General features: G+C 36.8%; 3 protein-coding genes across 3 annotated transcripts; all 3 read left to right on the top strand.

Annotated features, from left to right (window-relative positions):
* The first annotated feature begins 15,508 nt into the window (after window positions 1-15,508).
* LOC131920745 (oligoribonuclease, mitochondrial-like) lies at window positions 15,509-16,107 on the top strand. Its single transcript, XM_059275189.1, has one exon. It carries the CDS (start codon window positions 15,529-15,531, stop codon window positions 15,847-15,849), a length of 321 nt encoding a protein of 106 aa, XP_059131172.1. The 5' UTR covers window positions 15,509-15,528; the 3' UTR covers window positions 15,850-16,107.
* A 38,902-nt stretch (window positions 16,108-55,009) lies between these two features.
* Sult1e1 (sulfotransferase family 1E member 1) lies at window positions 55,010-111,219 on the top strand. Its single transcript, XM_059274619.1, has 10 exons — window positions 55,010-55,108; window positions 56,610-56,793; window positions 85,508-85,581; window positions 87,974-88,134; window positions 98,668-98,793; window positions 99,327-99,424; window positions 103,664-103,790; window positions 105,680-105,774; window positions 106,888-107,068; window positions 108,075-111,219. Exons 4-10 carry the CDS (start codon window positions 87,987-87,989, stop codon window positions 108,185-108,187), a joined length of 888 nt encoding a protein of 295 aa, XP_059130602.1. The 5' UTR covers window positions 55,010-55,108; window positions 56,610-56,793; window positions 85,508-85,581; window positions 87,974-87,986; the 3' UTR covers window positions 108,188-111,219.
* A 19,090-nt stretch (window positions 111,220-130,309) lies between these two features.
* On the top strand, window positions 130,310-143,323 carry LOC131920738 (sulfotransferase 1 family member D1). Its single transcript, XM_059275182.1, has 7 exons — window positions 130,310-130,472; window positions 132,036-132,161; window positions 132,987-133,084; window positions 139,078-139,204; window positions 140,419-140,513; window positions 140,928-141,108; window positions 143,190-143,323. Exons 1-7 carry the CDS (start codon window positions 130,325-130,327, stop codon window positions 143,300-143,302), a joined length of 888 nt encoding a protein of 295 aa, XP_059131165.1. The 5' UTR covers window positions 130,310-130,324; the 3' UTR covers window positions 143,303-143,323.
* Window positions 143,324-144,179: the final 856 nt, after the last annotated feature.

The following is a 144,179-nucleotide window of genomic DNA, read 5'->3' as shown; positions in this document are numbered from 1 at the left end:
CAAAAGTCAAAGTCCGTTCTTTTTTTTCTACCATGTGGAACCCGGGGATGGAACACAAATGCCTGGCCCTGTGGCAAATGCCTAAACATGTCGAGCCATCTTTCCTGCCTTTTCTTAGTTCTTATATCATACCAATTTCCCATCGTTTTTATTTATTGTCTAAAAATGATTTGACAATGAATATGATATCCTTTGTAAGAGGGAAAGACCATCAGTCTTCAAAAAATCGTTACAAAGAACAATTCTCCGTGAACGGCCACATTTGCAAATTGGGCAAATAAAGAACTAAAACCCAATGGAAATTTTCATGTCTTTTTTTTTTCATATAAAATTCCTTGAAAAAGTAGCTTTCATGTAAATTAATTTGAAAAAAAATTCTATCTTTAATTCTTTGTGAAGGTTCTCCTGGTTAATATTTCTAACTAAACTCTAGCAATTAATTTTAAAAGTATTGGTTCTCACATCATGACTTTCTTTATCAAGCTATCCCATCACTGCATGACAATGACTCAATTAGATGCATATAAGTTTCCTATGTCTTTATATGGTTCATTTCTAGAGTTCCAGGAGATTGCACTAAATTAGAGATAGTGGCATTTACTTAAATTGAGAAAATCAATTAAAACAAAACAAAACAACCTTAGGGTGAAAAATAATAGCCAGGCAGTGCTGGTGCATGCCTTTAATTCCAGCACGTGGAAGGCAGAGGCAAGTGGATCTCTGAGTTTGAGGCCAGCCTGGTCTACAGAAAGAATTTCAGGACAGCCAGGGCTGCCTAGAAAAACCCTGTTTTGCAAAAAGCAACACAAAATAAAACAAAATCACATTGTACATGTAATTCTTTTACATCTTAGTCAACAAACTAACACTGATATATCAAGAATCTAAAAATGCTCTAGGAAAAAAGACACCACCTTTATATGTTATCTATTTTAGTAAGAATCTATTTATGATTTTCCAAGGTTCTAAGTTTAAAAATATGCACAAAATAAGTTGCTTATAAATCCATATCATTAGTATATCCATAAGTTTATTAACCAAATGGCACAAATAAAAGATGATACTGAGAGATCCTGTTAAATAGTTCTTTGCTATCATACTTATAGATATCAGAAAATACTTTGCATGACAACTTTCACAGAATTGGACAAAAAAAATTGAATTTTCTTTCCAAAGAGAATATTAAAATTATGTATCATATTTAATATGCAATATTTTAGTTACAAAAATTATCAAAGATAAATTGGTTTATACAAAACTATAGTAATCTCTCTCTCCTTAATTTCTGAGAAGATATCAAAATTTGCAAATGCGGTTTTAAGTACTTGGCATACTGTAACAAAGTATCAATGTTTCATAAAGATATAGAAAATGTTGTAAATACATTTTAATTGATTAAAAGAGGTTAGCTTTATGGAATCATAGCAGCTTTTTTGGTATTAAACACAATACCTTGAACCCAAGAGTGGGAAGAAGCAAGCTGGGTGATGATCAAGACGATGGCTGATGACTTTGCTTCACAGCTATTTAAACTCTGTGATAAGTGAAATGCTAATTTGCGGTTTTGCTTCAGACAAAGGATTTATATAAATTCTGAGAATTTTTTCAAAGAGGAAATCCATTTCTGCCAAAATTCTTTTCTGGGAAATTCTGAGGCAAGTCTCCCACAAAGGACTGATTCATGTGGTGATGGCAAATTATACAGGAAATCAGATGTTATTATTCAACATTAAAACACAGTTTGTGAAGATTCACAGTTATTGCTGGAACATGGCTTTATGTTGATTGTACAGTTGAGAAGACTTGTCTATCTACAGAACTTTATTAAAGCTTTAGAAAAATCCATTCTCAATGAAATAATTGTCCATGAAAAAAATCCATGTCTCAATGAAACATCCTCAAAATGTTTTAAACTTTAGAATGCATTCTACCTTTTAAAATGTCATTTGTCCTCAGTTCTTTTTTGGGTAAATTAATTTGTGGCATATTTTATATTGTATGTGCTAGATGTATTTTTTTTTTTAGGATGAAACAACTGTCCTATAAATTTTGGTGATTGTTGAGCTTATTAGTTTTTTCTGTGCTTCCTTTTTAGCCATTTAGACAATTGTCATTTCTTTTTAAACTAAGATTAGACATAAGAATTATCATTTAATTGTGTTTAAGTAAAAATAAATATAAGAAGAGGAAAAATAAAATCCTCTTTCTCCAATCTCCAATTCTGTGTCTAAAGTTAACTTTAAGCATTAAGCAATTTTTAAATTTTTTATATCCTGAAGAAAATATTATCACATAGAGACTATTTAAAATAATTATTGTGATGGTTCCTTTTTATTTTATCTTATTTTATTTTGTTGTTTTACACAGAGTCATGGTACATGTTTTAAGTAAGTTTAAAACTAAGACAATAGTCACAGTTTATTTGTAGATACATGACGGGGGCATTATTCCTGAGTTAAAAGACATTCGAGGGCCTCCACACTTAAGAACCAGCGGAGATTGTGGATTTGCATATTAAAGCTGTGTGATTAAGATGGCATCTTCCTCTGTCTTCCTGTGAGACTGCTCCACATCTATTTGAACAAATCACTAATGTCTCCTCTTCATTTTGATTTTTTCAGGGCTGCCGCCACCTGCTCTTCTTTACCGTCTTCCCTTTCCTCTCCCAGATGTGTACCTGGGGTGGTCGATTTATTTTATTCCTAACTTAGAATCTCACTATATGAAATCCTTCTGAGTTCTCATTTGTTTCATTATTATATTTTATTCATGGATTTATTCATAGAAGTGAAAAAGAAGTGGACAAGTTACAACTGTGAATAAAATTTGTAGCAGGTGGGGAAGGTACAAGCAATCTTTATAGATCATAAGTAGTCCAGAAGTAGGACGTAGCCCAGGTTTTCTGAGTTCCATCGGCACCTGAGAATTGGTGAGGCTTCTAGAGAAGAGTCTTCAAATGAATTCAATCGTAATGGGTCATCAAAGGCTTTTAAGTTAGTTGCCCTCCCTGTTAAGGCAGTGAATCTAACTGCTTTGGTAAACCTCTAGCTCCCAAAGTATTTACATTACAATTCATAATAGTAGCAAAATTACAGTTATGAAGTAGCAAGGAAAATAATTTTATGATTTGGGGTCACCACAACATGAGGAACTGTATTAAAGAATCACGACATTAAGAAAGTTGAGAACTACTGAATTAAGGCTATCCACTGCTTAGCAAATTTCTTTATCTTCTCTTATGAGGGTTCATGAACTCCAATTCCATTTTTTTTCTATTTATAACTCCCAGAGACAAGAGTTAATTCTACTTTATGTTTGGTATTGCAGAAGTTTAATTAGAGTTACCTTTTAATATAAAGCCACTGTTCGCGATAATATGCCAACATTGTTTGGTTGTTCCTTGTTAAATTTGTGTAAGTTTGCAAGATTTTGACTGAAATTTGTCTTGATTGTTTTCTGTTTTCTTTTTATTAATTAAATTGTTCAGATCTATCCATCAACAAAGTTTAAATTTGAAGCACACATTTAAGCCATTTGTGATCTGATTCACTATTTTATTTTTTTTCAGAATTTAGTTATTGCATACAATGTATTTAATCAAGTCCACCCTGATAGTTTTTCCCCTCCAACTCCTCCCTCATCCCCTCCAACTACTATTCTTGCTCAATTACAAGTATCCTAAAACAAAACAAAACAAAATAACAACAAAAAACAACAGTGAGTCAACACAAGTAGGTGCTGTCTATGTGTGCATGTACTATTCAGAAGAATCACACTTTTGAGTGTGATTCAGAGAAAATGCATGCTGGTTAGTGGAAAACATCCAAAAATGTAAAATGAACTTATATTAGCAATAAAAAAGGAGAAAAACCAAAAAAATAAAATTATTACTGTATTGCTAAATACAAATGTTTGAATCCTTTTGCAGAGTCCATAGACTTTTATATATGCAATGACCTAAGCCCTATATTATATGGCCATGATCTTCACTCTATTTTCCTTTCAATTACCATAACATTATCAACAACTAAAATGTTCTTTTGATTAACTAAGCTTGATTAGTTTCTGATATGAAAGTACTAAAGATTCTAAAAATAAATATTTGAGCAGAGAAGGAGTTGTAGAAAAAATCAGTAAGACAGAGAAGGGTGCTAAGTAGCAGAAGACATAACTTTTAAGGCTTCTGTCACTTTCAGTAAGATTGATAAAGTATGTAGTCAGCTGGTGCAGCAGAGCAGAAGGATAATTACTTCCCACAGTGGAAGTGACAGTGGAAACAGGTCACTTGCCTCCATATGAGTGGGGTTATAATGTGGAAAGAACTTAATCGGAAGAGACTAGTACAATAGTGTTTAAATGTCAATCTTTCTTAGACATAAAAGTGATGAATGAAAGTTCTCAGAATTCTCAAAAATTCTTATGAGTACAGTAAAGGGAGCTTCAAGCAGACTGTGGAAGTGGAATGTTCAGACAGGAAAAACACCCCAGTAGTAAAACAGGGAAGAAAACAGCAGGGCAGGGTATTTTTAACATCAGTTATGATTAAAAGTTACAGAATGGAAGATCTAGTATAGTCAAAAGATTTTACAGAGTCATATGCAAAGTCAAAGAAAAGATAATAAGTAGAAGTCACTTCAGCATTTAATCTCCTAGTAGATATGAACAGCATACGATGGAATGAGAAGGCCTGGGATTTGAAATGACCTCTCTTTTAGAAAAGCACAGAAGCACTGAATATATGATAGAGGCTTAGAAGTGAAGGACACACTGCAGATAAGTCTGGGGGGGGCACAAAGACAAAGCTCCAAAAATATTTAGATTAATGAAATAAGCCCACAGATTGATAAATATATAATATTGTAAAAAGCAGAACAATTGTTGCAGAATGTGAGAATTTACAGGGGAGCAGAAAAGGAAGAGCCACTTCTCAATATGAAAAGATTGTGAAAGATGTCATAAAAAATGAGTAGAAGGATGTGAGCTAAGAAAAGAGAGAAAAGGGGCAGTTTTGCCATGAAGTCGGGAAGTTGGGTTCATAGCAAAGGTTCGAAACAACTGTTCCATGGTGCCAAAAAAGAGAACAATGAGTTGTGAAGTTGGAAAGGAAGGCAGAAGAATAGAACAGGGAAGAAGGTGGGGTGTGTGGAAATTCTCCTTCTTTAGGAGGAAGCCTGAAAGGTTTGCACTCTTCTGTGGGCCTCCCGATGGGCTTTACCTTTCGTGACCTCAGACCTCAGCTCCTGTTTGAAACCTTTATGATCACTTTTTTTTTCTGCCTAAGTACCCTGGGGGCCTTTCTCTTCCTGTGCCTAGATCTCTAAGAAGGATACTGACAGAGGACCTTTCCTTGTTTCACGGATTCGCTTGTCATGATTTTGGCCTCATTTTGCCCGTTTCCAAGCATTCGGCAGAGCAGACAAAGGGAACTGGTGGCAAGGTCCCATCTACTGCTTTCTCCATGTCTAATGCATCTCGTCAGGAGTTTTAACCACTGACGTTTAGTGAGTTTATCTAACAAGTAAGTCAAGCACTGAGGCATGATGCTATCACATTAAGGCTTTTTATCATAACAACACAACACAAAGAACGAAATATTATATATATTTTCAGAAATAAAAGTAATAAAATTTATAGTAGTTGTGGGACCAAGCTCCTTTATTGGAGCACTTCTCTTAAGTACTGTGAGTTATTTTCTAATTATATCCCCAAGTCTTTCTGTGCCCTTAGACAAAGATTTGTACTAGAAGAGTTTGCTTCATAATATTTTTGTGTGTTGTATTTTAATGTTTAATAATCAAAAAGATAAAATGCTCATAAGTTTTGGAAATCTCTGTCATTTAAAATATAAATTGAGGTATACGGTTTGTGTTACATGCTTTTACTTATTGTGGAACAATTATAAACTTGAGGTTAGTTATTAATTAAATATATAAAATGTTTTAGAATACATGAGTAAAAATAAAAACAGACATTACCATCTATAGACAAATAATCATTGATAAATTATGTAGTATATTTTTTAGTTTTAAGGCTTATACATGAGTTTGTATAGTGTATATAACATGATTCAGAAAACCATTTATTTATACTTACTTTGCTTTCTTACTTTTTCAGTTTTTAATATATTGTTTTATGATTGTAAATTAATTATTTTTCAACAAATAATTTGCAATGAATCTTGTTCTTCTAAGCTCAAAAGAGAATGACAAATGTAGACATTTGGAGTGAGCTGTAGCAGGGACCACAGTCATATGTTCCTCCTTAGTGATTCTCAGTGCTTCCTCTCACCACTACTTGAGTATTGGCCAACATTCAAAGAGTGCTTATATGATTTTCAGAATTGTTTGAGGGCTTATTTTCTACTGTTACACATGCTACAGTGTCATGTATACATACATACAGCTTTACTGTATACTCTTTGTATATGCTTCAGGAAGAAGAATTGTGAAGTGTTCCATTAGAGAATGCAAACACTTGACATTTGACTAGCATGTTCAAACACCCTTCAGCAATGGATTTTTTATTTTCAACTTACAAAAAAAATTAACAGTTAAAAGTACGTGCTTGGTTAATAGTTTTATATTCTTTATCTTGTCTGATTTATATTTTGTTCATTTTTTGCTTCATATTTCATAATTTGATAGAAAATTAATTTTTTTAGTAGTAGTAGAGTAAATTAGTCTATTGGTATATCATATTTCCAACATGTTAAAATTTCATAAATCTTCCCAAATGTTTGTTTCTGCTGTTCTTTAGAGACATATAAGGCAAATAGTCTTTTTGTAGTTCCAATTCAATTACAAATTAAATCTGTCTTTGGAGTTGGATTGTGGCTCTCTCTTTCTCTAAACCAAAACATGCTTGTTAAAGAAAAATCTAAGATCGCTGTCTCATGGCAGAAGAGCCACCTGATATGGGACAGAAAAAGACCAAAATTTAGGGATTATTCTATTGTCTCTAATCTCTATTCTTTGGTTTTATTTTGATTCTTTAAAACTTTTCTTAAGATATAAATATTATCTCAAAATCTGTTATATATATATATTTATATTTATTTAAACTTTCTGTCATATATTAGTGGTCATATAGAGTACTAACTATGGTTGAGCCTTACTTACTGCTCCAGCCAGGACCCAGATTAGTCTTGCACTTTCCCATCTCACAGACTGGACAACAGCTAGCTCTACCAGGACTTGATCATTATCTCAGTTTTCTCAGGGTCTCCTAAAGATGCTGCCACTCCCAGACAGTAGGAAGTAATTTTAAGAACATGTTGTCCACATTCTCAAGAAGTTGAGTGGGTTATTTCTGGTTCTTTGGTGGATGTTTGTCATTGGTTAGGGGGGTTAGTCGCAAGTTGTTACTGTTCATAGTCAGGGAGGAAACTAAGAAAAGGATATTAGATTCAAGAATCTCATTCTAAAAAGAAAAAGGAAGAATATAGAAATGATAGGATAAAAGAGTAGACTATTAAATATACCTTAAAGTAAAAAAAGCAACTACTAGCCTTAAATGTTTTACATTCTTATGGATTTTTGTATATTCACACAGATTTAAGGTTATTTTGTTATACGGTATATGTTTCTATTCTTGTTTAAGGTATTGTACCTATACAGCTCATTTAACAATGTTGTACAAATTTCTAGTCCTTGAAATTTATTATTACAAACTATTTAGAATAATTAATAAATACGGGTTAGTACTTAGTCATCTAACAATCAAATTGTGGCAATGTTAGCTTTGTTATCAAGTCAGACAAATATGTTTTAGATGGACAATGATCTTCAAACACTTCAGAGACCTACAGAATATGGCATTTAAGATGCTCTGATAATGGAAGGCTTCACCTAGCAGTGAGACTCATCTGCTCCTGGCAGCACCAATTTACTTCAAAAGGGGCTAGTAGGAATTGAAGAACTTCCATATGGAGTTTGCTTTTATTGTAGCAAAAGTTAACCACTGGGCAAGAAACTGCCCTGGCCTTGACTTCTGACTGTATGTTGTCCAAACTGGACAAACAGGACATAAAAGAAGGTGACTGAAGAACTTTGCCAAGACAAGCTAGGGCAGTCCTCAAAAATTCCTGCTTCACAAAAAAAGTCTGTCAAATATGTTAGGCCTATAGGCCAAAGATAGATGCCCCAACATTGCAGAGGAACCTTAGGTGACTGTCCAGGCAGCCAGATGTCTCTGTCATTTCTTAGTTTTAGAAGTTGTTTGGTCTGTACTTTCTGTTTCCTTGGATAATATTATATCCTTCTCAGGTCTCTGATATGGTTGAAGACTAGATAGTTACAGTTACAGCTTTCCTTGTTACCAAATTCAGAAAAGCTCACAAAAGAGGTGTAAATTATACAAGGTTGAGAGACATAAAAGCTTAAATGGTTTATCTAAGAAAATATTTTGAGGTCTAAAAAGATAGTTTTGGGTTGGTAATACAAGTTAGGCTAGAAAGTGAATTCAGTACAAAACTTTGGACTCACCAAGATAGGATAGACAATAGAGTATTTTCTCTCAATTTGTCAAATGAAAATGGACTGGGCAGTGTGAATATAATTCTTGCTTGATAACTGTTCTTATTGTACATTGTTTTACTTTCTTAAGTTTCAAACCTTCCCTTTTTATTTAGATAAGACCTGATAATTGTCCTTATTGTATAATAGCTTTACTACATTAGCATTAAAACCTTTCCCTTTTATTTACACAAAAAGGGGGAAATGTTGGGGGATATTTGTTCACACTGACACTCCCGAACTTCCAATAAATATAAACCTTGATTCAGAGGGCACAGTCAGTCATTGGCTCACCAGAATTAGCCATAGATAAGTTGGAATACTGAGAAAGTTGGATAGAGAGAGGCAGGAAGAGATAAAGAGGGGCTTGAAGAGGTTTCTTGGGCTTTTTGACCTGGAAATGTGCAAAGTCGGGTCATCTGATTGTTCCTCCACTGTTCTTTGGATTTGTCAGGTTTTTAATCTCAATTTATGCCTCCCAAGTTTTTATTAATACTAGAACAATTAAAGTAAATTCACTAGATTCCAGAAAGTTTTCACTGCACTGGGTTTTCACATCACCCCCTAATGCTCCCCAATTCCAGCTGTCTCTCCTTGAACTTTCTCACTATACTCTCCCCTCCCAGCCTGAATGCCCACCCTTGCTCCCAGCTCCACCTTCCCCGAGTCTGCCCATAATATCTATTCTATTTCCTCCTCCAATAGAGATCCCTGCATGCCCCCTGAACCTCTCCTCTTTACCTAACCTCTCTGGATCTATAGGTTGTAGCTTATCATTTGCTTGCTGGCTAATATCCACTTATAAGTAAATCTATGCCATAGTTATCTTTCTGGGTCTAGGTTACCTCACTCAGGATGATTTTTTTTCTATTCCATCCATTTGCCTGCAATTTTAATGATGTAATTTTTAATAGCTGAGTAATATTCCATTGTGTAAATATATCATCACATTTTCTTTATTCATTCTTCTGTTAAGGGCATCTAGGTTGTTTCTACTTTCTGACTATAATGAATAAAGCCACAATAAACATGTTTGGCCAAGTGTCCTGGTGGTAAGATGGAGTGTTCTTTGGGCATATACCCAAGAGAGGTATAGCTGAGTCTTGAGGTAGATCAGTTCCAAATTTTCTGAGTAATGAGGTAGATCATTTTCCAATTTTCTGAGTAATGAGGTAGATCAGTTCCTAGTTTTCTGAGTAACCACCGCTCTGATTTCCGTAATGGTCATACAAGTTTGCACTCCAACCAACAATGGTGGAATGGTTTCCTTGTTCCACATCTTGACAAGGATGAGCTGTCACTTGTGTTTCTGATCTTAGCAATTCTGACAGGAGTAAGATGTACTCTCAAAATAGTTTTGATATACATTTCCCTGATGGCTAAGGATGCTGAATGTTTCTTTAAGTTTATCTCAATCATTGAGATTCCCCTATTGAGAATTCTCTGTTTAGATCTGTTCCCCATTTTTTAAATTTGATTATTGGGGTTTTTGATATCTAGTTTCTTGTGTTCTTTATGTATTTTTTATATTGGTCCTCCAATCAGAAGTAGAGTTGGTAAAAATCTTTTCCTATTTTATAGGCTTGTGCTTTGTCCGAAGGTGTCCTTTGCCTTACAGAAGCTTTTCAGTTTCGTGAGTTCTCATTTATTAATTGTAAGTCTTAATGCCTACACTGGCAGTGTTCTGTTCAGGAAACCATCTCCAGAATCAAAGTTATCAAGACTATTTTCTGCTTTCTTTTCTATCAGGGTTAGTGTGTCCGGTTTTATGTTGAGGTCTTTGACCCTCTGGAACTTGAGCTTTGTGCAGGTTGATAGACGTGGATCTATTTGTATTTTTTCTACATGCAGACATCAGTTTGACCAGCACCATATATTGAAAATGCTTTCTTTTTTCTAGTGTGTATTTCTGGCTTCTTTATCAAAAATCAAGTGTTGATTTATGTCTACCTTCAATTCAATTTCATTAATCAACATATTTGTTTTTATGCTATGCAGCTTTTTGTTTTGTTTTGTTTTTGTTTTTTGGAGACAGGGTTTCTCTATGTAGCTTTGGAGCCTACTGGAACTCGCTCTGTAGACCAGCTGGCCTCGAACTCAGAGATCTACTTGCCTCTGCCTCCTGAGTAAGGGATTAATGGTGTGCACCACTACTACCCAGCCCATGGGACTTTTTTTTTATAGTACAACTTGAAATCAGGAACGGTGCAACATCCAGCAGTTCTTTTACTGCTCAGGATTGCTTTAGCTATCCTGGGTTTTTTGTTTGTTTGTTTGTTTGTTTTTCCATATGAAGTTGAGAATTGTCCTTTCGAGGTTTGTAAAGAATTGTGTTGGAATTTTGATGGGGATTGCATTGAATCTATACATTGCTTTTGGTAAAATGGCCAGTAATACTATATTAATCCTACCAACCTATGAGCATGAGAGATCTTTCCATCTTCTGATATCTTTTTCAATTTCTTTCTTCAAAGGCTTGAAGTTTTTAATTATGCAAGTCTTTCACTTGCTTGGTTATACTCACCCCAAGATATTCGATATTATTTGGGGCTATTGTGAAAATTGTTATTTCTTTGATTTCTTTCTCAGTCCATTTCTCATTTGTACATAGAAAGGCTACTAATTTTTTTTTTTAGTTAATCCTAAATTTTGCTACATTGCTGAAAGTGATTATCAGCTGTAGCAGTTCCCTAGTGGAATGTTTAGGGTCACTTATGTATACTACCATATCATCTGCAAATGATGATACTTTGACTTCTTGCTTTGCAATCTATATCCCCTTGATCTTCTTCTCTTGTCATATTGCTCTAGTGAAGACTTCATGTACTATATTGAATAGGTATAAAGAGAGTGAACAAGTTTGTGTTGTTCCTGATTTTAGTGGAATTGCTTTGAGTTTTTCTCCATTCAATTTGATGTGAGCTGTAGGCTTGATGCAAATTGCCTTTATCATGTCTAAGTATGTCCTTTGTATCCATTATCTCTCTAGGACTTTTATCATGAATGGGTGTTGGGTTTTTTTCAAAGGCCTTATCTGCATCAAATGTGATGATCATGTGGTTTTTATCTTTTAGTTTGTTTATATGGTACATCACATTTACTGATTTTCATATATTGAACTATCATTGCATCTCTGTGATAAAGCCTATTTAATCATGGTGGATGATTTTTTTGATGTGTTCTTGGATTCAGTATGCAAGTATTTTATTGAGTGTTTTTGCATCTGTGTTCAAAGGTGATACTGGCCTGTAATTCGCTTTCTTTGTTGAGTTTTTGTGTTGTTTGTGTATCAGGATAACTGTGGCCCCATAAAATGAACTGGACAATAGTCCTTCTGTTCTCTTTTGTGGAATAATTTAAGGATTATTGGCATTAACTCTTCTTTAAAAGTCTGGTAAAACTCTGTGCTAAAACCATGGGTCTCTTGCCTTTTTTGTTTGGGAGACTTTTAATGACTATTTCTATTTCATTAGGGGTTATAGGTTTATTTACATTGTTCATTTGCTCTTGATTTAACTTGAGTAAGTAGTAGATATGGAGAAAATTATACATTTCTTTTAGATTTTTCTAATTTGGTGGAGTACAGATTTTTAAAGACTGTCCTATGATTCCATGAATTTTCTTAGGGTCTGTTGTTCTGTCCTCTTTTTCACTTATGGCTTTGCTAATTTGAGTATTCTTTCTCTGCATTTTACTTAGTTTAAATAAGGATTTGTCTATCCTATTGATTTCTCAAAGAACCAATTCTTTGTTTCATTGACTCTTTGTATTTTATTGATTTCCACCCTTAGTTTGATTATTTCTTGTGGTCTGCTTCTCTTGGATGTGATTATTCTTTTTGTTCTAGAATAGTCAGGTGCGGTGTTAATTGCTAGTATGAGAGCTCTCCAATTTTTTTATGCAGGCACTTAGGGCTGTGAACTTTCCTCTTAGCACCACTTTCATTGTATCCCATAAGTTTGGGCATGCTGTGTATTCATTTTCATTGAATCATAGAATGTCTTTATTTCTGTCTTGGCCTATTTCTTATTCAGTAGATAGTGGCTCAATTTCCATGAGTTTGTATGCTTTCTGTTGTTTATGTTGTTGGTGATATCCAGCTTTAATCTATGGTGGTCTGACAGGATGCAGGGAGTTATTTCAATTTTCTTGTATCTGTAAATATCTGCTATGTCCATTTGGTATAACATCTGTTAGCGCCAGTATTTTTCTGTTTAGTTTTTGTCTAGATGACCTGTCTGTTGGTAAAAATCAGGTACTAAAATTCTCCACTATCATTGTGAGGGTCAATATGTGATTTAGGTTGTAGTGTTTCTTTTACAAAGTTGGGCACCCTTGTGTTTGGAGCATATATCTTAAGAATTGAAACATGATCTTGGCGGATTATTCCTTTGATGAGTGTGTAGTGTCCTTCCCCATCTCTTTTGATAAGTTTTGGTTTGAAGTCTATTTTGTTAGATATTAAAATGGATACACCAGCATACTTCTAGGTCCATTTGCTTTGAACATCTTTTTGCAGTCTTTTGATTGTAATGTCTATCCTTCATGTTGAGTTGTGTTTCTTGGATGTAGCAGAAGGATGGATACTGTTTTTATAACCATTCTTTCAGTTTGTTTCTTTTTATTGGGGAATTGAGTCCACTGATATTGATTACCAATTACTGTTAATTCCTGTCATTTTGTTGGTGGTAGTGGTAGTGGTGTGTGTATGTGAGTGTCTGTGTGTGTGTGTGTGTGTGTGTGTGTGTGTGTGTGTGTGTGCTTCCCTTCTTTTGATTTTGCTGGTATGAGATTATTTATTTCCTGTGTTTTAATGGGTATAATTAACCTTGTTAGGTTGGAGTTTTCCCTCTAGCACCATCTGTAGGGCTGGATTTGTGGATGGATATTCTTTAAATTAGACTTTATTATAGATTATCCCATTTTCTCCATCTATAGTGATTGAAAACTTTGCTGGCATAGTGGTCTGGGCTGGCATCTATGGTCTCTTTGAATCTGCAGCCCATCTGTCCAGGTCTTTCTTGCTCTTGGAGTCTCCATTGAGAAGTCAGGTGTAATTTTAACAGGTCTGTCTTTATCTATTAACTTTGTCTTTTCCCTTGCAGCTTTTAATATTCTTTCTTTGTTTTGTGTATTTAGTGTTTTGATTATTATGTGCCAAGCGTCTTTATTTCTGCTCCAAACTGTTTGGTTTTCTGTATGCTTCTTCTACCTGTATAGGCATCTCCTTCCTTAGATTAGGAAATTTTTCTTCCATGATTTTGTTGAAAATATATTCTAGGCTCTTGAGCTGGGATTCTTCTCCTTCTTCTATTCCTATCATTCTTTGGTTGTTTTTTTTTTTTTTCAAAGTTTTCTAGATTTCCTGGAAGTTTGCATCAAGAGTTCTTTTAGATTTAACATTTTCTTTGGCAGATGTATCCATTTCTTCTATTGTATCTTCAATGCCCAAGATTCTCTCTTATATTCTGTTGGTGAAGCTTGCCTCTGTAGATACTGATTGAACTCCTAAATTTTTCATTTTCAGATGTCTCTCAGTTTGTGTTTTCTTTGTTGCTTCTATTTCTGTTTTTAGGTCTTGAATGGTTTGTTTCCTTCAACTTTTTGTTTGTATTATCTTGGCTTTCTCTATGTGATTTATTAATTTCCTCCAATTGTTTTTGTTTTCCTGAATTTCTTTAAGGTATTTATTCATTTCCTCTTTAAGGACCTCATTCATCTTCACATAATTGATTTTAGGGTCTTTTCTTGTCCTTCAACTATGTTAGAATATCAGGGTCTGCTGTAGTAGAATAGCTAGGCTTTGGTGAAGACATATTACACTGGCTGTTATTAAATGTGTTCTTAAGATGACTTCTTAGTATCTGGGTTTGGGATGATTAAAGGTTTAGGTGCTGATTTCTGGATCTTTCTTTGTTGGGTGCATGTTTTGTTCCTTGGTTTCTGTTTCTACTCTGAATTTTTGGTGAATACTATGGCTGTGTGTTTTCTGTTTTTCTGGCAAATTCAGCTGGTATATTCACAGAGAATGTCTCCTGGTGTTGGGGGCTGAGTAACTGGGATGAGTTGGGGGAAGGAAAGCTGGAGAAAGTCTTTGTGATTAGGGGTTGGATAAGAGAGGAAAGGAAGTCCACAGAGGGTCCTGCCGCAGAGTTTGGGCTAAGACTAGGGGGAACAATAGGAGAGGTGTGGGTCTGGCTTCAGCTTACTTGTTGCCCTTGGAAGAGCTTCCCTTGAGTTAGCAGGGGATGCCTGCTGGAGCTGAGGGTCTAGCAACAAGTAGAGGGAGGAAGGTTATGAAAGGATGGTTTGTGGTACCCACAAAGGATGTGGGTGGGGGTAAGGGAAGGCTGAAGCTACTGTTCTGTTGCAACTTTAAGAATGAGACTGGGGGGTTGAGTCTCAGGAACAAAGAGAGAAGAGAAGGTCTGTGGGCAGCCCACCTGGTATTCAGGCAGGTATGGCCTGTGGTTTAGTGGGGGATGCCTGCTAGAGTTGGGGGCTGTGATACAGTGATGGGTTCAGGGAGAAAGATTAGGAGGAGATAATCTGTGTGATCCACAGAAGATGTGGAGAGGGGTGAGGGAAGGCTGCAGTTGGTATTCTGTTGCAGCTACAGGTACAAGACTTAGGAATTGTGCCTTGGGGACCAGAGCTTTTTATCATATTATACAGCTACACTGCTCACTGTGATTTATTTAGGAACTTACAACTTTAATTACACAGGGTAACATGTGTTGCTCTGCCTTATTGGCTTTGGGACTCTGAAGAAACGTAGCTCTGGAAGAATTCTGCTTTATAATTTCATAGGAGCCGGGCGGTGGTGGCGCACACCTTTAATCCCAGTACTCGGGAGGCAGAGCCAGGCGGGTCTCTGTGAGTTCGCGGCCAGCCTGGGCTACCAAGTGAGTTCCAGGAAAGGCGCAAAGCTACACAGAGAAACCCTGTCTCGAAAAACCAAAAAAAAAAAAAAAAAAAAAAAAAAATAGGGGGCCGTGGCGGCTCGTGCCGGGTGATGCTAGGCGTATCCCTGGGCTCCAGGCTGTTGCGGGGCGTAGGTGGCAGGCACGGGCAGTTCGGGGCGCGAGGTGTTAGCGAAGGTGGCGCAGCCATGGCGGCAGGGGAGAGCATGGCTCAGCGGATGGTCTGGGTGGACCTGGAGATGACAGGATTGGATATTGAGAAGGATCAGATTATTGAGATGGCCTGTCTGATAACTGACTCTGATCTTAACATTTTGGCCGAAGGTCCCAACCTGATTATCAAACAGCCGGATGAGTTGCTGGACAGCATGTCAGATTGGTGCAAGGAGCATCATGGGAAGGGCACTCGATGACATTAGCGAAAGCATCAAAGAGCTTCAGTTTTACCGAAATAACATCTTCAAGAAAAAGACAGACGAAAAGAAGAGGAAAATTATAGAAAATGGGGAAAATGAGAAGACTATGAGTTGATGCCAGTTCTCAAGCTGCACAGCCCACCTAGTTCGTCAGAAGCCACTTTAGTGTCTCCCTCCCGCTGGTGACTCGGCAGAACACCTTTTCTAAAGAAAAAAAAAAAATTCCACTTACCTTTGCATCTCCAGACTCCTTAAGCAGACAAGACCTCACTATTTCTTCTAACCTGCTGTTTCCAGTAGGACACAGCAACAACTCTGTAAGCTTCAGGCCACGCCCACCCCCTCAGTCCATATCCGCATTTGCTTATAGGCCATTCTTTTTGTTTGAAAAATAAATAATAAATAAAGCTAGTTCTATTGAAATGCAAAATAATAATAATAATAATAATAATAATAATAATAATAATTATAATTTCATAGGAATGCTGTGGATCTTCACATGTGTAACATCTGTTATAAACTATAGATTTTAATATCTCATACTTGAAAGAATTCATAATTCCATATGTAATAAAGATAAATTAGTATTTGCTATATAGATGTGATTTACTAGGCACATATTCAGCTAAGGAATCAGTAAATTACTAAACACACAATGCTCATCAGAGCAGATCTCACTTAAGCATCTCACCACAGCAACCATACTTAGTTTCTCTTTCTTTATTTTTTTCAGTATTTTTTTCCTCTTCTTTTTTCTTTTGTCTTCTCCCTTATTCTTTAATGAATCTCCTTTTCCTTCCCTCTGATCCTATGAGTATAAAGAGTTCACTGAAATGAAGAGGTTCTATATATACCAAGAATAACACCAACTAAATATATACTAAGTGCTTGAATATTAAAATGTTAAACTGCTTGCCTTTTGCTGACACATAATAGATATCTGTAAGGTTCAAACAAACCATTATTTACCTAAAAATATTGGGATATGGTAGTTACTACAAATGTAGGACTACCTTATAATTCACAACTTGGTGGATGTTTCACTGTAAAATTACATGGGTTTTCATAAGGTTGAGATTAAGCATAGGTAAGAAGATGATGGCTAATTTATATTTTGGGCATATTATTACCCATGATTTTAAGACAATAAAGTATTAAATGGCACTCTAGGAAATTAAGATATTACAGATAAAGCATTCAAAATAAACACAGTGTACTTCCTGGAAATGTTCTGAATCAATTGCAATTATTTTCAAGTGTACCTATACTAAGAACTTCTTTACAAGGTGCATTTCCATGATACAAGGTGTCCAGTGCTAGTATCTTATTTCAGCTGAGAGTAACTAAGCAAATGTGAAAAGATAAACTGCTCTACAGCTCATAGACTAACTCTAATTTAATCTGTAAATAGACTGCAATTACTTTACATGTGCTGTTTGAAATGAAGATTGCAAATTTTGGAAAGTAAAGGACTAGAATATTATCCAATAAAATCATACACTATACTATATTGTAATCTGCACCATTGATGGACCAGAGTCTCATAGATAAATCACAACATCATGATCCAGCATACCATGTCAAAATAGTGACTTTGCTCTGTTCATATTCTCTTTTTTTTCTGTGATTTCAACCTTCCTGCCTCTTATGGACCCATTCAACAATTCTTTGAAATGTCTCCATATGGAAACAAAATAACAAAGTCATCTATAAACCTGCTTTCTAGTACTATAGCTAGTAGTTTATCTTCCTTAATGGTTTCTGTCTTGAACTAGTACCCAACACTGGTTCTCTCTACATTCTTATCTCTTACAATCTGACTAATATATAACTTGCTTTATACCTTCATATCCCCTAGAATTTACCTCTGCTGGGGCCACTAATATCCTCCTGGCTGAACTCAATGTATCACCCCCAATCTGTACTTATGTACTACGTATGTTGTATTTCAATTAACAATGTTGTTATTTTTCAAGGAACACTCTCTTCTTACTCCAACCTGAATAGATACACTTTCCTATGTTTCCTCTTGTGTCTTTGACATCACTACATAGTTTTCTAATCATTCCTTACATGTTGAATTTTCAAGGATTAGTTTGAACTATTTTAGAAAATGTTCACCTTCTGTGTCATACAACAAATTAAAACAGTATGCTAGTGTTCTGGCTATGTGTCAAAATGTAATTCTTCATCTTTTCAAAGAGGAAACCTAAAAATTTGACCCACCAAGCCTCCTTTGCTGTTATAGCAAGGTAGGCACCTGGACTCTAGCAATCAGATCCATTCTCCGGTATTCTAATTCAAACTGAGCATGCAAGAAGAGGCCGGACTGCCGGGAACTAGCTTCTTTGTGATCTGGACAACTGAGAACTCCAGTTCTGCTGTTTCAAGTGGCAGAGTTTTGCTGTCTATTCTGCAGGGTCAACAGTGTGAATTCCAAGTACTGAGAGGGCCGGCAGAACCTTACGTGAGCTTTAGCATTTCACTATACATATTCTGTTGTAAGCTTAGTTTACCTTCTTCTGCTTCCAGATCTTGATAGCCCAACCCAATTCTCAAAAATTAAAATGTCCCTCCCACAACTTCTTAGATTCAGTTGAGCATCAAATGCATCTTATGACAATAGTTAAGCAACTGAAAACAATCGCAGTCTCATCCTTCTTCCCTGTCTTCCTCGACACTCTCCCATCTTCCTTTCTGCCTTCTTTCTTCTGATTAAGTGATTATTTCTTTTGTATTGCCCAAGTAATCTGGTTCGTAGTCATCACTGTAAATATTTCCTTTAAAAAGCAACTGAGTCTTATCTGTATTTAGTGTGCATTGCACCTCTACCCCTACAATTATTCACCCAACAAGCATGACACGTGTTCACAACACAGCAACATTTGAAGTGTTAGAAACCCACTCAATCAAGTCCAACCACATCTTTAGAAAATTTGACGCTTAGCAGATCATAAGAACTCTCTCGAGAAGATTCCTCTTCCAGTGGATGGGAATTGACACAGAGACCCACCCTGGACAATGTGCAGAAAGTGAGAGAGAGCCTTTAGAACACTCAGTCCTAAAAGGGATGTTTTCATCAAAGACCATCAGGCATCAAGGAGCCATAACAAAAGAGGAAGCCAGAAGATTTTAAGGGCCAGAGAGGATAGATGACACCAACAATGTCTCCCATCCACAACAGGACTGATGCTCAAATGAGCTCACAGAGACTGCGGAAGCATACACACAACCTCCAGTTTCGAGCTAGATAGGGTCTCAGTGCTGAGACAGGGGAATGGATGTGAGTTCCCACCGCCAATCAAGAGGTCATTTCCAATTGACAACTGCTCACAAAAGAATTAGGATTCCACAATGCAGTCTCACTGGGTATGTTTACCACACTTAAGTGAGTCCCCATGCCCAGCAGTAGATGGCCAATGCAAAACAAACTCAGTGGTATTTTTGTAAGTTTTTTTTTCCATATTTCTTTGTTTGGGCATTTTTTTTGTCTTATTGATCTTTTGCTTGCATATTATGATTTTAAATTTTGTGTTTTTAGGGGTTTGTGTGTGTTAGTATGTGTGTATATGTTTTCTATGTTTTGTCTTTTTCTTTCTCCCTTTTTCTTTTGTTTTTAAATTCTCATTTATTTGGGATTTTGTTTTCCTGTTTACTTCCTAAATAGAGAGAGAAAGAGCATTGAGTTGGGTGAGTGGACAGGTGGGGAGGGCTTGGGGGGACTTGGGAGAGGAGAAATATATAGATATTTTTAAAAGAGCCTCTCAAAACCAAATCAACACACAAACCTGCACCTTAAGTAAATGCAGGAAGGTAGAGGCACATGTTGCTATGTACCTGTGAAGGAGCTGCCTGACCTATCCCAGACAGTAAAGGCCTCTTCCATAGGTAATTGACACTTCAATTGAGGATTTCAGCAGGAAAATTATCTGAACCTTGTGGGACATAGAATAAGCGCACTCTATTCAGTCTTATTGGAGGAAGGTCAAGGTGCAGTGAAGAAACAGAACTCAGCTATGTGACAGTAGAAGAGAATGGGGAACAGGACATTAGACCACTAAGTGCAAAGACTACAGATGATTTGGGGATTTGGCCTTGGTGGCAAGATGGGGACAGCAGTTGAAAGTGTCTGGAATATGGTGGAAGGTCATTAGATTTATGCAGTGAAGAGAGCGCATTGGCTTCTGTGCAAACAGTTCGCAGTCAGGGAAATGTGAGGGAGGCAGACCAATTGCTCTTTTAAGTTAGCCAACTACGTAGTCAGTTTTAAGTCTACCTAGAAATGCCTCCTTCCCATTTAAATTGCCCCATCTACTGTAACCTTCCAGTTCCTTCAAGGCTTCATTGCTTTTGATATGGTTCTAAACATGTGACCCATACACTCCAAGCCAATTTCCCAGACCTATGGAACTGACTGTTGCCTGTTGTTTTATATTTTTCCCACTCATGCCTTATTGCTTATAGGGTAATTAGCATCTAGCTTAACCTTTACCCTGTGTGAAACAGGCTATGTGCGCTATTTAAGCCTCACTTTGTTCTTCCGTGTGCGTTCATCATGTTTTAGTTTCAAGAATGCAGGAAGTTTCTTCAGCTTTATGTCCATGTTTCCTCCTCCTAGAGATCCCTATTTTCCTTTCCTCTGCTCCAACTTCTCTCCTGCCTGACACTTTCCTTCTCTCTCTCCACTTCCCCAGCAGTGTCTGTAAAGCAGCGCTTTTCTGAGGAGACCTGTTAGGAAGTGCTTGGTTTTTGTGTGACTCGGGATCAGACCTTTTCTCTCTATTCCGTCTTATTTTGCTTTTCACTGTAATGATTCTGGAGGGCAAGGAGACATATCAGTGTATTTGTATCTTCCACAGCTTGGAGCATTTGAAATGTGTCTGCCAACACAGGGGATAGCTTTTAATTTAGTTGAAACTAAATTTGACACTAACTCCTTAGGCTAGGCGATCACTCCATGGCCTTGACATAAATTCAAAGGACAAAGGACAAGGATGTCACTAGCAGGTTTTGTTTTATTTTGTTGTTCATTTTACTGACTAACCCCTGAGGAATTTAAATGTCAGTGTTGTGGCACATTCCTCATAAAATAATCTCAATAATGAAATTAGTAGTTTTTATTTTCACAAGGTGATATAATCAACATTTAAAAGTCATTATTTAATTATATATTTTAAATGAAATAGCTGTTAAACTTTCTAATACTTGATAGATTATCTACTGGAAAATTTGTGGAAAATGTTTAATGTTATTTCTATCCAGATAACTAGAGTCTCTGCTATTTGTAACTTTTGTATTCATAATTTAATAAGACGATTTTTTAAAGACTGAGTTTTGGGTTTTTTTTAGATTGATAACAACAATTTTATTCATTTCAAAAATGAAAATCATATAGTCACCAAAAAGGTCAAAAAAAAAAAAAAAACTAGGGATCTTTACCACATGACAAACCACCATAGCACATACAGTTTTAAAACAACCTTACAATTTTAAGAAACTAGGTAACTTATTTTGGATCCCAAGGAAAATTCAAATTCAAATTCAAATTCTGTTACTGTAATCCAGAGTAGAAATGTTTCTGATATCACGTCCAGGTATCTTCGGGGGAATACATTTTCAAGATGCTTGTTTCGTTGTCGTTAGTGACCGTAAATGCTGGATGTTGGTTCTAAGTTGTATCAACCAGTCTTATGGAACTTCAGTTACAGGTCCTCCCCTGAGCAGAGGGCATCATCCCCTGTGTCACGGAGAAGTGTTCTGTCAATCAATCAAATATAGAAGCAAACAAGAAAGTGTTTTTATTCTAAAAGAAATTTCATTGAGACCTAAGATCCTAAAAAATTATACCGTACAGCCTTTGGCATATAGCCAATATGTTTCCGCCTTTGGCAGGTGTCCAATATGTTTCCATTCTGTGTATAACTCCAGTGGCTCTAACCCTTGTCAAGGACAATGTCACTTGTGCATTCTGAGTTGTGTAATTGTTTTTATTTACTTATTTTTTTTTAAAAAAAATTCTTTCCTTTTACATACCAACCCCTGTCCCCTCTCCCTCCCCTTCTCCTGTTCCCCCCACCTCTCCCCATCCCCTCTTCATAGAGGGTAAGGCCTCCCTTGGATAGTCAACAGGCTGGCATACCAAGTTGGGCCATACCTAGCCCCTCCCCCCTGCATCAAGGCTGAGTAAGACATCTCACCATAGAGAATGGGCTCTAAAAAATCGCACCACAGGGAATGGGCTCTAAAAACCCAGTTCGTGTACCCGGCATGAGTCCTGGTCCGATTGCCAGGGGACCCACAAACACATCAAGCCAAGCAACTTTCACCCACATTCAGAGCGCCTAGTTCAGTCCCATGCAGGCTCCCCAGCTGGCAGTCCAGAGTCCATGAGCTCCCATTAGCTTGGGTCAGCTATCTCTGTGGTTTTTCCCATCATGATTCTGACCTCTCTTGCTCTTATAACCCTTCTTCCCTCTCCTCAAGTAACTCCAGGAGCTTGGCCAAGTGCTCGGCTGTGGGTAAAGAACGAGTTGTTGCTTTGCATTTAGTCACCTGAGCACATACTGTTGCTGTTTGGCGCCACCTAGTGGTCAAAGCTTATACAACTGTCAACTAAGAATCTCCTGCCTATGTAGAGTGCGGTTTACACTGGGCTCCCAGGCACGGCCCCAGGCCAATCTGACTTAGGCAAATCTTCAGTTGAGGTTCCTTCTTCTCAGATGATTCTGAGGTTGTGACAAACTGACAATTAAAACTAACCAGGGCATAATATATCACACACAAAAAAAATATTAAACAGCTCCATTGCCAGCAAACCCCACTAGCATCTGCAGAATGTAGACAGGATGACGTCTTCCAAGAGTTCTCAGGACCCATGTGCTTGTGGATATACATGAGGGGGAGGGAGGTATGAGGGCAGTGAAGAAAAGGCAGCCTACACTTGGCTTCCCTCAACTCTTTCAGTGTCATTTACCTTCAATTCCTCCTCAAGTGCAGAACACAAGCATTTCCGTTTGGAATGATCAGAAAACACCTGCTCTTCAAACCTACATGCTGCATTTTTCATATAAAGATTTGCAGTATGCTCCTCAAATAAAATTTGGATGTAAAATATTATCGGCCATTAATTGCCGGGGTGGGGGGGGCTGCTTATGAGATGTCTTCTACCCACGGTGGACTGTCAATGGTGTTCTCACTGTGTAGCTCTTGTTTAGGCACTCACAAGACTGGCCTGGGGCACGGGTTGTTTGATCAGGGATATGTCTGGACATTGGGAGACATACCGCCTAGATAGGATTGGGTACTCACCAGACTAGGCTAGTGCATAGGATGTGTGCTCAGGATTGGGTCTGGGCGGCTTTGGAGAGGGTGCCAGCTAGACAGGGTTCAGGGTACTCACCAGGTAGGTGTGAAACCTGGAGTTTGGATGTCTAATAGTTTTATCAACACTCAATAGATAGTTCCTTTACAAACCTGATATGATGTTATTTTGTGAGTAAATTGTTCATAACATTTCTTTCCAGGCCACAGTACTGCTACTTAATTTGATAACAACTGTAATAATAGTATTCAATGATTAATAAAGAAATGTAAGAAGAAAAAAAAAAACAGGACTTTTCAGCCCGGCGGTGGTGGCACACACCTTTAATCCCAGCACTCGGAAGGCAGAACTAGGAGGATCTCTGTGAGTTCGAGGCCAGCCTGGGCTACAGAGCGAGATCCAGCACAGACACCAAAACTACACAGAGAAACCCTCTCTTGAAGAAAAAAACAAACAAACAAAAAACCAGGACTTTTCTTGTTCTAGTTTTATTTATTGTTACACTTATATTTTATCTCCATTCTATTCATTTAATCTATTTTAATTAATTGACAAATATTGTTAGTAGTTATACCATTCTTTCCAGTATATATACATACATATGTATGTATACATATATATATATATATATATATATATATATCATTTATTGTCATTTATTTTTAAAGTTTTATTTTTTATTTTATTTAGTGAGCATGTGTTTGAGTGCAGACACACACATGCCTACTTGTGTGGACATCAGAGACTAACTTCGGTGTCCATTCTCTCCTGCTACCATGTGGTGTCCATGGTCCATCCCAGCGCACCTGGCTCATGCACACTTTCTCAACCTACTGAGCCACCTTGCTAGTAGGGCTGGTTTTCTTTATTTTGTGTAACTTATATCTGATCTATCTCTCCTTTTAACCTATTTTAGTTGAATTTATTTTAATTTTTACCTAAGATGTATACTTTTCTACTCTAAGAATCATTTAAATTGTTATATTCTCCTTTTCCTAATATTTAGCTCTATGCACTTTAGTTTATCCTGAAATGTCATTTTTAAATGCATTAAATGTATTTTAAAACAATTCAACAATGCACAGTAGGCGCTCTCACCTCCCATCACCCTACTGTCCCTGTCTGTGCCCTTCTCCACGTGTCTCTGTCTCTTGTCCATGCTTATCCTTTTGGTTTTGTGACCTACTGAGATTAACCAGGGTCATCTGTGTGATCCTGGATTTGGAGCCTTCTGTTGGGCTCATCAGTGGATTAAAAAACTAAAGGCAGTGACTTGTTCATTTCCAGAGTCTGTGGATAGCCTGAAGGGCCCTAGCAGGTCTGAGCATGACAAACACAGGCTCCAGCATGGCAAACATTGTTTTGCCTTTTCCCCTTCCCTCTCCCTTGCTAAACCATTAGATTGTATTCCTAAAGCTAGCTGCCAAAGTCTTCTCCCTTATTTGGCATACTTCTTTATGCCTGACTAAAACTCCAAGGTCCAACTATCAAATCACCAAAATCCAGCAATCAAAATTCTTTATTTGGCTACACTGGCTAACCTGTCCAATCAGGACTTACCAACTCACCTAGCACAGACTTGGCTTTTCTCCTTAAAAACCTCTCCTGTAGAAACACATGTTCTGTCTTTGTCTGATCCAAAGGCAATGCGCCCCCGCCCACCCTTTCCCTTTTGTGTCCTTCCAAGGTAATAAATTTCCTTTGTGCTGAGAATTTGGTGTCTGGGTGTTTTCTGTACCAACTCAGAAGCCCTTTATATATCAAGTAGGTCCAGAGATAAGGGTGGAGGCCTCCTCCTCCTCCTCCACCTCTGACTCCTGCCTTCCTTGACTTACTGTCCATAGGACTAGCCCTGTGTGGTTCAGTGTAGGTAACTGCAGTTGCAATGAGATGATGACTTTTGCAATGGTTATTCCTTCACCCTATCTTCTGGATCTTCATACTCCCATTCCCTCTTCTGTGATGTTCTTTGAGGCTTAGAGAGGGTGGTATAAATGTCTTGTTTAGGACTGGGCTGGCAACCAGTGGCTACTCTCGCCATCTTGGACAGCAATGAGTCCTTGCATTTATTCCTGTTCCTTGTGTCCAAAAGCTTCTCTGATTAAGGCCAGGAGAAACTTTGACTACGTAGATAAGCATAGCTATTTAGAAGGCAGTTTGCAACTGTGTCAATTGAGTTAAACAGCAGCAATAATTTCACTTCTCTATTATCCTTTAAAAAATTCTGTGTATCGGGTGTGGTAACACATGTCCTTAATCTCAGCATCCAGGAGACAAGGACAGGTGTATCTCTGTGAGTTCAAGAGGAGCCTGGTCTACATCGCCAGTTAGTAAGACCCTGTTTCAAAGACACAACAGCAGCACAATCTTTTTATTAGTACATGATAGCTTTGATGGTCAGCCTCAGGAGGAGCAAATGGCCAAGGAGCAAATGGGGGCTCACTTTAGGAATGCAATCTAATGGTTCTTAGCAAGACAGATGGAAGGGAAGAGAACAGGAAGGGCTGCTGGAACGTATCTGTCTTGCTGGGCTGGCTAGAGTCCCTTCAGTTTCCCTGTCAGCCTTTGCCTAGAGGAAAAGTCTGCACTTTTAGAGTCTTTTAAAGTTTGGACAGCCTCCTGGATCTGTCTTCTACTGCCGCAGGGCATCACTGTACCCACAGGCATATGGTTCTGCCAACTTCTGCTTTGTGTAAGATGGAGCTTCTTCTGGATTTCTGCTGTGATCACTCATCATATGTGAAGATAGACTCAGGTCTGAGTGTGAAATCCACTGGTAATCTAGCAGCATCTGTTCTGTGTATTTGTCATCGTCTAGATTTTGGTAATTTTGTGGCTTTCAGATGGGCAGAAAGGGAATGAGTGAAAATGCAAAGCATTTTTCTGAATTTCACTATTAACAGAGATGCCAGAATAAGTAAAGATATGTCCTTAGTCAGCCTTCTTCTTCTTTTTTTTCTTCAAGACAGGGTTTCTCTGTGTAGCTTTTGAGCCTGTCCTGGAATTCAGTCTGTAGCCCAGGCTGGCCTCGAACTCACAGAGATTCGCCTGACTCTGCCTCCCGAGTGCTGGGATTAAAGGCGTGTGCCACCACCACCCAGTCCTTAGTCATCCTTCTTAAACCAACATTTTTCTAAGATATTTAACATTTATAACTCTGGGTTTTTTTTTTTTTTTTTTTTGGTTTTTCGAGACAGGGTTTTTCTGTGTAGCTTTGCGCCTTTCCTGGAACTCACTTGGTAGCCCAGGTTGGCCTCGAACTCACAGAGATCCGCCTGGCTCTGCCTCCCGAGTGCTAGGATTAAAGGCGTGCGCAACCACCGCCCAGCAACTCTGGGTATTATATGTATAAAGTTGAAAGAATTATTTTTTCCTTTCGCATAAATTTATAGCTAAATATTATGTACCTTTACACATATCACTTGCAAACAGGAGCTAAGTAGAAGCAGAGCACAGTGATAATCACACAGTGTTATTAAAGGTGTTTCCTTTTAGATAATCTAGGGTGATACATAATTATGAATATACCTCTTACATTATTGTACAAACATTTCTTACATTCAAAGAGACTGGAATTTCTGCTGGACTTTACAGCAGAGTTATTAATAAATACATCTTAAGGTTACTCAAGTCTGACATTCTACTGGATACTTAGCCTGTTTGTTTAACTTGCCTTTAAGAGAGCAAAGTAGCAACCAACCTTACTTGCCTTGGACTTTCCATGTTATCAACATCAACTTTTAATATATATGCTATAACAGAGCCTTAATCTTAAGATAGATACTCTTCCATGCCCCCATTGTAGAAAGCAATGCATGTGTGTACATATGCATGATATTCTAACCATGTGTTGAAAAATCAAAAACAAGTAAAACAAATATCCACTGTAAGTGTTGAAATCTCTCTATATCTATCTATCTATCTATCTATCTATCTATCTATCTATCTATCTATCTATCTATATCTATATATCCATTGGTATGGATTTTGGTATATTGATACATATTTAAGGTTATTTTTGTTATACTGTATATATGTTTCTACTCTTATTTAAGGTATTTTTGAATATTGATACATGTTTAAGGTTATTTTTGTTAGAACATACTATACACATGTTTCTACTCTTGTTTAAAATATTGTATCTATGCAGTTCATTTAACAATATAATGTAAATTTCTAGGCCTTTAAAGTTAGTACAAATTATTTAAGAAAATAAAGAAATGCAGTTTAGTAGTTAATCACCTATAATATTCAAACTTATAGTCGTGCCATGTTTTCAAGTCCAAACAGAGATATACTTTAGATAAACAGGTGGTCTTCAAACACTTCAGGGATCGACAGAATATAGCATTTAAGATGTTTTAATAACATAAGCCTTTTCATGATGAGACATGTCTGCTCCTGGTAGCACCAATCTACGTCAAAGAAGATGATGAGCACTGAAGAACCTCCATATGGAGTTTGTTTTCTTTGTGGCAAGTTAGCCACTGAGTAAGAGACTCCTATGGCTTCAACAACTGACAGTATGCTGTCCAAACTAGACAAGTTGGACACAAAAGAAAATGACTGCTGAACTTTGCCAAGGTAGGGTAGGATAGTCTTTCAAAATTCCTGCTTCACAGAAAAATTTGTCAGATATTCTAGGCCTGTAGGCTGAAGACAGATGCCCTAATGTTACAGAGGAAACATGAGTGATGTCCAGGCAGCCAGCCATTTCTGTTATTTCTTATAGTTTTGAAAGTTGATTTTTTGCACTTCTTTACTCAAGTAATATTTCATCCTTCTAGGGTCTCTGGCTGGGATTGAAGACTAGGTAGGTACAGTTTTACACTTTTCCTTGTTACCAAATTCAGAAAAGAAACTTACATAATAGATGGTTAAGTTTATATCTGAGAAACATAAAAGCTTAATTTGTTTATCTAAAAAGATGTTTCAAAATCTAAAAAGATACATTTAGAATGGTAATACAAATAATGACAAAAACATTTTTGGTGTAAGACTTTGGACTAACATAGAATAGATAATGCAGTATTTTCTTTAATTTGCCAAATACAAATGGAGTGAACATTATTTATGTACTTCTTACCTGAAAATTGTGCTTATTGTATATAGTTTTGATGTGTTAGAGTTAAAACCTTTCTTTTCATAATTAGGAAAAAAAAGGGGGAGAAATGTTGGAATATATCCCTTTACACTGTGTGAGATGTGCCACTATGATGGGGTTAATAAAGAGTTGAATGGCAGTAGCTAGACAGGAAGAGTTTAGGAGGGACTTCCGAAAATAAAGAACTCTGGGAAGAAGAAAAGAAGGTGTTGCCAGCCAGATGCAGAATAATCAGGATGGGCATAATGGAGATAACAAGCATGTGGAAGAAAGTAGATTAAAAAATAAGGGTTAATTTTAAAAAGTATGGGTTAATTTAAGTTATAAGAGCTAGTTAAAAACAAGCCTAAGCTAAGGCTGAGCTTTCATAATTAATAATACATCTTCGTGTCATTTTTTGTGAGCTGGCACCCCCAAAACAAAAGTTCATCTACACACACACACACACACACACACACACACACACACACACACACACACAGACAGAGACCGAGACAGAGAGACACAGAGACAGAGAGAGACAAAGAGAGAGAGAGGGGTAGAAAAGACAAGACTACGTTCTGGTATGAACAGATTCAGATTCATACAACAGACAGGTAGGAGCTAACAGAACATACGTGGGGAGATAGAGAATTCAAATCTATCTTTGTTCTTGGCTGTTCCAAAGAGAAGTATTTCTATTGCTTTTCTGAAAGTGACACATATCTTTTGCAACTCTGAGTTATTACTAATGCATTAAAATGGATGTAATAATCCTTACCATACTTAATTGAAAACTGAGTTATTATTTGGTTTAATGTATGTACATTAAGGGAGTTATGCTTTGTGAATAGGTTGCCAGTAGTTTTCAAGATAATTTCACATATAATCATAAGTAAATGCATTTACTCTTTTCTCCCTTAATAGTATGACATGTTTACTTTTTCTTTATATTAAGTTTTGATATATAAGATTTTCCAATTTAAACATGACTCAAACGTTGTCCATCCTCTTGTTTCATATCATCTGGTCTAAGCAATTTTCTAAAGGCAGTCTATGTAGATGAGGGTAGAGGACATAGGTGAGGCAACTGGTCTACCTGGGCAGTTCACCACTTTGAAGCAATGTTTGTGAATCAAAGTACACTGTGGCATGGGATGTGAAAATGTTACTCTGAACACAGCTAATATTTAAATACATGGGAGATAAAGGTTTGAGTGGGGAATCCCCGAACTGTTGTTCCTGTAGACCATTGAACAACAGGTGGGCATGAGGGCAGAGTGTTCTGTATTGATGTCCTTCACCTTCCTTTCTCTGGAACATCCAGGTAAGCACCTGATCCCAACGGATACAGAATTTGGGCACATATCAGCATCCATTCTAGTTTGTCCAAAGCTCGTCTCAGAACTCCAGTACAGAATAGGAACCAGGACAGAAGGGCATTAGGAGTACAGAAGTTGTTTGTAGTGATTTGTACTCATGTACTTGATAGTGTGGATCAGCACAACACACAAAGCCAAGGAACAATCTCAAAATGAGAAAGATAATATAGAACTCTCTTCCCTTTCACCCAGATTTACCAAGTTTCAGTTAAGCACTGGGGTGATGACATGGAGGATGAGACTTTTCTATCTGACAGGAGGGAGACAGTTGTTCATCCTCTCTGTGTCTAGTTTGTCACTTGCCCTGTGTTTCATGTGACACTTTGTGGTCCTGTTATTGCAGTCAGTTCCTAAGTAGTAAATCCTTTTACTGAACTATGTGTGTTCAATGACATGGAAAATGTTTGGAGGTTTTTGTTAAGCAAATATTCCTGAGCTGACTTTGTGATGGTCATATATCATTGGATTTAGACAATTATTTGAATTGAATAAAAACTAAATGGAACAATTCACTTTTATTAACTATAAAATGTGCAACTAATAAAATGGACTCTCATGAAACCGTAAGATTATTTCTGATTTCTATTGTGTTTCAGTCTCGATGCAGAAAAATAAAATGACTGCCCGAATAATTGAGCTGTGAACACTAATCTTGACCACTAGAGAGCAGCCACATCCTGTATGGCCAGCCCAGGGGTTTATCATGTGCATACTCCTCAACAGTTAGTTATTTTACTTCTATCTTTGTATAGAAATGTGAAATACAATACAAATAATTTATGTAACTCATAGTTATAATTTATATCCTCAATAAGCTGATATTTAATTAGTATGCTACTTTAAAAAGTGACATAATTAACATTTTTCAAACTCTACTTGGAAACTTAAAGACGCCTCTAATTCCAAGTTTGAAAGCATTTTCATCTATTTCTTGTATGTTTTCTTTTTTCTATACTTGAAATTATCCTTTGAAGATACATGGATGATGAAAGAGAGATAAATGAGTGTTTCTACAAGTGGCATGGATACTTGCTTCTATTTTATGTATTAACACCAAATGGGACTTTGAACATAATTACATACATATCTTATAATTAGTGGATAAATATGGGGAAAATATTTAAGAAGTTTGTGATCACTGTTCCAGCATCAGCTGAAAAATGAAGAAGGTGGTAAGACAGAACTGGCTATGGAATACTAGCTGTCTAGAGCTCCTGGTGGGACACAATCTCTGTGGAATGCTACTCACAGTGCAGTGGCATCTAGACAGACATCTGACTAAATCAGACAGTGAAGCAAACATGCCTACAGAAAAGCATCACTAGTCAAGTGATAATGACAGGAGCAGAGGTCAAACACAATTCCTTACTCTGCTGGAATAATGCTAAGTCCTAGGAAGTCATGAAACTCACAGCTGGTGAAATTATGATGTGAGCGACTGAAGAGTTCTGACAGTTCACGAGAAGACACACACTGAGAGAGTTTAGCAGGTCATTCTAAGACAAGGTCGATGATAGCATAAGGATTTATTTCATAAGTTAATGAGAGATCCTGGTTCTAAAGCCCGGAAGAGAAGCCATCTAAGAATAGGCTTGACTAAGAATAAGAATGACAGAACACTGCCTGCAACTAGGGGTAGGTATAGCTTTCAAGGGCTCACCCCAACAACACACTTTCTAGCCCCTGCCCCCTGTGGGCTGCTCAATTTAAAAAGTACTACCACAAGTTAAGAAAAAATTTTCTAAACTATAAGAAACATTCAGATTAATTCCAACAGGATATACATATATATTAAATAAATATATATTAAAATAAATATGTGACAGAATATAAAACAGTAATAGTAGTGATTATACTGTGGGATGGTCCTTCCATACGCTGTGAATATGTATTACTCTCATTGATTGATAATAAAGCTGTTTTGGCCTATAGCAAGGCAAGATAATTAAGAAGAAGAATCAAACTAAAATCTCAGAGGAAGAGGGGTGGAATTATGGGAGACACTGCGAGCTGCCCAAGAAGCAGGATGTTAGAGGACCAGTAAGCCACAGACCACGTGTCTATAAATAGATCGATAGGAACGTGTTAATTTAAATGTAAGAGCTAGTTAATAATAAGCCTGGGCCATCGGTCAAGCAATTATAATTAATATAAGCCTCTATGACGTAATTTGGGAAGCAGCTGTCAGGTATTTGAGAACAGGTAGGTGGGAGAGGACCCTGCATTTACATGATTATCTAACAACAATAATGTCTGATTGTACTATGTGCTCAGTACATTTTAGCCAGGATCATTGCTATTAATGTATGTATCTGACTATAAAAACTAGATTACCTAGTAAGGCTGAAAATAAGGAAGCTCATCAAGTATGGTCAAGGATGGTAGAGATATATTTCAAATAACTTTATAGAGAACAATACTGCCCAATGTGAAGACTGAAATATTCACTGTATCACTTTGTCTTTCAGTGATAAAATAACTGAGATGACCAGTTTGTAAGGGTGAAATTTCTATCCGGGGTCAGATTTGGAAGTTTCAGTCTGTGATTGTTTCCTCTTGCATCACGGCAGAAACACATGGATGGTGGAAGATGCTCCTTACCTCAAGGTGACTTCAAATGGCAGGAAAGGGGGAGGAAATGGGTGTGGTTAATTTCCCTTCAAGGGCATGATCAGAGCTGCTTTTCTTCCTCTAAATAGGGTCTACTTTCTAAATCTTCACCAAAGGCTGTGCTCTTCCACACATGGGTCTGCAGATAACATCCCAGATCCAAAAAATAATACAAATACAAAATTGGTAAGATGAGCCCAAATATGTGTATAAAACAGTAATTGATATACAATAAGTAGATTGGCATGTACTGGAGCAAGGATAAAATTACATGTGGATCATTTTGATACCCAAATAATGATTTTATATGCTGTTGGAGATACACACAAATGACCTAAACTCTTTCAAAGAGTATGTAGTATATAGTATATAGTATGTAGTTATATATATATATATATATATGGTTCATTGGTGCACATAAATATTAACATTATTTTTATTCATAGATATGGATGGTATGACATTAGCATAGAGACTCAGGGAAATTAGCCTCCATATATATATACATATATATATATATATATATATGTATATATATATGCTTACCCTATTTATATTCCATGTATCAATTAGGAGTGTATTTTACTGATGAAACAAGCATAAATAACAACTTTTATACTTTAATGGTTACATTAGATCAAAGTCAAGGCAAGCCAAATCATCACTAAATTAAAAATTCAGTCATTCATTTTGTTTGCATCATAAATCCATCACTACAACTTTAATTCTATTGAAAAATCCCTAATTATAACAAAGTATAACATTCTATCAATGTCAGATAGTACACTGTGATACAGTTTTCAGTTTCCTACATTAAAACAATAGGAAAATAAAAAGAATTTATGTTGGTGCCATAGAAATAGGTAACTTTTGAACTAAGTATCCATTTGTCACATGACAGAACTCTTGCATCTGATGGTGCAGCCTCTGGAAGGAGCTGGAAGGTCAGGAAGGAGCTGGAAGCACTGGGAGCACATTTTTACATCAGTGCCTTTCCTCTTTTCTGGCTCTGTCTTCTCGTTGGTTCAGTGAAAGCAGAATTTGTCTATTGTGCTGCTGGGTTCTCTTGCACGTTCAAGAAACAAATCTAAATGATCTGTAAACACTCTGCAGATTTCCCAGTTGTGGCTGACTAGGCCTCATTGAAGGAATGTCAGTTTTCTCCTGTTCATGTACAAACCACTGGGAATGACTTTATAAGTCTATTTGGATCCTAATGCTGGAGAGCTCAAAACAATTTTATCTAAGAATTCCTAAAGAGGTCTATTCCTTGGAAAGTTGTGGTTACCATTTCTGAATACACAATTTCATTCAATCTTCCAGAAATATTGAGAAGAAATTTTACTGTAAAACCTATTTGCAGTTCAAAATGTTAAATAAATTGTTCTAGGTCACAGTGTTTAAATAACAGACCCACAACTCAAATGCAAGTCTGCTTGATATTTAGAGTAGAGAGTTCCAGCCAGTCGACCATGATCTTGGGAGAAGGTTCTACAGAAGCTGCTCGACTAAAGGTAAAATAGTTTAACCTAAGTCATCAGATCTCACCAAGTAGCTTACTATAGCCTCATCACCTTAAAGCTTTAAAATTAAAATACACGCAGGTTGAATTCACTTTCTTCAAGAGAACTTCTCCAAATATTGCTTATTATGATGAGATTTTAAAAAAAAAATGGATTGACAGAGGAGAGGTAAAACTTATGGACTCTGGCAAGCTCAAACTTCTTGTCTGAGAACTTGCTGAAGTTCTGCCCTACTTGAGCCAGATTTGAGGATAAACTCTGGGCAGGGGAAGCAGGGAGCGTTCTTCCCAGGGAGCAGCTCAGGAACACTGAGCACATCCTGTCTTCTCAGATTTCAAGACTCCGTTGTTCAGCCAATGCTCCTCTTTCACATACTGAACTATCATGTACGCGTTTTCTCCGTTCACAATCAAACTTAAAAACATTTTAACATTTGAACCATTTGTTTAATTAGATGAAGTAATAGCTATTGTTTTTTGTATTAAGACAAATACTAGCTAAAATAGTTACAGTTTATCACTCAGATCAGAATAAGCAGACCACCAAGGCTATCAGTTCAACAATTACTCATGGTCCTGTGTTGTGTAGTACTCTCTGTAGGCCACTGAAAGTTCAGGAGCAACAGAAAATGCACAAGTTATTCCTGTGTCACAATACATTTCCAACACAACATTTTTGACATTTACGGGTAAGTTTGAATGGTGTCTAATCCTCGGACTTCTGAAAAAACAAATAGAGAAGAAATCTCTTAACGCCTGTATGTTCTAAAACATGGCTTAGAATGGGAAGAACACACCCTTCTCTGTATGAGTTAACCAAAATTTTCAGAGGGCTTCTATCTACCTGTGAAATAAACTATGAGGGATCAATCAAAATAAAATGTCTACTAATTTTTTTTTTCAGATTCTGTCCTAGCAGAGGTTTGTGAGGTTTGGCCCAGAATCAACTTTAATTACCAAACACATTATCTCAAGAAGTGTGTCCTGAGAGTAACAAGCCTTATTGTGAAGCTTCTCTCAGCTCTCCTAGCCTATTGGCCACCATGCCTTCTATTTCTTCATGAGCACTTCCTTTGTGCCTTGTTAATCTTTTAAACAGGGAGAGGGAAAGGCCATAGAATAGCTTTCTACTGAATACTTACCATGCTTGTTCAACTTTTGGTTAAAGTGTTCTTTCCATTGAAATGTCGTCTCCCAACTTCCAGTCTATGCTGGTTGAAATGAAACATTCAAATAAATTCCTTAAGTCTATATTTTCTTCAGGTCGGCATTCTGATGTTACAATTTAGAAATCTCATTCTATATATCTCTTCCAGAGACATTCTTCTTATCTTTAAAATATAATCTCCCCTTATTATTGTGTTTAAAACTCTGGATAAGCATTTCACAGATATTATTGATAAAACTAACCCTAAACTTTTGCACATGTATTCCATTATTACCGAGATAAAATAAACTTTTGCTGTCCATGGAATCTCTCTTATTGATAAATATGTCACAGGCACTTGGGTTGTTTGAGACTCTTTCAAAGCCAGTTTCCTTCACTTACACTAATCCAAAGTATGAGATCTCTTCAACAGTGGGATCTTCCTACGTGGTTTTTGTAGGTAAACAAGAACAATGGAAATAGCCTATTCTCTCTTAAAGACCTCTGTGGCCTTCTTGACCAATGACTCATACGGAAGGATCCTAAACCTGACCCTGTGATTTTATGTAATAACCCATGTTTCCGGGGAGTATCCTTTAGGGTCTGCCAGTGGCCAGGTCAGAGAAGCAGCATATGGCAATTGATTTCTGGGGATGGGCCCAGCAGGAGACAAAACTCTGATGGGTGAATCTCAGCAAGGTCGGCCCCAGAATGTCTCTTGCTACTGCTGTGTCTTTGCATGCTTGCCGCTGCCTTTTTTTCTGGTATCGGCACGGTGTGAATGGCATGGTGAGATCCCCACTGCCGTATGCCAGTATGATCGTCTCTTGGAAAGATCCCGTTCTACTGGGCATTTTTACCTGTGGATTTTTATGAAGATGATTTCTTCCTAAGCTGTACTGTGATAATAATAATGTTAGTTTAAATAGAGTTTTGATGATTGAAAATAAATAAAAGGAAATGTCACACAGCTAGGGCCTATGAATTCCACTTAAGGAGCTGCACAGATCGCAGTTCAGGTTAATTATTAAGGAAAACTGAGTCCCAGGAGCCAGGGTGGCTTGATTTTTTTTTAAATTTTGATGTTGAAAGATACATTCACAGGTTTAAGCTGAAACAAAGCCTAAAAAACTTCTGGTTAGATTGAGGTGTTTTAATAATAGTTACGAGGTTGAAAAACCTAGAAAACAATTTAAAGTTCACAAGGACACATAGCTGAGGGATAGACTCATCAGGTTAGGGATCAAAAAAACAAAGCAGCTCAATTATTATTAGCTGATATACTTTCAAGGAAAGGTTGATGATCAAAGATGATGATTAATTCCTTGTACTCATTTCTGCCCTCAATCTCCTGACATAAAAAACAAAAACAAAAACAAAAACTATTGATGAGTGGGCATGTACCCTAAATATTTAAAGTAGAGCTGACTGATTGATTTTCATGTATAAAAGTTTAGGTTTGTGATTCCTTTAAGATTCCCTGTGCAATTACCTTTCAAGGTAAGTAATAAAGTGATTGACTCTTTCTTTGTAACCACAAAAGGCAGCATGCCAACAAAAGAACTGGGTGAGAAAAATGCCCTGCTTGCTTACATCCTGTTAATCTATAGCAAGTTACTTAGATGTAAATGTTATGTGGGTTGGAGGGATAACTTTGTTTTAATCATGTAAGAGAGATGAAAAACATATTTTCACCTGTGTTCATTATAATCATTGACTTGAAAAATAGAATGTAATCACATTGTAACTTTTATATTGCCTGAAAGATTTTTGTTGGGATATATAGGCTGTAGAGGAAAGAGAGTAGAAAGGAGAACCCAGAAAGAGAATGAAGAAAAAAATCTGAAGGAAGCCATCAAAAGAGTATGTGCGTGTCTTTTCCCTTACCCCCTCAGATAAAAATGCCATCTCCCTGGATCCCCTTTGAGCCCTGCACTGCTGGAGGCTGGTCCTCATGGCAGTGGTAAGGGTCCTTCTTTCTGAACTCCTTAAAAATACAAAGACAAAAACAAAAAGTGTAGTGGGCTTTCATAATGCTTTCTCATATCTCCTTAGTTTTGGTTAACTTACCCCCTACCTCCCCAACTCCTATATCCATCCCCACTTAAACTTTTCACCCCACTTTTCTCTCCTTTCTTTCATATCATCTGTATTTTACTATCTCCTCTATTAAAGGGGCTTTGGCAGAACGGGTTACTTCAGCCCTTATATTTCTGTTTGCTGATATTATTTCCAAAAAATGGTGTTTACCATTTCTATAAAAGACACATTATTTTCTTGAGTTGGAATTTTCTGATTTAGAAAAGCAAAACACATAGCTCCCAGTTAAACTTGAATATCATGTATGTAGAAAGTAAATATATACATGAGTATATCCATCTTTGCTGGCTAGTTTTGTCAACTTGAAACAAACAGGACTAATTGGAGTGGAGCGAGTCCCAACTGGAAAAATTTCTTCATTAGATCAGGCTGTAGGCAAGCAAATAGGGCATTTTCTTAATTAATGATGGATATAGCAAGGTCCAGTCCATTGTGAGTGGTCCTATCTCTGGGCTGGTGGTCCTGGGTTCTATAAGAAAGTGGGCTGAGCAAACTATGTGGAGTAAGCTAGTAAGTAGCACTTCTCCATGACTTCTATAACAGCTCCTGCCTCCAGGTTCCTGCCCTGTTTGAGTTCTTCTCCTGACTTACTTCAGTGATGGTCTATGATGTAGAAGCTTAAGCCAAATAAACTATTTCTTCCTCATCTTGCTTTGGTCATGGTGTTTCATTACAGCATTTGAAGCTCCAACTAAGATACAATTCTTTAACTTAGACTACCTTCTGTTAAAAACTAATAATTTTCGCCAGGCGGTGGTGGCACATGCCTTTAATCCTAGCACTCAGGAGGCAGAGGCAGTTGGATCTCTGTGAGTTCGAGGCCAGCCTGGTCTACAAAGCTGAGTTCCAGGAAAGGTGCAAAGCTACACAGAGAAACCCTGTCTCAAAAAACCAAAAAAAAAAATTAATAATTTTCATGAAATATAAATGTAATTTAGTATCTCATCTTATAGTCAACTTAGTCTCATATAATCCATTTTCCTGCATTTCCTTTTTTGTTGCCAAAAATGGATCAATTTATTACTGTACAACAAGGAGAAATATTTACTCAATGTGTGTAAGTTTTTTCATTAGTTAAGAGCTGTTTGCACCAGAAAGCAAACTGTAAGCCAGAATAGTGTTGGCACATATGATACCTTCTTGTAAAATTTAAAAAAAAAAATGTGCCACAGACCCAAGAAAATTTACTCTGGCACTTGAAAAATAATGTAACCATTGTCAAATTTGAATGTAAAAATTTGGCTAACTAAGCTTTTCTGACTCTTGAGAAAACTCAAGAGCATAACATAAAGAAGCTTCATGGGAAGAGCCCTTACCTGTTCAATCTTCTGAAAGCAGGAGGCCAAACAAGGAGGAAAGAGGATCTGGTTTTGCCAGACTCCAGTCAACACAAGAACTCAAGTCTTACATATGTAGCCTCTGTTGAATTCTGTTCTAGTCATCTTTAATAATTTGATCTTCCCCAGCAATGTCCTCAGATTTTGTGAAGTAAAGATAACTTTTGTCAACTTGATATCAATAACTTCTCTTTAAACTATATTTAAGTCCCAAATAAGTAAAATAACAAAGTTGTAAATCTGTTGAGTACATCAATCTTACCCACAAACAAAAATGTCAATGAATCCTTTTCACAAGTGGAAACAAAATCCTTGAGTTATGTTTACTTTTTTATGATCTATCATGTCATCTAGCAATATAAAAGAAATATTGATTACATGGTCTTAAAACATCAATCCATCCTATGTAACATATTTAGGAAGTAAGAAAATAATCCAAGATGTCTGATATATATATATATATATATATATATATATATATATATATATATATATATACCTTGTTCATGAAAAATACTTATGAACATTTTAGTCCTTGCGTCTGTAATGTGTTCATTTTTGTTACTTTTGACTGTCTTTTTTTCCATCTGCTTTGTCTTCTCATTCTTCAGTCAGCAGTTTAGCTGGTTCTGGTTCTTTACTGGCAAGATACTTTAAACCTTCGTTGCTGAATTATTTAGACCTTTGGAAGTCATGCCGGCATTGGGTTATTAGAGTTTTTTGTTCATTTAATCATAGTGAGTAGTAAAACTGAGAGCTTCTCATGGATCACTTATATCTAACATATATTCTGTCTAGCCCCATTGTGAGTTCATAATCCAATTTACTCTTGATAGTCTACAGTGATGTCTACCTGCTGGGAGCCATCCCCGGGGGTGGATGGGTCCTGCAGAGGGTATAAAGAGTTGGCTGGGGAAAGAAGTGAGCCAGGCCATGGTGGTTGGGAGAATCTTGCAGCCTGACTGGCTAGGAGCCAGAGTGTTTCTTTATTTATACAGAATTTAGTAAGCAGGGGTACATTCATGATGTTCCAAAACATAGATCATATCATTTTTGGTTTTGGAAATGTGTTTCACTTCCTTTTGCTCATCTTTTAGTCATCATTAATAAACTATGACAGAACAGAATTATCATTTCCAATCATTTTCCCTCAAGTTTTGACATCATTAATAAACAGTTATCATTCTTACTCATTAACCCCATAACCCAATTTTTGAGAATCTAGAGGCATATGACAGCCTATTCTCAGGCTGATAGCCTTGGTTACTTCAAGGACACTAGACCAAAACAAAATCTTCAACAACTCTGGGCATTTTGCCATGTTCCAAGCAGTGTATTATTAATTCTTAGTGGTCAGAGTGTGTGGGAGCCCGTTCTCGGGTTCCTTGTGGCTTTACCCAGCAGGTCCGCATAGAGGATGATTAGGACCACAGGTCTGAGTGCAGGTGTCTGAGATGGTCTGCACTTGGCTGTGCTGGGGGAGGAGGTCTTTTGCTCCACCCCTTGGCATCTCTATAAAAACCCTGGGGCAGAGACAGTCGGGGCCCGTTGGAGTAGGTTCCAGGCCCTCTCGAGGCTATCCTTCATTTTCTATCTGTTTATCTCTGCAAGATTCTCTGCAATAAATCCTTCTATCTAATATTTCCTGCTGGTCACACTCAAGAAAACTCTGGGGAACTGTGGGGGTGGTTGGGTAAACGCCCCACAAGAGTGCCCAGGAAAAATCCTCAGGCCAAAGCTGCTGCAGTTATTATTCAAATTCTGACATAATACAATCAATGTTCACATTTATATCTTTATAGAATTTGTCTATATGTCTAATCCTGACATTCTGTTGTTCCTTGGTCATATGACATTGTAGTGGCTCTGCATGAGCTAACTTTTCTAAGAGAGGGAGGTCCTGACACCTCATACTTTCATCATCTTTCCACTCCATACTTTGCTCATCAGTATGTCTCTGCGTAGGGCAGAGTTGTATGCCAAATATTTGTCTGAGTGTACAGTGGGAAGAGGCTTGTAATCTGAACTGTGGACATTTCCTCTAGCCAACCAAATCTTGTGGACCTTTTTAAATTTACTTTGTTTTGAATATCTTGTTCCTGTGTAAGTACAGGGACAGATGTTTCAAAATGTCTCATAGTCTCATGAAAAGACTTCTGGCTTCTTTATGTGTCACAACCTCCAAGGCATAAGGAAGATAAGGATATCTCCCTCAAAGTTGGAGGGAATAGTATGTTCAGGACTTTCCTGGATAAGCTTACAAGCAGCATTCCTGGGAAAAGGCATAAATGATTCATAAGAAATTTTCCATCAATCCAATATCTTCAAATTATGCAATTATTAAAAGTGCCCCAAGTATGTAACAGGCGGAGATGAAAACCAAAGGTGGCATGGGAGCTATCATGTGGCTCAGCTTTGCTGGATCTTTGTCAAGCAGCTGTGTTGGCATTATGACTTCTGCTATTCCCAACAGGCATGGCTGTGCCGTCTACCATCAACACCATACTAGTCTTCTTGGCCTATTCACTTAGAATCAAAGGTGTATGGGGTAAGTCTCTAGGTCAATGGAATAATTGATATGACTTCCAGTGGGATTGTTATTATTTTTGGAAGCATAATTTCTAAGCCAACAGATCATGAAGTTCTAGCAAAAGGAAGCAAAAATTTTACTAATAGGTCATTAAGCACAAAGGTTATGAGACCTCCTCCATTTTCACATTTATGAATTCGGTACTCTGAATATTTACATTAGAAAAACAGTAGCATGTCTTAAGCACTCTTTCAGAGTGTTAACAGTTTTCTGAAGCATCTTGCTGTAACCCTTCAAGCTATTGACACTAGCAAAGTTACTGAATCTTTAAATAGCCATTTCTCAGTAATATGAAGTCAGCTGCTTAAGGATAGTGGGCAATATAGTATTAACATGAGCACAGGCACAATTATGCTTTGTGGCATAAGTTCCTCGAATATAAGAAATGGTAATGAAATGACATAGTTACCCATTTTTAGGTGGTGCCTGTATATAGTGTAGAATTGTTGGTAACCATATTTAAGTCTCTTTCTCTCATCAAATAGTAAAGAACCCATCATGAAGACACAGGTGTAGGCTGGGTAGGTGGGAAAAACCTATGTAGCAAGACTGAAGATCATGGAAATTTGAGTCACTGCTTCACAGAGCTTAAATGAAGAGCCAATTTATGCTTAATGACATATCTTCCATATCTATTTGAAGATACAATACTGTTTTTGTGTGCCTGTCTTTGAACTTGATTATTATGATTATTGTGATTATTATTTTTTAGAATACATTTACCACACAAGTTAGTTTCATTCTGCTAATAATAACATTCTGTCATTTATAAAATCATCTTTAGCAAAACAGTTGGCACATACTTGATAAAAAAGAAAAGGCTTAGTAACAAATAAGGAGTGATTGGGGACATTTCTTTTCCAATCAAACATCCAGCATCACAATAAGTTTAAATGCTTGAGGTTCAAAAGAAGTAAGACAGCCACATTCTGAAGATTAAAATATTTTTGTCCCTACTGCTGGCTGGCCAGGACACAGGAAAACCTCCAGCTACATTTTGGCGTACCAACTTGGGGGCTCTTGAATTTCCATAAGGCCTAAAGGAGTTTAAAACAGGCTTTTAAACACACAATAACGAAGCCAAAAACAGCTTCCTTCTTCATACCTAAAGCGAGCTGAGATATAGAGATGCCAAGGTTCAGAGAAGCTGTGAGGTGCAGACTTGAGCTACAGTATGGCAGGTTCATGGCATGCAGGCTGAACACAGCATGGCAGATTCCCACCATGGTACATAGAGGCATCTCCAAGCTGCACAGTATGCTAGATGGTAGATTTAGCTTTTGTTAGTTAGAAGAAGAAGAAGAAGAAGAAGAAGAAGAAGAAGAAGAAGAAGAAGAAGAAGAAGAAGAAGAAGAATTCTGGGCAACACACTGCTTTTTAGAGATATAGACATATTGATTCCTGGAGTTGGCAGTAGGCATACTTCCGCCTTGTTGGGAAGCTCAGGTGAGAGGAGTCAGCAGCCAAGGCTGTTGTGTTGGTCCTAGTCAAGCAGTTCAGCAGTTTAAAATCTCTCCTGGTCAGAAAAGGATTATAGATTCACAATAAAACAAATTCAGATGAAATAAAACCATAAACAGTTTATAATGTGTATAAAAATGTACATAGGCTTACAAGAAAGAGGAAAAGAAGGATAGACAGTTATATAAAGAAATATATAGTTTTAAAAATTAAAGTCTTTAAAGAGACAATAAAAGTAATATAAAAAATAAGCCACGTAAAGATGGATATTACACATAGAATTTGGATTATGCTGTCTTTGGGATTTTTAACTGCAGAAAGATATTTGATTGTAAAAGCTGTTGAGTTAAGCCAATATATATATTTTAAAGGTGTCTGGACTTCAAAGTTTATGTCTAAGCATATGTTACTTTGGAAAAGAGGTTCTGCTTTTGTTTCCATAGAAGATGAGAACCTGTGGATTGCTTCCAGGTTTGATCAAGGAAGACCCCCTGAGAGGTCTCCAGATGATCCAACATCCAGAACAGCTTCAAGGCAACTGGCTCAGAGAATACAATGTCACAGACTATTCCAGTCAGTACTTGACTATAATTCTTAAATTTCTCAGGATCCCCATAAGAATACAGTGTCCTTTATCAGCAGGAAGTAGCCTAGAAAACTATGCCCATATTCCTAGAAAAATGGATTATGGATGTTTGTCTTTGTTTAGGTTGTTGGTTACAAATTGTCATTGGTCATAGTCAATAACTTTCTAAAAGAAGAAAGGGGGATATGATATAAAAATGTGGGATATAGATATGATAGGATAAAAGGGTAGATTATTGAATCTACTTTTAAAGAGTATCAACTTGTTTGAAATGTTTTACATTGCTATGGATTTTAGTTTATTGATAAAAATTTAAAGTTAATTGTGTTATATTGTATGTATATTTCTATTCTTGTTTAAAGTATTTTATTTGTGCAATTCATTTGAAATTGTAAGGTATAATTAAGAAATATGGATTAATAGTTAATCATGTATGATAATCAAACTTGTAGTCATGTTAAGTTTTCTAGGTATACATAGATATATTTCAGTTAGGTGGGTAATCTTCAAACACTTCAAAGACCTACAGAATATGGCATTTAAAATGTTTTAAAAACTTAGACTTTCTGGACAGTGAGACACATCTGCTCCTGGCAGCAATGATTTACTTTAGAGAGAAAGATAGGCATCAAAGTTACTCTATATGAAGTTTATCTTCTTTTTGGCAAAAATAGCCATTTGGGCAAGAAATTGTTTTTGCCTGGACTGCTTGACAAAATGTTCTATAAACTGGACATGCAGAACCCATAGGAAGATGACCACTGAACTTTGTAAGGCAAATGGTCCTTCAGGTTCCTGCTTCACAGAAGAAACTGCCAGACATTCTACAGGACACAGAGAAATGTGACTGAGAGACTCTAGGCCTGTGGGCTGAAGACGGATGCCCCAACATTGCAGAGGAACTTTGGATGACTGTCCAAGCAGACAGCTGTCACTGTCATTCTAGATTTTTGGAAGTTGCTTACAATGAACTTCCTGTTTACTTAGGTAATATTATATCCTCCTGGGGTCTTTGATGTAGTTGAAGACTAGATAGTTATAATTATGGTTTTCCTTAGTTATGATAAGAGAAAAGGTAGATATAAAACTTTAGATTCACAAATACAGGATAGATGATAAAATATTTTCTTTAATTTTGCCAAATACAAATAGACTAGATATTATAACTGTAATTCTTGCTTGGTAACTGTTTTGTTATATGTAATTTTACTATGGTGAAGTTAAAACCTTCATTTTAAACAGAAAGAAAAGGGGAAATGATAGGTAATGTTGCTCTGTAGCTGTGAATGTGCTGCTCTGATTGGTTGATAAATAAAATGCTGATTGGCCAGTAGCCAGGCAGGAAGTATAGGTGTGAAAAGCAGACAAGGAGAATTCTGGGAAGAGGAAGACTGAGTCAGGAGTCACCAGCCAAACACAGAAGAAGCAAGATGCGAAGGCAGAACTGAGAAAAGGTAGCTAAGCATAAATAAGAATTATGGGTTAATTTAGATGTAAGAGCTAGTCAGTAACAAGCCTGAGCTAATGGCCAAGCATTTATAAATAATATAAGCCTCTGTATGTTTACTTGAGGGACATAAGTGGGAGAGATTTGTCCCTACTGCCAGTTGCCCAGGACACAGGAAAACCTCCAGCTACAGTCTTCTGACCCATGGTCCAACTAACACACCTCTAGATTTTTCCCTGTCCATTTTTCTCTCATTCAATTCTTGAGGACCAGGAACTAGAAGCTTTTAAGCAGTTCAACTGAGACCCTCTGGGGTCAGGACTCAGAGACTTTCAGTCTGAGGATTCATGGAAACAGGATCAGCTGAGGAGTTGGTGAAGTGAGATTGGCTGTGGCTTGTTCTGTGACTCTGATCTTTCAGTTTTCACCCCCAATATCTGGCTCCACATTTTTTTTTATTAATAAGACCATTTAGCAATTTGTGTTACAAGAGGGGGTGGATGACGTCAAGAAAACATTTTTCCAGAAGCAACAGGGAAAATACATATATGGACTTACAAAGACTATGACAGGCATACATAAGATATACACTAGCCCAAGCTAGATAAAATTCCCGAATGGAAGACATTAAATGGGCATGAAGTCACTTCCCTGCCTGAGCATATATTGACATTTGATTGCTGCTGGGAGAGTGAAAGTCAGTTTCCTGCAATGATGTGACACCTGGTATACAGACCACACCCTAGAGTAAGCCCCATACTATTGGTGAAATTATTAAGGCCACTCCACATAGTTAAAAGGGAGGTTTATTTAGTGGTATAACTTACAAATGAAGGGATAGCTAGGTTGCAGGGTCTGGGAAAGGCATGGAGCAGTCCAGCAGTGTTCTCTGGAGAACTCTGCTCAGTCTACCTCCAGCGTCCAGGGTTCAGGAACCAAGAGAGCCAGTGCATCCAGATCTCGGGTCTTCAGGGTCCTCTCTTGGCCCTGCCTTGTAGGTGTGACAGTTACCGAAGCCTCAATGGGGGTTGGAACTTCCAGATCAAGGTTGGAATGGCTACCCACTACATCATACAAAGGAGTAATCAGCCAATACAAACTAGACAATAGTTTTTACTGGTTTTTGTTTGTTTCTTTTTTTTAGATAGAATATGAAGTTGATGGGTAGGGATGTAGGAGAGAATACGAGATGAGTTATAAGAGGGTAATAAATATTATTAAAATATATGGTATGAAATTCTCAAAGATTAAGACATTATTCTATGATTGCTTATTAGTTTTTTATTGATAAATTGTTTGAATTTTTTTTCAAGTTACAAAGTAGTGGCATACCATCTTCTCATTTGTTTCTTCTAAGTTCAGTTCCCTATGGTTCCTGGTATGATCATGTAAAATATTGGTGAGAAAAAAGTTAAGAATCCACATTTGGTATTTATTTTATATAAAGATATGATAGAAGGGAGAAACAGGAGACACACAAACCATCTGGTAATTTATAAGATGCTCTTAGCATCTGACAGCACTCTGAATATGATACAATCACTTGAAATATGTGATGGTAACCACTTGCAATAAATTTAAGAGGGAAAGAAGAGAATGTTCTCCACATATTGGCACAAACTTTAGTCTAATAAATACAAATGTTTCATGAACAAATACAATTCAAATCCAAGTGTTGATAATTTTCTAGAGATGAAGTTTGAAAGAAAATACAATATCATACACACAGCAACATCATAAATACAATACTAATAAAGAAAATTTGAAAATGATTTCTAAATCTATAAATCTTAGAACTTACACATACACACAAAAAAACCCCTGTGCATTATAGGTTAAAAAATAAAAGATGAAATTCAAAATGTGCTATCCACTGTAGTAGGAAGAGGTTCATGAACCTCTTCCCTAGTAGGTATGGACAATTGATAACGTCTAGGGGAAGGAGACTTATTTTTCTTGAAGGGTGTGGCTCCTAGTATGTCTGCCCTCTCTAATGGATTTCCCAAATCCAAGAGCCTTCTCTAATGGATGTCCCAAATCCAAAAGTATATGGGCAACACAAATTGGAGTCTATGGCTTATTAAAACAAACAAAAAAGTCTATGGTTTAGAAGGGTGGGTCTGGGAGGAGTTAGGAGAGAAGTGGGGTTGAATATGGTCAAAATACATATATGAAATTCTCAAAAGATTAAGAAACAAAACAAACAACAAAAATTATCATTCAGATTGCCGTCTGCCATTTAATTCTTATTATGAGCAGTAATGACATGTTTTAGTCTCCTGTATCTGAATTAATGAGCTTAAGAATGAAGACATTATTTTTCTTATTTCTATAATACTTTAAGTAGAAAGACATATTAGCATTCTATATACATTCATAATCATTTGAATAATATAAAGTTAATACAAAACGACAAATTCATGTGAGGCAGTAGATTTACTTGATAATTTAGAATAACAAAATTGAGCATCTGGCTTAAAATAGATAGTTAAATACATCATAGAAAACAAAAATTTAAAAGTGTGAGTGAATTATGAGGCCAAGGATTTCAAATCAGCAATTTCGTAGACAAACTACACAGTAGGGTTACTGTGGTTTTGAAACTATCACAATGGTTTTGAAAACTATTTCATGGAGAGAGTTGAATTAAAAACAGTGGCACAGTGGAAATGTGGCATAGACTGTGATGGTCTTAGTCAGGGTTTCTATTGCTGTGAAGAGACACCATGACCACCGCAACTCTTATAAAGAAAAACATTTAATTGGGGTGGCTCACTTACAGTTCAGAGGTTCAGTCCATTATCATCATGGTGGAACATGGTGGCATGCAGGCAGACATGGTGCTGGAGAAGTAGCTCACAGTCCTACATCTTGCGGGCAACGGGAAGTGGTCTCAGTGTAACCTCAAAGTCCATGCCCACAGAGACACACTTCCTCCAACTAGGCCACACCTACTTTAACAAGGCCACACCTCCTAATAGTGCCACTTCCTTTGGGATTATGGAGTCCAGTTACATTCAAACTATCACAATAATGCTTGTAGCTCTGTTGCATATACAACTGATGTTCAACCTTGAAGATAGGGACGGTGATAGTAGTAGTTTTAGTAGTGTCATAGTAGTAGTAGTAGTAGTAGGTGTGTGTGTGTGTGTGTGTGTGTGTGTGTGTGTGTGTGATATTGTGTATGAGGGTGTTCTGCACGCAGGTGTATGTGGGTATGGAGATTGGGTGGTTGTGGATACTGGGAGGGCAGTCAATGTTGCTTATCTTTCCTAGGTCCTTGTGTTTATTTTTTGATAGCATCTCTCCCTGAACCTGAAGCTCATAAAACTAATTAGGCTGTCTGGCCAATGAGCTTTGGGTATCTGCCTGTCTTATTGTCTCTGAGGCTGGGGTTGTAGGCACAGGAGACTATACCTGGCTTTTTACACAGAGCTACAAAAGCTGTGTTCTGGAGACCCATGATAATATTCTTGTGTTTGTCTGGCAGGCGCTTTGCAGACAGTCATCTCTCCAGTCTCTAATTTGAGAACATTCTAGAAAAACAAGTATTATTATTTTGTAATCTCCTTAGGTCAGAGATTTGGAATGCCTACGTGGAGTTTAGAATTGTCTTATTATGATTCATTAAGTTTCAGCAGAGATGTTTACCAGGGCTATATTCAACTGAAAGCTTCACGAAGCATCACAATATCTACTTCCAAATTGATCACTCACCTGACTACTGGCATGAGCCTTCCATTGGTGCCTTGTTGCTTGTCTTTCTGTCAAGAGCTGCTTGAATATCTTCATCATGTGGCTACTGGTTCCTCCTGGGGAAGAAACAGCACTGGCAACAACAAGCTGCATAGAATCTGAGGAATGATATCTTTGGTTGATTTCTGACTTTTGTGTATATACACCACACACACACCCAACCAAAAAGGGGTGGGCTCATCCTTGGAAGAGGCTCATACTCCTTTCCTCATCAGTCGATACTGTCTTATAGTTCTTTATCTAGGTGTGGGACTCCATGAAAATTTCTCCCTTCTATGTGGATATGTCCATTGATATCGCCATTGTTCCAAACATGTTTATGTCCCCATTTCTAGGAGAGTTTGTTTCACAGCAGACTTCTTGGCAACTGAGAGGTCATTATTAATTTCTGGCTTGTTAGCCGGGCGGTGGTGGCGCACGCCTTTAATCCCAGCACTCGGGAGGCAGAGCCAGGCGGATCTCTGTGAGTTCGAGGCTAGCCTGGGCTACCAAGTGAGTTCCAGGAAAGGCGCAAAGCTACACAGAGAAACCCTGTCTCGAAAAACAAAAAAAACAAACAAACAAACAAAAAAAAATTTCTGGCTTGTTTATGAATATGGATGACTTTTATGAGATGAATGTTGAGTGTGTGGTGGGCAATCAAAAGAATACTCTGATATATTATTGAACTATCCATATTGGGATAGCAGGTCCTCACTGGCAGCAGAAGATGGAAAGAGCCAATGGATATAAAGAAAGCCTGAGTCTAAAGAGTAAGTAGAATTTTGTGGCAAAGAAAATAATGTTCAAGTTAGTGTTTTGAATACTTATTGCTGTTATTAGTTATATTACAAAAAAAACTGCATGGAGAAAACACAATTAGACCAAAAATGAATCTCTTTTAACTAAATGAATTTAGGAGTCTTATGTATCATGCAGATAACAATTTCATCTAAGCTGCTGGGTATGAAAAGATAAAACTGCATTTGAGATTCCATCAGGAGAAGAATGATATTTATTTACTTGGAGTAGATACACCGTGTTTCTTATCATGGTAACACCAATAAATGAAGAAGAAAATTTATTTGAAATTGCTGTGGGATGGTCTGTATGTCAAGTGTGTTGCTGATTGGTCAATAAATAAATCACTGATTGGCCAGTGGCCAGGCAGGAAGTATAGGCGGGACAAGGAGGAGAATAAAGCTGGGAAGTGGAAGGCTGAGTCAGAGAGACACTGCCAGCCTCCATGATGAGAAACAGCATGTGAAGATGCCGGTAAGCCACGAGCCACGTGGCAAGGTATAGATTTATAGAAATGGATTAATTTAAGCTATAAGAACAGTTAGCAAGAAGCCTGCCATGGCCATACAGTTTGTAACCAATATAAGTCTCTGGGTTTACTTGGTTGGGTCTGAGCGGCTGTGGAACTGGCAGGTGAGAGAGATTTGTCCTGACTGTGGCCCAGGCAGGAAAACTCTAGCTACATGAAATAGCACAGCAAAGAAAGGAAACTCAAATGGAAAATTTTATTTGTAAGCATCAAATATGTATATCATGTAAATACGATATTATCCACATATACATATATAACTAGTAAAATTGAAGGCTACAAGATAATTTTACCACTCATTAACGAAAATGGTGCATGTTGGAAGATTTAATGATTATGGCTTGAAGAATTATCACTTAACACTTTTAATCTCCTTTATTACAGGGAAGTATGGAAGACTGGAGAAGCCATTCAAGGTAGTGCTGAGTGAGAGATTTGGTGAGCAGAACTGCACCCTGAAATTTAGAATGGAGATTTGAGACATTTCATCTTCTATCTGAAGTTAAAGCCTTCTTCAACTCATCCTTTTCAGTCTGCAACATCATCTTGTGAAGAACTGTCATTCAATTTCTAATACTTGTCAAGTGTTCACATTAAGAGAAATTGGTGCTTTTGTTCCAACTTCATTTTAATTTTGTAGTTTCTTCTTTCCTACTCTTTCTCATCTCCTTTTACTTCTTCTCTTCATAGTCGTCTTAAATCTTCATTGTTTTAGAATTAATCTTAAAAAAAAGCTCCAATACTATGGAGTTAAATGGTAATCTGCAAATAATTTAACTTGTTATAGTTTCCTGAAATTTAAATCAATATTTCATGCTCAAATTACTCCAGATCTGGCCAGTGAATCTTTTTCATATTCCCATCATTCTGGAGATCTTGTTTTGCAGTTCTGACTTGTTATAGTTTTCTTGCCCAAATTCTGGAATTTGTTATATTTTCAAAGAACTAGAGTGACTTTCAAGGGAACACTACATTTGGAAATCACGGACTTCAATACTTTGCATTTTCACTGTTACCAAGCTGTCACTGTCTTAGACCATCATATTAGTCATCTATTTGTCTTTCTCTGTCTCAAGTTATGGTTACTATTGTGTGTTTGAACCAAGGTACAAAATGTACTGGAGTTTGAGAACAGGACAGTGAGCATGGACAGTACTTAAATCTAAGTGAAGACAAGGTCTTAGGTGGGAATCTCAACTATGGCAATATCACAAAACAATGGAAAGAAGGGGGAAAGCTCTGTGTCAGAGCTCTGGAGTTCCTTTTTGAAACAATGAGGGAAACACATGATCCTGAAGGTCACAGAAGTGAGTTATATATTGGGATTTCACCCGGTTACTCCAAAACTCAACACAGAACTCCAGTTCAGAGTAGGACGTGTAGAAGTGCATAAAAAGTACATACATCACTCACAGTGAGTCAGTCAGCTAGCTCATTGTGTACAAGCCCTTTGAAGCAAGGCTGACAAACTAGATAGCCTCTCCAGGCCCTTAGGGTGGAAGGAGGGTATCACCTGCACGATTACACACAGACACACATTGTTAAGCGTGGTGAATTTTAAAAATAAATTATTTGTGACTTTTCCCCATAAATATGGTACATCTTTCTCTTGTTTTGTAAGTTCACTGAGTCCAATTTGTATTACTAAAACACATTTAGGTGTGTACCAACCCCGGGACTATGATTGATCTACTCAGGGTAATAACCTTAACACTGGTTCTCCTTTTCCTCAGAGTTATCAATTGCCAGTAGGTCCTTAGCTAGGAATGGGGACTTTATGCCCACTTCCACCTATATCCTTGCATGGCTTGAACTTGCAAAAATTTTGTGCATGCTGTCACAGCTGCTGCAAGTTCATATGTGTGATTGCCCTGTTTTGTCAGGAAAACATCATTTTCTTGTAGTCCTCTACAGTTTCTGGCTCTTTTAATCTTCCTGAGTCCATTTCTACAATAAATCTAGAGCTTTGAGGGCAGAGGTATGATCTAAGTGTCCAGTCTGTACCCAAACACTCTCTAGTCTCTTGTTCTCTGCAGACTGAGCAGCTGTGGGTCCCTGGAATTATCATCATCTACTGCAAAGGAAGCTTCTCTGATGAGGGATGAGAGATGCACTACTCTAAGTGTATAGCATTAACTCATTAGGAATCTAGTTGCTACTATGTCTATTTAATAAAATATTAGTAGTAGGTTCTCTTGTAGGGTTTATGACCTATGTAGTCTCAGGTTCTTGGCCCCAGTAATAGAGGCATGATACCCCCATTATAGTGTTACTGCATTTAAGTTTTTGTTTATATACTAACTTATGAAGCTTGTACTGGAATAGGTTTTCAAAAAGCCTTTAGATTTAGTTATCCATCATCCAGCTCACTTAACCATTCCTGTTCCATTACACTCCTTTACTTTTATATTCCATTGAATTCTACATCCCCTTTCTTTAATTCCCTCACCAACAAGGGCCTTTATTGGTTTTTGACCTCTATAGGTTTTCCAAATGAAAAACAAATATCTCTATATATGTCCCAAAGCTACCATCCACATATGAGAGAAAAATTATGACTTCTTTTTCTGGGCTGGTATACCTCATCTGTTATACCAGCTGGCTGTTTCCAGATCCAGCCATTTACCTGTTGTTTTCATAATTGCACATATAATCACATTTTTCTTAACAGTTGAATAACATTCTACTGCAAAAATGTACCATATTTACATTGCCCATTTCTCAGTGGGTGGACATCTGGGCTATTTCCATTTCCTGGCTTTTGTGAATAGAACAGTAAATTAATATTGCCAAGGAGTATCTCTGTAGCAAGATATAAAGTCCACTGAGTAAATGTTCCTGAGTTGTACAGCCAGACTAAGTGGTAGGTATATATTTTTAGCTCTTTGAGGAATCCTTATACTGATTTCAGTAGTGGTGAGTATGTTGGTTGTTTTGCCCTCCCACTAACCCTGAATAAGCATTCCTCTTTCCCCAGTTATAAAACAGCATTTGTCCCTCTCTCTCAGCCATTCTGGTTGAAGATTAAATTTCAGAGTTTTGATTTGTATTCCCCTGATTGATGAGTCTGTTGAAAAAGTTTTAAACATTCTAGGCAATTTTTACTAAATCTCTTGAGAACTCTCTGCTTAGTTCTTGGCCACAATTTTTAAAGCAATAACTTTATTAATTATCTGATAATTTCATACAATATATTTTGATCAACTTGAAATTTTTCTCATTTTTTTGAGATTGTGATATATTCATATCATTTCCTCTTCCCTTTCCTCCCTTTGGGCCCACCCATATAATCTTTCTTCCTCTTTTACATCTTTTGCATTGTGGGTATCCCTGGACTTCATAAATTTTAGGTGGACCCACCGCCACTCAGTTCTACTTTTAGTATTAAAGAAATAATATAGACACTATACAACATACCTCAAAAGTATGGGTTAGAAAAGGCAAACAACTGAATAACGAACTTATCAATGGCTATGAAAATGATGTAGAGAAGGAGAACTAGAGATAATTTGAACTATTCTGGTACTATTTTCTAACAAACATTTAAAAATTATAGTGTTTCTATGGGAATGTTAACATTTTATTATACTATCTATAGCAATTGATTGATATCTATCAAAATTAGTATCAGCTGAACTAGACATTATAGTCTTGAGAAATTATCTGACAGATGTACTTACAACATGTAGAATAATTTATTTGTGTGATTGCTTATAAGCTCAAATTGTATTACCAAAAAACCTAAATGTATTGTCCTATATACTTTAATAATGAGAAAATTTTATGTATAGTATTATGTAACATTAAAAGAGCAATGTATACAACGCAGGCATCAGGTGCTCACATGCCCTTTTCGGTGACCACAGTGCCTAACAGGAACAACTTAGAAGGAGGAAAAAGTATTTATTTTATAAGGTTCAGCACCTCCTAGTAGAGAAGGCATGGCAGAAAGCTGTGGGGAAAAAAGTATGTGAAATGTATATGTTTGTTCATAAGGATAGACCATAGGAAAGGGAGACAAGATGGGGCTAGGGACAGGAATAGCCTCAAAGGCACACCCCTTCACCACCTATAGGCTGCCCAGTTTTCAAATTACTGCTGCAAACTTCGATGAAAGTGCTCAACGCATAAGCCTGTGGGAGACATTTCAGGTTTAAAGTACACAGGCATAGGCGTGTGAAAACATCCGTCATTATTTATAAGAACAACAGTAGTGTTTATTTAGTGGAGCTGAGAAAAAGAGAAGGCGGCAGATAGTGGCCAAAGGCAGTAGAGGTATTTTTCATTATATCAATTTATAATTGTTTTTAAAAATAATCTTACTATCTAGCATAAAAAAATAGTCTATGAACTTATTAGTCAGCATCCTTTGCCACAACATAATAACTGAGATAGCCAACTGGAAAAGACGAGTGTTTTATTTGGGGGCATGGTTAGATGTTTCAGTCTCTGGTTGTTCACATTTTTGTCTATGGCATCCAGACAAGAAGAGAGGGTAGAAGATGAAGTGAACCGCACAGTGCTGCAAAGTGAGAGAGGAAAAACGGATACAGATGAAGTCAATCACCTCTTCTCGGGTATGATTACAGTCACAAATCTTCCTCCACATAAGCTTGTCTACCAAACCTGGGCCCTTTAATCCCTTTAAACCCTTTAAAAAATGGGTTTTTGAAGAACTTTTCTGATCCATAATACAATACATATAAAATGTGTATGAAAATGGAAGGAATAAAATAATTAGACTCTCTATATAAAATAATGACTGACCTATAAGTCCATGGCAATTCTGATAGGAGATTTAGATTTTGTACAGATGACTTTACCATCAACACGATGGTTACCTCTGCTGTTGAAACTTTAAAACAAAAGTCCATCCAGGCGTTGGTGGCTCATGCCTCTAATCTCACCAATCGGGGGCAAAGGCAGTCAGATCTCTGTGAGTTAGAGCTAGTCTGGTCTACAAAGCTAGTTCCAGGACAGCCAGGACTGTTACATAGAGAAACTCCATCTTAAGAAACCGAAAACCAAAAACAACCACCACCGCCAACAACAAAAGTCCTCGTGGTATATACATTTTTATGCAAATGGATATGTCTTATTTTATTCACAAATGTGAATGGTATACTTCAGTCTTCATAGAAACTCGGAGAAAAACCATTTGAGGCACACACACACACACACACACACACACACACGCGCACACACCCTGTGTTATCCATTATTTTATTTTATTAAGAAAACCAGGATAACAGGAGATTTTTTTTTACATTAACAATTAAATGTGAAATTAAAGGCAAGGTAAATCCAATCATTACTAACTTAAATGTCTCCAAACATTGTTTTATTTGTAATCATCATACAATAATCAGCACAAGGTTAACTCTACTGAAAATTCTCTAAATGCTTCAGTTAATACTTAACATTACCTTTTCATTGAATCTTACTGTGACATAGCTTTGCATTTTTAATATAAAATAATGAACATGTAACTGAAATTTATATTGTAGAAATATGCAGATTTTGAAACTGAGCAAATAATTGTGCCATGAGAATACTCTGAAATCCAGTGGTGAAACATCTGTATATTCAAATGAAGCACCACGAGGTACATGTCTTCCTTACATCTGTGCCTTCTCTATGTCTGTGCCAGAGACTGTCTTCCTTTCTGTTCAATTAAAGAGAAATTTGGCTACTGTGAGCCTGACTTACTTTGAATGCTCAAGAAACTAAACTAAAACAATCTATAGGGGCTGCACACAGATTCCTAACTCCAACTGGTTAAACCTGCTTGAGAGAATGCCTATTTCCTCAGTCATGTGTTAAATGGAAATTAGTCACATTTATGAAATGTTCCTAAGGCTAGAAGTCAACACCAGCAGTTTTAGATAAAAAAAGATGATGAAATTTCTAAAAGATGTTTATTCCTTGAACATGTGTGATAGCCTCTGTCAACATGAAATGTTGTAAGAGTTACTCTATAAACTCAGTAAACACCCTGAGAAGTTGAAAGAGATCACTCCAAGTCCCAGTGATTAAATGGCAGACCCAGGTTTCAAATTCAAATCTTCCTCTGTGTGGAGCTGGGACTCTAAGCCATTCCACTATGCTCCTCTGGAGGTTGGGGGTGGGGGCTTACTGGAAATTACAAGGAATCAAACTACAGCCACAGCTCTGATTTTATAGCTTACTCCCATGATAATCATATTAAATATTTAGAGAAAGAAGTAAAAAAGACTCCCTTCAAGGACCCTACATAAATATTTCCTTATCACAGATTTTAATGGGTATGGGGCAAAGGAAATTAATTCAAAGTTACATGTCTCTGGAAAGTTCAAACTTCTTGTCCAAGAACTTGTTCAAGTTCTTCCCTACTTTAGTCAAAGCACTGGGCAGGGGAGGCAGTGTGTGCTCCTCAGGGAGAAGAGAGAACATGGAACACTTCCTGGCTCTTCATACCTCAGAGCTCATTTATTCAGCCAATGTGTCTCTTACAAATGTTGACATAACATACGTGATTTCTCTATTGACAAGAAAACCTAGAAACATCTTAATATTTGGAATACCCTCCTTTGTGAAAGATAAGGTTATCAATATTGTTTAGTTAATATAATTAACTATTTCACTCAGCTCAGGATAAGCAAACTGGCAAGGTTATCAGTCAGTAAGCATTTACTTCCTTTTTGTTTGGTACTCTCCGAAGGACAGTGTAAACCAGTAAGGTTAACAAATGCTTCCTTCCTCATATCAATACATTGAACATTCTATCACACAGTGAACAATGTTATGTTTTGTCTAATCTGTGTAATCCCACTAATAGAAAACGGGGAAAAATATCTCTTTACCTTTATGTATGCCAGAAAATGGCAGAGAATGGAAGGAAGTACCCTTCTCTACATAGTTTGGGAAATACCTTGTTTAATACCTATAATATAACCTCACTCAGACCCTCCCAATTGCATTTCTTTGCCTAGTAAGTGGTTAATTTAATGGCCTGTCCTAAAAGTCAATAGGAATAAATTGTTTATAAATGAAGAAAAGAAAAAAAATTTTGTAAATAAACAAATAGTTCAAGAATGAACTTGTGTTCCACTTCTCTCTTTTCCCAGGATTCTGAAGTCTGGCTTCAACTTGAATCTCCACAAAAATTTTCCTACATGGCCCGTCCTAAGAAGATGCCTTTGGGTGAATAATTCTAGGTCTGCTAAACCATGAGCAACCTTGCACATGATTTCCTTGTGTACTCCTCTGGGGACATGAAAGTCATAAAGCACTTTCTATATAACTCTTAAGGTATTTACTCAACTTACATTTAAAACACTTTTTTTTTCTTTTGCCATGTTATGCCTCCTTATATTTCAACATTCTCTGCTCAGCCTCCTTCCCTGGCTACTTGAAATACTTTCTAATGTGTCCACAGTTTTTCGCGCTAAATATTACAACATTCTAACAACATAGTAATGTTCTACATGTCACTTCCATGTTACCCATATCTTTAGAAACATTACCTAATCTTATTGTATCTGTTCCCTAAACTTCAAGGAGGCATTTATTAATTCCTACTTACAATCCTTGTTTTAGTTAATTTTCCTGTTGATGCAATGCCATATCTTGAAAAAAAGCACCTTAAGGAAGAATAGGCTTTGCTTCACAGTTTTAAAGGACAGGCGTGCAGCATTATGACATGGAGAAATGCTTTTTTAGCCCTCAAGACTGGATAGAGTTCATTACAGCTGTCCAAGAAGCTGATCCACACAATGGATGACCTGGTGGAAAGATGAGGCTAAGGCAATTGAACAATGATGTAGGCCTAGAGATATGGAAATTTCCCAAGATCAACTTCTTAGAGAAGATGATTATGCTGATAGAAGACAATCTTTATGTGATGACCACACCCTAACTTTTTATGCAGAATGGAAGCCTTGAATGCTTGGGACAAAATTGAAGAAGGAGGAAAGAAAATTGAGTCATTTACAAAAGTTATACAGGGCCCAAAAGAAACCTTCACTGATTTCTTACAAAGACTGACTTCAGCAGTAAGTAGAATGATAGATACCAAATTCAGAAGCTAGACAGATAATAATTGACTCTCTGGCTTTTGAAAATACTAACACACAATGCAAAAGGATAATTAGACCATTAAAGGCAAGATCAGCACCCTTGGAGGAATGGGTCTGAGATACAATTAATATTGAATCTTATGACTATGGTGATACTAGGATAGGAGAGGTGATTTCCAGAGGTTTGAAAAAAAAAAGTAATGTCAGATGCTTCAAATGTGGTTAACAAGGTCACTGAAAAAAGGGACTGCAAACAGGGTGTTCCTAGAAGCAAAGTTTTTTTCAAGGAATAATCCCAACCAAATGCCCCTCCCTTCTGGATTATGTAGAAGGTATGGTAAAGGTAGACATCTGACTAACAAATGTAGATTAACAAGGGACAGATAAGGTAATACTTTGCCTTTGCTATCAGGAAACTTCCTGAGGGGCCTCTCACAGGCCCCCATGACAAATTCTGTTCAGTACTTTCTTGTCATCATAGCAGAAACTCCTTCCCAGAGCAATTAAAGAACTTAATGCCTATTATAAAAAAAAAAAAAGCTGCTCTGGATGATAAGACAGCTTTAGAAAATAAAACAAAAATTTAAGAAGAAACCATAAATCAAAATTGATAAAGCTTTGGAACTCCCCAAAGTTAGGTTTGGGGAACGGTTTTATTTTTGTCTTTCAGGAAAATAAAAACAGTCATCTTGAAAAATTTAAAGACCTTTGGACAAATAAACATCCAAAAAGAAGGAAGAACTACCCTGAAAAAATTACCAAGAAAAAGAATAATCTGACCTAATGCAATCTCCAAAGTTTCCAAAAAGATGATGGGACCCCACAATGATGATTCCATGAGGACGATGATAATACCACTAAGATAACAAACATTACCCAAAGATCGGCTTTGGACTACATACTGCCCAGTACAATTTTGAGATGGCTAGCTGAGATGATCCAGCCTCATAGACTGCTCAAGCAAGGACTTGAGACAAGACATACATTTTTGCATTGTGCAGAAACTGGACAACAAATGATACAGCTACTTCTTCCAGGACTTGACAATTAATCCAAAATTTTCTTTTCAGGATTCTTCTAAAGATATCTTCACCCCCCCCCCCCAGTCAGCAGGAAGTAATTTTAAGAACACAATGCCCACATTCCCCAGAGGTGGGGTGGGTGTTTTTTTTTGGTAGTTCAATGAGTTATGGATAATTGTCATTGTTTAGGATGTTTGATTACAAAGGAGATTAGAATCAGGGTTTTTATTTTGAAAAAAGAGAAAAAGAAAACAGAGGATATAGATAACAAGTAGGTTATTGAATCTACTCCAAAAAAAAGGATAGAAATGATAGGATAAAAGAATAGATTATTGAATCTACTCTGAAAAGAAAAAAAGAGGATATAGACATGATAAGATAAAAAGGTAGATTATTGAATCTACTTTTAAAAGGCAGTTACTAGTTTTAAATATTTTACATTGGATTGGATTTTTGTATATTGTATACAAATTATGTATATTGATACAAATTTGTGATTGCATTAAAAATACTGTACATATATTTCTAATCTTGTTCAAGGTATTGTACCTATTCAGTTCATTTAACAATGTAATGCAAATTGCTAGTCCTTGAAAGTTATTATTACTAACTAATTAGGCAGTAGTTAGTTGTTATAATCAAACTTGTAGTTATGTTAGGTATGTTTTCCAGATCAAACAGAGATATACAGGTCATCTTCAAAAACTTCAGAGATCTATAGAATATGGCATTTAAGGTATTTTCATAACATAGATTTTTTTTTCTTTTTTATGACAATGAGACATGTCAGCTCCTGGCAGCACCAATCTACTTCAGAGAAGATGATGGGCATTGAAGAAGCTTCATATGGAGTTTATTTTCACTGTGGCAAAAGTTAGCCACTGGGCAACAAAGTGCCCTTGCCTCAACTGCTGAAAGTATGTTGTCCAAGGTGGACAAACAAGACACAAAAGAAAAGACTGCCAATCCTTGCCAAAACAAGATAGGAAGGCTCTTTAGAAAATCCTGCTTCACAGATGAATCTGTCATATGCTAGGCCTGTAGGCCAAAGATGGATACCCCAATGTTGCAGAGAAATCTTGGGTGACTGTCCAGGCAGCCAACTGTTTCTGCCATTTCTCACATTTTTTGGAAGTCACGTTTGCATTTTCTGTTTACTCAGTTAATATTATTTCCTTCTCGGGTCTCTGAGGGAGTTGAAGATTAGATAGTCATAGTTACAGTTTTCTTTGTTAACAAATTCAGAACAGAAACTCACTAAAGAGGTGTAAAGTGTATAAGTTTGAAAGACATCAAAAGATAGTTTTCAGTTGGTAATACAAGTTAGGATAGAAAGTGAACTAGGTACATTTTGACTCACCAAATAGGACAAATAATGGAGTATTTTCACTGAATTTGTCAAATGCAAATGGACTAGACATTGTTGAGGTATTTATTGCCTGCATATATTATATATAGTTATTATACTTATTATATATAGCTTTTCTTATGTTAGTTATAACCTTTTATTATTTTAGACAAAAAAGGGAAAAAGCAATGATATTACCCTAGTAAAGTTTGCCTAGAGATCAGAGGACAAAGCCAGCCAGTATATTAAACATAGAGTCAGGCAGTGGTAGCACATGCCTTTAATCCTAGCATTCAGGAGGTAAAAATCCATCCAGATCTCTGTGAGTTCAAGCCACACTGGGAACAGAGCCAGGTGTGACATACCTTTAATCCCAGAACTAGGAAGGAAGGAAGATGACGGAATAGAAAGGTATATAAGGTGTGAGTAAACAGAAAGTTTCTCTCTTGAGGTGGAGGATTCTGTAGAGGTAAGAATGTGGCTGGCTTGTTCTGCTTCTCTGATCTTTCAGCTTTCACCTCAATGTCTGGTTTTCTATTTCTATTTCTAAGATTCATGTTATATATATATACATATATGTATATGTATATATATATTTGTGACTATATATGCACACATATATTCAACAACAATGATAAAGAGGCCATGAATTTGCAAGAGAGTATGCGGTCATATATGGTAGGGTTTGAAGAGAGGAAAGGGAAGGGGTAAATGATGCAATTTTATTATCATCTTAAAAAAATAAAAATGTGGTACAGAAGCTGAATAGTTAGAAAATGTAGTGATTCATGCCTGTGATCTCTGCACTCAGGCTGAGGGAGGAAGCTTGAAGCTTAGAGGTCAACATAGTCCACTCAGGAAGATTGCTACAGTTTATCTTATCTCTATCACCTATCTCAGATGCTTGGCTACACCTTGGGGCTGTGGGGCTGTATGTATCCAAGAATGCAGGCCCTGGAACACAATTCAATCCAGGGAATGTCAGCTGTATGGCCTTGCTAAACTAGGATGGAGTTGAAACTCTAACAGAACAGCTTTATATCCGTTTCCATGATGATTGTGTCATTTTAGCTAAATTATGTGCTTCCTCATCATTTAATATTACTCTGTAGATCTTCATTATAAAATGTTATGTTCTACTCAAACTCATGCCTTTGTTGTAGCAAAAAAGGATTCTTTATTTGGTGCCTATCATTAAAAATGCACTAACCATCACTTCTTAAATTGTTCTGAAATGTTAACTCTTTTGGTTACAGATATTTTTGCTTCACAAAATAAAATAGGTACACAAAACAAAGGTTTACTGATAATAAATTTTAAAGACATTTTTCCTGAAACAATTTCTTTCTATACATGTAAGTCTACCTTCCATTCAAAAATGAAAGCAAAATTTGTGTATAAATGAAATTGCTACGCTTGTTTGATTTTACAAGCGAATTAAATGTTGGCCAGATATTTGAAATTTCTGTGAGATTGTAATTAGATTACTTCCACCTTTTCTTTTCTCCCTCCAACCTCCCCTATTTATCTCACCTCCATTTTCTCTTAATTTCATGGCCTCTTTTTTTAAATTGTTATTACATATGTATGTATATATATATACCCAGTCAGTCTGTACAATAATACTTGCATGTGATCACTTAGTATTAGGTAACCAATTGGTAATTGGTGTGCTCTTCCCCGGAGAAGATGCCATCACTGCTTAGCTGTTTCTAGTGTAGCCATGAACTCACAGAGATCCAGATGGATCTCTGCCTCTCAAGTGATAGGACTAAAGGTGTGTGTGCCACCATTATCTGGCCTCTATGTCTATCTAGTGGCTGTTATGTTCTCTGACCCCAGATAAATTTATTAGGGTGCACAATATATTGGGGGACATGATATCGCCACAAGTATCCATAGCATTTCTAGTGTCATTGACATTTATTCTCACAACCTCATCTTCCTTTCCACATTTCTTTCCTTCTTCCACTCACCAGATTGCATTCCTGCCAAGATCACAGAGATAGGAGTCCTGGACTGTGGGAGCCCGTTCTCGGGTTCCTCGTGGCTTTACCCAGCAGGTCCGCATAGAGGATGATTAGGACCACGGGCCTGAGTGCAGGTGTCTGGGATGGTCTGCACTTGGCTGTGCTGGGGGAGGAGGTCTTTTGCTCCACCCCTTGGCATTTCTATAAAAACCCTGGGGCAGAGACAGTCAGGGCCGTTGGAATAGGTTCCAGGCCCTCTCAAGGCTATCTTTTATTTTCTATCTGTTTATCTCCACAATATTCTCTGAAACAAATCCTTCTATCTAATATTTCCTGCTGCTCACACTCAAGAAAACTCTGGGGAACTGTGGGGGTGGTTGGGTAAATGCCCCACAGAATGGTGCCATGAACAGGGACTAAAGAAAAAAAAGGGGGGACTAAAGACAAATGAACAGGGACTAAAGACAAAGTAATAGGGACTAAAGATAAAGGAAAATAATAGTTTTATTATAGAGTTTTTGGCGAAAGTGCTGGTTCAGCCCTGCCAGTGGATAAGGCATGCCGGTGTTATGGAATATATATATATATATATTTTTATATATATTGAGAGACAGGGGTTTTATCCTCAAGAGAAAAGGAAAGTGGACTGGAAGGATGTCCGATGCTGCAGCGAAATTCTCTTCTGTCAAAATTTTCTATCTTCTATCCCTTTCTCAGTTTCTATCTGTGAAAAATAAGTATAAGGTATAGTGTAGTAACATAGTGTAGGAAAAACTTAGAAGTGTAAGATCGTGTAGAAAAAAAAATAAGGCAACTAGACAGAAAAACTCTACAATTTTCTAACTTTGGGGGCTTTGAATACAAACTGGGGGGAAAATCTCTCTTTGGGCTTTTCGGGTAATAAAATAGCTCTTCTCTGAGCTTATGGGGAAGAAAAAGTTTCCTATGGAAGCTTTTGACCTGGGGACAGCTGAAACGCTAAGTCCAAGCAGCAGGAGAAAGTGTTTTCTCCCTGAGGCAAAAATGGAGATGTAAAAAGCCAAAGAGTTTAAAGTTCAGAAGTTTTGGGAAAAGTTGGTTTTTCTCTCTTGGGGGAAAAAAAATCTTTCTCTTAAACTAAAAGCTTTTCTTGGAAAATTTGGGGGAAAAATCTCTCTAAAAAGCTTTAATCTTTCTCAAAAGCTCTTAAACTTAAAAACTAAAGCCTTTATCTTTCTCTCTCAGAAGGACAAAACTTAGAATCACCTGAAGATATTAGTATGGGGACCACCTGTGATTAGCTCTAAGGTAAAACAACAAACCTCTTAAGACAGCAAAACCTAAATTCTTTCAAGCTGTAAAAATCCTCCCTGCAATGCAGGAGGCAGGGACAAGTTCCTAAAAACCTCTTCTAAGCTCTGTCTCTTCAAGCTAGTAAAAGACAGTGGGTCAGAGTACCCAGAGGGAAACGCTTGAGAGAGTGTGGGTAAAGAGCTACAGAGAGCTCAAAAGGGTAGGAAACTTTACCTGAGAAAAGCAAAAAAGCCAAGCTTTTCAGTTACAGCCGAGCTCAGGCATCAAGGGTTTTGTTTGAGCGTTTCAGAATGAAAAGGTGCTCCTAATCTTCCTAAAGCAAAGATCCCCTGAAGCAATGCAAACTGTTAGCATTGTATCCTCACTTCTGACCAAAACCCCAGATGCGACTGGCCAGCATCTGAGTTGGGGTGCATTTCGGGGATACTAGGGTTCCTGCAGTTGTAAACTTCCTGGAGCACAGAGCTGAGGCAGTAAGGTGCAGGACCCAGGGGAAGATTGCTAATGAACAAACAAAACTAAAGCCAGTGGGAACGACACAGTTGTCTGCTTTCCTACAAGTCCTGGGCTGATAGGTCCACAGCTGCAAAAAGAAATCTGAGAAAAGCTTTTCTATCAGAGTAAGGACCTTTCTGGGAAAACAGTAAAGCTGAACTGTGTCTGAAGCAGTTGTGCTGCTGAGTCAGAACACTGGGGAAAGAGCCCAGCCAGGGCAGAACAGAACTATGCAGGAGTAAAGCTTTCTTTTCTGTCAGAGAAAGCATCTCTGAGAAAAGCTTTGTTTCAACTGACTCCTGATGAGATGAGGGAGTGTAGCCCTGAGGGGTGATTGCCTCTGGCATAAGCTCTGTCCTTGAGCACCCAGACAAGCAAATGCAGCCCACTGGGGGACTGGGCCAGGTGAAGGCCTAATGAAACAAAACACTTGTCTTAATGGGAGTTTAGAGATGGCAAAACCCTCCCTTGTTAGATTTTCAGTCTGTACGCAAACCACACAGACCCAGAAAACAAATGGACAAAAAGCCCCTACCTTCAGGAGCAGGAAAATCCGCCAATGTAGTGTCAGAAACTGTTTCTGGGGTAGAGGGGATAAACTGAGACCAAACTGGGAACTGTCTGGGAGAAAGACTCTGAAGAAACAGAAGGGACATAATCCTCCCCAGAAAATGCATGACCTGTGAAAGCTGCTAAGAGTTTGAGGCAGATTGTGGGGGGGGAAAGCCCCTATCTCCAAAGGCAGCTAGCAGGGGAACAGAGCAGCCTGAGATACCTGAAGCTCTGCATCTGGGGGGAAAAGAACAAGCAAAACGAGAATAAAGTCAGTGGGAGAAGGAGCTATGGAAAAGCTGTTGTACATAATCTTGTTTTTCACTGACTGGCTAAGGCAAGCACAAGCCCCGAGGAAAGTTGCTATCAGAAATTGCCCACCTCAATGCGCGCTAACAAGGCAGGTGCAGTTCTGATTTGGGGGGCAGTGTCAAATGAAGGAGAGACACCTGTTGAAGCCAGCTGAGGAGAGACTAGGAATCTCCCAACGTGCCAAAGCTGAAAATGTAAACTGCTTGTTCAAATCTCCCGGGCAAGAATTTGTAAGCAAATCTGGTAAAAGAGAACCAGTTGACTCTCAGACATGAAAAGAACTATGGGAAATAACTGATGGGAAATGATATAAGGAAAATGATATAAGGGACTGATATGGGACTAATATTATTATGGACTGATATAAGGGAAATGCATTCTGGGAAAGATAGTTTTTCTGTTAAAGATGGCGACATTGCCCTGAAACACTTTTGTCAGCTCGAAAATACGTTCATGGTAAACTTAAAATACAGCTTTTAAAAGAATAAGGAGGAAAATCATCTAAGAGTTTAAGTACTGAACTAGGTGCTTCAGTTTGGGGCTCCATTGGTTAAATGCCTTATTTACCCTAATAGCTGTACAAAGTTTTTGCGGTAGTTGGATGACAAAAAGCTACCTTTAAGAGCAAACAAGCCACTTTAAAATCATTAAGAAAACAAGGGAAAGCAGTTTATACACTGAACGTTGTCTTAGATATGAAGGAAACTTATGTGAAATTAAAAATTCTTTATGTCTTGAACAAACAGCCTGTAATGAGTGATTCCTTTGCAAATCTAATTAAGGGGATAAGAAACAGGCATTCAAAAAAAGAAATGACTGCTTTATAGACTGGAAACAAACTTCAGAAAAATCTGTCTTAAAAAAAATAGTTGCTTCACCTGAAAGTTCCTTATAAGAAATCAATGCTAAATATTACAGCTGCTAATAATATCAGGAGTTAAAGCTAATGAAGTGAAAATACTAAATCCTGAAAATGCTTTTTTCTCAGAGTAAGCTAATGAAGGATATGTTTCATGAAAGAACATCTGTTCTTGACTCCTTTTGAATAGTAAGTTTTCATAAAAATACTAGAACTAACAACAATCCAGTCAAAATGTTTCAACAAATCCAAGATGCTATTCCACAAAAGAAAGCTGCCATGCTTTGTGGGCCATATTAGAGCTCACTCCAGTCTTCCTGGTCCTTTAGCTGAGGGTATTGAGAAATGGAAAGATTCCTGCTCGGGATTATGGAAGGGTCCCAATCCTGTGCTAATATGGGGTTGAGGACATGTTTGTGTTTTTTCACAAGAGAATGAAGCTCAGTGTTTACTGGAGCGTCTGGTAAGGAGCGTGGAACTAAGGAAGGTCAGCTCCAATGACGTTTCTATAAAGAAACCAGAAGGAAAGTGGCTCGATCAGTGTTTCTGAGGTTTTGTCACTGGTTAATGCAAACAGTGAGGAAATAGAGTTCAGAGCTGTGCCGCTTTTGGCTTTACTAGCTTCTTTAGAAAAATACTTTATATCACCTAATAGCTGTGCAGTATTTGGTGAAGAGCTTACAGCAGCTAAACATGGTAATTTCACCATCAGCATGAATGGAAGTTTTTCGGTAGAACAAACCAAAAGTTCTGCTGTAATAGAAACGTTTGTCTGAATTGAAGCACTTAGGGGAGCTATTATGAATTTGGGTGAAGGGACAGCCTCTAGTTAAAAACTGTTTACCGCTGACAGTGCATCTCTGCCGGTCCGGAACGGCTGAGAGAACTGGCAACTTTGGAGTGTGGCATCATCCCAAGAAAGTTACAGTCCTCTAGCAACAAGTATCACAACTCTAACAACAACACTTACTAAATCCCAGTGTTTTATAGCAAAGCTGACTATAAACTCTAAACTTTAGAAATGATGTACGTACTTCCTGTCTAGTTAAGAGAATCTTTCTAATAGAGATAGTGATAATAATTAAGAGTAAGAAGTAGAAAAAGATGAAAATAAGATATGTGAGTTTGTAAAAATTCTCTTGTTAGATCTGTGTTAAGAAATCTTTAGGTGTTTGCTAGGTTAAATATATGCTAATGGTAGCCCTATATAAGTTTGTAAAATAGATATATAGAGTTCCTTTAAGAATATAAGCTTGCAAGAAATATCTAAGTAGTCTTAAGACATGTAGTAATAAGCTTGTAAGAAGTAAAGATGCTAGTTGTAAATGTAAGTTTAAATAAGAATAAGATGGAATGAATAAGTAATAAGAAATATATTTGCTAAAGTAGTTCTATAGTTTCCTTAAGGAGTATAAATAAGTAGATGTTAATGTGTTATATGTGAGTTTGTAAAAACACGTAAATGTTGAATGTGAGTCTATATGCAAAAAAGGTTATATGTGAGTTTGTAAAAAAGTGTATGTTAACTGTGAGTCTATGCTTAATGTATATGGTGAAAAAACCTGAGATACAGAAGTTAGTGTCCTAGGAGACTGCAAAGCAGGCAGTCTGAGTGGTTTTCAAAAGTGCCAGAAGCCGCTAAGAATGGCGGACGCCAGAACAAGCACAACAGGGCATCAGCAGCTGAGATCCATGGAAACTCTTCGCAACACAGAAAAACCTGAGCTAACATCAAAAACAGTGCGGTTTAGAATACTACTGTACCTAAAAAGGTCTCTGGCTTGAGAATAAAAGTTCAGAGACGCTTGTTTGAACAAAAATTAATTGCAGAAAGTTTTGGTTGAAAAATGTCTCTTCATGTTTGGAAGTGAAAGCCTGATACCAGAATTTATTTCTTGTTTGAACTTTTTGAACTTAAAATGAGATAAAATTACAAAAAGATTTTGGTTATGGATTTCTCATATTTGGAAGGCTAGTTCCAGAATTTATCATTTGAATTTTAAGACTTAAGAAATGAAATAAACACTAGAGATTTCATTGCAATGGGACAGTTTTGAGTTTATTCATAGTAATGACCTAGGAACTGTTTGCTGGAATTGGGTTAAAAATAGAACTGTTTAAATAAAGAAACTTATTTCTACCTAGAATCAAGATGCAGTTTTGTGTATGCATATATGCTTTATTAACTGGTGATTCATGAATTGTTTTGTGGAACTGTTTATGTAAAAATGGAATTACTTATGGAGCTGGTTTTGTGTTACAAATGGAACTGTTTAAACAGAAGTTTGGGTTTTATAACTAGGCTTGAGATTTTGCTTAAATTATAAAAGGGAGAGTTAATATTCCTTAGTCTACTTAATTTAAAAATTGTTTGAGTGGATTAATGTCACGTTTTGTTAGTAAGAAAGGCAAATGGGGTATACTAAGAGACTACTTTTAAAGTGTAAAGAGTTTTATTAAGAAACTGCTTTTGGATGTTTTGCTAAGTTTTCAAAGTGTTAATGGTTAGATTGAAAATATTGCTTTTCAATATGGGTTTGTAGGAATTGTATAAGTTTGGGGCTTTTCTAACTAGGTTTGAGATTTTGCTTAAAAATTATAAAGAAAAGGAGTTATGAGTGAATTAAGGTTGAATGTATGTTTGCAGAAATCTATTGGTATTAATTCACCCTGGTTTTGTGGAGTTAAGGAATATTTAAGTTTGATGTGAATACATCGAAGTTTTTCCTATGTTCTGTTAGCAAGAAAATTCAAATGATTGAGTTAAAGTTGTAAGACAGAGAAAATTGTTAACTATATATAGCACCATATATGCTAATTCAAATGGTTCTGTTAAGAGTTTGCTTTGAGTTGTAAGATTGAGAGAATTGTGGCTATGTATAGCAATATTTATGTTAACCTGTTAATGGTAATGATGAAGCTAAGGGACTCATTAAGTTTGTAGTCGCCTTAAGAGTTTTTGGTTTAGAAAGGGTTTGAGGCAGCTAAGACTGCTGTAGTCACCTTGGACCTAATTCAAAAGAGAAATGCCATCTTTATCATCCTCTACTCCCATATTGGGAGGTGTAACAGCTATGGAGATTGCTGTAAGCCATTAATAGTTATTTTTTATATATTAAGAAAGGGGGACCTGTGGGAGCCCGTTATCAGGTTCCTCGTGGCTTTACCCAGCAGGTCCGCATAGAGGATGATTAGACCACGGGCCTGAGTGCAGGTGTCTAGGATGGTCTGCACTTGGCTGTGCTGGGGCAGGAGGTCTTTTGCTCCACCCCTTGGCGTCTCTATAAAAACCCTGGGGCAGATACAGTTGGGGCCGTTGGAATAGGTTCCAGGCCCTCTCGAGGCTATCCTTTATTTTCTATCTGTTTATCTGCACAAGATTCTCCACGATAAATCCTTCTATCTAATATTTCCTGCTGCTCTCACTCAAGAAAACTCTGGGGAACTGTGGAGGTGGTTGGGTAAACGCCCCACACTGGACAGGACTCCAACACAGCTATTGCAACAGCTCTTTGCAGTTCCTTCTTCACACCTGGGGTAATGTCCACAGAGACCTGCTCTGGAGGTGAGAAGAGAGAAAACTGTAAGGTGAATTCTGACATCATTCCTTACTGACCTTACTGCCTGTGGTTTTGAATCCTGATATCTTCCTGTGCCTCTTGGCTTATGTTACTTTGGCTACAGGAATAATCCCTGTTAGGGCAAGGTTGGAAGTCTGGAGCTCCATTCCAAAGTTCTAAAAGGTTAAATAGTCAGCCATTATAGCAGTGAGGCTTGAAAGTACAAAAAGCTAATGTGGTAATATTTTATTTGTGCTGAAATGTGATGTTTTATTTGTATGTTAATAAATAAAGTTGCCTGGAGATGAGAGGTCAGTGAGCCATAAACAGAAGTCAGGTGGTAGTAGCACATGCCCTTAATCAGATCACATGGCAGACAGAGTCTCTGTATGGTCAAGGACACAGCCAAGTGTGGTGACACAAGCCTTTAATCCCAGTACCAACCATAGAGACCTAGAGGTCTACATAGACAGGCAGTGATGAGGAAGTCATGTGGCTGGGCTTAGAGCCAATGAGAAGGCAGAACAGGAAGGCAATAAAAGCACAGGTTAGATGGGAAGAAACTCTCTCTGAGCAAGCTACTGCTGGTGGTAAGCTAAGGCTAGTCATGGCTATTGCCTCTGTATTTGGCTCTGTGTTTCTTATTTAATAAGACTATTTAGAAATTTGTCTACAGGTTGTTTGGCTCGAATTGTTTGGGGGCACCCAGGCAGGGGGATCGAGATCTGTCCCTGGTACATGGGCAGGCTTTTGGGAGCCTGGTGACTGTGGTGTGACACCTTGCACAGCCTTGGTGGTGGGGAGGGGCTTGGACCTGCCTAGGCTCAATGTGCCGGGCTCTGTTGACTCCCCATGGGAGACCTCAATTTGGAGGATGTGGGGATGTGGGGTGGCTTGGGAGGGAGGGCTGGAGGGTGGGAGGGGGGAGGAAGGGGGATTTGTGGGTGATATGTAGAGTGAGTAGAAAATTTATTAGTAAAGAAAAATGAAAAAAAAAATTGTCTACATTTGGCTCCCATGTGGCAAGAATTCATTAAACTGTTGGTGGCCTTACAGGCCAGGGGTTACAGACCTAAGCTCAGCCAGAGTTTATAGGCCCCAGGCCCTGCCGGAGTTACAAGAGGTCTGGCTGCACTCAGGTGGATCTACTTGTGGCCAGATCACCAACTCTCGTGGCTGGGGCTTAAAGGAGCCAGAGCTACAAGCCATTTGAAAGACATTGTAAGATAGTTCTCTGTTAATATTGTAAGTTAGGATAAAAAGTGAATCAGGTGCATTTTGGACTTATCAAAATAGGATAGATAATGGAATATTTTCTCTGAGTTTGTCAAATGCAGATAGATCAGACATTGTTGAGGTATTTATTGCTTGCATATATTGTATATAGTTATTGTACTTATTGTATATAGTTTTTCTTATATTAGTTATAACTTTTTTCTTTTTTATTAGAATAAAAAGGGGAAATGTGTTGATATTTTATTTGTGCTGAAATGTGCTGTATTTGGCTCTGTGTTTCTTATTTAATAAGACTGTTTAAAAATTTGTCTACAAGCTAAAACGAATCCTATCTTTTTTTCTGTCCTGAAAAGTAAAAGTCTGGGCATGCCAAATAATTAAAAACCCTCAATGTTTGTGGCAATAATAACAAACCTTCCCTTTGGGTATAGACTAAACACCTAGGGATAGAACTGAGCCCAGCAACATATTGTTAAAAGAAATGAGATATTATAACCTCAGAGTGATCTCCCCCTAAGAACTATGACAGCTACAAAATTTCTAGTTCAGAGTTTTTTTTGTTTGTTTGTTTGTTTTTTGTTTTGTTTTGTTTTGTTTTTCGAGACAGGGTTTCTCTGTGTAGCTTTGCGCCTCTCCTGGAACTCACTTGGTAGCCCAGGCTGGCCTCGAACTCACAGAGATCCGCCAGGCTCTGCCTCCCGAGTGCTGGGATTAAAGGCGTGTGACACACACCACCCGGCATCAGAGAAGTTTTAAGGTATCTTTGGGCAAACAATTAGAAGCTCTCACTTGACAGCAGATAAGACCATACTAGAGTGATTAAGTCAAAGAGACTAAAAACTATCAAGCAATCCTCCTAAAAAATAAAATAAAATAAAATAACACCCTTATGGTATCGTAAATCTTCCTCACTCATGCCCATAAAAATTTATTCTAATCTGGCATGTGTGTATTGAAATCATCTTTCCACCTATATCAGTTGAGATAACTGCTCAGTCCTTGGGGAAACAGAGGAGCTACAGTAATAATTCAATCCTAATTGGAGAAGTAAGGCAGGATATGTAGTGGTCAGCCAAACAGGAATACTTGAAACTTCCCTACTATCCCATCTACCTCCTCCCCAAAGGCCAAACTAATAGTGCTTACAAAGGACTAATTCTTGTGAAATAAAATATGTTTAATATCTACACTGATTCAAAGTATAAGCTCACCTGGCCATGCTGCCATTTGGAAAGAGGAAGAACCATTAGCAACCAATGTCTTGCCCATAAAACACAAATAAGAGATTCTAGGTCTATTGAACTCTATCCAACTACCCAGTAAAGTAGCAGTCACTAACTTCAAGGACCATTAAAAGAACATTTGCCCTTCCCCACAGTAGATCTTACCTTAAACTCTGAGGCCAATCAGATAACTCAATACATAATAAAACCACAGTAAGTCCAATGAGTTCTACAGGAATATGGAGCCAAAGTTATGCTCCAAAGGATGGTACCACAAGGATTATATGACCTTGGTGACTAGGTCCTCCTTAAACATGGAAAGAATGACCAGCAAAACCATTAATTCCTCAGTAGAAAGTACCTTATCAGGTATTCCCAAGGATCCATGTATCAATCTACTGGGAGTCAATAGCTAGATGCAATATCTCTACAATAAAATATGCTACCTCAAACCAGAAGATTCTACCCAAAGACCCAGAGGCAAACACCTACACTTGTGTGTTGTTCGAATTTCAGATGGTCTTTTTAATAAAACAAACAAACCCAGAGCCAGATATCAGGGTGAAAGCTGAAAGATCAGAGAAGCAGAACAGCCAGCCTCTAGTTCTTACCTCTATGAAATCCTCAGACTAAAGAGAGTGAGTTCCTGTTTCATCACACCTTATATATCTTTCTCTGCCCTGCCATATTACTTTCTGGGATTAAAGGTGTGTGTGCTTCCCAAGCAAAGGCATGAGATCTCAAGCGCTGAGTGTGTGCCACCACTGCCTGGCTGTTTCTCTTCTATACTGGATCAATGTCATGTAGCCCAGTGTGGCCCGGATGGATGTTTTCCTCCCAAGTGATATGATTAAATGTGTGTGTCACCACTGCCTGACCTCTATGTCTAATCTAGTAGCTGGCTCTGTCTTCTGATCCTTGGGCAAGTTTATTAGGGTACACAATATATCACCATACTTGTGAACCAATGGAAGAGCTCAAAGCTCTATTTTTTTTTTTTTTAAAAAAAGTGGCACCATAATGTCCACTGAGTGGGTGATTTTAAATCTCCTCTGCTCAGGCTTCTCCTATCCAGCTAGAAGTCCTAGTATTTAATCAATAGATAAGAGCATGCCTGCACTCAAGAAAATGAAATAATTCTTCTGCTTTTATTTTTCCTTCCATTTTATCCAGAAATAGGCTTCTGCTAGGACCATTTTATTTTGTTTGTTTTTGTAATTATGTGTACGTTTATGACTGTGTGAGGGTGTGTTCACATGAGTGCAGGTGTCTGTAAAGGCCAGAAGAAAGCATCAGCTCTCTTGGAACTCAAGATAGAGGTGGCTGTGAACAATGAACTGAATTCGCAGTTTCTGCAAGGGCAGTACATGCTCTAAACAACCGACTCATCTCTCCTATCTCTAGTTTACATTTTAAACAAGGTGGCTGACTTCACCAGATGCTAAGTGGCAAAATATTCCCTAAGAACAAGTATCTCTCAGGCCTTCCAATAAGTATGGTGAAATGACCCTCTTGAAGGCTCTACATTCATGTTTTAAGTATCTCCCACATAATTAAATCATCAACAGTGGATCAAGATCAAGACCTAAGGACCCAAATTAGAGGGTTGCTTCTTTAAGACACATCTTTGAGCAAGAGGATGAGTAGCTGGTATAGAAAGAGTAATTTCGAGGCTAAATGAGAAGCAGAGTAAGATGTAGGACCTGGGGAGATGGCTTAGTTTGTTAACTAACAATTTCACAAGTAGGAGGACCTGAGTTTGTATCCTCAACATATACATAAAAGCAAGATTGAGGTTTAAGCAAAAAGTGACCTTGTATATATGTTCAGAATGAGAAGGATATATTTAGGAACATATATTTATGTACATACACATATGCATGTAACAGCAATTAATTGCTGATTTGATGCCCGAATAACCTAGTGGGGAGATATCTGCCTTGAAACTGGAAAAAAAAAATCTTGTTCTTTGAAATACAGATACTGGTCTAACAATACCTAAGACAATGAAGTCCAGCAATCAGGAAACAAAATCTGAAAATTCTTTATTTGTAATACACACAAAATTATACCTACCTTTCTTATAAATAGCATTTTATTTTACTTGCCATAAACTAGTAAGTTTCTGTGGTATACATGCGAGAAGACTGACTATCTTACAAAAGGGAGTTTGCATTAACTAGACTCTTGTTTTACCCAGAACCATAAAATGCAGGAGCAATTCCCAAGGACTCTGGAGTGAGTCTGTTAGGGTCGGAACTGCTCAGTAATTCCCAGTGGTTGTGGGATGTGTAGCTGGAGAATTTTTCTCCAGCTCCCACTGCCAAGTCCCGCCAGTCCTGGAGCCCACTTATAAAATAAACACACAGACTCTTACATTATTTAAACTGCTTGGCCATTAGCTCAGGCCTATCATTGTCTAGCTCTCACTCTTATATTCAGCCCATTTTTATTAGTCTTTACTTTGCCACGTGGCTCGTGACTTACCGGTACTTTACATCTTCCTTGTCTTGGCGGTGGCTCCAGCCACTCTCCCTTTCCTTCCTCGTTCCTCAATTCTCCTCTCTCCTTGTCCCACCTATATTTCCTGCCTGGTCACTGGCCAATCAGTGCTTTATTTACATAGAGGGATATCCACAAGAGGATGGGATTGTCTCTAAATATTAACAGACAAGATACTGTAGTAGTTTCTCTTACTTGAATCTGGAGACAAAGCCAATCACAAATTTTTAATGAGATTTGTTCTCTGTTGGATGATTCAGTAACATTTAGCTTCTTTTTCTAGTGTTTAAAAATGGTGTAAGGTAAATAACCAAGTTAAAACTTAAAGGTCATCCTTTGGTGTCCATAGACAACTGGTTTCAGAACCACCAAAACACATAGATGTTCAAGCTTCTTATGTGGAAGGGGCACACACAGGAATATACCAAGAAATATTTTCTGCTGTGGTCCTGCCATAGCCTGGGTTCAGGTCCAGAGATGGGGAAGGGATGTTGCCGCAAAGAAATGAACTGTCCAACCACCAAATGAATTTTGCACAAGTGGCTAGCCCCAATAGCTCCAGCCATCTTTATATATCAAAAACAAGCATGCTTTTCCATACTAACACGCAAGTTTTTCTCATCCTCCAATGTTAATCTTGGGCAAAAACAAATTTATCAAATATGTTTTCTCCTAACTTTTACATCAAAACATCTTTAAACCAAAACCAAAACTTAACGTTTTCCTAGTTTGGTCAAATATAGAGCCAGGTACATCCTGTCATTACAAAACTAAAAGGTGATTGACATAGGCACACCTTTTCAAGAACAACAATCCCATTCAAAACACACTTACAGAAATAGGGTGATCTGCCTCTGGTCCTGTCAGCACTGAATCAGAACAGCTCCCAGGGTCTGAAGTGACAACTGGAATCCCCAGACAAGAAACCTGGAAAGTATCTGTTCCCAAAAGATTTTAGGGGAAAATATTTGAGAAAAAAAATCGTGTTTCTAGGAATGATCACATCTGTCCCATGCATGATGACAAAATGACACCACAACCTCCAAAAGAATCATCAATATTAGAGAGAGAAGGGAACATGCAGGCCACAGGGTCCCAGCAGTATTCTGTGCTGTCCCAAAGTCCACTGGTCCTTGCTGAGTGAGACTTGTCCCCAGGGGCTTTTGCCTCATCCAGAGACCTGTTGGACAAGCATGCAGATACTGGTCCAAAACGAGGCCACATGGCTCCCAACAGAGGGAGCGTGGTTTACCCCAGTGCTTCAAGTCAGACTTTGAGCCCTTAGATCTGTGACAATAAATTTCTGTTTTATTAAGCCTCCTGATATACAGTCCTGCAAGGTTGGTTTAGTTTGTAGCACAGTGTTGGGTTATTAGATGAAAACTGTTCTCAGGAAAGTCTACTTCGCATGAGGTGCTTTAGCTCAATTTTGTTTCTTTAACTTGTTATTGTTGTAGAGTATTAACACACAAATTTGTTCCAACCATTTTCAGAGTGAACTCCAGACATTTTCAAAATGTCATAAACTTCAAAAGACCAAAAGTGAATACTTTGTATACTGAGCACAAAAATGAATCTCACATGGATGGAATAACGTGTGGACAAGCTATTGTAGCCTCCCATACCTTGAGACATCTAGTGTCTCTCTAGCATTCCTTGCTGGAGCATACACTGTTATGGAGAATATCATTAGGCCTGCAATGGTACTGTTGGTACTAAAATAGACAGATTTCACTCTTATCATTTTTACCCAAACAGTATACTATAATCATTACTTATGTAGCATTCACATTATATTAGGGACTATAGACAATCAAAAGATTATTTAAATTAATGTATGGAAAATTATTGGGAGCCTTTTTCTTGCTCGTGGCAGTGTTTATTTACTCAGCATTTTGAGGCTAAGGCAATAAACTTCAAAATTCATTGTTCACTCAATCTGTCCCCTCATCTTCACACGGTGTATCTTCCCTTTGTGCCATGCCTGTCCTATATATTCATCTTTCAAGATGTAATTCAGAAGAGTTTAGAGGTTCCTGACCCACTCCATTATAACTTCCTTCTGTAAGGGTCCAAGAAGTGCTGAAGGAAGACCAGACTCAAATAATATGTAAAAGCAAAGAGCTTTCATTCTGTAGAAACGACTACCATGCAGGGTGGACCACGTGTACAAAATGGAAACCATGAGAGAGGCACCCAGGCTCCTTTTAAGCATAGCTTAGGGGAATTCCTGAACAGTTAGGTCATCTCAAATATGATTGGTTAAGCAAGCAGCGGTGACAGTAGTACAAATTTGTTTGGCTGAGGTTCTAGTTCTCCCATCTTTGGGCATACTTGGGCAAGTTCAGACAAGTCGGGACATGTTTCAAGTGGGTTGCAGGGACTTTCCTTATTTGGTCATTGTTTTGAAATACTGTAGGAGCTGGCTTGGGCCTAGTAAGTGCTCTCTCTCACATGCCTGCTGTCAGGGGTGTTGTTGATTAACAGTCCTTTGTTGGGAGAGAAATGTGACTTTGCTTCTCTTAAAAACCTGGAACCTGAATTCAGTTGTTTGTAGATGAATTTCTAATTTATTTATTTATTTATTTTTTGGTATTTTGAGACAGGGTTTCTCTGTGTAGTTTTGGTGCTTGTCCTGGATCTCATGCTGTAGACCAGGCTGGTCTCAAACTCACAGAGATCTGCCTGCCTCTGCCTCCCAAGTGCTGGAATTAAAGGCTTGTGGCACTACCACCCGGCTCTCTAAATGGTCTTATTAAATAAAAAAAACATGGAGCCAGATTAAGGGTGAAAATCTTAGAGACCAGGAAAGCCATAGCTAACCTTACCTCACCAATTCCGCAGTTTCTGAATGCGAGCGACTTGCTGTCTACCCATGCCTATATGCTTTGCTGTTCTGCCATCTGATTTGCTTTCTCTGTCCAGCTACATCACTTCCTCTTCCTGCCCAGCTTTGTCACTTCCTGTCTGTCTGTACAGACCTCCAGACCTCCATGGTTAACTAGTGTTGGAATTTAAGGCATGTGCCACCACACTTGGCTTCTATGTCTATCTAGTGGCTGTTCTGTTTTCTGACTCCAGATAAATTTATTTGGGTGCACAATATATTGGGAACACAATGTCACCACAGTTGTTGGGCAAGTTTAATCCCTTCACTTTTTGCTAATCATGAATGTATGACACTAATTTTATTAGGTTAGAACTTTAATGTATCTTTTGGGAATCCATTACAACTTACTTCAGGCAAAGACAAATCCTATAAATCAATAATCATCGTTTGTTGTTTATCTTTGCCTCTGCTTTTTATGGTCACAGACTAAAATTAACTCTGAAGTTAAAGAAGCTTATAAATTGATTGGTTGAGATGAAAAAGGGATTTGCATAGTGGCAGTATAATTTTGCACTCCCACCAGTAAGGGTAAAATGTTCCCATTGCTCCACATCCTCACCAGCATGAGCTCTCACTTGTGTTATTGATCTTAGCCATTCTGACAGATGTAAGATGGAATCTCAAAGTAGTTTTTATTTGCATTTTCCTGATGGCTAAGATGTTGAACATTTCTTTTAGTGTTTCTCAGCCATTTGAGATTCCTTTATTGAGAATCCTCTGTTTAGAATTGTACTACATATTTTAGTTGGATTATGTTAAGTTTTGATATCTAATTTCTTGAGTTCTTGATATATTTTGGTGGTTCCTCAGACAACTGGGAATTGATCTACCTCAAGACCCAGCTAAACCACTCTTGGGCACATACCCAAAGGATGCTGTATCCTACCACAAGGATACTTACTCAACTATGTTCATTGTGGCTTTATTCAAAATAGCCAGAAACTGGACACAACCTAGATGTCCCTCAACTGAAGAATGGATAAAGAAAATGTGGTACATTTACACAATTGAATATTACTCAGCTATTAAAAAAACAAGGTGTCATGAAATTTGCAGACAAATGAAAGGAACTAGAAAAAATTCCCAAATGAGGTACCCTAGATCCAGAAAGACAAATATGATATGTAATCACTTAACAATGGATATTAGCTATTAAGTAAATGATAATCAAACTACAACCCACAGACCCAGAGAGCTTAGGTAAAGAGAAGGGCTCTAGGTGGGCACACATGGATTTTCCAGTGAAGGGAAATAGAATACATATTGTGGGTAGATTGGGCTGGGTGGGGATGGGAGCAGGCAGAATCAAGTGTTGGGGGAAGGGAAGAGGGAGAGACTGTGGGGAAGACAGCTGAAATTGGGGAGGAAGAGTTCGGGAAGTGGTGTGGAAACCTAGTGTAGTGGAAACTTCCTAGACTCTATGAGGGTGACTGTAGCACAGATCCTAATTGGTCTTAAAAATAAAAACCTGGAGCCAGACTTAGGGTAAATGCTAAAAGATCAGAGAGACAAAGGAGCAAGCCATAGCCACCTCTTACCTTGCCAACTCCTCAGCCTGAAAGGGGGGGGCCCAAGCTCCTGTCTCAGCCCACCTTATATTCCTCTCTCTGCCCAGCCATATCACTTCCTGTTTCCTCTTCCCAAGGACTGGGATTAAAGGTGTGTGCCTCCCAAGTACTGGGATCAAAGGCATGAGATCCTAAGTGCTGGGATGAAAGGTATGTGCTACCACTGCCTGGCCTCTATGGTTAATTAGTGGCTAGCTCTACACTCTGATGTCCAGGCAAGCTTTATTTGTTAGGACACAAACAAAATATCACCACAAGTGACCCTAGTGAAGGACTCCTAGTAATTGAGAATATGTAGTCTGAACTGGCCATTATTATTATTATTATTATTATTATTATTATTATTATTATTATTATTTGTATCCAGGCAAAGCTTCCAGTGGTAGGACTGGGTTGCATTCAGTTGAGTTGTTGGCTGTGGAGGTCCCTTGGAGACCTCTAAACAACCCAGGTTGATACTAGGACAGAAGGTTGTTTCCTCAAAACTGATAGTGGGAGCACCATTGAATGTGGCGAGGTTGAGCTGGTGCTTGCATGGAGCCTTTGCCCCTATTTTCTAGTCTCTTTGACATGTGAAGGTACTCTGCAGGCTACCAAAAGAGAAACCTGGACACCAATCAAGCCACAAAAACCTCTACCTATAATCTATTCTTCAGTGGACATCTTACATTTTCTAAGATGTACAGGGGAAATGGTAGCACAGAACTTGTGGGAGTGGCCAACCAATATTTAGTTTAACTTGAGGCCACTCCATGAGAGGAAACCCATGCTTTATACTGCCTAGATGTCTAGGAACTAGAAGCTGGATGGCCCAGGGACCTAGGATAGAACCAAACACAACTGAAAAAAAGAAATCAATGATATGATTCCTAATGATATTCAGTTCCATGTCCTGTACTCATCAGATAGTCTTCCTCTGAAAGTATGTGGGAGTGGATGGGTATTTTTTATGGTACTCTTAAAAGTGGGATCAAGTGAATCTCTAACTCTTTTGTCTGCTCTTGGGACTCTTCCTCTTATTGGGTTTCCTTGTTCAGCCTTGATATGAGAATTGTTGCCTTGTCTTCTTGTATCTTGTTTTGTCTTGTTTGGCTGTAGTCTCTTGGAGGCCTGCTCTTTTCTGGAGAGGAAATGGAGAGAGAATGGATCTGGGGGGGGGGAGAGAGAGTGTTCTGGAAGGAGTGGAGAGAGGGGAAACTGTGGTCAGGATGTACTGTAAGAGACAAGGATCTATTTTTAATAAAAAAATTTAAATAAATTAATGAGGAAATCACTTTCTAAATGATGGTTAAAATAACAGAAAATAGGGTTCATCTAAAGTAGAAATCATGGAAAAGATGCATAGTTATAGAGGATCAAAATTTATATTACCTAATTACAAGGTTTCAGATCTTCAGAGTGAGCCCCAGACCCTAGACATTGTAGGATCTAAGATTTGGAGAATAATTAGAATGTGGAAATTATACCTGAGTCTCAATTCTTGGAGACAGAAATGTTTAAAAGGATTAGAATTATACTACAGTTTTGTCTAACTGCCTTTGGAATTGGCTGAAATTTGGCTGGGTGATCTCAAGAGAGTTAGAATTGGTGGGAGCCAGGACTTTCCCTGAGTCCCAGATACATAGAGGTATGGAGAAGGAACTTAGTTCCTTGTTAATAACCAAGGCATGCTTGTCATGGCCAGTAATGGCGTGGGGCCAGGGCCTTGGAGGAGCTTCAGTTTGGGATCTTGAGATCTAGGACACATACCCCCCAATGGCTATGGTTAGCAGTCCCAAGGCCACTGTGTAATCAGTCTATGACACATTTGAGATACTCTGTGTTTCCTTTGTGCTACGTTTATTGTTTAGTTTTCTGTTGACCTCAACTCATTATCATTATACAATGGATTTCTGCTAACTCTGCTTCATTTTTTCTTCTGCAAGCTATATAAAAAATGCCATGTTGCTTAATAAGATTGCTTGACATTAGACATAACTTGTGCAAGAGTCCCTAACCCCAATTTTTCTGTCTTCATATTTTCTGAACCCTTTGTTCTTCTTCTCAGATACTTGTCATTGATGGTATTGGTCCAGGTCAGGGTGTAGGAGTTGTTTTGTAGATATATCCATTGGGACTTTGGTCCACATTTCTGTACTTTGATTGGTTTTGGCTTTCTGTAATTGTCTTCATCAGTTGCAAAGTTACTTTGATGAAGGTGAGGACTAAGCTTCTCTGTGAGTATAACAACAAATGTTTAGAGAATAGCTAGGAACTGAACTTGTTTAGGAGAGTGGTTGTTTTAAATTCTCCTCCAAGATCCATAGCTTCACTAGCCCTGGGTAGTGTCCAGTACCAGGCATGTGTCTATTGCACTCTCTTAGAGTTATCATACAATTCTGGTGGTAGTTGTGATTCACAGGTGTCATGGCTGTGTAGGACAGTTAGTTGATTTTTCTCCTTTGTAATTTTGTATAGCAACTTCTGATACCATGGAAGCTAGTCCTGGGGGGAAGGCATTCAAGTCAATTCACAGTCACAGGGGCCTGTGAGCTCTGTGTTTGAAATGTATGGTAAGTTCAGGAACAGGGATTTACCTTCCACTTCGCAAGGACAATCAAGGCAACAGCAACAGTTTGTAAGGTTTGGGAGTCTCTTGCCCAACCCTGACCAACAACTCAAGGGAAGGCTTCTCATGCCTGGTTTGGGTGGCTTTGGCTCTTGGAGGGAGCATCATCAGGCCAGATGTGACAATTTCATTTAACTATATATGTATATTTGTACATAGACTTAAATGTATTTTTTTTAAAGATTAATAGTTAATAGGATGGTTCCTCATCACTTTTTCAAATCCTTACTGTTATTTTACCCTCCTTTCTCCTTCTGTATTTCTCAGTACTGGAAATTCTTGACAACCATTTACTAGGAGTAAGGAGTGAAGTGATATTTTATAGTACTTTGTGCATTTTTTATTGAAATTAAGACTGTAATGAGATTGACTGATATCCTTCTAATATCACTGGACAAAGTTATAAAAGAAAAAGCTAGTCAATTAAAGTCAAGGATCAAGTGTAATAACCAAGAGTTTCTCTTTGTACCCAAAAGTCTAAATAAAATCCTTTAGTTATAGGATGGACATTTCTAATGTTCAAACATATTGTCTACTTTCTGCTCAAATTTTTTGCTGGCTCATGTCTGGAAGCCTCGCCATTAAGTTGAAGAATTAGAAAAAAAAAATAAGTATTTTGTAGAGAGCCGTGCACGGCCGTGCCTCAAAGATGGCGCGGCGTCTGGTTTCTGCCTTCCCGATGGCAGATGCTCCTTATTTGGCTAAGGCTAGGATCTGGCTTGCTTCTGCACACCTGGACCTAATCTGGCTTGCTTGCATATGTCTGACCCTAGCGGCATTGTCCACGTGGCACCACGGGGTTGATTGCCCAGTGGCTATAAAGGGCGTGGGCTGACTTTCCCGAAGGGTGATTGTGAGAGTGACTGGGAGGGTGACTGTGAGAGTGACTGTGAGTGAGAATGAGAGAGACAATGGGAGAGTGAGAGTGAGTGAGAGAGAGAGAGAGAGAGAGAGAGAGAGAGAGAGAGAGAGAGAGAGAGAGAAAGAGAGAGAGAGAATGAGTGAGAGAGAAGAAGAAAATGACTTTCCCCGGGGTCAGAAGATTGTTCAAGGTTCCTGAATAAACTGCTTAGAGAAGAGCCTGGCGTCGCGTCATCCTTGCTGGTCCAGGCGGACGCGACAGTATTTGCTTCAAATGAAGAAAGGAACTTTGAAACAAATATGGTATTTTGAAACAACTAGCTGCCAACTAAAGGAAAATATTTTCTGAGCATTTTATCTGACTTTGGAGGGTATAAATATTCTAATATTGGCCGCTCCAGGCTTCTAGTGCTCAGGTGGGACTGTGAGTTGCAAGGAAATGCCACAGGCAACTACAGAATCATGAAAGGACAGAATTGCTCATAGGAGTGTTGACATTGTCCTTCCCCTCACACCCTCAGTTCGCCATCAAGGTTCAACAGCACTTACAGCTGAAAGACCTATAAGGATAAGATGCGATTTATCAAGGAATTTCTAGGAAAACCTAAAAGCAACAGAGGAAACCAAGACAGGGAAACAAGAGAAACTAATCGTCTTGCATTTCTTTGATAGAAAAATAAAATAAAAAATATAGCCTAATCAGCATGAGCTAATATCTAGCAATCAGACAATACGAAATACAGATGAGAATGTAGATCAACTGGAACTTTTATTCATAACGTATTGTAATCTGTGATGGTGCAAATCCATTTGCAAAATGGTTTGTCAATTTCTTATACATGTGAACTATGTAATAATACAGTCCAAACTTAATACACAGAGATGTTAAAACAAATCTAACAAAAACTGTTTCCATAAAATCTTGAGCATGGGTGTTTATAGCTGGTTTCTTTTCCAAAAAAGTGGACAGTATGCTATACCCACAGGATATTGTTTAGTAATGAAAAAGAGTCATCCAGCCACCAAAAAGCAAGAAACAGTTTGAATTAGTCGAAGAAGCCAATATTGGAAAGTTACACACTCTTTGACTCCAACTAAAGAACATTTTGAATCAAGTAAATCTACAGCGAGTATAAGGACCACTGGTTGCTAGCCACTCAGGAAAGGGGAAACAGGCTTTGTGGGGTGAGGGAAAGGAATTTTTGAAATGCTGAAAGTGTTGTGGGAGCTTCTATAATAGTGGATTATATTATGGCATTATTCAATTATTATTATATATGAAATTTAAAGTATGTTGCAAATTTTAGTTAAAAGTAATACACAATATTTGCTCTTTTGTACTACAGTATCGCAATATGCCAAAGGCAAGGAGGAAACTATGTAAGAGCTATGTGAGCCTTTGCCCTTTTATCTGCTCAGTCTGTTGAATTAGTATGCAAAATATCTCATACCACTAACAATAATATCATTTGTAAAGCAAATTCCAAGATCCTTAAATGAGAAAGTTTTATGACAGAAAGAAAAAGGAAAAGCTCACTAGTCACAAATAAGAGAAAACGATGGTCTTGGCAACATTTTCTGCATTGATTCATGCCTGCCTTACAGTTTCTTTCAGTATTTTGGAATATAATATGAGAATGCCATCTGAAAAATTCTAGGGATAAAGACAAATATAAAGACAAATATTAAAAATAATAGTATTTTGCTGGGCGGTGGTGGCGCACGCCTTTAATCCCAGCACTCGGGAGGCAGAGGCAGGCGGATCTCTGTGAGTTCGAGGCCAGCCTGTGCTACCAAGTGAGTCCCAGGAAAGGCACAAAGCTACACAGAGAAACCCTGTCTCAAAAAACCAAAAAAAAAAAATAGTATTTTTTTCTAAGATATTTTTCTTGTTTAAAGATACAAAGGAGAAAAGTTCAGAATTGATTCAACATTTTGTACTCTTCTTGTACCCATCATTCATTGATAAGCATCAAGTTTCAAGGCTACTTTTACTATTGGTTTACTGATTTAATTTCAGGAGGTTAAGTTTTTCAGAAACTACTGTACTTACTGTGTAGATATTATTTACTTATAGACTGGTTAGGATTGCTTCCATCAACTTTTATAAAAGAAATTAGGAACTTTCATTCAAGAATTACTTACCCAATGCTTATTCTACTGGATACAGGGCAGTATCTAATTGCAGAGTATGACCCTGCTTCTGAGTTAGGTGTGGTTTAATAATGAAGCTTGATTGTGACATAGTTGAGTAGATCCTAGCTAAAAGTAAATGTAAGACTTGAAGTCATTTGAGAGATATCTAAGTTTTAATATCTCTCAAACGAGGGCAACTTAATTTGAAAATGCATTTACCTTGCGGTACTGGTGGAGCTGAAGTGTAGGAACAACTGACAATCTCCTTCCCTAGATCTAAAGCAGATTCACACAAAAATGAAGCACTATTGGAGTCCACAGCCCTGGGGACATTTTGTCCTGCTTAATTACAGCAATGACAGTGACTTTTGTCTGGAACCTGAGTGCTATACAACTTGGATTTGGAAGAGAGTGGACTAGGGCTTCCCCAAAAGTTACCCCAAAGGGAGTGCTGTTTATTAAATTTATTTTTTCTAGAAGTGTATTTATTCTTCTATATTATAGGCTGTTTTAGAATTACAGGCAACACTTGTTTTCTGAGATTATAATGTAGTTATGACATTCCTCCATCCCTTTCCTCCCTCCAAACACTCCTGTATATACCTACCCCTTTCAAATTCATGACCTCTAATTGCTATTGTATGGATATATGTATATCTATCTATCTATCTATCTATCTATCTATCTATCTATCTATCTATCTATCTATCTATCTATCTCTATATCTATCTCTATATCTATCTCTATATCTATCTCTATATCTATCTCTATATCTATCTCTATATCTATCTATCTATCTATCTATCTATCTATCTATCTATCTATCTATCTATCTATATTCCCAACATAATCTTTCAGTATGTATAATGTTGTTTTTATGTATGTTTTCAGGGCTGTCCATTTGGCATTGGTCCACCAACTGGCATTCTCTTTCCTGTGGAGGACCACCTCTTCTACTTCCAGAATCTTAAGTTGTATAGGCAATAGTTTTAAAAAGAATGTACTTCTCCATTGTCTTGTTAGGACATGGTTAAGATCTACAAAGCTTTCTTTTGCTGGTCTCTTGCTCCACAGTCATAACTATTTATGTTCTTCCTTTTTAGCTTTTTCTTATTACTTATTTAAGCTTATTGTTTGCAATAACCGCTTTACCTTTATTGTTTATTCAGCAGCGAGTAAAAGATTTTCTCACTCCACACTAGCTCCTGTTTTCCTCCAGGCCTCCTCTCATCTCCTTGTTCACTTTTTCTCACTCCTGTATAAATGGGCAATTTAATGAAAGATATAATTAGGATAATTTAAGATTTACATATGAGTGGGGGAGCAGGAGTAGAGGCCATCTGAGTGAATGAACCTTACCAGATGATTAAATACCACTGCAGGTATTTCTCTCAATCCATTGCATTGTAGCCCAGCCCTACAAGTTAGTCTCTGCCTGCTTCTCTGGCTGTTAGAACAAAAGCTCACAAGAAACCTTCCAAGTGGTCAAACAGTTCTCATTTTTTTTTTCAGCTTAAAACTTGAGCTGCCATTTGAAGAGAACTAAACCAGATCATTTCATTTCTTTCACGGGATCATCTGGACAGGTTGTACTTCTTATTTTTGATATTAATAGATTTTAAATATTGAAAATAAAAAAATTTGTGTCATTTACTATGTTGTTAAAAATACAGGGGCGATAAAATCTGTATTGATACTATGCCTAATTGATAACATGAATCATTTAAAGCCTCTTAAAATTGTCACAAAAATATTTTTTAGATATGCTTTGATATCTAAAGATTTTCAAATAAAATTTAAGTATCATAGATACCTGGAAAGTACTGAATGCAATTTCTATAAAGGATCTTGAAAATATCTTCTTAGGTAAACAACTTAAACAATACAGCAAAAGTGTAGGTTTATTGATAAATCATTCATGTATATTTAATTTGCAAGCTGCTGTTCATTTTTGATAGAATTTTTGATTGTGGAAGCTAGCCAATCAAAAATACAGTCTAATAACTAGATTAATAAACCTTTCTCAGAGTCTCCTTTGTGTCACATGCTGTGGTAGAAATATATACAAAAAGACAGCTTCTACGTTCGGCTACTTTACTCAAATCCAGACGAAAACTGAGAGCCAAAATCCTCAGCTTTCCTCATAGTAAGAAGGGGCGGCAGTCACACAGAGAAGGGCAGTTGGGTAAAGTTCAGGTTGGGAGGTATGAGAGGAAATGCTGTCATTTTAAACAATTTATGCTACTGTTTCTCTACAACTGGTGCCTATTACCCTCGGGAAATAATGTCGACAATTTCTGACTGAAATACACATGTTAAGGGAAAACACACATGTAGTGAGTGAGTGAATCTGTGTGTTATAGTTTGAGTCAATATATGAAAATAATGAGGGTAGGAAAGAGGCCTTTTGATGGTGGTGCTTTACCTATGAGACTAAGTTGATTACAAAGTGACAGCTTCATGTCAGGCTCCTGCTTAGTGGTGGGTTAGCCACTTCCAACTAAAGGCAAACCAATTCTTAGAAATGTGGCTCAACCCACAAAATCCAATTCACCCGAATAAACAAATGAATAAGGTAAGTGTTGACTATTATAGGTCTTTTTAAAAATGGACATTTCTTTCTTGTAAATGCCTATTTTCAGTAAGCCAGTAGACAATTCTGAAAATAACTTGATGGCTAATTTCTGTTTGGGGAATAGAAATAATATTTTCAAATTGTTAAGTCTAGGTGCCTCATACACTTTTCAAAGTTGCAATTGCAGGGACTGGGGTTTTTTTTCCCTTTGGGAAGAATAGACATGACTAATACTATTTTGTGGATTCATAACACATAGAAATTGTTCTCTGAATAACAACAAACAAATGACCTTGTCTGCCATCTAGAGATGTATTGAAATGAATAGCATCTTGGGTAGGTTGTCTTAGAGACATTCAGAGAATAAATGCCAGAAAACACAACACTGGTTATTAAAGTGAGGAAACAAAGTATTAATTATTAATTTTTCTAGGATCTTTGAATTTATAAAGTATGTCCTTGAAAATTGTTAACGGCACATTAAATAATAATGTGCTTTCCATGGCTGAACGATTGTGTTACCATGCCATTTACCTTGACCCACTGAAGCATCTCCCAGCACATAGTTTAAAATTTTGACCAGGGAGTGAATGAGAACAATTCTGCTGAGGCTTGTCACTTTGGAGCAAATCATTCATTAAGAAGGTCAATTGTTTTTGAGAGTTAGAAAAATAAAATCAAGGTCAGTGACTCCAACGGGCTTTTCTATAACCTCAGCATTCCCTATTTCAGGCATAAGTTTTGCAGCATCTTAATTTTACTTCCCTTTAAATACATTTATCAAACATTTGAAAGCCTTTCATTCAATGACATATATTTAGGAATAGATTTGGTTTAGATACTGGACAGTATCTTAATAAATGCAGTCCATCTTTATTATTTAATGCAGATACAATGAACTCTCTGTTGAAATATGGTTGCATTTTAAGACTTCTTAGTCTTTCCATATGCATCATCAATTTTGACAAAATTGAAAATTATTTTTCCATTCATCATAGAATCTTATATGTTTATATAAATATAAATATAAATATAGATATATCCCCTACATTATTATATAGCATTTAAATTATACTCTCCTCTGTCTTGCATAGTTTTACCTGTTTATATTAAAGTTAAATGACTTATGTTTCTAATAGGAGTAGAAAGTACTTAAACACTAAGAATATATACATATCTATATACATATGCTTTTTCCATTTTTTAATTGAATACAGATTCTTTTCTCATACACTATTATCCTGACTATAGTTTCCCCTCCCTGTACTAATATTAAGCACGCTTTCACCCATGTAGCAGGTAAGGAGCAGACATTTAACTGGCTTTTATATACATAGTTATTTTTAATGTGAAAACATTGCAAAGTGCATAAAAATTGTAAAACATCTCTTTTTTCCCCCCAGCAACCACTTTGAGATGGGGACTTCAAGACCTGGGGATTGTGAAGTCTTTGTTGAGTTCCGTGGAGTTCTAATGGATAAACGGTTCACCAAATATTGGGATGATGTTGAAACATTCTTGGCAAGGCCAGATGATATTGTCATTGCTACTTATCCTAAATCTGGTAAGTGTCCTTGCTACGAACGGATGTTGTTTTGACATATAAAAATTATAAATAAACCTACTTTGAATCATCAGTATTAAAGTGTTTACTTGACTGAAACTCATTTTTCATATTAAGGACAGTTGTATTAATTTTGGTTTCAAAATAGTAATAAATTGCACATTATCAACTCTATTCCACAATCTCAATTTCCAAGGACACTATTAGTAACCCCATTAAGTCACTGATAAATGGAAATTATTGATCATGCAGTTATCTTATTTAATACAGATGAGTCATTTTGAGACATGCATTGCATAATGAATATTTAAAACTGCTGCATTTATATTATAGCTGTGTATGTGGATTATAAACTCTTTCAAAGGTAATCAAAAACTCTCTTTTAGGCAACCACCTCCTTTTCATTGTATATACTCAAAAACTTTAATTTCATTATATATATTCACAGATGCAATTCCTTTTTTCTGAGGTTATCTCTACTGCTATAAGTAGTTCTAGAGTCTTAAAGTTGTATACTTTAAAAGCCAGAGAAGCCCAATCTTGTATTCTCTGTTTGCTTATTAACATTTGACACTTAAAAATGAATCAGTTATCTATTTATGACCATATGACCTTATAATTCCAATACTTAGGAAATATGAGAATCATGAGTTTGAGACCAGCCATAGCTACACTGAGGGACTCTGTCTCAATGAAACAGAATCTCTCTCACACACACACACACACACACACACACACACACACACACACACAATTATATATATTTCAAGTGTACACACTGTGAGAGAGACCCACTATGTCTTGGGCAACACTTCCCTGGAACTATTCTTTTATTTCTCTTCTTGGCTCAGCTAAATGGCAGCACTGACATCTGAAGAAAGCACACGGCAATGCTGGCTTCAACCCTTGTTTATATTTATCCAAAACTGTTGATGTAACCAACCTTCTTATTAAATAAGAAACACAGAACCAATGCAAAGAAGAAAGCCAAGAGGTCAGAGCTAAGAGCTAAAACCTTACCCTTCCTCCTGCAGTGGTCCTACCTCTCCGAACCAGAGCTACCCCTGTGTTAAAGTCTTTATATAGAGTTCCTGTTCTGCCTTCTCATTGGTTATAAACCCAACCTCATGACCGCCTCGTCATGGCCTGTCTGTATAGGCCTCCAGATTTTCCATGATTGGTATTGAGATTAAAGGCATGTGTATCCAATAATGGCTGTATCCCTGAACATACAGAGACTTACCCAGCTCTGCCTACCAAGTGCTGGGATTACAAGCGTACGCCACCACTGCCCTGCTTTCCCTATGGCTTGCTAATAGCTCTGACCCCCAGGCAACTTTATTTATTAACATACAAATAACATTTTAATACAAATAAAATATCACCATATTTCCCCTTTTCTATTTTAATAAAAAGAAAAAAAAGAAAAAGCTTATAACTAACATAAGAAAAACTATATACAAAAGTACAATAACTATATACAATATATACAAGTAATAAATACCTAAACAGGCCGGGCGGTGGTGGTGCACGCCTTTAATCCCAGCACTCGGGAGGCAGAGCCAGGCGGATCTCTGTGAGTTCGAGGCCAGCCTGGTCTACCAAGTGAGTTCCAGGAAAGGCGCAAAGCTACACAGAGAAATCCTGTCTCGAAAAACCAAAAAAAATAAAAAAATAAAAAAAAAAATACCTAAACAATGTCTAGTTCATTTGTATTTGACAAATTCAGAGAAAATAATTCCATTATCTATTCTACTGTATCTAATTCACTTTCTATCCTAATTAATCTTCAACTATAACTAATTAATCTTCAACTCCTGCAGAGACCCAAGAAGGAAATAATATTAGCTAACAAAAAAATAAAAACAGGAAGTATATGCAAGCAACTTCCAAAAAATTATGAGTTGACAGAAACAGCCAGCTGCCTGGACAATCATCTGAGGTTTCTCCGCAGTGTTGGGGCATCATCTTCAGCCTATAGGCTTAGCGTATCTGACAAAATCATTTGTGAAATAGAATGTACACAAGGTCAACAGTTCAACCTCACATTCCAGAAATACCTGAATTCCACTAGTGTCATGTCATGATTCAGGATTTTAAATTCTGGAAATTGTTGATGTTTTTTGAATTCAGCTGTCCATTCTTCTTGGCTATGTGTGTATGTGGCTTCATTGCAGCATCCTGTTCTTCTCCACATCCCTCTATTAAATGCCATTCTACTTTTGAGAGGTGTGAGCTTAATTACTCTTCAAGAATAACTGTTTCAAATACCTTCCCATTGCACATCAGAAGCCATCGGCCCACTGCCTGTTAAGCTGCCTTCAAAGAAAAGGGCACTGTACCTTTCCTGGATTGCGAAGGCCACTTCAGGGATGGTGCCATATTGTTCTGGCCTCAGAAGATGCCTTTTGATAAAGCCATAACCACACTTGTTTTGACAAGAATCAGCAGTCCTTTGTTTCGTGTCCTGTCTGTCCTGTTTGTCAGCAGTTGATTCAAAAATACTTTGTTGTCCAGTGGCTAACTTTTGCCACAATGAAAGTTAACTCCAATTGCAGTTTTTTCAATGCCTATATTTTCTCTGAAGTAGATTGGTACTGCCAGGAGCCGACATGTCTCATAGTCATAACAAAAAAGCAAAAATTTTCTAAGTTATTAAAACATTTTAAATGCCATATTCTGTAGATCTCTGAAGGGTTTGAAGATAACCTGTCTATCTAAAATATATCTACTCAATCTTGAAAACATACCTAATATAACTACAAGTTCTATTATAATGTCTAACTACTAACTTTCATTTCTTTATATCCTAATAGTTGGTAATAACAACATTCAAGGATCAGAAAACTGCACTGCATTGTTAAATGAATGGTACAATTAAAAATATACATATAGCATTTTCTAACAATATCAATTTCAATATATATAATTTGTATACAATATAAAACAATCCAATCCAATGTAAAGTATTTACATTTTTCTTTTCTTTTCTTTCTTTTCTTTTTTTAAATAAGAACCTTAAATCTAATCTCCTTTGCTTAGCCCTTTTCCTCACCCTTGACAACAACTTGTAACCAACCCCCCTAATCAATGAAAATTAACCCAGACCCAAAACCCATTAAAAGACCAAAAATAAACCACCCATCCCACATCACCTCTTTGGGAATGTGGGTGTCGTATTCTTGAAATTGCTTCCTGCTGGGTATGGGAGAAGGTTTCTTTATCCTGAAAGAAAAATTTTAGATTAATTGTCAAATTCTAGGAAAGGTAAATATATCCTTCATTATCCAGTCTGTGTATAATGCCAAAGTTCAGGGTTTATCTCAAATCCTTATTCAAGTAGTCTTTGAGACTGGATCATATCAGCTAGTTCTCTCAAAATTGCTCTGAGCACTTTGTAGTTCAAAGCTGATCTGTAGATGATGTTTGTCAGCTTAGTGATGTTATTATTGTCCACGTGGAATTGTTGTTGTTGTGGGGCCCCATCTTCTTCCTGGATACTTCAGTTGATGTTAGGCCTGACCGTGATTTCCTGCAAAAAACTGATAAGAGACTCGAACACAAAGACTATATATGAGGCTTTTTAGAATTAGTTAGCACTCTATATGACCATTTGTATCTTAACAAAGTTTAAAATGTATATATATCTATATATATTAATCTTGTAAATTTTGATATAAAATTCATACTTTAAGAAAAGTTTAAAGAATCAGAATAGAATCAAAGAGTTGAGATTAGTAATAGAATAGTCCCTTAATTAATTTGGCTTTTCTCCTGTCCCATAGCAGAAGATGGCTCTTTTATTCTGGCATGATACAGGGAGTTTGCATTTTCCTTTTAACAACATGCTTGAGTTTAAAGAAGGAGAGAGCCATTCTCCAACTCCGAAGTCAGCTTTAAATTTTAATTGAACTGAGACTATTAGAAGTTAATAGTGTTAAATCTTTAAAGAAAAGCAGAAACAAACATTTAGGAAGACATAAAATTTTTTAGATAACATACCCATATGCCATTTCACTCTGTTTCTTAGGATAGACGATTTGTCCCTTTTCTTCAGTTGTCTCATTTGTCTAGTGTTATTCAAATTCCTCAACCTTCATTCTCCTAAAAGACAAAAACAAAAACCTTTCCCCAAGGTTTTTTTGGGATGTTTCTTTTTGGTAAGTTATTATCTGATTAAATGAAAAGCCATGTGTTACTGGTTAGTTTAAATTGGATGTTCATGATAGTTGATGAACTATCACCTCCTCTAATTAAGAGGTCTCTCTTGTTCAAATTGAACCTTTATGAATTTTGATGGTACCCACAGCTTATCTTCTTCTGTAGAAATAAAAGCAAAACCTCGTCCCCAATGTAACACATATCCTGGTTTCCATTCTGAGGTCAGCACATCCTTAAAGTATATAGGTTGATTTAATTCTGTAGTTTTTTTCTATTATCCAATGTCTCTCTGCAGCTGTTGTTCCTTTCTCATTGGCATTGAGAAAATTCAAAGTTAATAGAGCATTATGTAGTCTATTTCTGGGGTTTTTTGTTACTCCTTTTTGTTTATTTAGCATATCCTTTAGAGTTCTGTTTGATCTTTCTATAACTGCTTGACCTGTAGGATTATGTGGTATACCTGTAATATAATTTATATTATAATAAGCAAAAAACTGTTTTATTTTAACAGAGACATATGATGGAGCATTATCAGTTTTGATTTGTGCAGGTATACCCATAATGGCCATAACTTCTAGCAAATGAGTGATTACAGAATCAGCTTTTTCAGAACTCAAAGCAGTTGCCCATTGAAATCCTGAATAAGTATCGATAGTATGGTGTACATATTTCAATTTTCCAAATTCTGCAAAGTGAAACACGTCCATCTGCCAGATTTCATTCCTCTGAGTACCCTTTGGGTTACATCCTGCTGGTAATGGCATTTGATTGTAGAAGGAACAAGTAGGACATTTCTTTACTATTTTTTTGGCTTGTTGCCAGGTTATGGAAAAATCCTTTTTTAAACCTTTACTATTGACATGATGTTTTTTTATGAAATTCTGAGGCCTCCAGCACATTTCCTATCAATAATTTATCAATCTCATTATTGCCTTGTGCTAGAGGGCCTGGCAGACCAGTATGGGATCGGATGTGAGTAATATATAAAGGATGACTCCTTTTTCTGATTGTATCTTGTAATTGAATAAATAGTGAAGTTAATTCTGAAGCATCGTGGATAAATTCTGCAGTCTCAATATGTAACACTACTCTTTCAGCATACTGAGAGTTAGTTACTACATTGAGAGGTTCTGAAAAATCCATTAATACCAACAGAATAGCATACAATTCTGATTTTTGAACTGAATTATAAGGACTTTGAACCACTTTACTTAAATTTTCTGATTTGTAACCTGCCTTTCCTTGTTTGTTGGCATCTGTATAAAATGTACGAACTCCAGATATGGGTTTTTTCCTCACAATTCAAGGCAAGATCCAATCAGCTCTCTTTATAAGATCAATTCTATTGCTTTTGGGATATTTGCTGTTAATTTCTCCCAAAAAATTACTACAAGCTTTTTGCCAAGCTTCATTTTCTATCCATAATTTTTCAATGTCCTCCTTAGTTAAAGGTACAATTTCTGCTGGGTGTATTCCAGTTAATAGACGAAGTCTCAATTTTCCTTTCCAAATCAAGTCAGAGATTTTTTCCACATAAGTTTTTAATTTTTTATTTGGTTTATTTGGTAAAAATATCCATTCCAATATAACATCTTCCTTTTGCATTAATATTCCTGTTGGGGAATGCCTAAAAGGTAAAATAACCAAAATGCAATCTAGCTTTGGATCAATACGATCTACGTGCCCTTCATGTACTTTCTTTTCTACCAAGGCCAATTCTTTCTCAGCTTCAAGTGATAATTCTCTTGGACTATTTAAGTCCTTGTCACCTTCTAAGGTTTCAAACAAATTGTTCAGTTCATCATTTTTTTACCCCAACAATAGTTCTTAGAAGAGAAATGTCTCCAAATAATCTTTGAAAGTCATTAAGAGTCTGTAGTCGGTCTCTCCTAATTTGCACCTTTTGAGGTCTAATTTTTTGAAGTTCTATTTATATCCTAAATAATTAATAGAATCTCCTCTTTGTAACTTTTCAGGAGCAATTTGTAATCCCCAGCAAGGCAAAATTTTCTTTACCTCTTCAAACATTCTTTCTAAAGTATCTGCATTTGAGTCAGCTAAAAAATATCATCCATATAATGATAAATTATAGATTTAGGAAATTTTTTACGTACCACTTCTAATGGCTGTTGTACAAAATATTGGTACAAAGTTGGGCTATTCAACATTCCCTGTGGGAGAATCCTCCATTGAAATCTTTTAACCGGTTGAGAATTATTATAAGTAGGCACCGTGAAAGCAAATCTTTCTCTGTCTTTTTCTTGTAAGGGTATTGAAAAGAAACAGTCTTTCAAATAAATAACTATGAGAGGCCATCCTTTTGGTAACAGAGTAGGCAAAGGAATTCCAGATTCTAGAGAGCCCACTGGCTGAATTACTTTGTTAATTGTTCTAAGGTCTGTTACCATTCTCCATTTACCAGATTTCTTTTTAACAACAAATACAGGAGAATTCCAAGGGCTGGTTGATTCTTCAAAATGATGAGCATTTAACTGTTCTTCTACCAGCTCTTCTAAAGCCTGGAGTTTCTCTGTTGTTAAAGGCCATTGCTGAACCCATACAGGCTTGTCTGTTGACCATTTTAAAGGTAGAGCTCTTGGTGTTTTTGGAAGATTATCAGTTGTTGTGCCCTGTTCTTGTATGATATGGATGGCTGGTGAGCACTCATTAGAATAATATCTTTTAATATTTCTCTCAGAAACATGTACTAATTTATGATTTGTTTCTGATATTGGAGAGATATTAATCTGAGTATTCCATTGTTGTAACAAGTCTCGACCCCACAGGTTCATAGCTGTTAGCCATATATGGTTTTAATTTCCCTTTTTGTCTTTCTGGACCTATACATTCAAGCCATCTTGCACTTTGTTTCACTCGAGATAATGTCCCAATTCCTAACAGTTGAATGTTTACCTCCTGAAGAAGCCAAGTTGGATGCCAAAGTTCTGGTGCAATTATGGTAATGTCCGCACCTGTGTCTACCAGACCAGACAACAAAACACCATTTATTTTTATTGTTAGTAGAAGTTTGCCAAAAAATTTTCTTTATGTTTTTTTCCTGAATTTCCTATTTTCTCTGTTTCACCACCTCGACCAACATGATTTATTCCAATAGACATTTGGTTATTTAGTTGCTTTGAGTAGGGGTTTCCTCTACAACTGCAGGAAAGGTTTGAACTGGATTTACTGTGGGGGCCTGCCTGAGGCCCCTCTGGGAGTTTCCCGAAGCTCGAGGCAGAGGATTACCCTGTCTGTCCCTTGTTGATCTACATTCATTGGTCCAGTGTTTTCCCTTACCACACCTTCTGCATACTCCAGAAGGAAGGGGCATTCTGTTGCCAGTGTTCCTTGAAGAAACATTATTTCTAGGAATGACCTGTTTACAATCCCTTTTCAGATGTCCTTGCTTTCCACATCCAAAACATCTAACATTTCTCAAACCTTTTGAAATTGCTTTTCCTACCCACATATCATCATGGTCATAAGCCTCAACATTAACTGTGTCTCTAATCCAGTCTTCCAAAGGTGCATATCTTGCCTTTAACGGCCTGATTATTCTTTTGCATGCTGCATTCGCATTCTCAAAGGCCAAAGATTCAATTATTATCTGACTCGCCTCTGAATTCGGGACCATTTTCTGTACTGCTGAAGTCAATCTTTGTAAGAAATCTGTGAAAGATTCTTTTGGGCCCTGTATAACCTTTGTAAATGACTCAGTTTTTTTCCTGGTTCTTCAACTCTGTCCCATGCATTCAAAGCTGCCGTTCGACATAGAACTAGGGTTTGGACATCATATAAACATTGTGTTTGTACTGAAGCATATTGGCCTTCTCCAATAAGCTGATCCTGGCAGACTTGTATTCCGTTATCCCTCCATTGTTTTTCTATATTTTTAGCCTCATTATTGAACCACATTTTCCACTGAAGATTTTGTCCAGGTTCAAGAACAGCCTGTGTCAATTCCCGCCAGTCCTTTGGTATAATCCTATTACAAGTTGACCAGGTGTTTAACATTCGCTTTACATATGGGGAGTGCATGCCATAAGATGCTCTTGCCTCCTTAAATCTTCATAAGTCTAACATTTTAACTGGAACCCAAGTATTTTGTTCATTCTCTTCCTCAGGTAGCTGCTGTATGGCTACCGGATAAATTAAGGGTGATTGTGTGAAAATTGGCTTTCTTTCTGTAACCTTGTGATCCAATTTTGAAACAACTTCACTGTTTATTTCTTCTGTCTGAATTTGAATTTCTCTATAATTCATTTGTACCAGTTTAACAAGTTTTTCTAAGACTGTTATCCTGGCACTTAAATTGACTATCTTTTTAAATAGTAAAATGAAGATAAGAAAAGTAATAAACTGAATAATTTGATCAATATTAATCTTCTCATATAGTTGTTCCATTGTCAGAGTGCCTAAAATTTCAAACAAAGCCCAATTTTCTTCCAATGTACACATAAAGCCCATTTTTTTTAATGTAGAAAAAATTCTCTTTTAAATAGATATGTTAATTGACTTACCAAGTCTGGGTAGAACAGTAGAATCCAAGGGAATTTCAAAACAGCCTCCTGGTGTTCAAGGTGTGAATCCAGAGAGAGAAAGAGAGAGAGAGAGAGAGAGAGAGAGAGAGAGAGAGAGAGAGAGAGAGAGAGAGAAAGCGTAACCACTTGAGCCGAGTCAAGCCTTGGCTTTACAGGCAGGGGCCCTGTTAGGCAGGGCAGGCCTGAGTTGTTTGTAGCAGTTGCAAGTAGCTCCAGCTGCGGGTCAGTCAGGCCTGGGCCCAAGCTAGGGAGCCGGGCCGCCCAGGCCAGAAAACGGACCTGCCGCCAAGCCAAGCCAAGTGGTTTTTAATGGATTCTTGTCACGTTGGGCACCAAATGTTGATGTAACCAACCTTCTTATTAAATAAGAAACACAGAACCAATGCAAAGAAGAAAGCCAAGAGTTCAGAGCTAAGAGCTAAAACCTTACCCTTCCTCCTGCAGTGGTCCTACCTCTCCAAACCAGAGCTACCCCTGTGTTAAAGTCTTTATATAGAGTTCCTGTTCTGCCTTCCCATTGGTTGTAAACCCAACCACATGACTGCCTCATCATGGCCTGTCTGTATAGCCCTCCAGGTTTTCCATGATTGGTCGCCACCACTGCCCTGCTTTCCTATGGCTTGCTAATAGCTCTGATCCCCGGGGAACTTTATTTATTAACATACAAATAACATTTTAATACAAATAAAATATCACCATACACAACTATCCATCAAAATGTTTCGCCTGCTTATTCTAGTAGTTATTCCTCACAATTGTCATCTTACTGGATATCTCATCTTCTTTGCACCACTGTATTTACTCTATCAATAGATTTCTTTACAAATACCTTTTTATGATATTGCTTTATAACTTTGATACTCCCCAAAATAAATAACTATTTTTTCCCCAACATTACACAATTCTTAGATGCCCCTTGCTGAAAAAGGGGTCTGTGCTGCTGCCTCAAGGGGTCTTCCCTATCTTATACAAATGGTGAAATCATGCTGGCAATTATGAAGCCTAAGCTCAATGGTTTTCGCTTCATAAGGGAACTTCATTGTTTATAAGATACATTTTTTATTTTATGCATATCAGGGTTTTACCTGCATATATGAATACTTGTTTAATGTCCACAGGGAAAACACAGAATAAGATGTTGGTTTCCTTAGAAGTGGGGTGATGGATACTTTGAGCTGTCATGCTGGTGTTGGAAGCCAAAATCGGGTCCTCTGGTTGGGCAACAAGTGCTCGTAACCATTGCTCTGGCCTCATGGGGGACCTTCTCTTTGAACATCCTAGAATCAGGAGCAGTGGCAGAAGCACACAGCATATGTGGTTTCTTCATACATCTTGAAGCTCTCTATTCTTATCTGCATTACAACATCTTAAGAAAGAAAACTGTACTTTGTTATTACCAATTTTCTTTTTTCTTTTTCTGATTATCATCAAAGGTCAGAAAGCTAATTCATACTTTTCTGTATTCTCTGGATAAGGCCTCAGTGTAGGCACAAAGATACCAGTAAAGTCTGTAGCAGAAAATATGCTTGTATGTGTTGCTCATGCTTCACTTTTTATTCATGTCTCCTTACTTCTTATTCATAACAATTGAAGTTATCAGTGCTATTAATTTTCATAATATCACAGTTCATCATGGAAAGGCCTGGACACACTGACCAGTTATTATTCATGACAATATATATCCATATTTGTTGAAGATATTTAGGGTAGTGTAAATTTAAATATTCAAGAAAACATTGTTTGAATTTGGATGACATCAAACACTATTAAAATCGTACTGTTATCATCCATACAGGGCCATTAGTGAATAAGGTATATTTAATTTTCACAGGTACCACGTGGGTCAGTGAAATTGTATATATGATCTATAAAGAAGGCAATGTGGAAAAATGCAAGGAGGATGCAATTTTTAATAGAGTGCCTTACCTGGAATGCAGAAATGAAGAGTTAATAAGTGGTAATTAATTTAAATTAATTTTAAAGATGCATGCACACATTTTAATATATTATAGATAGATGATACAGATATGATTATATTGCAATACAAATATATTTTAGTTACATAGGCAATTAATATTCTGTCACCTCTGTAGGAGATTCTAAAACGTTAAATCCAGAGTAGTCTTATACGATGACATGTGCCTGGAATAGTGAATAATCCTAACTATTATATGTATTCAGGAGAGTCTTACAATATGTGAGCATTTATTTATTTCTCAGTTTCCTGAAGCTGAAAATATTTTAAACACTAGGAAACTATTCACTGAATTTCAAGGATAATCAAAAATGTATTCATGAAAGTTTGCTTACCAACATGTGAAAAATTATTCACATCAATTGATGAAAACATTTGATCTTGCTTTACAATTTATTTAATTAATAATTTTCTTCACAGTGAGATTGTATTATCTAGAATCTTAAATAATCTCTTTTAAAATGCTCATTTAAATTTATATGAACACATTACAAATTGTCTATTTTTCAACTCAGGAGTAAGACAACTAAAAGAGAAAGAATCTCCCAGAATAGTAAAAACTCACCTGCCACCCAAGCTTCTTCCAGCATCATTTTGGGAAAAGAACTGCAAGGTAACCAGAATATGATTTTCTTAGACTTTATGGACTCAGATATTACTTAAAAGGCATCACACACACACACACACACACACACACACACACACACACACACACTGTGTGTATGTATATGTACATGCATTTATATAGTATTATATATATATATATATATATAGTATTACTCTTTTCATTTAACACACAGATTTTTCAAAAAATGTGAATTATTTTTAACATAACCCAAGTCTAGATTGTAATTATACCATTTTTTTATGTGCTTAAGATGATTCTGAAACTAGTTAAACTCTAAGCCTTGGTTTGTTTCTGTGTAAAAGAAGGGTAATAGTGTCATCTTCTTAATAGAGTTAAGTACAATCATCCTTGAAAACTAAAGCCTGGTGCCTAGACCAGTGTAAGTACCAGATGAATGCTAGATAGCTGTATTTATACCCCAGGTGACTGAATGTCTTTTCTTCACAAAATAGTGTGTGACATTATGAAACATTCAAATGAGTCAGAATAGAATATCAAGACAAGTATTCTGTAATAATCATTTACTCAGTGAATGAAAAGGACTGTTATCACCCATTTCACTTCCTAATAATATGCCACACACTGGCTAAACTGTAAAGGAAAGAGGTATTTTTGGTTAGTGATTCTGATCCAGGGTTAAGACGTACTTGGTGATGGTCTTGTTGACAAAGTTTCAAGGTAGCATACAAGTCATCAGATAGATACACATTTATGTCTCTAGTGTCTAACTCTTTTCTTTAAATCCACTAGCACTCAAAAGTTTGTTACTATGATGACATTTTCTAACCCTTGACACCTCCTAAGGGCCCCACCTCTAAATACAAAAGTCAGATTGTATTCATTCTACAGGTACATAGACTTCATTGTGAACATTGAACTTGATTGTGAATTTTCGAGGGTACAAATCATATTCAAACCTACCATTTCTTGTAAGGTGTAGAGACATGACACAGATAATCATTCATTCCATGGAAATAGTCACTTAGAGAAAAAATAAGTAAACAGACTCTACAGGTAGTACTTAGATCATGTAAGAGAAGACTTCTAATTCAGATGCATGGTTTAAATGGCTAATGAGGGCTGGGTGGTGGTGGTGCACACCTTTAATTTCAGCACTTGGGAGGCAGAGGCAGGTGGATCTCTGAGTTAGAGGCCAGCCTGTTCTACAGAGCCAGTTTCAGGACAGCCAGGGCTACACAGAGAAACCCTGCTTTGAAAAAAAAAACAAAACTTAAAAGGGCTGAAGAGGAATTAGTCTATTCAAATAAAGAGACAATTTCAGGAGATATCTGTAACCAGTTCAACTTTTCTGGAAGGTTAAGTGTTCATGCTGGGTAAAAATTTGACATCAAATTACCTGGGACGTATCACAGGAACGTTGGATGCCAAGTTAAGAAACTTGGACTTTACTTCCATTATAACAAGATATGAGTGTTATATACAGAAGGGGTTATACAATTCTAAAGTTCAGGCAAAATGGACCATGGAGTAAATTTCCTGTATCTTGCATGCTGGTGTTTCTTGATATATTTGCCACTTTGTAAAGATTTAGTTTCTCCAAACTTCAAGGTTCTAAAGCTTTCTTAGTCCCACCTGAAATAACAGTAACTACATATCCTCCTGGATAATTCCTTACAGGAAAGCTATCTCATAGTTGTGCAATTTCCTGAGGTGTCTCATCACCATTTTCTGTAAGAGTTTTGATCAAGCCACTTTTTTCCCCTGTTAGAGTTGCAGGATTTTACAGCTGCATTGAAATTGGTAGTCATATTTTATTCCATACTTTCTTATACCTCAGAGGTCATCAAAGAGATAAAGATAATTGAATAGATTTGCCTTTTGATTGTTTCCAGATTGATTTGTTGATCCATCAGAGGAACAGGAGTGGGGAATATTTTGTGAACGTGTGTTTGCACTCGTGGATCAGATAAAAATAAGTGATGAAGGAAAGGAAGTGATTTTTAAGGGAGCAGGATAGTGAATAAGAAAAGTATTGAAGGACAGTGGATTTGAAGCTGTGGTGTGGTTTGGAGGGAGGTGTATAGACTGTAGACCTGGAGGAGACTACATGCTTTGCTCCATTTCTTTAGTGGTGTGCCAGGAGCCATGGATGGGTCCTGCAGAGGATATAAGGACTCAGCGGGAGAAGGAAGTGAGCCAGGCCATGGTGGTTGGGAGAATCTTGCAGCCTAACTGACTAGCAGCCAGAGTGTTTCTTTATTTATACAGAATTTAGTTATCAGGGATACATTCATGATATTCCAAAACATAGATCATATCATTTTTGTATTTGGACATGTGTTTCACTTCCTTTTGCTCATCTTTTAGTCATCATTAACAAACTATGACAGAACAGAGTTATCATTTTCAATCATTTTCCCTCAGGTTTTGACATCATTAATAAACAGAGCTATCAGTCTTACTCATTAACCCCATAACCCAATTTTTGAGAATCTAGATGCATATGACAGCCTGTGCTAAGGCTGGTTGCTTTGGTTGCTTCAAGGACACTAGACCAAAACAAAAATCTTCAACTACCCTGGGCATTTTGCCATGTCTCAAGCAATGTATTATTAACTCTTAGTGGTCAGAGTATGCAGGAAAAATCCTCAGGCCAAAGATGCTGCAGTTATTATTTAAATTCTGGCATAATACAATCAATGTTCACATTTATATCCTTATAGAATTTGTTTATATGTCTAATCCTGGCATTCTGTTGTTCCTTGGTCATATGACATTATAGTGGCTCTACATGAGCTAACTTCTAAAAGAAGGATTTCCTAACATCTCATACTTTCATCATCTTTCCACTCCACACTTTGCTTATCAATATGTCTCTATGTATGGCAGAGTTGTATGCCAAGTAATTGTCTGAGTGTACAGTGGGAAGAAACTTGTAATCTGAACTGTGGACAATTCCTCTAACCCATTGAATCTTGTTGATCTTTTTAAGTTTACTTTGTTTTGAATATCTTGTTCCAGTGTAAGTAGAGGGACAGATGTTTCAAGAATGTCTCATAGCCTCATGAAGAGACCTCTGGCTTCTTCTTTATGTATCACAACCTCCAAAGCATAAGGAAGACCTTCAAGTAGATAAGGGTATCTCCCTCAAAGTGTGTGTGTGGGGGGAACAGTATATTCAGGACTTTCCTGGATAAGCAGCATTCCTGGGAGAAGGCATAAATGATTCATAAGGAATTTTCCATCAATCCAACATCCTCAAATTATACAACTATTAAAAGTACCCCAAGTATGTAACAGGTGGAGATGAAAACCAAAGGTGGCATGGCAGCCATCATGTGGCTCAGCTCTGCTGGATCTTTGACAAGCAGCTGTGCTGGCTTTATGACTTCTGCCATTCAATTCAGATATGGCTGTGCCAATGGTGAAAATATTGGAGTACAAAGAGATGAGGCCTTTGCAGGATAAAGTTTTATAGTGTTAACTCTAGAAACAGCAGCTAACACCACAGCTTCCTGATGTTTGCCCATCCCCTGGTGTTTATCTACTATGTAAGAATGGAAAGCCAGTGAGTCAAGTTACAGATTGCACTTTCCTCTAATCACATTTCTCAGGGGCAGGAGTGGTCACTTTTATTATCAAACAATGAAGGGGATGACCTCAAGGTGGGCTCAGATGGAGAAAGTAGAGAACTTTGAGACATGGATTTAAATACAAATATGTAAACATAATTATATTTTTCTAAGTGCAAATGATGAAGCTACAGAACGTTTTGTCTTAGGATCCAAATTGTAATATGGTCTAAAGAACAGAAAATTGTACTTTTGACTGAGTGATCTATCAACTTGTTTATTTGCATTGATTTATTTTCAATACTACTATACTTGAATCAATTTGTTACATTATTTTATTTATGAAATTGGGGTAACAATCTGGTTGGCTCAATTTTTTGACAGTGATTATGTCATACAAATAAAAAGCAAGAGCAGACATTGAACAACACTGGAAATGGTGCTGTTACCTCAGACTATGAAATACATTTCCTAGCAGGGTAAGACTAAAGGCAAGCCAGGACACAGAGCAGACACTGCCTCAACTTAAGATACTATGGTCTGTTTTTTCTGTCTAATGTTCATATTTGAATCTTTTTTCCACAATGGATTTATATTATGTTAGTTGTTGGAAACATGAATCTTTAAAACTTGATGACAAGGTAGTTTTGATAATCCAGCCAGTGATTTAGCACCTTATTTTGTCCTCTAGATGATCTATATTTGCCGGAATGCCAAGGATGTGGTGGTTTCTTATTATTACTTTTTCCTAATGATAGTGAGCTATCCAAATCCTGAATCCTTTTCAGAATTTGTGGAGAAATTTATGCAAGGACAAGGTAAGAGCAACTTGTCTTCTTTGGATTACCTTCTCCAAAAGCAGGACAAAACAAATGCTGTTCCAAAAAACAAACAAAAAGAAAAAGAAAAAAATGCTATTCTGCATGAAGGAAAATAAATGAATTAATATAAACATAAATAATATAAATATGTAAAAACAGAACTATAATATAGCATACATAAACAGAGATAGAATGTGATATAATATAAATAGAATATAAACATGTATAAAGAGAAATGTAATATAAATAAATATATAAATATGTACAGCAGATAAATGCAATATAAGTAAACAGAAATAAAATGCAATATAAATAAAATATAATGATTATAAGATGATACAAATACATATAAGCAGGAATATGATATGTTTAAATAACACACACACATACTATATATATATATATATATATATATATATATATATATATATATATATATGGTTTCTAAGGGATATATTACTCAAATTCTGAAAGCACTGATGCTTAGAGTGATAGTAGATTTGTGTATGTGAGGAGGATGGAAAATTAGAGACTCTAGTAATTTCATTATAATGCCAATAAGTAAATGCATTGATCCAGTTTTTTGGGTTAGGGGTGGTAGTTTCCCCTCTATAAGTCTGTGAGTTAACATGTTCCATCTCTAACATACATTTTTATATTTTCCAAATGTTTTAGAATATGTTGTTGTAATATGATTGAACAAAAAGTATGTGAGGGGATAAAAGCATGATTCATTCCTTTCCAATTAAAATGCCAGGGGATTAAATGAAGCCTGATCTAGGTATTTACAAATATTCTAAATACCTATAAAACTCTTACTTATTCCACTAGGCATGTAGACTGAACATTTTCATTTTGATTTCCCTAAACAGTGAAGAGTTATCTGAGCACATATTATGGAAACTTTATCATTCCATTGAAGTTCTGACTAAAGCAACTGAGTGTTTACATTTGAAGATGAAGAGGCAATGAAGGGTTTTAAATAAGCCATGTGAATTGTATAGGAATAGCTGAAAGAAAAACACTTTATATCCATATGAGATAATATTGTTCGTTGAATCTTTGTGGTTTGCAGAAAAAAATGTATTCTAGAACACTATGAATAAAATATACGCCTCAAGATTGTTAAGCTTCTCTACAAAATAAAGAGAAAAATAATGTATATCTTCAAAAAGAGGATAAATTAGATTGTTATTAACATCATTGTCGGCCTTCTCTTAAGAAACTTTGATTGTGGCATCAAAGCACAGGAAAGTACACCATGGGTCAACGCCACGTCTAGTGGCCACTTGTACATGTTTGTACCACTCTGTTAGCCTTGGATTTGATAAAGTTGTTCTGTTAGGGTAGGAGAAGGAAAGGGAAGAGACAGCATTTGTCATATCACATGGTATCTGAAATCTAACTTTATGGAAGAGAGACAGGAATTGTCTCTATGAGAACACATTCACAATCCAAATTACCACTGTTGTAATAATTACTACATTCTCCCCCCCCATCGTGTGTGTGTGTGTGTGTGTGTCTCACACACAGATGTTTACACACACACATACACAAACAGACACACGTAACTACACACACACACACACACACACACACACACACACACACCAGTTTAACACATGCTTTCATTGCTCTAAATTGAGTTGGTTTCTTATCTTTTCTCCTTATCATAACACATATCATGATGCTAAAACTAAAAACATGTTTCTGTACATGAAATTATTCAACAATTTTTGCATCATTACTGAACAGAACTCTTCTTAATAAGTGTAATTGCCTGTTAGCTCTCATTCCACGATCATTTTGTCTTAACAATTTGAATACTTCTTTCAAGTTGCAAAATGATGATGTAATATCTGTACATTTGTTTCTTCTAATTTCAGTTTTGTATGGTTCATGGTATGATCACGTAAAATCTTGGTGGAAAAAAAGTAAGAATTCACGTATATTAGTTGTGTTTTATGAAGACATGATAGAGGTAAGAAATGGAAGACACATGAGCATTCTAGTAGTTTTTAATATGCTCTTAGTGTCTGACAATACTCTGGATACAATATTATCACTGGAAACATAATAGCAACCACTTTCAGAAATATAAAAGGAAAAACATCTTATTCTACTTTGAATAAATCAAACTTGAATCTAGTAAGTAAAAATGGTTAGTGAACAAATACATTTTAAACCAAGAGTCAAAAATTTTCTAAAGATAAAATTTGCAAAAAGAATTGATTGAATTGATGATTACTAAGCTTGATCTTTCACTAGACACTGTAGTCTTAGGATTTATATCTTTTATATATGAAATTCACTGTACATATACCATGTATGAGAATATAATATCTAGGCATGGTAGCTTATAGTTGTAATTCCAAAATTTATGAGACTGAGACAGGTAGTTAGGAATTCAAGCCATGTTTGAGCAGAATATCAAGGCTTGCCTCAAAAAGAATAAAAATAACTTAAAAAAATTTCCCGGGGAGATGTCAGTGGATAAAGTCATTGCTATGTAAGCTTGACGACTGGAGTTCAAATACCTGGCACTTAAATAAAACCAGATCTGTATGGAAGCCTGCACCTAATCCTAGTGCTATGGAAATAGAGGATACCAGAGTCAATCACACAGGGTGAACTTACAGAAACAGTGAACTCTGTGTTGAGGGAGATATCCTGCCTCAGTAAAATAAAGTGGACAGCTACAGAGGAAGTTATATAACTACAATTTTCTGGTTTTCACACACTCAAATACAAGTGCATGCAGACTTCTCTGCTTGTATGCTCACACACATGCAAACTTGCTTGCACAAAACACATACACGTACTATCTATGGAAGAATAAATAAGCAGAAAGAAAGAGATTAGAAAGAACTACAATCAACACTTTACAAGTCCTCTCATTTAGGCCTAACAATTTTTGAAGTGTCTTGCATCTATTTCCGGATGAGGAAGAATTGCTTAGAATAGTTTGTTTTCTTCATTATAAATTTAATTCCAATATGACCAGATGCAAGGTAATATTCTCTTTCATTTTTAGTCTAATACCTATTCACCAATTTTATCAACTTGATTTTCAAATCTCTTCATTTCTCCATAGGATATCAGAAGAGAAGTGATAAAATTGATAGAATTCCTAGGGAAAAAGCCCTCAGAGGAGCTTGTACATAAAATCGTTCAACACACTTCATTCCAGGAGATGAGGAACAATCCATCTACCAATTATACAACAATGCCAGAGAACATGATGACTCACAAAGTATCGCCTTTCATGAGAAAAGGTGAGAAAGTCACGTGGCTTTCTGTTAAAAGGTCTAAGTTGCCATGACTTAAGTCTAGTCAATTTTATTTGCCCTGAATAATTAACATATGCTTTCTTTACAACTCTTTTATCTTGAATATTATTATTGAATTATAAATTGTGCAGAGGCATTAAACACTATTAATATATTCAAGACCATATTTACTAATAATGACTTTCTGTTACTTGTTTCTTCCGTTTGAGAAGTATATCAATTTGAGCATATGGCTGACACCTTAGTCTCAGCATCAGTAATGACAGTGTGCCAGCTGTCATTAACTAGGTCTGTGTCTCTTGGGTATATACCACATGCCTTATACATATTATCTCCATAGGTTATGATTTCTAAATAGGAAAAATGAATTTACTATCTCATTTTGAGATGAAAAACAAGTTCAGAAAAGTCAGTCATATTTTCCTTGTATAAGTGACAGAAAGTTTTGAAAAGTAAATAACTAAGGTAGGAATTCAAACACAATTTTATTTACCAATAATATCAAAACATAATGAAAGGAAATTTTATTTAAATAGAAGCACTACCTGGTGGGATATAGTCAACTTGTATACCAAATTAGGGATTTTTATATAGCATCCAGGTAGTAATGTCATGTAAGTAAAAGGATAGAAATGCCTAAGTCTAGATTTGAGAGATTAGGGCAAAGATGATATTCAATAATTTGATAGTCATTATACCATTAATCTCATTATAGAAAGCCCAATATAACAGCAAAATCAAAGAAAAAAGCTCATTTGAAGTAGTTCAGGGAGGAGAGAATGTGTCAATAGTAATCTTAAAGACAAATTGTCTAAACAATAAAGACAAATATATTTTTGTGAAATAAAAGTGTGATACTTATATCTTTTATTGGGAAACTGAATATTAGGAGGAAATTTCACATTATTTATGAAAGATACACAGGATAGAAAAATCTGATGATTCTGACTCAAAGAGTTGACACTCCTGACTTCCACCTGTTTCATTACAGGAATTGTAGGAGACTGGAAGAACCACTTCACAGTAGCACTGAGGGAGAAATTTGATGAGCACTATGAGCAACAAATGAAGGAATGCACCCTCAAGTTTAGAGAAGAGCTCTGAGATGCTTCCTTTTCTTGTATCTGAAATTGGAACATTCTTCAATTTATCCTCCAGTTTCTGTTGGTTTGCCTTTCAGTAGAAGTAGAAGTCTTTTGAAGGCTGAGATTTAATTTCTTTCTCTCTTTTTTTTTAACTTCCATATCAATTTAATTTCTGACAGCAAATTATTTTGACAGCAAAACCACATTTTTCTTATATATAACATAAGCATTGTCCTCTTCTAGTGTTCAAAGATCTTTAATAAAAATAATTTGATGTCTCCATATTTAGACTTTCATATTACAATATAAATGTTTTCTTGGTGATACAAAGATCAACAAATATAAAGATGCTTTGAGATTGGCAAGTAGGTAACCTTTTGATTGTGTTTGGAAGCCAAATATATACAAAACTATATGAAGAAATTAAAGCAATTTCAAGAATTATGAGGTCACTTGAAGATAACACCTAAAGACTCACAAATAAAAAAAATTAGTTAAACTGAAATAAATGTGTTTTCTTATGTTTTGAGCCTTAAGTCCAAGCTGATGGAGTACAGAATTATAGATTGCCATCACTGTTGTGTAGAATCATGCAAGACTTATATCAGCTGGAAGTTGGTGACTGAAGCCCTAACTAATTATTCTTTGTCAATAAAATATCAGGAGTTAGATATCGAGGTAAGAACCTGAAAGATCAGAGAAGCAGGGGAGCAGCCACCAGTTGCCTCATACCTCTTCTGTTCCTTCCTCCATAAGGGCCCAGATCCTCTCTCAGCCCTACCATAACACTTCCTGTCTTCTCTCTGTCTACAGTCTTCTAAACCTCTGTGGTTAATTTTGATCAACTAGTGGCTAGCTCTGCCCTCTGACTCTAAGCAAGCTTTATTTGTCAGAACACAATCAAAATATCACACATCATTTCCCCCTTTTTGTCTAAATAAAAAGTGAAGGTTTTAACTAACATAGTAAAACCATATACAATAAGTACAATAACTATATACAAATACATACAGGCAAGAATTACGTTAACAATGTCCAGTCCATTTACATTTGACAAAAGCAGAAAAAATACTCCATTATCTAGCCTATCTTGGTGAATTCAAAGTACCTAATTTACTGTCTATCCTAACTTGTACTACCAACCCAAAACTATCTTTTGTATGTCCCTCAACCTTATACACTTTACATCTCTTTTGTGAGTTTCTTTTCTGAATTTGGTAACAATGAAATCTATATCTATAACTATCTAGTCTTCAACTACATCAGAGACCTGAGAAAAGCTTTCTCAGGTTTTATTTGAATTGAGTTGCCAAATGTTGGTTACCATATGTAACCAGAGGCTTTTCTACCCTGCCCTGTCCTGTAGCCACTATTAAAACCATCACTCAGAGGCTTATATTAATCATAAATATTTGGCTGATGGCTCAGGCTTATTACTAGCTAGCTCTTATACTTAAATTAACCCATTTCTATTAATCTATGTAGTAATATATATATTAATCACCAATGGCCCATGGCTTACTAGTTTTTTCACATCTTGCTTCTTGAGTGGCTTGCAGCATGTGCTCTGACTCCCCATTTCTCCATCTCCATCTTCAGTTTGAGTGTACTACCTAACCTTATTCTGACTTGCTATTGGACAAACAGCTTTGTTTATCAATCTATGATAGCAACACATATTCACAGCATACAGAAAGACATACCACAGCAGTATATTGTCAGCAGTTGAGGCAAGGGCACTTTCTTGGACAGTGGCTAAGTTTTGCCACAAAGAAAGAAAACTCTATATGGAGTTTCTTCAGTGACCATCATCTCTCTGAAGTAGATTGGTACCACCAGGAGCAGACATGCCTCAATGTCATAAAAAAAATCTTATGTTATTAAAACATCTTAAATACCATATTTTGTAGATCTCTGAAGTGATTGAAGATCACCTGTCTATCTAAAATATATCTTTTTTGACCTTGAAAATGTACCTAACATGACTACAACTTTGATTGCAATAGATAACTATTAGCCTGCATTTCTTTATTATTCTAAATAGTTTGTAAAAATAACTTTCAAGGACTAGAAATTACATTACATTCTTAAATGAGTTGTATAGGTACAATACCTTGAAAAACAGCCGAAACATATGTCCAGTAGATTCTAACAAAAATATCATTAAATTTGTATTAATATACAAAAATACCTTAAACAAGAGTAGAAACATATGAACAGTATAACAAAAATAACTTGAAATTTGTATCATATACAAAAATCCATACCAATGTAAAATATTTAAGACTAGCAATTACTTTTTTGGTTTAAAAGTAGATTCAGTAATCTACCCTTTTATCCTATCAGTTCTTTATGTCCCCTTTTTCTTTTCAGAATAAGGTCCTTGAATCTAATCTCCTTTGCTCAGCTTTTTTTCCTGACCATTGCCAATAACAACTTGTAACCAACACCCCTAAACAGTGACAAAAATCCTAACCCACTGAATGACCAAAAACCTACCACCATACCTCTTGGGAATGTGGGCATTGTGTTGTTAAAATTACTTCCTGTTGTCTAGGGGCAATGGCAGCTTTAGGGGATCCTGAGAAAATGTGACAATTGTCAAGTCCTGGGAGAGCTAGCTGTATCATTTGTTGTCCGGTGTCTGTGTAATGGGAAAGTGCAGGGCTTATCTCATGTCCTGGCTAGAGTAGTCTGTAAGGCTGGACCATCTCAGCTAGCCACCTTGAAATTGTCCTGAGGAGTTTCTAGTCCAAAGCTGATCTTTCTGTGATGTTGCCTGCTTATCCAGGTGGAACTACTATTGTGGGGCCCCATCCTCCTTTTGGAGACTTCCAAGGTCACTGTTAGGCATGGTCATGGTTCATTGCAGAAAACTTAAACATTTAAAATGTCTTATGCAGCATATCTCAAAGATGTTAAAGGACCATAATTTATGATGTACATTAAGAGTACAAAAACTTAATTCCTAGTTATGTGGTAGAGACTCAAACTCAAAATCCTATACAGGAAGACAGATGAAGTCTCTTTCTAGAATTAGTTAGTACTCAATAGGACCATTAATATTGTGATAAAAGTTTAATATATATATTGATTTTATAAAATTTTAGATAATATTTATACCTTAAGAAAAGTTATAACGAGTTAAAATAAAACCAAAGAATTATGAAATTAGTGGCAATAGAATAGTCCCTTAATTTTGGTTTTTCTTCTGGTCCATATCAGGTGGCTCTTCTGACATAAGACAGAGATTTTGGATTTTCCTTTAATAATCATGCTTGGGTTTAGAAAAGGAGAGAGCCATGCTCCAACTCCAAACTCAGCTACAAAAAGACTATTTGCATTATATGTCTATAAGGAACAGCAGAAACAAACATTTGGGAAGATTGATGAAAATTTTCCTTTTGGAAAATATATCAATAGGTTAATTTACTCTTTTACTTGGGATATTTTCTCTGGATGATTCATCATTTTTCTTCAGATATCTCACTTGTCCAAAGGTCTTCAGATTCCTTAGCTGGATGTCTTCATTCTCTTGGAAAGACAAAAACAAAACCCTGCCCAACCATAACTTTGGAGAGTTTCCCTTGTGGCAAGTTATATCCGATCAAATGAAAAGCATTTGTAAGTTAGTTTAGATTGAATGGTCATACTGTTTGATGAACTTGCCTCTTTTAATAAAGAGGTCTCTTTTGCTTGAGTCTAATCTTTATCTATTTTGATGATATACATAGTTTTTCTTCTCCTGTGGAAACAAAGGCAAAACCTCTTCCCCAATGTAACACATATCCTGGTTTCCATTCTGAGGTCAACGTATCTTTAATGTATACAGGCTGATTTAATTCAACAGTTTTTTCTATTATCCAATGTCTCTCTGCAGCTGTTGTTCCTTTCTCATTAGCATTTAGAAAATGTAAAGTTAATAAAGCATTGTGCAGTCTACCTCTAGAGGTCTTTATTACCCCTTCCTATTTATTAAGCATATCTTTTATAGTTCTTTTTGGTCTTTCTATATCTGCTTGGCCTATAGGAACATGTAGCATACCTGTAGTATGCTTTATGTTGTATTATGTAAAAAACTGTTTCATTTTACTAGAGACATATGCTGGCACACTGTCAGTCTTAATTTGTACAGGTATTTCCATGATGGACATAACTTCTAATAAATGTGTAATTGCAGAATCAGCCTTCTTATAACCAAAGCAGTTGCCCAATGAAATCTTGAATATGTATCTATGGTATGGTGTACATATTTTAATTTTCTGAATTCTGCAAAATGAAACACATCTATTTGCCAAATCTCATATCTTTGAGTATGCCTTGGGTTACTTCCTGCAGTCAGTAGAGTTTGATTATCCAAGGGACAAATAGGACATTTCCTTAAAAGTTCCTTGGCTTGTTGCCAAGTAATGGAAAAATCTTTTTTCAAACTGTTGCTATTAGCATGGTGTTTCTTATGATATTTTGAGGCTTCTAGCACATTTGCTAGCAATAGTTGATCAATTTCATCATTACCTTGTGCCAGAGGGCCTGGCAGACCCATATGGGATCTCATATGTGTTATATATAAGGGATGATTTCTATTTCTGACTTTTTCTTGTAATCGAATAAATAACAAAGTCAATTCTGAATCATCTGGAATAAGTTCATCAGTTTCATTTCAATATGTAAAACAACTTTTTCTGCATATTGAGAGTCAGTAACTTTATTAACAGGTTCTGGAAAATCTAATAATACTATGAGAATAGCATATAATTCTGACTTTTGAGCAGAATCATAAGGGCTTTGAGCTGCTTTACTTAAATTTCCTGACTTATAACCTTTCTTTCCTGATTTGTTTGTATCAGTATAGAATGTAGGGGCTCCAGAAATTGGTGTTCCCCATACAATGTCAGGAAGGATCCAGTTAGTTCACTTTATACACTGAATTCTCTTTCTTTTGGGATATTTGTTGTTAATCTTTCCCAAAAAATTATTGCAAGCTCTTTGCCAATGTTCATTTTTTTTTTATCTATAATGAGAAAATTTCAGCATTAGTAAAAGGTCCTACAGTTTCTACTGGCTCTATTCCTGCTAATTCATTAAATCTTAATTTTCCTTTCAGAATCAAATCAGAAAACTTTTCTACATAGGTCTTTAATTTTTTAACTCTGTTCTACCAAAGTCAATTCTCTTTCAGCCTCAGATGATAATTCTTGGACTATTTAAGTCCTTATCACCTTGTAAGGTTTGAAATAAATTACTTAGTTCTTGAACTGTTAATTCAATTGTGAGCCATAGCCAGTTAAAGTCTCCCAGCAATTTTTGAAAAATCATTAAGAATTCATAATTGATCTCTACTGATTTATATGTTCTGTGGTTGATTTTTTTGTAAACCTATTTTATATTCTAGGTAATTAATAGAATCTCCTCTTTATATTTTTTTCAGGAGCAATTTGTAATCCTCAACAAGGAAAATTTTTCAAACATTTTCTCTAAGGTATCTACACTTAAACCAGCTAGTAACATATCATCCATATAAATTATATATAAATCAATCTTTCTTTTCTTTTCTTTCTTTCTTTTCTTTCTTTCTTTCTTTCTTTCTTTCTTTCTTTCTTTCTTTCTTTCCTTCTTTCTTTCTTTCATAGCCAAGTTTACCACTTAAAAGTTCCCCAGTGTCTTACCAGTTGTCATGATGATCCTCAGAAGGTTGGGTGGTGCAAAGGTATTCAGGTGTAGCGATGATGTTTGACCAGCAGGTGGAAAAGGTGTGGCACCAAGGCAGCTGCCTCAGCACACCCAAGCCAACACGAGACTCTGGTCCAGCACTTGTCCCCACTGAGCCAAAGTGGTTTGAGAGGGATGTTGCAGACTGCACTAGGTTTTTCTCTAGTGCTCTCCTGCGCTGGGCTTGGGAGGATGGAGAGCAACACAGCGCAAACGCAGAAGGTGGTGGAACCAAAACCTGCCCCAGGGTCCATGCCTGCCAAGCAGAACTGTTCTGGGAGGGCAGCAGTGGATCAATAGTCCATGCCTGGGAAGGCAGCAGCCTCCTCTGGACCACAGAGAAACTGTGCTGGCTGGATGCACTCTCGTGTGTTCTAGCAACGTCCTAATGCTGGTCGCCAGATGAAGCCTTATCTAATTATTCTTTGTCAATAAAAAACCAGGAATGAGATATTGGAGTAAGAACCTGAAAGATCAGAGAAGCAGAGGAGCAGCCACCAGTCACCTCCTATCTCACCATCCCTTCTTCCAAAAGGGCTGAGATCTTCTCAGCCTTGTCTTACTACTTCCTATTTCCTATCTGTCTATAGTTTTCCAAACCTCTATGGTTTAAGTTTGGTCAGCTCGATGCTATCTCTGACCTCTGACTCCAATCAAGCTTTATTTGTCAGTGCACAATCAAAATATCACACAACAGGTGATTTCCCAATAAAGCACTAGTTGAGTAATACAGTTATAAACATAAGCTATTTATGAATGAAGCAGGCCAGATGGCAGTGGATCACATTTTTTTTTTTAGCTCATAGTAATTGTTTGAAAGTTTCTTACATGTTTGGATCATACTCAGCTGCCTCCACCAGTCCACCAATTCTCCCCAGATCCTCTTCTCTTCCTTACCACCCCACTTTGTAACGTTTTATTTCCTTTTGAGACTCTTCAAGACCAATTTGTGGTGCCTAGATATTCTTTAATGTGTGCTCTTCCACTGGAGCATGGTCTGCTTGCTGGGGCTACACTCTTAGAGACAATTGCACCCTATTCTCCCAGCAGCTAACAATTGCCATATCTCCAGGGCTCAGAATGGTATCATGTGCCTAACTCCCTCTCCATGCTAGAATTTGGCCTGGCTCAGACTTGTGGGAGGTTTATGCATATTGTCATAATATCTATGAGTTCATATTTGCCACCCCCTTCTTTGTGAAGAATTCAATGCTTCCTTGTACTCACCCACTACCTCTGGCTTTTACATTCCATTCTGCTCCCAGTGATCCCTGAACCTGGAAGGGAGGATGAGTGATATCTGCTCCTTTTAGGGCTGATCATTCTGCAGTACCTTACTCACTATTGTGTGGCAATGTATTTGCAGGGACTGGGTACATCTCACTAGAAAACAGTAGCCATTTGCAAAGATTCAAACTGTGACAGCAAAATAAGTGTCAGTCAGATTGTAGCTTGATCAAGTGGTGAATGATGTAATATTTATTTTCAGTTTGTCTTTATATCAAATAAAATTAAACTCCATGTTTGTATGCAACTGACTCTTACTCACTGACATAAGTCAAGAACATAGAATAATAGCCTTGCATACTAAGTTCTAAAATAATTGATGAATCAATAAAGGGGTGAGGTGAACCTCTGACTATCAAGTCATATACACTCACCTTTAATAATAGCCAATTCTAGAAGCCTCTAAATATGCTTCAAATAACCTGATATTTCTATCATTTGTATTATCTCTTAAAATATCAAGCTTTTATTTTAACTGAAATATTCAATCATTTTGTCCTAAATCTCAAATGTATGACTGAAGTTGTATTGAAGGAAGGGAATTTCTAATGTACGTATTGATGAAAACTACTCATAGGTAAAATACTAAATTTAAAACAGTCTCCATTAGTGATTTTTGTTTGTTTGCTTGTTTGTTTGTTGTTTGTTTGTTTTTGAGACAAAGTTTCTCTCTGTAGTTCTGACTGACCTGGAGCTCAATCTATGGACCAGGCTGGACTGGAGCTCTGCCTGCTTCTGCCTCCCAAGTGCTGGGATTAAAGGCGTGCACCAGCATGCCAAGTTTAGTGATTGTTCTTAATGAAGACTTCAGAAAGACCTGCTAGTCATTTCCGCCGATGAATCTAAAGATCTCAGCTTTCTTACATCTAAAAAAAAAACACATGTTTATTCCATGTGCAGTTTACTTTGTGGATCCACTTGATTCCTGGGGTTTTGTGACAGAACTATTTGGTAACATTTATAGACTCAACTCCTATGTCTATTCCTGCTGCTCTGCAGGCCTTTATAATCTGAATCATTGGCTGCATTGATGTCCTTCAAGAATAGCTAGGCTCTCAAAATTTCTAGTGCTTCTGAATGTCGCTCTTAACCTTCTGCCATACCTAGAACACTGTCTTTTATTTCTTTTCATGTACTTCCTGTAGAGATGCTGAATTTATCACATGAATGCTTTCCATAAGGCCTCTAACATTATTAAGATTTAACTTATTCAAGATGCCTGTGCCTGGTAAAACCAAAATTCATACTTTAAAATTGCATATATATAATATATATATATATATTATATATTATATATAATGGATGATTAAAAGAAATGGGGTATATATACTTTCTTTTTAGATCTAGTATTGCCAGAGCCTGAGTAATATTGATAAAATCTGCTCAGATCACATTCTTCTCCAAACCCATATTTTTTGTGTCATGTATAATAAAAGTCATATTTTTTTTCACTTTTGTCCATACACTGTCTGTATAGTGGTATTTGTTTATGTGTTCCAAATGTATTTACAGTCACACATCATAGATACAGATTCTACCAATCTGTAAATTTTTTCCCTAAGAATTATTTATTATATATTTATTTCTATAAAACATTTTAAATGATTTTCAGCAGTCAGTTTGGCAATAGCTTAAAAATAACAATTGTAACTAGAATTAATGAAAGTAACGCCTCTGAAAATCCTCTAAGGTACTGTGTGGGCTTTTTTCAGTATACTCACTTAAGACCTCTTTTCTCCATGTTGGTTCTTGGACTGGGAGGATAATGTTTATGGATTATATTGCCAGTGTCCTGGTACCTTCAGTTTCTACTTGGCAGCAGAGAGGAAGCAAAGAGGAATGTGAAATCAAGTTGATTGTTGTTGAATTCCCTGGTTCATTTTCAGGAGACTAAGCTTAGTGGTCTGCACTTCAGTGAAAAGAACAGGATATGATTTGTCTTCTAATTTCTCTGTTTATACATACATACATATGTACATGTATATGTATACACACAATATTTCAGCTTTGTCCTATGATTGTAAGCAATAATTCCATTATACAATTTTACTAGAACAAAAATCTTCAGTCTCCTGTAGTAGGGAAACATGGGAGCATGCTTAAAGGCTACTGATCACTTGCTGGCTACAAGATGTAAGGAGGCAATCTAGGAATCTTTTTTCTTTGTTTATTGCACTGGTCTTTTCAAATGTTTAACTGCCTCTGGGTGCTTTGCCGTGCTGTGACTGTTTCCCACAGAAACATGCCATTTGGACTGTGCTGGACTTCGTCCCTGAAACAGACTGAAATAAAAATCTCCAGTCATGGTCTTTCATCTGAACCAAACAATATGTGTGCTTGAGATGTTCACATAGGAGAATTAAAAAAAAAATAGTTATATCCTCCATATATTGCAAAATGGGAGGCTTTAATGTCAACTTACTCTGTCACATCAGCAATCAGATGTGAAACTTAGGAACAGAAGCAGGAAGTACATCCTAGCACGCAATTTTGGCAATGTGAGAAATTGAAAGGCTCTCTGGCTACTTTTATTTGGAAGTTGACATTGTTACCAATTGCAGGTGGGAAGCGGTAGTAGATATTTCGACTTGTCTCAGGCTGGTACAGCACCATTTAAGGAGTAGAATTTGCTCAGTGTTTTCTTGGTCACATTTCCTCTCTTCTTTCTCCCTTACAGGAAACATGCTCTTGCTTTTGCTGTTGTGGAGCTCAGCCACAGTTCCTGTGACTGACTCCTAGGGTTGTGGAGCCTTCCAGCAGCCTCTGAAGTTTACTTTTCTTTCCCAACCAGGAGCTTTGACAGCGAAAACAAAGGGCTTTCACTGTTGATCCCAACTGTTTTAGAGCAGTAAGTTCAGAATAGATATATTCTTTTATTGTGTTTTATTCTACCTACTATTTTAACCAACATCCAAAGCTCTCTTGAGCTTTTTAAACATAAAACAGCAAATGGCTTTGTAAAGTGTAGTACACAGCTTTAAGCAATTCATTAGTATTCAGGCTTCACTGTCCAAAACAACTCAGAGAAGGAGGCTTCTATTAAATAGTGTCTCTACAAACACAGTCTCGACCTCCAGTTCTTCATAGCAAGTACCTGGTAAGTAACTTATAAAGTCCATCATTTGAATAACAGTACATTCTAGAACTGCGAAACAAGAAACTAAAACTCAAATCATTCTTGTATTTGTGTTTTTAACCACAAGATAGGAAAAGATTTGCAAATCTTTAATTCTGGATTTCTTACCAGTAAGAACAAAAGATTAATATTTAAAGATTTATTGACTTACTCTACTAAGTTTTAGGTTTGTAAAGATGAAAGTAATATTAAAGGTATAAATTACAGTAAGATTAAGTATTACTTTTCTTCTTTTCAGTATTTCTGTTCATTACAGGGGAATATTCAGAGACTGTGTCCTATAATCTGTGATCGGGAACCATAAATACGAGAGTGAGGCAAAGGTAATCAAAGTGAGCTTGTTTCTGTGGGATTCTCCCATCTCCCCACAATGAAGAACTGTGCCAATATTAGTCAAGTACATTTGCCACTGATAGCTAATTCATGTTGCTTTTCTAGAATATCTTGGCTATTTGATGTTTTTACGTATAGTTTATTTTGTTATATAATAAAAAGCCACCGTGTTAATTCTTCTTAAATTTCTGGAGATTTGTTATTTTCTAAAGGATATTCATATTTGATTTTAAGTGCTCCTCCCCACTGCTGTCACTGGAAGGATTCTTCAGTTGGAATGTTCTTTTTACTACCTTCTTTTTCCTTGGCTTCACACTAATATCAAAGCACTATGGTAACAAGTTCACATAAAACAAAATCTTTCTGGTAGATGAAGAGACATGTGATGTAGTCATGGGAATGTTTATTGTTTGAATAAATGTAAGAGGTGAGATGCATTTTAAAACAAAATACGAGAAACTAAAGCAAGTATAATAAATTAATGTATGTTTTGGAGTTAATAATAATAAAATTTTGGGCTGTGGGTAAATGTTTCACAATTACCATTTTTCAAATGAAGGTACAATTATTTTCCTCAGTCATATAAAAATTTATACATTTGAAAATTTGAAGCCAGTTTTCTGCTAATTGTCTGAAATTACATTCTTATTTTTCATGAATTTAAATATGTCCGCTATTGGCATTTATTAGCTACCATGAAATTTTAATCACTGCATCTCCAACTTAACATCAAGATGATAGGATAATATTATTTTAAAGTCATTTAGTACTGTCTTATCTACATTTCCAGATACCAAAGATTTTTTTATGTAATATTTAAAAGGCTCATTGTAATATCTACATTTCCAGATACCAAAGATTTTTTTATGTAATATTTAAAAGGCTCATAACTTTTTTCATCTTCATAAGCCTTCTCTCATTTTATTGTAGCCAACTGTATATACACATATATGAATTATATATGTAGTTTATTTATTTAATATATATGGTGGTTTTTGTCTACATATATGTCTGTGTACCAAGCATGCACCTGATGGCCAGAAGATGGCATTGGATCCCCTGGAATAGCAGTTACAGATATTTATGAGCTACCCCATGGGTGCTAGGCAGTGAACCTGAGTCCTGTGCAAGAGCAACAAGTATTTTTAACCACTGAACCTTCTCCCTGGTCCTGTTCTCCCAGGGATTTTCAACAAATTTATCTTTGTTCTTTGAAAGTAAGAGCAACTTAGTCTTGTTCTCTAAAAACTGACACAGATAATTCAAAAAGAGCCATTACAACTAAATTCAAATGTTGCTTAGAAGTTGCTTTCAAAAGTCTTAAACAAAATGGTGAGGTCTTGTGCCTCATTAAAATCTGTATGTTTCAGACTGCTGCAAACACAAGCCTTTGCACAGGGCAATTCTCTCTTTCTCTGAGAAATCAAAGACCAGTTTTATTACTTGCAGTGCATGTATATCATTTTACTTAATTCTGGGCAAAGAATTAAATGCAGAATTATTAGACTGTCATAAATGTCAGGGAGAAGAGACTGGACAATTTGGCATTTCCAGATTTTTCAATCTGGATAATTCTCAAGTAATTATAAACTAATTATCAACACATCAACTTTTATGAATATATGCCATGGAAATGTCAATTATATTTACTTATAGTTCATTTAATTATTAAACATCCACGTGATGACTGTCAGCGTCTGTCTACTTACCGAAACTTAAACTGTGTTTCCCTGATGCAGTTAAAAGGAAAACTGAAACAAAGAGATTGAAACCAATTCTGTTTGATTTTCATATTTTGGGTATATTTATGGCTCTAAATCATTGTAAATGTTTAACATGAACTTGTAAGTAGCCATGAACAACTGGCCTTCTTGAGATTCTCCTTAAAGAAAGTAGTGGACTTCACTCTGCCAGTGGTTTTGTCAACATGACCAAGTAGACTTACCTGTGAAGAACTTCAATTAAGAAAACAGTGGACCCGACTATGGGTCAATCTGTGGTGCATTTTGATTGATGGCTCATCTTGTAGGCTGTGCCACCCTTGGACTGGTGGTCCTGAGAACTCTTAGCAGCCTGTACAAGCCACAAGGAGCAAGCCAATAAGCAGACTTCTCTCTATTCTCTGCATTAGTTTCTGTCTCCAGGTTCCTGCCCTGAACACTCACCCTAACTCCCTTCGGTGATAAAATAAATCTTTTCCTCTTTAAGTCACTTTTGGTACTGGTGCTTTATCACAGCAACAGCAACCCCAACTAAGAAAATCACTGAGACCCTTATATTAGTGGTACCTGAATAAAAATATCTGTCAATGTGTCATAAGCCGGTAGTGAGGGCTACAGATATTCACACATAGGAATTGTCTCAAATGCTAGCATTTGACAGAAAAATAGTAAATGGAGATGAGATATATTCAAACTATAGATTGTGTTGTTTCATAAAAAAATAGTCAGTTTTGTTCTAGCTCTTGCCTTGATGTATCTTGGTGCTTTATTCCAATGAAATTTGATAACACGTTTCAATTATTGTCTCATTATTAATGAAGTATGTATTAATTATTCGCAGAAATAAAATGACATATGCTATTTTGATACCTGCATGGTTTGTGCCATGATCCAACTATGGAGATAACATTTTCTTTTTCCTTACTACTCTTTGGGTTTTTAGATTTTGCGAAATATGCAATAAGATATTGTGGCCCATTGGGATGTAGAACACCTGGACTTAATTATCTCTGTGTTTCAATACCTGTTATTCAAATGTCCTATATTACTTGTGTCTACCAGCCTTCCAGTCACCTGTTATAACTATTCCATACTCATCAATTCTATTCTATTAATCCCCTACAACTGGTAGTATTTTATTATTTTGTAAAGATTAGTGATATTCTTTTGTATACACACATGCCCATACACACAATTTTCCTTATCCTTTGTTGACTATCTAGGTTGAGTCCATATTTTAGCTACTGCCAAACATGTCAAGGCAGGTAGCTCTTTAATATGTTGCTTTTTCTCCTTGGGATGTACATCCAGTAGACCACATGTAAACATTATCTTTTTAGTTTTTAAAGGGAGCCTTTCATATTTTCCATAATGAATATATTAATTTATATTTCCTATAGAACCCTAAGTATATGAATGCATTTTTCCTATATATCCTCTCTGGCATTATTTTTTGTGTGAAAATAGCCAATATAATTAGAGTAAGATGTTATTTCATAGTGTTTTGTAACTCCATTTCCCTGATGGAAATTTGGTGATCATAATTTTAATTAAGATATTTTTGTAAAATATAGTAGAAAGAAACATGGATTTGTTCTTACACATAAAAAAACAATTGTCATAGCAGGATAATTGTGTCATTTTTACACAGTGATGAAATGTTAAATGTTACATAAAAGTCAAGGTGATGACTGTTTTACTTTAAATTTATATAAACTAACTTTCATAAATGTTATTGCTGAGTTTTTATAACTTAGCTAGCATTTTAATTAGTTGTACTCTGATGAAATTTTCTAAAAATATAAGAGTATTCTGATTAAGTATTCATGGTTTTCTTGTTTCTGCTTCTATGATTTATAAAAGCATGTAATCTGTTATTCAAAGAACATTAGCTTAACTAAGTGTAAAGTTAGAAATAAAACAAATTGGAGTGACCTTTTTTTAATATTTCCTGTTTTGACAAGTAATATAGATCAGGAATATGAAAAATTGTATCTCAGGAAAATACTATTGGTTTATGGAAGAACCAGAAACAACTGCCTCCTCAAGTCTCATAATGTCATTCTCAGAGAGACTTAGCAATACTATTTCTATCATTATTTTAGGTTTTCCACTATATAGAAACACTGACTGATAAATTCTTGTTCCATACAAAGGATTTGTTAACTATCAAGACATCACTTTCTAGGAGAATAATGTATTGATTGTCATGAGTTTGATATTCACTTTAATGTCTAAGGCACAAAATATCTTCAGCTTTACTACTGATTATTTTAATTCAGCAGTAGGTTGGAAAGTCCACAGGCCATAGTTAATAAGTGAGTAGTAGTGACTGTTATCAATGTACAAAACATTGAGCTGTTTCTAAAGTCTTTTAATTACCCCCTTGGGGAAGTTATATTCAAGGGACATTTTTAGGTAAGTAAACAGAGAAGTGGCCTTAGGGAAACCAACATCATTCAACATTTCCTGAGCTTACAACAACTTAATTTCTTTTTCATATTAAGTTGTGTACTATCCAGGGGCATCATCCTTTTAACGATTTTTTTGGCTCTGACTCTTCATCTGGGCCAATAATTCATTTAAACCTCTCAGGATTTAAAGGTAAGCCAGATTTGATTGTATTTCTTCCGAGACTATGTTGGGTGTGAGTTTTTAAGGAGTAGATATTGCAAATGTGTAATCTTAAATTTATACATAAAATTTCAAAGACCTAAGAATTATCAAACATACTTTTGGTATCTGAGCATCTTGTACGATCTCTGATTATCAGATACTGATCAAAGTACATACATTCTACAAGGTTAAAAGACCAGTATCTAAAACATCCTGTAATATTTCAATATTCACTCAGAAGCAACTCCAGCTGGAATCTTACTCTTTGTATAATCAAGCAGACTGTGTGGATATTGAGAGAACACGGATATTATTTAAAGAAATCCTTAGTAGGCTTGTATTTTTCTAAGTTATTTCCTATGCTCTTTAATACATTGTATTTAACACTTACGTATGTGAAGCTCATTATTGTGGAATACAGGGAGTAAGAACAACAGTGATAACTAGCCTCTTTGAGCTAGCACAGTCTGCTCTGGATCCTCAATGGAAACTCATACCACTTTGCCTCGATTATTCCTCTGCCAGCACCTTGGCATAACTTGGAGTTTCTCTTACTGTACCTTGTATTATTGTTTATTGTTTCATGTCTTATAATACAACTTTAAAATAGAGTCAAACTATCTTGGTCTCAACCAAATTCTGACACTTGTTAATAGTAAATTCTGGAGTAGAATTAATTAAGTTTCTTATTGCTGTTTTCCTCCTTAGATAAAATGTAAAATGGCACAGTTGTGCTTGACACAGAAGAATCTTGTGTGAAGTAAAAAATACACCACGTGCCCTAAAAGTTCTGATTGTGCATGTGTTAGTTTTAAATGATCATTAAGAATATAAAGTCCTTTATGAAAGTGACTGACCACACTCTACCTGGTATTTTGTTGTTAATAATGTTTTCACTTTGTGTTTTTTTTTTATTATTGAGAATTTCATAGATGTAGATGATGAAATAAGATCATATCTACTCCATTTTCCACTTTCAGTCCCTCTTCCACTCCCTCAACAAATCCTCCTCACAGTCTCATATCTTTTCTCTTTATTTATTTTTCATAAACCGCTAAGTCAGTTAGTGCCGCCCACAAGTGCATGGATGTGGGAATCATTCACTGGATCATGGTTATGCTGCAAGTATCCACATCTTCAAAAATGAGTTATTCCTCCTCCTTCATCTTTTAATAGCTCCTGGTAAGGGAAAAGGCAAGATGATTATCTACCCAATTTGTACTGGAACTTTGATGGGCTTGCTATTGTTCAGATCTTGTGCAAGTAGCCCCAGGTGCTATGATGTATACATTGAGTATGATAGGTGGCCATGCAATGTCCAGAGGACATTTATCAGCACTCCTCTCAATCCTCTGGCTATTACATTTGTTCTGACTTCTTTTCAGTGAAGTTCCCTAAGTCTAGAGGGGAGAGAGTTAATATAGATGTCCCATTTGGGGGCTGAGAACTCAGTCTATTAGTCTTAGCACTTTAATCAGTTATGCCTCTCTCTCCACTGACTTCTGGCCACAACTGAGTGCAGCCTCAGTCTATGGGTATAAACAAATAATTAAAAAGAACTTTGAAAACATGGCCATTTACCCAAGTAATAGTATCAGGTTCTACCCTGGGGCCTATGACCTCTTCTGCCATGGCCTTTTGAACCAGAGTTACAGTACTGTGTGTGAAATTCTTCCTCGTGGCACAGACCTCAATTCTAATCTGAAACAATCAGTTCCCCCAATACAGTCATACCACCATTGCACCAATGATACAGCTTGCCTGGCAGGTCATTATTGCAGCATTCAAGGTACCATGCTAGGTAAGACCATAAATGTCTTTTCTCCCCCAAAAGCCTGTGTAGCCCCTTCTGGCCTCAAGAAAACTAACCAGTAAGGAGTAACTGTTCCCAGTCAGTTGAGACTGAATTCTCTATATCCTATAATAAACACGTGTGCTATCTTCAGCAATAAGGTCTCGCCATGCTTCAATGGTGAGTGACCAAAAACAAGGGTAGTACTCATGTTGTCTGGAGATGTCTGAGACCTATGTGACCAATAAAACATAGGTAGGAATCCCAGGCCTTGCACTGCAATTTTTCATTTAATAATTTGTTTTCAGAGAGCGACATTGCCCACCATGCAGAGTAAATCTGTTCAAACTCCTTTTTATTTGTTTATTTCTAGTTTTTTGGCTTCCTCATATGCTCCAAATTAAGCACTCAAAACAAAATGTTTGAAGTTAGGATCCACTTATGAAAGAGAACATAGTTTTGCCTTTCTGGGCCTAAGTGGCATTACTCAGCATATTTTTTTTCCATTTGCATCCCCTTTCCTGCAAATTTCATTTTTCTATATTGCTGAGTAATATATCATTGTGTATATGTGCCACATTTTCTCATTCATCTGTTGATAAAAACCTGGATTGATTCAATTTCCTAGCTATTGTGACTACAGCAGCAACAAATACAGATGTGCAAATGTCTCTGTGGTAGGATACTGAATAAATGTCCTTTGTAGTATAGCTGGGTCATATGACAGTTCTGTTTCCAGTCCTTTGGGGAAACTTCCAGACTGACTTCCAAAGTGACTGTACTTGCTTTCCCAAGGACATTGCAGCTGTCTTAGTTTGGGTAAGTGCACGCTAATATTTCTTTCACAGTTACAAAATCAACTAATGACTTACTCAAACTGTCCCCTATTTTAATTGGCATATGACTATATTTCTTGGGCATAGAGCAAGCTGTGAATAACTTGGAAATAGCAAGGGAAAACAACTGGGACTCTGAAAGCAATCAGATTATGATTTTTCAAAACATAGTAGTGCTGGGGTTCAGCCTTGGCTCAGGTTCAGGTCCTGAGATGGGAAAGGGACATCAGCGCAAGGAAAAATTCTGACCACCAAGTGGATTGTACTCGTGGCCCCAAATAGCTCAAGCCATCTTTATTTATACTTTAACAGTGTTTTTGTTTGTTTGTTTGTTTTTGCTAAGATTACATGAATAGCTTTATTATTGGCTCCTAATTTTGACTTTTAAGATACATCATATTTTAAGAAATACATCATAGTCATTATAAAAGCCCCCATTGTTCCATTTTGTGTTTCCCCAAATGTATTTTCCCATTCCCTACATAACCTTATTCTGGACATAAAGTTCAGCATTTTTACAGGCTTAACTAAATACTTAGCCAGACACATCCTGCTTTTATAGCACTTATGTCAGCGGGCAGCTACTTGTGGTTACAAAGTTAAAAAGTAATAGACATGGGTGCAATGCTTTAAGGTCAACAATATCAAACCTAAGCAATTCTTTCATGCTGGCAAGATATTTTTTTTCTTTTGCAATACAATTCAGTTCTACTTATCAGCCATGGATTCCCTTGTTCTTTCCCCTCTCGCCCCCCCTCACCTTCCCCCCAGTCCACCCCCCATTCCCACCTCCTCCAACAGATCCTTTTTCTACAAGAGGGTCTATCTCTTAATCTCTCTGTAAAAGGCAGACTTTGATAAGGCACTGTTTCCCCATCTCACTATACCATACTTCTCTCAACAATATATGCTCCTGTGTATGGTAAAGATGGATCTATCCATTCAACATTTTCCCCAATGCGTTTTTCACATTGGATCATACTAGATCCTATCATTGATTCTATATGCTTGGTGTCCAGGAAACTTTCTCTAAACAGTTGACACTATGTGTACTCCTGAGACTTTTTTCCTATCTGTGTACTCATGCCTTACTTTCCTTTCCTGAAATGTGAGACATGGTTAATGTTCCAAGTGTTGTTTTTTCATATGTACTTACCTATCTCTATTGAGTCAAAAAAGTTCCCAGGATTAGGGGTTGTAGTTAGTAATTCCAGATAAGAAATTTGAGGAGCATTAGTCTTCTGCTGGTTCTAAGGGGAAAACATTTGAGAAAACACAGAATTTCCAGGGAAAATTATGGCTGTTGCCTCTGTGACTGACAAAGTAAAACTGAAAATTGCCCAAAGAATCAACAATATAACGAGAGAGAGAAGAGCCTGCAAGCTGTATGGATTCAGCAAAGTCCTGCGCTGCACTGCCCCATAGTTCACTGGTCCTTGCCAAGTTAGAGACCATCTTCCATGGTCTTGCCTCATGGAGACCCACTGGACGTTTGTATGCTGATCCCGAAATGAGGCTGCACAGCTCCTGACGCTACAGCTATGCCTTGTGTTCCTGTGTGACTGCTATCGCAGCCAAAGCCTTATTTGTTGGTAGGGAGAGAAGGTAGTGTTGATGGGAAACACAACCCAGGTGCCAACACATAAATTTATGTTTTATGTGTTATAAATTTGAGCTGTTTTGCATAACCTTGAATCTTTTTATAAAATCTCATATTGTAAAAATGTTTAATTGGAAATAAACTGTTCAACACTTTGCACCATGTGCCTTAAAAAACGTATCCACCAGTTGATGTCAGTGAGGGATGGATTTGAGGGAATTTGAAGGCACAAAGAGGATAAAAAATTGTAATTCAAACACAATCTGGGTGTAAGTCTCTTAATATCCAAGATAAGTTGGTTCCCAGATCCCAAGATTCAAAATGTTCAGATGCTAAGGTTCTTTACATAATGACCCAATAGTTGCATACATCTTACTTGTATCCTGTCAAAAGTTTGAACCATGTCTATATTACTTATAATGCCTAATATATAAATGTTATGCACATAGTTGCTATATCATATTGTTTATGATATAATAGAAGGAAACTATCTGTAAACATTTACAATGCACAGGTGGTTGATTCTGCTCATGTAAAATTTACAGATACAGAGAGCTGTTTTGTTTGTTTGTTTGTTTGTTTGTTTGTCTGCTTACTTTAATCAATGACATCTATCTGGCTTTGAATTGTGTTGGCAAGTAGTTGATACTTATTAGTGGGAATCTTGGTAACAGCTTCATACAAAGTCTTAGTTTTGTGAAAACTTTAAAGCTAGATTTTTAGAAGAAGTAAAAGAATCCTTCAGCTCATGCTAAGTGCAGAGGCAGGTGGGTTCTGGAGTACGCTTGATGGTATATTTCAGGTTCTTCCCTTACCCATAACAGGTAAGAGACAAACAGAAGTACCTTTATCTATAACCTTGCTGAAAGTATAAAATAACCTGGGGTCATCACGATAAGTGTTTCAAGGGTTTTTAGTGGAAGATATGTATGTATGTATACTCAAGAGTTGTCTAACTTCAACCTTATTTCTTTTTTTTATCCTTTTGTTGTTGTTATTTTTGATATTTTATTTTAATTGCAACACTTTTTCCTTCTCCTACCTTTAAACCCTCACTTAAACCCCTCTCTACTGTCCTTCAAAACAATGGGCTCTCTTTTCATCAATTGTTATTGCAGGCATATAATTATTTACATATACATATATTCTTAAATATAACTGGTTGAGTCATATAATACTTGCATGGTATGTTTTCAGGGGTGACCATTTGGCATTAGACAAACAGTGTGCTCTTCCCAAGGGAGGGCCACCTCTCACTCCCAGCTTGACTCACTTGCCTATAGATCTTTGTGCAGGGATGAGACCTCATGAGTTTTTTCTCATGCATTTTGGCATGCCCATTTGTGTCTTACTTATGCTAAATCTTGTCCACATCTCACACATACATTTTCTCTTAATTTGTAGCCTGCCATATATAATTAAAAGAGCTTACCAGTTTACCTTGAAATTTAAAGCTTTTAGGAGCCCATTCCCTGTGGTGGGATGCCTTACTCAGCTTTGATGCAGTGTGGGAGGTGCTTGGTCCTGCCTCAACTTGATGTGCCAGGCTTAGCTGACTCCCCATGGGAGGCCTTACCCTTTCGGGGGAGTGGATGGGGATGGGGTGGAGGGGAACAGGAGGAGGGGATGGAAGGGAGGGGAAACTATGGTTGATATGTAAAAAGAATTTTAAAAATGCATAAAGAAAGAAATTTAAAGGAAGGGCATTATAATTTAGGCTGTTTGATTTTTGTTATAAGGAGGGCTTTGCCATTTCAGAACTTGCAATGAACTGATAGCCCCATGATAGACTTACAGTCTTCTCCTAATTTAAAGCATAGTAATTTTACCGTGCATCTTGACATTAGCACATGGAATTGATACACAAATGAAGTGTGGCAATGTTATGTTGTGTATGAATAGCATAAAGGGAAATAATTGCACAAGACTCTATTTGTTCAATTTCTTTTCTTCTCTTGATTATAACACACATGAACTGAGTTCATGTCTCTGAAGTTTGAGAAATCATATTACTATTACATTAGTAACATTTTTAATAACATAATTCTTTATTGATTCTTTAGAAATTTCACATCATACAACTCAATTCTGTTCACCTCCTGGTAGCTCCATATCCTCCCCTAACCCCTGCTACATTCCCTCCCAAAAGATAACCCCCCCAAATCAATTCAAAACAAAACAAAACAAAGAAATCCATCTCTCTCTTCCATCTTCCTAACACCTCTTCATTCATCATAGTGGCATTGGGTGCTACAGTGTGTCACACAGTGTACCCTTTTGTCTGATCAGCCCCAGCCACAAAATAATTATTGCAATGAGTCATTGGTCTGGTTCAAGGCCTCTGACTTTTGGCACACCATCATTGCTGGACCCTCACCAAAACTCGTCTCGGATATCCTGCTGTTGCTCTGAGTCACAAAGATCCTGCAGTTATCATTTAGCAGGACCAATTCCTTCATGTACTCCAGCAGGTCATAGATAGGGTAGATGTTAGGGTGGGCCAACCCAAGGCCTAAGATGTGGGTCTGGGTGGTAGCTGAGCCAGTTGGTCTGGACCACCCCCCCTCAGGTGAGGGGCAGAGCCAGATCTCCTAGGCCCATGCCATGATGGCCAACTTTCCCATGCTGATTGTAAGGGATGGGGCCCTCTCTCCTGAGTGTGTGTGGGCCAGCTCTTCCATGGGGGGCAGGGTAAGCTCTCGTGCTGTAGTGTCTAGTGAGGGGCAGGGCCAACCATTTCCGGTCCAGTGAGGGACAGGGCTGGCTCAGCATTGCCTTTAAATGGCTCCTATGACCCCGGTGGTTACACGAGCCAAGGACATCATCACAGACCCCAGCCAGAGCAGAAACACAGACCAAGACATGGCCTTTGGCAGCAGCTCAGGCCTGGACATCACCATGGCCCGGTGGTAGCATAGGCCACCCAGATCAGTATGGCCCAGGTAGCAAGCAAGGCCCTTGGACACCAACATGGTCTCAGGTTGTCCAGACTCCCAACATCCATAAGCACAGCCCTTGGTGGTGACAGGAGCCACAGATACCAGCTCAGACCCTGGCTGCTGGTGGGAATTAGTAACATTTTAAAGTTGATTGATGCTAACCATTGTTAAAATCTAGTCTCTCCAAATGGATAAGAAGCTGGATATCTTCAGGAGGGAGTTAGTTGATGTTCAAGGTGTTCCTCTCTTCTGGAGCATTGCTGAGCAGTGGTCCCAAGTGGAGTCCTTTGAGGCCCGACCTGATGATCTTTTGATCTCCACCTATCCCAAATCTGGTAAGAATTTTTAATTTATTCACTCTAGGCAGTTAGATAATGATCCATACTGAGGAACTTTCTTGCCTGCAGATACTTGTCTAATTCAAGTTGAGTTTTTCTAACATGTTAAAGGAGTATTGTGGTTAGCTGGGACAATGTTGCCTCAGATTAGATAGATTCATGTCCGTTTCTGAAATTCCAGTAAGTATCCTATGAATTTACTTGGATCCACAATCAATCCAACTTCCTACCTAATAAATACTTTAATATTAACTCTCCTTTATATTCCCTAATGGGAAAAACAAACAGACAAACAAACAAACTAGAATTTAAGATATTCTGATCTACCAAGATCACACAAACCCCACATGATTCCAGGTCTTTAGAAGTGAACAAATGTACCATAAAACATTGTAGGTATGGAAAACAAGGTGGTTTGGGTCAAATGTTTCTCATTCTCTCTCATTTACTTTTTTTTAATTAATTTCCCAAGTTATCAGACAAAATATTGGGTTTGATTGTGACATTGCCTTACATGTGTATCATTTCTAGTGTCTGTAAACATTCATGTTTCATTCATTAAAATGTTATCTACACAGATTAATTAAATAATATATTTCAGTGTTTCAGTTACTGTTATAAGAACAGCTAAAAAGGTATTTTTCTTCCTTGTTATATTCTTTCAATAGAAATTCCTCACTCACCTGATAATCAAAGGACATAGGCAATTGAGCAGACCATGTTCTCACATGACATAGGCGTTTTTCAAAGGACTGGTGAGACACTATATTATATTATTCAGAGTGAATCACTGTTCTGAGCTCAAATGGGTCCTATTGTTGTATATAGCATCTTGATTGTTACAGGCAAAAGTTCTTTGTATTTTTTCACACCTCCACTATATATTGATCATCTTTATCTGATATTCTCTTCAATTCAAAGCTGTAATAGCAAAGTTGGCTATTTTCTCTGCCCATACTACTGAGGATCCAACTCAAATGTATTTTAGAATATTTTGATTTAAAACAAACCATTTTAACCAAGGAGTATTGGGAAGGGGAAGTGACTATGCTGTCATTACTTGTTCACTGTTTCACACACACCTTTGTTTATTTACTTTTTGAGGCTTTTAAAGTTAGATTTTATTCAATAAATATGTCTATATCCCTGATAAATGAGAGCCTTTCCTGCCATGTGTAGGGTGCATGCCTTTGATCCCAGCACTTGGGAGGCAGAGGCAGGTGGATCTCTAACTTTGAGGCCAGCCTGATCTGCAGAGTGAGTTTCAGGACAGCCAGGGCTACACAGAGAGACCTTGTCTTGAAAAAACAAAAACAAAACAAAACAAAAACCAAAAAAAAGAAAAAAAACACAAAAAACCCCAAACAAACAAACAAACAAACAAACAAAAAAATCAGAACATTTCCTGGGAAGGAGTAAGAGAAAAAATAGAAGTGGAAATAAAACCACATATTGTTTGTTTGCTTGCTTATTTCAGATATTACAAAACACCTCTGCCTCTCTTGACTTTCTTATGTTATTTTCAACAAAGATGTTTAATTTCTTCCATTTTCCCCTTAGGGACAACCTGGATCAGCGAAATACTGGATTTGATCTATAACAACGGGGATGCAGATAAGTGTAAACGGGATGCAATCTATAAACGAGTGCCTTTCATGGAGCTTATAATTCCTGGATTGTCAAATGGTATTTTTTTCTGACAATTCCTTTTCATTATAGGAATAAATCTACCTGTGTTCTTAGTATATGTGAAGGAGTCAAGAGCAACAATAATACGCAAAGAACAAGCACTATGAAGTCAGTGTCTAGAGGAGTTAGAATTTGGTGAGGCCCCATCTCCTCAAAGATAACATCCACATATGTGGAGATCTTGATCTAGCTTAAATCTCTTACTATATGAAAGTCTTTATTATTTAACTAGTGTATCATATTATATCAAGGAAATCCAATATTTAATCCAACAAAATTATGTGACTAGTTAGTTTAAATATATATGTATATTATTAATATAATAATTATAAACTTAATAAAAATATGGGAATACATTGCTTTGTATTATTTTAAATCTTGAAAAAACAGAAATGAATATTATGACATAATTCTGTCATAGAATTTGAATATGAGAGAGATTGACAAGGACTTTGAAATATTTTCATACTGTAAGCAAGAAAAAAGAGTGAAGAGAAAACCTAGAGACTGTTTAATAAGCACTCTTTCTGCTCCATCAAGATATTTCAAATGAGGAACTGTTTTTATAGACAAATGTGAAGATAATTATACTATTGTACTTACAGAGGATAAAATAGGTCAGTTAGCCATGACTTTCTGTGGTTTGTATTCTTTGAGATTTTAGGAACATAGGAATCTGTTGAGCCTTATAGCCTACAAAACAGAAAAAAGAAAAAAAAAACTTACCTAGCCATTAAATGATTAGGAAGTCTTAGGATGAATTGCAAAGAAGCCACGTGATTCCACACTTATAATGCAGTTTGTTAATGGGTATGCTTGTAGGTATTGAACTGTTGGAAGGCATGCCGTCTCCTCGGCTGGTGAAAACTCATCTACCTGTTCAACTTCTTCCTTCCTCATTTTGGAAAAATGACTGCAAGGTAGCAAGTGAAAAATAATCCCCCTGGCTTTTCATTTCTTTTCATTTTTGTTATTTTTTGAGGTTAGAATATAATCACATCATTTCCACACTCTAACCCCACCCATATACTCCTCCCTTTTGCTGTCATTAAAATTCATGGCTTTTCCCCTTTAATTGTTGACATTTGTATGTGTGTGCATGACATATATATGACATATATGTGTATATACATACATATAAAAATACACATATATATTCCTCAACATATACAACCTGCTCAGTGTGTATAATGTTATTGGTGTGTCTGTGTGTTTTTAACTATAAGATAAGTTACTGTGAATGTTGGATGAGTCATTACAAAACAATAAAATGGCAGTTATAGTCAAGGGTCAATATGACAATACTGGACACCAATTATAAAAAAGGGATTGACACTACTCTTGAATCACTGTCAGATTTTTCTTTCATTCTTAATCATTTCACCTGCCATTCAATTATTTTTAAATAATTTATATTCAAATAATACCAGGACAGATTCATTGAAACTTATATGAATTGACAGTTATAAGTAATTCTATAAATGAACCAAGTATTATGTGCAGATAAGTCTATAAACAATCTAGTATAATGCATACATATTATTTTACTAATTAAAAATGATATATAATTATATACATTCATACATTTCATGATTTTATTTTAATAAATTTTTCAAGCATAACATTTGGGGAGAAAAGTACAAGCACACTAAATAAACAGCTTCATGATTTTTTTAGGAAATAAGCATACCTAGGTAACCCAGTCAAAGTATTGCATTACCCCAAAAGTTCGGTTCCAACAAACTTCCAGTAGTAATTTCTGTGATTTCACCATAAGTAACTTTGCCTGGTTTTCCTGTAATTACAAACTGTGTTCAATATGCAATTAATTGTCATTTCTCTCAAGACACATGTGAAAGCTATTTCTATTGTATAAGTTTATGTGTTCTGTTGTATTACAGAAAGAGGCTAATCAGCTCTCTATACATGTAATTCTTAGATTTTATGCAGATTTTATTTGTATCATAAATTGTGTGAATGAAGACCAAAAGTCCAAATTTTAATAAGAGCACATTTAAAGTTTATTCAAGTTAAAGTCTGAGGACCAGTAACATACAGTATAATATACATGTGACCACTTCACAGCTTACTTATGAATAACACTACTGATAGATAGTTGAGTTCCTGCCAGTTGTCAGCAATAGAAAATAATGTTCTGCTTATTTTCTGTCTTTTTGTTTATGTATGCTTACCTGTAGCTGGAGTTTTCCTACCTGGTCCACAGTCAGGACAAATCTCTCTCACCCGCCAGTCCCACAGCCGCTCAGACCTGACCAAGTAAACACAGAGACTTATATTGGTTACAAACTGTATGGCCATGGCAGGCTTCTTGCTAACTGTTCTTACAGCTTAAATTAATCCATTTCTATAAATCTATACCTTGCCACATGGCTCGTGGCTTACCGGCATCTTCACATGCTGTTTGTCATCATGGCGGCTGGCAGTGTCTCTGACTCAGCCTTCTACTTCCCAGCTTTATTCTCCTCCTTGTCCCTCCTATACTTCCTGCCTAGCCACTGGCCAATCAGTGTTTTATTTATTGACCAATCAGAGCAACACATTTGCCATACAGAACATCCCACAGCACTTCCCCCCCTTTTTTTTTTCAAAAAGGAAAGTTTTAACCTTAACAAAGTAAAATTACATATAATTTGAGAATTTGGGTGTTGCTTTTCTTACTATTTCCTGCTGGAGGGGGGTGCTATATCTTATGGGAACACAAAGAAAATTTTAGGATTATAGGATAGTCCATGAGGCTGTATTGTCTGAGCCAGTTGCCTTCAAACCATTCTGAATGTTGGATCATCTGGGCCATGGTGTCATCAGAGACCTTTCAGAGAGTCTTGGCTGGTCAAACCTGATGTATCTTAATCTGGAACAAATCCATAGCCTTTGGCTTTCTGTGGGAACAAAAGCAGAGCCTTCTTTCCAAGGCAACACATCCTTACATCCAAATTTTGAAGTCAAGGTATCTTTAAAATATACATATTGGTTTAACTCAACATCTTTTACAATCAAATATTTTTCTGCAGTTAAAAATCCCAAAGACAACACAATCCAGATTCTCTGTGTAATATTCATCTTTACATGGCTTATTTTTTATATTAATTTTACTGTCTCTTTAAAGACTTTATTTTTTAAAACTATGTATTTGTTTATATAACTGTATATATCACCTTTTTTTGTCTCTTTCAAGCCTACGTATATTTTACACACATTGTAAACTATTACATCTGAGTCTGTCTTATTATGGCTGCTGGCTCTGCCCACCTCAGCTTCCCAACATGGTGGTGGTACGTTTACCGCCAGCTCTGGGAGCTATTGTGGGTCTACGCTTTTTTTCCAAGCAGCGTATAGCCCAGAAACCTCTTTTTTTGTTTTGTACTAGCAAAGGCTAAATCCACCACACAGCTTAATGTGTCACTTGCAGAGGCCTCATTCCTGCCATACTGCAGGTCGAGCACGCACTCTAGGAACCCACCAATAGCTCAAACCAGCAGCTGCCGCTCATTTGATAGAGACAATTAGGAAGCTGTTTTTAGCTCCGTTTTAGAATCTTTTCTCAGGTTTTAGGTGGAAACTCTTGCCAACACGTTGGGTGCCATTTGTAGCTGGAGTTTTCCTGCCTGGTCCACAGTCAGGACAAATCTCTCTCACCTGCTAATCCCACAGCCGCTCAGACCCGACCAAGTAAACACAGAGACTTATATTGGTTACAAACTATATGGCCGTGGCAGGCTTCTTGCTAACTGTTCTTACAGCTTAAATTAATCCATTTCTATAAATCTATACCTTGCCGCATGGCTCGTGGCTTACCGGCATCTTCACATACTGTTTGTCATCATGGCGGCTGGCAGTGTCTCTGACTCAGCCTTCTACTTCCCAGCTTTATTCTCCTCCTTTGTCCCACCTATACTTCCTGCCTAGCCACTGGCCAATCAGTGTTTTATTTACTGACCAATCAGAGCAACACATTTGCCATACAGAACATCCCACAGCACACACCTTCTCTTGGATGCATATTTAGGGATAGAATTATTGAAACTATACATCCCTCTCACTTGTTTAGTAGATATTTTAAAATAGTATTTGAAGTCTTGATGAGCAGTGATAACTAGGTTGCTCCATGTCTTCATTACGACGAAATATAGGTAAAACATTTCATTTGATTCACATCAGTGGTTACTCAGGAATTTCTTTTTGCTTTCTTATTGACTAATTAGGTTAAGACCTTTATTATGGCTATTGACTACTTGGATAGCTTCACTGAGTTATCTCTTCTTCTGCATCATTTACATAATGGCTTCTTTTTTCTCAGTATACACACACACACACACACACACTCACACAGAGAGAGACAGAGAGAGAGAGAGAGAGACAGAGAGAGAGAGAGAGAGACAGACAGACAGACAGACAGACAGACAAAGAGACAGAGATAGATAAACAGATATTTCAGTAGGGAAAATTAATAAAAGTGCCAGAAGGAGGTATGGTTTGTTTTCAGGAGTTTGTGAAAACATCCTCAAAGCATCTTCTTTATACTAAATAAGTCAAATACATTTTGCAAAAAGGCTACAGATGTTATTGCTGGATGCTTTGGGCTAATTGACATAGTCAACTGATAGTGAGGTAAGAAATAACTAGTAATGTTTACAGGATTTAATGTTTTCCTCAATAAATTTAGAAGTAAACTACACTACATCTCTTGAAAAACCTCTTTCAGTCTACTCCCTATCCTCATCCATTTCCTAGCTTATCAAGGCCACTGTCTTTGATTTAGGGGTATGAAAGTTCCTATTTTGTTCATCATTTGAGTGAGATGCAAAATCTAATCCTAGCTACATGAAGGTCTCTTCCTCTATTCATTCTTCCTGCACTCATTTTCCTAGGACACATGTTCACTCCATGCATGGCTAAGCTTCAAATGTGTTAAATTTTGCTTTCTATTGGGGGAGGCCCAACATATGTCAGTAGATGCGCTCCAAAAAACAAGTTCCCCAGGACTCATGGCACATCTCTCATATTCCTTCTCTCATCTCTCTCTCTCACCTCTCTCTCTCTCCCTCCCTCCCTCCCTCCCTCTCTCCCTCCCTCCCCCTTCCCTCTCCCTCTCTCCCTCCTTACCTCCAAGGAGGTCAAAAGACAACTTGTGGGACTCAATTACCTCCTTCATCATGTGGAGTCTAGGGATTAAAATTAAGTTATCAGTCTTGACTGTGTCTTTACCCTTTGAGCTATCTTGTCATCCCCAAAGTAATTTTAGTTAGGCAATAATTCGTTATTCATCCAGACTTTAAAATTTGATACATTAAAAAATTAATCCCACACATATTGTTATATAGCTTTGGTTTGTGGCATAAGGAATTTTAATCTTTTCTGGCTCTAAATTTACCTAGTAATGATTTTTCTTCAGTGAAAAGTTATATATTTTGCAGCTTAAAATTTTTTATTTCATTTTATTAATTTTGGTACTTGACAATTCCATGCTTGCATATATGCATTCTGAATACTGTTATCCCTACCCTCTCTTGGCTCTCTCCTATCCCTTTGTGTAGTTTTAATTTATTTAAATTATCAATTTAAATAGATGTTCTAAATTTAAGAATATATAAGCTACTTGCCTAATTTGATATTTGGTCTAGTTTTTTCCAAACTTTCTTTTATTTCCTTTTTTATTTAGAAGTAGATTCATCTCTTATACAATACATATCCATCACAGATTCTCCTTGCTCCACTCCTCCTAGGCTCCCTTCACCTCCCCTTTCCCCAAGAACCATTCTCCCTCCATTTCATACTCAGAAAAGAACAGACCTCCAAGAGACAACAGCCAAAACAGGGCAAAACAAGATACAAAAATACAAGGCAAAAGCCCTCATATTGAGGCTGAACAAGGCAACCCAATAGAAGAAAAGGAGTACCAAGGGCAGGCAAAAGTGTCAGAGACTCATTGGCTTCCGCAGTTAGGAGTCTCACAAAACACCAAGCTAACAGCCATAGCATATAATCAGAGAACCTGATGTAGACCCACGCAAGCCCTGTGCATGCCACCTCAGTCTCTGTGAGCCCATATGAGTTCTGTGTAGTTGATTCAGTGGGTCATGTTCTCCTGGTGTCCTCTATCCACTCTGACTCCTACAGTCAATCTTTCCTTCCACTCTTCCACGGTTCCTGATCTCTGAGGGGAGGGACCGATGAAGACCTCTAATTTAGACTCTCTCTCCGTATAACCTATGGCTGTGGGTCTGCGCACTTGCTCCCAATCTGCCGCTGGCAAAAGCCTCTCTGATGACAACTGGACAAAGAACCATTATATGAGTATAGCAGAACATCATTAGGAATCATTTCATTTATTTTATTTTATTTACTTTTGTCCAGTTGTGTTTGGTTCTACCCTACATCTCTGGTCTACTCAATCTAGCGTCCTTGACCATCCGGGAAGTGTAGGGCATGGGCTCCCTCTCATGGCATGAGCTTCAACATTGGTTGGCACAAGTTCTGCGTCGCCATTGCCCCAGTACATCCTGCAGGCAGGACAGATTGTAGGTAGAGGGTTTTGTTACTGGGTTGCTGTCCAGGTTTCTCTTTCTGTAGCCTGCAGAGTATCTTCTCATGCCAAAGAGAGTACAACGTAGGGATAGGAATGAATGCTCTAGTTCTTATTGCAGTTTTTTTCATGTTCCAAAAGACAGTCTTTTGAAAGGGTAAAGAAAATGCAGATGTGTCAGAAATGGGAGATGAGCTTTTGAGTATTAACACAATATACAGTTGTGAATGTACTATGTCGGGCACAGTTCCACAAATATCATGATTGTAGAAGTATAAAGGATAAATAAATACTCTGATAATGTAAGCAATAGTTAAAAACTATTAAATTACAAAAATAAATTCCAACCTTCCATTTGTGCCCCTACAGATGGTCTATGTGGCACGGAATGCCAAAGATGTGGCTGTTTCTTACTATTATTTCTACCAAATGGCAAAAATGCACCCAGAGCCTGGCACCTGGGAGGAGTTCCTTGATAAATTCATGGCTGGGGAAGGTGAGTCCAACTGTTCTTTTAATTATGATTTCAAAACTAATAGAGATTTTTTTCAAGGCAACATAAAGTTTAAAATCTAAATCCTATGTTTATTATAAAATTAATGTTTACAAAACCATCTACTAATACATTAGGGAGACTAAAAAGAAAAAATACAAGGCCACTTTTTCTTTGAGGGGGCTTTTGGATAATTTCTGGTATATATGTTTCTGGTCCTTGGTTTCATCATTTCATTAGTGGTAAATGACTGCTGGCAATTTGTTTAAGTTCTTTCAAATCTCAGTGTCTCTATGCTGGATTATTTTAATTGTGTGTCCATTCTTTGGAATCTATTCTTTGCCATTCAAAACTCCTGAGTGGCTGTCCCTTTAGAATCTGTTACAAACACAGTCTCTTTCTTTCATACTCATGATAGTAACTGTAGGAAAAAATTCTCAATAAACATGTTCCCATATAAATCCCCTCCTGGAAGCAAATGTGTGTAGGTGATATCTGGCATTGACTTAACACACTTCATTGCTTGAACTGTTATTTTCTCATGGTGTCAATGTCATTATCCCTGCCAAACCCAAAGGCTTCTCAGAACGAAACACACTCTGTCTTCCACAGGGCTTTTGTGACTCCCCCTTTATGTAATCTTATTTCTTCACTATTCCCTCTCCTGTGAACGTCCACATCACTTCACTGCTTGAAACGTTCTGAGTCTACACCCTTATTCTTGTGGTCTTAGTTATATTTATCAAATGATAAATTAGTTTATAAAAGGTCCCATAAATATCATATTGAATGGCTTAGATGACAGAAATGTATTTTTTTTTTTTACATTTTTAGAATCTACAAATCCAAGGAGAAAACACTGTCAGTCTTTCTTCTACAGTCTTTTCCCCTAAACTGTGCAGGCCTGTATCTTCACCCTATTCCCTCCATGGCATTCTGTCTTGGTGGATCTGTCTTAATCCCTTTATCCGTAAGGGCATTGGTCAAGAACTAATTTTCTTACTTCTGTAGGGACCTTTTCTCTAAGTACACTTTCATTATCAAATATGAAGGATGGGCATTTCAGGATATGGATTTTATCTTATTCTTATGGCCCCTTTTCTTGAACTACAGAAATCACTGTATCTGGACAGATAATCACGACTTAAAGCAGTAATTACCTATGTCCTATTTCCATGTAAATAGTTTTTAATTTTACATTTTATCTTTAACTTTAGTGGGTTTTGGTTCCTGGTATGATCATGTGAAGGGCTGGTGGGAGAAAAGAAAAGATTACCGTATCCTTTATCTGTTTTATGAAGATATGAAAGAAGTAAGGAGAAATTTCAGTTTATTTTTAAGAAACCCAAAATTTAACTTCTTTGTCTCTTACTCTCTTTTCTTCTTAGTCTATAAACATGGCTAATTTATTTTGAACTCTAGTTCTGGCTTACAGTTACTAATTAATACAACTCCCCCATCCTGCTACTGTTATCTATTCAAGGACAATAATACTTTTGAAATAAAAATCTGTGTATTTCCACTCATGTCTTCAAATAGTTTAGTTGCTTCTTAAAAATAAAAATTATAAATATAATTGCTTGAGTCTTGTCTTATGAATTAAAAGTTACATAAAACCCCCAAAATATCTTTCCCACTAGTTAAGCTTAAACAGAACCTTATTAAGTGCATTCCTTTCTTTGTGACCAAATCTAACTGAAATTATTTTCCTCCTTTAACATTTCAGGATCCAATGTGTGAGATTAAAAAATTATTAAAGTTTCTAGAGAAAGACCTACCAGAAGAAATTGTAAATAAAATCCTCTATCATAGCTCTTTCGATGTAATGAAGGAGAATCCTAGTGCAAATTACAGCACTATGAAGAAAGAAGAGATGGACCATTCTGTGTCTCCATTCATGAGAAAAGGTGAGAACAGTACAAACCCAATTCTGCATAGTTTCTGGTCACAGTGTGGAAGATATAAATAGTCACATTAATGTGAGATGGCAGGAATTTAGAAGCAATTAAGTATATGCTTAAGAGAGAGAACCTGAAAAGTAGAAAAAACAAAAGCCTTAGAAGAAATACTGTGTAATCGTCTATATCATTTCTGTGAGATATAATGAGAGATTTATGATGAGAAATGTTTGCTCAACATCCTGTGCACCAATAAGTATACTTATCATTGTGCCCTCAGTATTGAACTCAATATTTAGCATCTTCTATAAAGTAGATATACATTATATATATATATATATATATATATATATATAATTTTGTGCATATATTCACATGTGTCTGTGTGCATGAGTAGAAAATAGCAATAGATAGAGGAGAGAGAGAGAGAGAGAGAGAGAGAGAGAGAGAGAGAGAGAGAGAGAGGATAGATAATATTGCATATGTACCAACCAACTTTCTATAAAACTCCCACAATTGTGAGAAGTCAGGTATTTAATCACAAGATTTCTTTTTATTTAAGCAATGTGTTGATAGGTGATTGTCATCGTGACTCCTGTAGTCTTGTTTGATTTTCCTGGCCTCAGCTCCTTTTGTGTTTTCTTTAGAAAGCCAAAGGCAAAAGCCGGACCCACACAAGTGACATACATGAGATCATGTTAGAGATGATGGGAACTGGGCTTGTATTTTAAACTTTCTTTTCAGATACTGTGTACAGCAAACATGTTACACTTCCACTGTTCAAAACATAAAAATCTAAGTCTGAAGTTGCTGAGTGAGACAATCACACAACACCAGATGAATAGAAGTGGAAAACCTTGTTGTAGAGAAGATTTATCAGTAGTAATAAAGTTTAGAAAAGTTCTTGAGATAAAGAAATTTTGGTGAATGTCTACATAGAAACAATCAAGATTCATTATAATTAGAATTTTTATATATTCTAAATGATTTTTGTCAGGTAAGGAATTATGCTATCAGTTGGTTTTACTGTAATATCTCAAAGTATGATTTTTTTTGTTTCTCAGGGAGCAAACATGTTTAGACTTTTTTTTATTGTTACAATTAGGAAACAGCTATTGGTGTCTAAATGACCTACAAGGTAGATGAAAGCCTCTCCTTTAAAAAGCAAGGAATTTTGGGGATATGAAAAACTAGATTTCTAATTGTATCTTCTATGTTACTGGGGAATATTCTGTGAAAACCATAATTTAACCAAATATTCTTTTTTTTTTTTTTTGGTTTTTTCAAGACAGGATTTCTCTGTGTAGCTTTGCGCCTTTCCTGGTACTTGCTTTGGAGACCAGGCTGGCCTCGAACTCACAGAGATCCACCTGCCTCTGCCTCCCGAGTGCTGGGATTAAAGGCGTGCGCCACCACCGCCTGGCTAACCAAATATTCTTTCTGTATGGTATGTCTTGCATCCTTTCATAAAGATTTTTGATATTTTAGAGGCTCAGAACACACACACACACACACACACATATATACACATATACATATATATACATACACACACACGAACACGCACACACACACACATATATATATATATATATATATATATATATATATATATATATATATATATAGGCTCACCAAGTACATAATAAGGAAATGTGCTTAATTATATTTACCCCAGTAATTTTCAATCTTGCTTGATAATAAAACTTTTCACATAAGTTGTCATTTTACCCTGTGAGATAAAGCTTAAAAATAACTGAGAAGTAAGTGCCTTTTGTCCTTTGTTATCAGGGTACATAAAGTCCAAGAATTAATATTGAGATTGTCAGGTGCCATTTCCTCATGGCATTTCTTTAAGATACTTTGAAATTATTATTATTATTTACATAAGATACTTATAAAACCTACAGATGTTGAAAGGCTAAGAAGATTTAGGCCTAGCAGTTAGATATGTTTGGAGTGGAAGAGTATAGTTATGATGCATATCAAAAGTTAAAGACTAAATATTCACATGCAAATTGATAATTCAAATTACTATTAGACAGAAATTTAATAGTAATTCCCAACTTTTTCTGTTATATTTTTTACAGGCATTTCAGGTGACTGGAAGAATCAGTTCACTGTAGCCCAGTATGAGAAATTTGAAGAAGATTATGTCAAGAAAATGGCAGAGTCAACACTCAAGTTTAGGTCAGAGATCTAGGGAGTATTTGCTTCTTAATCTCCTTTGGCTGGCACTTAAATTAGAAAGAAAAAAAAAGCACATTCATGAATTATTGAAATAAAACATAATATATGATTTTTCTGTATTTACAAAGATTTATGGTCTATAGACCAAACTTACTAATATCAAGGAATAATCTCCTAGTTCTCTTCCTTCCTGACTCTCTGTACATGGTCTTCTTTCTCTTGGGACAGGTTTCTAAATGATGTTGTTTGTCTCCATGGTTAGGTACCCCCTAGACAAAGGCTACATTTCATAAACTTTAATTATTCAATTTAATCTGTTGTTACTTTAGATATTGAGACATCATGTCTTTAACTTTGCCAAGTTATTCAAATTTATAATGTGAGAATATCCTAGTTCCACTTATGGTTAGTTTAGAAATATTACATTTAAATGAACAAATCAATAGCACATATTTTATAGGATTAAAAGCAAGGAAAATTAGAGAGCTATTTATTTTTATTCTTTATGTCATATACTGAAGCTATTGTGAAATTTATTGCAGGCAATATTGAGGTGTGTTTAAAAACTTCAAATGGCTTTTCTGTCATCTACAGTATGTCTGATTAGCATCACTTCTGAGATGAAAACTCTGTACAATTAATTACTTTCAGTAATCTTCCTTCTTCTCGACTGGCTTTTGGATCACATTAGGGTCATTTTGCTATTGCCCCTTCTGAAATTAATCATTCCTAAGTGAGATAAATATTCACTTTTGAACTATTAAGAGACATGAATTTAAGATACTTTAGATTTGTCTCCAGGAACTAATGTTTAGTGAAAAGGGGAAACTGAAATATAGATGAATAAATTACTGTATGATTCCATTCAATACATAATACTCTTGACATAA

This window comes from Peromyscus eremicus, chromosome 10, assembly GCF_949786415.1.
Source record: "Peromyscus eremicus chromosome 10, PerEre_H2_v1, whole genome shotgun sequence".
Classification (NCBI taxonomy): domain Eukaryota; kingdom Metazoa; phylum Chordata; class Mammalia; order Rodentia; family Cricetidae; genus Peromyscus; species Peromyscus eremicus.
Note: the sequence above shows the minus strand (reverse complement) of the source record. Positions and strands in the feature narration are given on the sequence as shown.

Bases quoted from the DNA above. Each gene is read 5' to 3' on its own strand.
- LOC131920745 (XM_059275189.1), top strand. From the start codon at position 15,529: ATGCTAGGCGTATCCCTGGGCTCCAGGCTGTTGCGGGGCGTAGGTGGC.
- Sult1e1 (XM_059274619.1), top strand. From the start codon at position 87,987: ATGGGGACTTCAAGACCTGGGGATTGTGAAGTCTTTGTTGAGTTCCGT. The intron at 88,135-98,667 runs GTAAGTGTCCTT...TAATTTTCACAG, and splicing joins TGCTACTTATCCTAAATCTG to GTACCACGTGGGTCAGTGAA. The intron at 103,791-105,679 runs GTAAGAGCAACT...TTCTAATTTCAG, and splicing joins GAAATTTATGCAAGGACAAG to TTTTGTATGGTTCATGGTAT.
- LOC131920738 (XM_059275182.1), top strand. From the start codon at position 130,325: ATGGATAAGAAGCTGGATATCTTCAGGAGGGAGTTAGTTGATGTTCAA. The intron at 130,473-132,035 runs GTAAGAATTTTT...TTTTCCCCTTAG, and splicing joins CTCCACCTATCCCAAATCTG to GGACAACCTGGATCAGCGAA. The intron at 140,514-140,927 runs GTAAGGAGAAAT...TTAACATTTCAG, and splicing joins TTTATGAAGATATGAAAGAA to GATCCAATGTGTGAGATTAA.